We start from the raw sequence: 144,179 nt of genomic DNA, 5'->3' as shown, positions 1-144,179 counted from the left end.
GGAACTACTGACAGAACTTCAGGCAGCAGAAGGTTTGTTTTGTCATAATTCTCATATTCACTATGCTGAAAATGGTTCTACTTCTAAACCAAAAGGAAAGAAGAAGAAGAAGAAACAATTTGGTTCAGCAAAGAAAGTGAATAAATCTTAGAGTACAGGACCTAAAGATGGAATGAAGAAGCCGAAGGGCAAGTGCTTCATCTGTAAGCAGTCAGGGCATTGGAAGGCGGACTGTCCTCGTAGGAATCAGAACAACAAAGGTATATCTCATGCTCTGGTTGTTGAAACATGTTTAGCGGTGTTATCTACCAGCACCTGGTGTGTAGATACGGGAACCACTGATCATGTCTGCAAATCCTTGCAGGGGTTCCAAGAAACCCGACGACTAACTGAAGGAGAGATTACCGTCTACATTGACAATGCTACTAAGGTGACGGCTGTTGCAGTGGGAGACGTCTACTTATCTTTTAATAGGAATAGAAATTTAGTTTTAAGAAATTGTCTTTATGTACCCAGTTTTAGAAAGAATTTAATTTTAGTTTCTAAACTGTTTTTGGATGGATATTCAGTTTCCTTTAGTAACGATGTAGTTATTAAGAGAAATAAAGTGATTATCTGTTCTGGTGCATTAGTTGGCAATTTGTATGCTTTAAATTCAATTTCTCCCACAAAGCAAAATATGAAAATTTATAACTCATCTTCTAACTCAAATAAGAGAAAAGAACCTTCGGAAATGAACCAAGTATATCTTTGGCATTTAAGGCTTGGTCATATTAACTTAAGTAGGATCAAAGGCTTATAGCTGATGAACTTTTGGGTTCATTAGAGTTGAAAAATTTTCCAACTTGTGAATCTTGCTTAGAAGGTAAAATGACCAAGAGGCCTTTTAAGGCCAAGGGGTATAGAGCCAAAGAAGTGTTAGCATTGGTTCATTCTGATTTGTGTGGTCCTATGTCTGTCCAGGCAAGAGGTGGTTTTGAATATTTTGTCTCTTTTATAGACGATTATTCAAGATACGGATACATTTACCTAATGCGCCGTAAGTCCGAGTGTTTTGATAAGTTCAAAGAGTACAAGGCTGATGTGGAGAAACGACTAGGTAAAAGTATCAAGACACTACGGTCTGATTGTGGTGGCGAATACCTCTTAGGAGAGTTTAGGAATTACTTATCAGAGGCCGGGATTCAATCCCAATTGTCCGCACCTGGTACACCCCAACAGAATGGTGTGGCAGAACGAAGGAATAGGACTCTTATGGAAATGGTTAGATCGATGATGAGTTATTCAGAATTACCAAATTCATTTTGGGGATACGCTCTGGAAACGGCAGTATACATTCTGAACTTAGTACCTTCTAAATCAGTTTCTTCTACTCCCACAAAATTATGGAATGGGCGAAAGCCCAGTCTAAGACATATTCAGATTTGGGGTAGTCCAGCACATGTACTGAAACCAGATGCTGATAAGTTAGAATCTCGTACAGAAGTTCGCGTGTTTGTGGAGTATCCCAGAGGAACGAAAGGTGGTTTATTTTATAGTCCTAAAGACTAGAAGGTCATTGTTAGCACCAATGCCCAGTTTTTAGAAGAAGACTATATAATGGATCACAAGCCCAGTAGCAAAGTTGTTTTAGAAGAACTTAGAGAGGACACGTCTACCTTAGTACCAACAGTACAAGATGAAGTACCACAAGAGACTACAACACGTGTCACACATGATACACAACCACAGACAATGCCTCGTCGTAGTGGGAGGGTTGTAAGGCAGCCTGATGATTCATGTTTTTGGGAGAGTCTTCGGACTTGATCCCGGGTAAACATGAACCTGATCCCCGAACATATGACGAAGCACTCCAAGATATAGATGCAGTATCTTGGCAAAAGGCAATGAATTCTGAAATAGAGTCTATGTACTCTAATAAGGTCTGGGAGCTCGTAGAACCACCTGATGGTGTAAAAGCCGTTGGATGCGAGTGGATCTACAAAAGGAAAAGAGGGGCAGACGGGAAGGTAGAAACCTTCAAAGCTAGGCTTGTTGCGAAAGGGTACACTCAAAAAGAGGGAATAGATTATGAGGAGACCTTTTCACCGGTAGCCATGCTTAAGTCTATCCGGATACTCTTATCCATTGCTGCTCATATGGATTATGAGATTTAGCAAATGGATGTCAAGACAGCTTTTCTTAATGGAAGTCTTGAAGAGAACATCCATATGAAGCAACCAGAAGGGTTCATTGAAAAAGGCAAAGAGCATCTAGTGTGCAAGCTCAATCGGTCCATTTATAGACTGAAGCAAGCTTCAAGGTCTTGGAACATCCGGTTTAATGAAGTCATATGGATTTATTCAGTGTCCGGATGAGTCTTGTGTATACAAGAAGTGTAACGGAAACGTGGTGGTATTTCTTGTACTATACGTAGATGATATTTTGTTAATTGGCAACAATGTCAAGGTATTATCGGGCGTAAGGGTATGGTTGTCCAAACAATTTGATATGAAGGACTTAGGAGATTGTGCACACATTCTTGGGATCAAAGTTATAAGGGATCGCGAGAAAATAATGTTGTGTCTGTCCCAAGCTTCATATATAGATACAATCCTTACTCGTTTTAGCATGCAGGATTCCAAGAAAGGTTTCTTACCTTTTAGGCATGGAGTAGCTCTATCTAAAGAGATGTCTCCGAAGACATCAAAGGAGATAGAGGACATGAAAGCAGTTCCTTATGCTTCGGCTGTAGGAAGCCTAATGTATGCAATGCTATGTACGAGACCTGATATCTATTTTGTCGTGGGCATGGTTAGAAGATATCAGAGTAATCCTGGACAAGGACATTGGACTGCGGTAAAGCATATATTAAAGTACCTGAGAAAGACTAGAGATTATATGCTAGTTTACCAAGCAGACGATTTGCTCCCTGTGGGTTACACGGGTTCAGATTTCCAATCAGATAGGGACAACAGTAAGTCTACATCAGGCTATGTGTTTACTTTAGGGGGTGGAGCCATTGCATGGAGGAGTGTTAAGCAGAAATGCGTTTCAGACTCAACCATGGAAGCTGAGTATGTAGCAGCCTCTGAGGCGGCTAAAGAAGCAGTATGGCTCAGGAACTTTCTAATGGACTTAGATGTGATTCCTGGTTTGCCCAAAATCATCACAATTTATTGTGATAATAGCGGTGCAGTTGCAAACTCGAAGGAACCACGAGCCCATAAGGCAAGTAAACATATAGAGCGCAAGTACCACCTGATACGAGATATCGTGAAGCGAGGAGAAGTTGTTATCGCCAAGATTGCATCAGCAGATAACCTGGCAGATCCTTTCACTAAGGCCCTTCCGGCAAAAGCTTTCGATCGGCATGTGGAGGGAATGAGAATCAAATGTATGGCAGAAGATATGGCAGCTTAGTCATTAGTATAAGTGGGAGATTGTTAGAGTGTATACTGAAAGCCTAAGCTTGTGTAAACATTTATTTTGAATAAAGAATCACATTTGGTCAAATTGTCTACATTTAGTTGTAGTTGTTCAATTAATTTATATTGTAGATAACATAGTATGTTGTGCCACATATAGAAGATGATGTTATCAGTACCTTATAAATTATAAACAGTAACTCACGACCAAAATGGAAAGGAACAAACCATTGGAAGGTCGTAGTGTAATTAAGAATTAGTTTATCTTGACTATATAATTATACTAGTACACTTAGAGTGTATTGAGTAGGACCATTAGAGGTCGTTTCTTTTATACTGACTTTATAAAGGAACAAAGACCTCAGTTATTATGGAAATATGTGCTCTTAATCCTAATATAATAACAAGCACGTATATTTGATATTATTTCTTTAATTTATCAATGGGTGAGATTTAGTTCGATAAATCAATAAGCTCGATAAGTTGGGAAATGATATCACTTATAGTGTGTGTTGTTGATTATAGAAGGAAACTGTGTCCTAGTGATCTAGGTTGATAATGTCCCCAAGAAGAGCTCATAAGGATTGTGATGTTAAACCCTGCAGGTGGACTCAGTCCGACATGATGATAAGGTTGAGTGGTACTATTCTTGGATTAAGATATTAATTAAATGAGTTGTCAGTAACTCACTTAATTAGTGGGCATTCGACATCTTAAACACAGGGAGACTAACACACTCATAATAAGAAGGAGCCCAAAAACATAATTTGGGATTGGTGCGGTAGTTCAATAATAGTTCTCTAGTGGAATGAATTATTATTGATAAAATTAAGTTGTGTGTTCGGGGTGAACACGGGATGCTTAATTTTATCGGGAGACCAAAACTAATTTCTCCTCTCGGTCCCTATCGTAGCCTCTTATTTATAGAGTACTGTACCCACCTTCATACCCATGATGTAGGGGTCGGCCAAGCTAGCTTGAGGATCAAGCTAGGGTCGGCCAAGCCTTGGTTCATGGGTGGTCGGCCCTAGCTTGAACCCAAGCTTAGGTGGTCGACCCCCATTAAATTAAAAAGAATTTTAAATTTAAATTTTTCTTATGTGAAAGATATAATTTATTGGAGAGATTAAAAATTAAAATATCTCTTTTAAAAGGATCTACAAAAGATTAAAGAAAGAGATTAGATCTCTTTCCTTATTTGTAGATTGGAAAGATATTTTATTTTTCTTCTTTGTAAATTATTCAATGTTGAAAAATTAAAATTATAGAAATTTCTTTTTATCAACCATGAAGGGATTTTAAAGGGAAATTTTATTTTTTTTAAATTTCCAAAGACAAATAAGGAATTTTAATTATTGATTGAAATTGCCTTGTTTGCTCTTATTGATGTGGCGGCCAAGACATGAAGATTTAGGAAATTTTGTTTAATTTTTCTTAATTAATTCATGTCAAGGAAAGTTAAGGAAATTTTATTGTAATTAAATTTCCTTATTTACCAAGGCTAAGAATTATAAAAGAGAAGGTTGGGGTGCCTTCATGACACACAACTTTTATTATTCTTCTCCCTCTTTTCTTCCTTGGTGTGGCTGGCCTCATCTTTTCTCTTCTCTCCATCTTTGTGGCCGAAATTCCCCTTGCTCTTGGAGATTAAGTGGTGGTCGGTTTCTAGCTTTGAGAAGAAGGAGAGAAAGCTTTCATCCCTTGGAGTTTAGTTGGTTGTTTCTCTTCTTCCTTGGAGGTGCACTTGATTTGGCCGAACCTTGCAAGGAGGAGAAGAAAGGTGCTTTGGTGGTTTCTCATCTCAGAAGACCGTTGTCCACACAACGTCCGAGGTTAGAAGAGGAATACGGTAGAAGACCTAGAGGTTTTTGCTTGCAAAAGAAAAGGTATACTAGTATTTAATTTCCGCATCATACTAGTTTTATCTTCATGTAAAAAATACCGAATACAAGAGGCATACGATTCTAGTATTTCGAATTTGTTTTCGATGTAGTGTTCTTTTGTTTTTCTTTTCCTTGTGATTTGATTGTTCTTTTTGGTTGACCTAAAGTTATTTAAGGAAATTAAATATTAACTTTCCTTAAAAGGCTTTGTCTAGGCGGTGGTGGTTGTTCCCATATCCAAGAAGACCATGTGCCTCGCCATGCAGTTCTGGAAGCCAATTTTGGAAACTAGTATTTAATGGAATTAATAACCTAGGTGATTTGGATCGAACGTGTTAAGTTCCGCAAGAGATCCAAGTCTAAACCTAAAAGAACAAATAGATTAAACTTTGGATCAAACGTGTTAAGTTCCGCAGGCGATCCAAGTTTAATTTAAAAGAACACATAGTAGCTAGGAAAAGGTTCAGACCTTTGTACAAAATTTTTGTACAGTGGAACCATTAGGCTTTCCGAGTAGCAACCAACACCCCCCCTCTAACGCTTCTCGATCCAACAATTGGTATCAGAGAGGGGTTGCTTCGATTTGGTGCAACCACCAGTCAAGCACATTTTTCGTGGTGATATTCAATTTTTCGGAGTCGATCGGAGTCGGTATTTTCGTCGGCTTCCGATCCAATTTTTCGTAATCAAAATTTTCTCGAAGTTGGTGCAACACCGAACTAATAAAGGTACTCAGTACTCTACTAACTACACCGACAAGAATGGATCAGTCTTCTACTGATCAAGTCAACAAAGGTAAATTGGTCCTCTACTAATCGAAACAACAAGAGTAAATTGGTCCTCTACGGACCGAACCAACTAGAGTAGATCAATACTCTACCAAGCAAGTCAACAAGGGTACATCGGTCCTCTACTAATCGAAACAACATGATATTTAGCAGATACTATCCACTACCAAACTAGTGATGACAGAAACTAATAATACTGGTGATATGGTAAAAGAAGTCCTATGAGACTGTAATCATTGATCTCCAGTAGGGTCAACCGTGATCAGTGATTGACCCAACACATGTGATGTATGCTACAAACAACTAAACAGGTACTCACAAAAGAATACTAACACATGTCATAACTAGCATAGACAACTATGATGTAAATAATTTTTAAATTAGAAAGATTTTGTAAATAATTAATAAGTTAGAAAAAAAAATTAAAATAATTTTTAACTTAAAAAGATTTTTAAAATAATTTTAAGTTAAAAGATTTTTAAAATAATTTTAAGTTAAAAAAGTTTTCTTTAAAAAAAATGTTAAGTTAATTTTTTTATTTAAAAATAAAATTAAGTTAACAGATTTTAATTAAATTTAATTTAATTTTAATTTAATTAAATTTAATTTAATTTTTATTTTAATTTAATTTAATTTTAGTTTAATTTAATTTAATTTTTATTTTAATTTAATTTAACTTTAATTTAATTTTAATATTAATTTTAATATTAATTTTATTTAATTTTAATATTAATTTTATTTAATTTTAGTTTTAATTTAATTAAATTTAACTTTAATTTAATTTAACTTTATTTTAATTTAATTTAGTTTTAATTTTAGTTTAGTTTAATTTAATTTAATTTAATTTTAATTTTAATTCCTTTTTTAGCTTAAAGACATGGTTTGGGTATTCTAAGCTTTTGAAACCTGGTTGTTGACTTACATAGACCTCTTCCTTTATTTGCTCATTTAGGAATGCAGATTTAACCTCCATTTGAAATAACTTGAATCCTTTATATGTTGCATAAGCTAGCAACATCCTAATTGATTTAAGCCTGGCTACCGAGGTATAAGTCTCATCATAGTCGTGTCTTTCAACTTGACTAAATCCTTTGACAATTAGTCAGGCTTTATTCCTTATGATTTCGCCTTGATCATCTAACTTATTCCTAAATATCTATTTAGTGTCAATAACTGATTTACTTTTTAGTGGAGGTACTAGATCTCAAACCTGGTTCCTTTCAAATTGACCTAGCTCTTCCTGCATTGAAATTACCCAGTCAGGCTCAGATAATGCACCAATTAGGGTTTTGGGTTCAATTTTTGATATTAGTGCTATTTGTCTTAGATTCCTAAAGGCTGATTGGGTTTGAACACTTAACTCAGGATTACCTATTATTTGTTCAATTGGATGATCAGGGTTTAGTCGTATTATTCTTGGGTTTATTTTTTCTATTTGTTAGTTTTGTGTCAGTAGTTCTTCATCTTCTTGATTTGTTGAATTAGGTTGATTATTAGTTTTCTCAAGATTAATTATATCGTTATTAACATTTTCATCAAAAGTTACATTAATAGTTTCTTCAATTTTTAAATTATATTTATTATAAACTCTATAGGCTCTATTTATATATGAATATCCAAGAAAAATTCCTTGTTGAGTTTTTGAGTTTTAAAATAATTTTAATGAGGTTTTGAGATAAGTTTAAAATAATTTTTAATTAAGTTTTAAAATAATTTTAATTAAGTTTTAAAATAATTTTTAATTAAGTTTTAAAATAATTTTAATATAATTTTTAATTAAGTTTAAAATAAATAAGTTTTAAAATAATTTTTAATTAAGTTTAAAATAATTTTTAATTAAGTTTAAAATAATTAAGTTTTAAAATAATTTTTAATTAAGTTTTCAAATATTTTTTAATAATGTTTTAAAATAATAATTTAGTTTTGTTTTTAAAAAAGTTAAAACAATTTTATATTTCATATTATTTTTATTTATTTTTATTATTATTATTTTTATTTTTATTTTTATTTTTATTTTTTCATTATTAAGCATTTCATTAAGTGTTTAGTTAACTTTTAAGTTTTTAAATTTAAATTAAGAAAAGGTTGTTTAACTCATGTTAGATTCAAACTTAGCTTTGGATTAATCAAGCAAACTACCTAAGAATAAGTTTTCAGTCAGTGACGAGGCATATGACCTTCTTGTGTATTAACGGTGGACCACTTAATGAATACTTTCTAAAATAGTCCTGTCCAAAAAACTTAATACTACGTTTTGATCTAACAAACCCATGTTTGACTAGGGTAGCTTTGGTCAGATCCAGTAAGTGTAGTGCACCAGGTAGAATACACAAGATTCAGCTAAACATACTTTCGACAAAGCTTCCTTAGCGTACTATCATCCCAATTCATTTTAATACTATATTATTAGGATTTGATAAATCTTTTTAACTAACTGTTCTAAGTTAAGCAGAAAAGTAAGACTAATCCTAAGCATGCTGTAGGACCGTTGCGGCTGCTAGGAGGGGGTTGTTGGATAGTCCTGCAAAATCAAAAAGCAAAAACAACCTTCCTCAAACTCTTTAAGCTAACACTTGCATAAATAGATTAAGAAGTAAATTAAAAGCTTAAAATAAGAGGCACCAGTGTTTACTTGGTTACAACCGATGTGGTTGTTAATCCAAAGAATATTAAGCCCAATATCAATCTCCTTCAGGAGGAGAAGCATCTTGCAATGTTGACGCACAAAAAGAAAGAAGCTCAACTAAAACTCTAAAGCGCACAAGCGTTGGATTTACAATTCTGAGTTCGTTGAAAAGCTTCTGGACCAAGGCTATATTTATAGCCTTGGTCGGGGCGCCCCGAAGGGTTCCGGGCGCCCTGGGGGGATAAAACTTTATCCCCCAACGTTCAGAACGCGTTAGACATGTTCGGGTCAAACATCCTGGTCCGGGCGCCCGGAGGGGTTTCGGGCGCCCCGAACTATTCCGGGCGCCCCGGACCCCCAAGTCAACAGATGTTGACTTTTCTCCGTCGGGACCTTTGCTCCGGTTCGGTCCGCCTCAGACCGGGTCTTCTACTCTGGATCTGCTCATTTGGGTGATCTCTGCCATCCAGAAAGGGCTCACCCGAACCCAAGTTTCGGTCTTCTCGAACAGCCTTCCGCTCCGGCTTCTCGTCCCTCGGAATAACCGCGTGTTTCCTTCTCGTCCACTAGCGTACTCATCCGCAGTCTTCGTCCCTCGGTCGCACCCCGTGCCAACCTTCTCGCTAGCTGCATCTCTTGCTTCCCGAGCAATCTTCCGCTCTGGCTTTCGTCCCTCGGAACCACCGCACGCTTCCTTCTCGTCCACCGGGGTACTCTTCCGCAGCACCTCATCCCTCGGACGCACCGCGTGCCGTCCTTCTCGCTAGCTACGTCTTCCGCTCGAGTACCTGTCTTCCTAAACTCCTGCACACTTAGACACAAGGTTAGAAACACACAGGACCTAACTTAACTTGTTGATCACACCAAAACAACCTTGGGATTCCAACAATCTCCCCCTTTTTGATGTGATCAACCCAAGTTAAGCTAGGGTCAACATAGACATGAAAATAAAATAGTTTATATTGCAATAACGAGCAACATGATAGAAAATTTAAATCGTCTACCTCCCCCTAGACTTATACTTTCCTTCTTCTCCTTTAATCACATAAAAAATTGGGATTTGTAAAAGAAATCTAAGGGTTTAAAACTTAGAAAATTTTGAAACTGATTTCAATTTAACAGAATTTCTAAGTAAAAGACTTGTTGTTAAATTTCTAAGTATTGCATCAATAAAACTTAAGTAACACAAGTTTAAGTTTTGCAAAAATTTTCACAGAAACAATCTTAAAAAGAAATTCTCAGTGGAATTTTAAGAAACTTTTGAAGATTTTCTTAGTAATTTAAATCGAAATGACTTAAGTAAAAAAAACTAATAAATTTTCTAAGTCATTTAAGCAGAAATTTCTAATTTCAGAAAAAGCTTTTTAACTTAAGCAAAGTGATTTTTTTGAGAATTTTTCTAAATTATTTATTTATTTATTTATTTTATTTTTTAGTTCTAATGCTTTTACTAGAATGTTTTAAATTTTCATTTTAATTTTTCATAACTTCTTAAATTACATCTTTTTAGATTTAAAGCCACAAATATTAAACATGCAACAATTTGTATCATGTTAATTTCTATTATTTTTTGAATTTCAACTTCACAAAAATATTTCAATAGATTCTAACTTGATAAAATTTTTCGACAATATAAAAAATTCTTTCGGCAAAGTGCAAGATTCGTTCAAAAGAATATTTTGTAGTTTGCAAAAATCTTTTGTCAAAATTTCTGATTTGCAAAATTCTTTTGACAAAATATTTTGTAATTCGTAAGAATCTTTTGTCAAAGCATTTTGCGACTCGAAGAAATCTTTCGATAATATTTCTAATTTGCAACATTCTTTTATCAAAATATTTTGTAATTCGAAGAATTCTTTTGATAATGTTTCTAATTTGCAAGACAAGTTTGACAATTGATTTTTTTAATCCAAAAAATTCTTTCGATGATTCAATTTTTGATTTGCAAAATTCTTCAGGCAATTTTTTGATTGATTGAATCAATTGTTCAGAAGGTGGAGGCCATACCTGACTTACCTCGTCAGCTGTTGATTCTCCCCCTATCGAGTTGCTTTCTTTTGAAGTCTCTCCCTCTTCATCGATGCTCATCTGGGATGAGCTTTCTGTAGCTTCGGGATGGAGTTCGGCTGTCTCGACAATTTCCTCGTTCTCAGACTCTTCTGGCGATGAATCGGTGTTGGATTCAACTTTGACTTGTTCTTCGTAGAGTTTTAAGAACTTTTCCCAAAGTTCTTTTGCACTTTTATACTCTCCGACTCCGTCGAAATCTTTAGATGGTATTGCGCTTAGAATGTGAAATGTTGCCCGACCGTTTGCCATTGACTCATCACGTTGCTTCTTCTTCCAGAGGCATAAATCGAGTTCTTCACCACTCGCGTTCTTCGGTTCCTCGTAACCAGATTTCATTATTAGAAAAATACCAATATCTGAGTTTAGATATACCTCCATTTTTTGTTTTCAAGCTGCAAACTCCCCCTCAAATGCTGGTGGGTAGTCGCTAGCTCCGGCCATCGTTTTGTTGCTTCAAACGGCAGTTAGTTCTTCTGAGGCGTCTCGACTCTGATACCACTTGTAGGACCGTTGCGGCCGGCTAGGAGGGGGTTGTTGGATAGTCCTGCAAAATCAAAAAGCAAAAACAACCTTCCTCGAACTCTTTAAGCTAACACTTGCAAAATAGATTAAGCAGTAAATTAAAAGCATAAAATAAGAGGCACCAGTGTTTACTTGGTTTCAATCGATGTGGTTGTTAATCCAAGGAAGATTAAGCCCAATATCAATCTCCTTCAGGCGGAGAAGCCTCTTACAACGTTGACGCACAAAAAGAAAGAAGCTCAACTAAAACTCTAAAGCACACAAGCGTTGGATTTACAATTCTGAGTTCGTTGAAAAGCTTCTGGATCAAGGCTATATTTATAGCCTTGGTCGGGGCTGTAACGCCCGAAAATTTTCAAATCAATTTTAAAAATATTCTATGATTTTTCTGGAATTTTAGAATATTTTTATGAAATTTTTAGAGTAGCAGAAGTAGCAAAAAAAATAAATAAATAAATAAAAATGTAAAACAGCTTAAGCGGGAATCGAACCTGAGACCTAGTGAACCCTATGACTTATAGATAGCTTTAGTAACCATGTGGGCCCATTAGGGGTGTGCTGAAAGAAAAGAGGAACAATAATATTTATGATTGAGTTGGGGTGAAATTAATCATTTAATATAAATAGGAGATTTAAGTGGGGATTGGTTATTTTGATCAATAGTTTTCTCTCCCTCAAACCCTCACCCGCCGACCCCTCTCCCTTCCTCACCTCTCGGCGCCCAAGTCCAAGGAAGAACCTAGGGTTCCATCCCTAGGGCCATAGGAGTATCTTCCGGCAACATCAAAGGTACGAAGACGCTCCTCTCCGCGAGAAGAACGCATAGACGTGAGAAGATCGTCGAAGAAATCCCTTCTCCGAAAAACCTAGCGATTGGATTGTAAGAAAAACTAGCGCAGGAGGTAAGAAACCCCTCACCTGTAGTATAAGTAGCTCTTCGTATGTTTTATGCATTAGTTTAGTCATATGCAGAATTTTCAGTATATAGGGTGTGAATTAGCGCACACCAAGTGTTTGCTTTAATGCTTAGCTCAGTAAAATGCCCCTATAGGCATTCCAATAGTTTAGATAAATGCAGTAGAAGCATTTTATAGCACAGTTAGTCTTGCTACAGCTTTTATGGGACTACGGTCCAATGGGTGGGCTCCCACAGTCGCCTCTAGGTTTAGATAACCTAGTTCTAGGTTCAGATAACCTAGTAAGAGCAAGGTAAGGTATATTAGCTACAAATCAGTATTTTATTTTTCAATGGCACTATACTGGACTTCAGTTATCCTTGGGTTGGGCTCCCATAGTCGTCCCTAGGTTTAGATAACCTAGTAAACCCTACTAGAATCGAGATTTGCAACCTCGAGTTTAGTTAGGGATGCGCGCATAGCAAGTACAGTTGCCGGGCCCATCAGCAGCATGATTAGTATTTTCATCTATTTATGATAAATAGCTTTCAAAAACTCACGACAGTTATGTGAATATGATTTAAATTCAGTATTAGCTTAGTTCAGTGCAGCTCAGTTTATATTCCAGTTTAGCTCCTTCCTTATGATATTCCATGATTAGTTTGATGACGTGTTTTAGTATACATGTTAGTAAATTCAGTATACCATGCTTTAACATGTTCAGCATATATTTCAAATAGCATGTTTTAAAAGCATAAATTGCATCGTATGAATGTTTTGTGAGGTAGATGGTTTCTTACTAAGCTCTCAAGCTTACAGATGCATTTTTTTCCTTATACTGCAGATAGAGGCAAAGGAAAAATGGACTAGCGGAAGCTGGAGGTCAATGCGATCAAGATGTGTGTGGAAGAGGAACTTGGAATAAAGATCTTTGGGAATTAGCAAAGTTAAACTTAGCATTTACCTATGTTATCACTTTTCTGCACCTTTAGCATATCAAGTGTCAGAAGCTATAAATTGTGGGCACTAAGTTATGTTTAGATTTCTAGTTACCTTGATGATAGTCGGTAAGTTATGATTTATGGCCTGTCAGTAAGAGTTAGTGATTTGGTAGTTGATACATCTATATTGAACACCAGATTCTGAAACGCAGCAAAAATCAGAGCTCCAATCGATCAGCCGATCGATTGGGAGATGACTTGCCACGTACAGAGAGCTGGTGAGTCGATTAGCTGATCGATCAGCCATGGATCGATCAGTCGATCAATCGGGAATTTAATTTTCGTGAACAGAGAGCCTATGGATCGATCACTGGATCGATTGGCCAAGCTGGATTGATCGGTAGATCGATCGGGAAATCGCTCTCGCAAATAGAGAGCTTCTGAATCGATCATTGGATCGATTGGTCATCCTAGATCGATCAGCCGATCGATCCAGAAATTCATCCGTGCACAGTAGCATGCTGAATCGATCATTGGATCGATCCAATAGCTCCAATAGCACCAATCGATCAATCGATCGATTGGGATGCCTGATTTTAGCCAGAAGTGTCTAATTTCAGTTTCTGACCAAGTAGGGAGCCTATGTCTCCTTCCCTAGCTTACATACGACAACAAAATGGTCCTGAACTAAGTTATAGACTGTAACATGCATTAGAAGAAAGTTTTAGTTAATACAGTTTTCCGCACCTTATAGTTTAGCACAGCATAATGTGACGGTCCAGCCTTGCAGCCTAGTCCAGTAGGAGGCGGGTTGTTACAGAGTGGTATCAGAGCAGTTTCCATACTTCCTCACACACACATCAGCATTGAACCTGCAGCTTCCAAGTAAGAACATCTCTCACTTCATTTATGTTTTGCTTTCATGTTATAGAACTGAAGCATGTTATGTATGATAGTACCTCACATGATAACAATAGTTATGCAACATGATCCTATTAGTTATATATGTCCTCTATTTCCTTAGAAGATGGTACGAGGACGCCCAGCTAGAAAAACACCAGCTACTGAGCCCCAGCATGAGGCAGGCAGCTCAGAGCCTCCTTCAGACCTTGCAGAGGTAGTGGCTCAGTTACAAAAGTAACTAGCTAAACAACAACAGGAGATAGCCACTTTAAGGGCTAACCAGCAGAACACTCTCACTGTCACACCAGAACCTAATTTAGCAACTCCAGTGGTGATAGAGGTTCCACCAGCCCCACCTGCAGCACCAGTAGCCCCAGCAGCAGGGGCAATGAGGGAAGCCTATCTGATCCAGTGGCAAAAGATCAAGCCAGAGAATTTCTCAGGCACCAGTGAACCATGGGATGCTCAAGCCTGGTTCAAAACACTGGAGAGTACGATGGAGCTTCTGGACTGGCCAGAACATGAGAAGGTGAAATGCGCCTCTTTCTACTTGGCAGGAGACGCACGTATGTAGTGGGAGAAAATTAAAGCGAAGTGCCCTGTGAATCAGATGACATGGGTCGACTTCGAGAGGGAGTTCTTCGAGGAATTTTTCCACATGCGGGTCACAAACCGCCACTACGACGAGTTCACTGAGTTTCGTCAGGGCAACCTTTCAGTTGAGGAGGCCGTGAGGAAATTCAACAGACTGGCTCGTCTATGCCCTGAGTTGGTCAACACCGAAAAAGAACGAGTCCGGCTGATGCTCAAGATGTTAAGGCCGGAAATAGCAATGAATGTAGCCAGCGGTGTCCGTAGGCCGCAAACTACAGAAGAACTAGTAAGCAGTGCTCTGACCACTGAGCATTATCAGAACAGTATCAAGCAGCAGAAGCAAATCCTATCAGAGTCAAAAGGTCAAGGAGGCTCAGGTACTCAGAAACACCAGGGCCACAGCTCCCACGGCTCTAACTGGAAAGGGAACTCCAGCAACAAGCGCAAACCAGGGAGTTACCCAAAAGGAGGACCAGCTAGTAAACAGCCCAGCTATCCTAAGTGTGCTACTTGTGGGAAATTTCACCCGGGAATTTGTCGTAAGGGCACACGAGGATGCTTTGAATGCGGACAAGAAGGGTACATGGCCAAGCAGTGTCCGAACAAGACCAGCTTTCCTCCACCACAGCCGATTCAGTACGAAGTCAAGCCAGCACAGTTGCATCAGATGCAGGCCGCTTTAGATGGTCCACACATCAGCCAGGGCAGACTAGAAGCCCCCTCAGCCATGACAAATGCACGGATCTACTCCCTAACCAGAGAGGACGTAGCAAATGCCTCGACAGTTGTTTCAGGTCAGATTAGTATTTTACAGCAAAGTACAACTGTCTTATTCGATACTAGGGCAACCCATTCTTATATATCCAGGACGTTTTCTGAAAAGTTAGCGATACCCCCAGAGGTACTCAGTAGTCAGTTTCTGACGACATTACCCTCGGGAGAAATTATGGCGTCCACGCACTGGCTTCGGGCAGTGCCAGTCATTATAGCAGACAGAGAACTCTTTTGTGATCTGATAATGCTAGATATGACTGATTATGATGTCATCTTTGGAATGGACTTCCTGATCAGATACGGTGCCTCTATAGAGTACCGTAAATAGAAAGTCGTATTCCAACCTGAAGCAAAAGTACAGTTCGAGTACATCGGAGAACCAAAGAGAAAGGCCAAGAAGTTTCTTTCAGCCCTAAAAGCACAGAAATTAATAGATTCAGGATGTACGGGATTCCTAGCACATGTAGTCAATACCAGTCAGAACAAGGACCAACAGCTAGAAGGGGTCCGAGTGGTATGTGACTACCCAGCAGTCTTCCCTGAAGAGTTACCAGGCCTAGCACTAGACAGGGAGATTGAATTCGAGATAGAACTCATTCCCGGTACAAATCCTATCTCCAAAGCGCCTTACCGCATGGCTCCAGCAGAACTGAAGGAACTTCATGAGCAACTACAGGAGCTGCTTGACAAGGGCTTCATACGTCCTAGTCACTCACCATGGGGAGCGCCTGTATTATTCGTGAAGAAGAAGGACGGGAGCATGCGCCTATGTATAGACTACTAGGCACTGAACCAAGTCACAATCAAGAACAGGTATCCTCTTCCCAGAATAGATGACCTGTTTGATCAGCTAAAGGGAGCAGCAGTGTTCTCTAAAATAGACCTCCGGTCAGGATATCACCAGGTTAGAGTTAAAGAAGGTGATATACCCAAGATGGCATTTAGGACTAGATACGGGCATTACGAGTTTGTAGTCATGCCCTTTGGTGTGACAAATGCTCCAGCTACTTTCATAGACCTCATGAACAGAGTATTCAGGGAATACTTAGATAAGTTTGTTATCGTGTTCATCGACGACATTCTCATCTATTCCAAAACTCAGGAAGAACACGCAGAGCACCTGAAGACAGTACTACAGATCCTTCAGCAAAACCAGTTGTACGCCAAGTTCACAAAGTGTGAGTTCTAGCTCGATCAGGTGTCCTTTCTGGGTCACATCATCTCCAAGGATGGTGTTATGGTAGACCCCAGCAAGATAGAGGCTGTGAGTAACTGGAAAAGACCTAAGAACGCCAGTGAGATCAGAAGCTTCCTAGGACTAGCGGGCTATTATAGAAAATTTGTAGAGGACTTCTCCAGGATAGCCTCCCCACTGACAGCTCTTTCCAGAAAGAACAGAAAATTTCAGTGGATAGAGGACTGTGAGAACAGCTTCAGCGAGCTAAAAAGGAGGTTGACCAATGCTCCTATTCTGACTCTACCAGAAAACACAGACAGCTTTGATATTTATAGTGACGCCTCTAAATTGGGACTAGGAGCAGTACTGATGCAAGATGGTAAGGTGATCGCCTACGCCTCCAGACAACTCAAAGACTATGAGAGGAACTATCCTACTCATGATCTTAAGCTTGCAGCAGTTGTGTTCGCCCTCAAAATTTGGAGACACTACTTGTGTAGAGCTCAGTGTAGAGTGTATACAGATCATCAAAGTTTGAAGTATTTCTTCACTCAGAAGGATCTGAATATGCGACAGCGCAGATGGCTCGAACTGGTCAAGGACTATGATATAGACATCCTCTACCATCCAGGAAAAGCCAATAAGGTGGCAGATGCACTTAGCAGGAAGTCCAGTGCTACCTTACTATCCCTAGCAGTCATATCACCGCCCCTACAGAAGGAGATCACAGGTTTCAGTCTCGAACTTATAGTGGGACAGCTCTCTACTATGACTTTAGTATCTACCCTGTTTGATGACATCCAGACAGCTCAGGAGCAGGATCCTGAAATTCAGAAAATCAAGCAAGGGATAGCAGAACCAGAAAGTGGAGAGTTCAGAATAGCTGATAGTGGGGCAGTATATTTCGGTGACAGACTATGTGTTCCAGATCAGGAGGAACTACGAAGAAAGATTTTAGATGAGGCTCACAGGACTCCCTATGCGATGCATCCTGGCTCCACCAAGATGTACCAGGACTTGAAGAAATGTTTTTGGTGGCCTGGGATGAAAAGAGACATCGCTAGATATGTCAGTACCTGTCTGACCTGTCAGCGGGTCAAGGCAGAACACCAAAGACCAGGAGGAGTTCTGCAACCTATTCAGATTCCAGAGTGGAAGTGGGAGGATATTTCTATGGATTTCATAGTGGGACTACCCAGAACCACGAATGGTTTTGATGCCATCTGGGTAATAGTCGACAGATTGACTAAATCAGCCCACTTCTTAGCTATCAGGATATCCTACTCCATGGAGCAGCTAGCTCAGTTGTATCTCAAGGAGATTGTCAGACTACATGGAGTCCCACGGACCATTATATCAGACAGAGACAGCAGATTCACATCACACTTCTGGGAGTGTGTACAGCCAGCATTGGGCACTAAGTTAAAATTTAGCACAGCTTTCCATCCTCAGACAGATGGTCAGACGGAGCGAGTAAATCAGGTACTCGAAGATATGCTCCGAGCATGTGCCCTAGACTTCAAGGGAAGTTGGTGCAAATATCTGAGTTTAGCAGAATTTGCATACAACAACAGCTATTAGGCCACTATCGGTATGGCACCCTACGAGGCTCTCTATGGACAGAGGTGTAGATCTCCAATCTGCTGGTATGAGAGTGGTGAACAGAAGGAACTAGAACTTCAGATAGATCTAGTAGCAGATACCATGGCAGCTATACAGCACATTCGCCAGAGGATAGAGACAGCTCAGAGCCGCCAGAAAAGCTATGCTGATACATGGCGCAGACCCTTAGAATTTTCAGTTGGGGATACAGTATTCCTTAGAGTAGCTCCCATAAAGGGAGTAATGCGTTTTGGGAAGAAAGGCAAATTAAGTCCCAGATATGTGGGACCATACCTCATCACTAAAAGAGTTGGCAAAGTAGCATATGAGCTAGAGCTACCCCAGGAGATGTCAGCTATCCATAATGTATTTCATGTCTCTATGCTGAAGAAGCATATCCCAGATGCCACCCAGGTGATTGAGCCCCAGTCGGTACAAGTCCGCGAAGACCTCAGTTATGACAGTCGGCCTATTCAGATAATAGACCGAGCAGTTAAGAAATTACAGAACAAGGAAGTACCATTAGTAAAAGTTATTTGGCACAGTCACACAGCAGAAGAGGCAACTCGGGAGACAGAAGCTAATATGAGACAGAAGTACCCAGAGTTATTTTAAGTTCGAGGACGAACTTTTTATAAGGTATGGGGGATTGTAACGCACGAAAATTTTCAAATCAATTTTAGACATATTCTATGATTTTTCTGGAATTTTAGAATATTTTTATGGAATTTTTGGAGTAGCAGAAGTAGCAAAATAAATAAATAAAAATGTAAAACAGCTTAAGCGGGAATCGAACCTGAGACCTAGTGAACCCTATGACTTATAGATAGCTTTAGTAACCATGTGGCCCCAGCAGGGGTGTGCTGAAAGAAAAGAGGAACAATAATATTTATGATTGAGTTGGCGTGAAATTAATCATTTAATATAAATAGGAAATTTAAGTGGGAATTGGTTATTTTGATCGATAGTTTTCTCTCCCTCAAACCCTCACCCGCCGACCCCTCTCCCTTCCTCACCTCTCAGCACCCAAGTCCAAGGAAGAACCTAGGGTTCCATCCCTAGGGCCATAGGAGTATCTTCCGGCAACATCAAAGGTACGAAGACGCTCCTCTCCGCGAGAAGAACGCATAGACGCGAGAAGATCGTCGAAGAAATCCCTTCTCCGAAAAACCTAGCGATTGGATTGTAAGAAAAACTAGCGCAGGAGGTAAGAAACCCCTCACTTGCAGTATAAGTAGCTCTTCGTATGTTTTATGTATTAGTTTAGTCATATGCAAAATTTTCAGTATATAAGGTGTGAATTAGCGCACACCAAGTGTTTACTTTAATGCTTGGCTCAGTAAAATGCCCCTATAGGCATTCCAATAGTTTAGATAAATGCAGTAGAAGCATTTTATAGCACAGTTAGTCTTGCTACAGCTTTTATGGGACTACGGTCCAATGGGTGGGCTCCCACAGTCGCCTCTAGGTTTAGATAACCTAGTTCTAGGTTCAGATAACCTAGTAAGAGCAAGGTAAGGTATATTAGCTACAAATCAGTATTTTATTTTTCAGTGGCACTGTACTGGACTTCAGTTGTCCTTGGGTTGGGCTCCCATAGTCGTCCCTAGATTTAGATAACCTAGTAAACCCTACTAGAATCGGGATTTGCAACCCCGAGTTTAGTTAGGGATGCGCGCATAGCAAGTATAGTTGCCGGGCCCATCAGTAGCATGATTAGTATTTTCATCTATTTATGATAAATAGCTTTCAAAAACTCACGACAGTTATGTGAATATGATTTAAATTCAGTATTAGCTTAGTTCAGTGCAGCTCAGTTTATGTCCAGTTTAGCTCCTTCCTTATGATATTCTATGATTAGTTTGATAACGTGTTTTAGTATACATGTTAGTAAATTCAGTATGCCATGCTTTAACATGTTCAGCATATATTTCAAATAGCATGTTTTAAAAGCATAAATTGCATCGTATGCATGTTTTGTGAGGTAGATGGTTTCTTACTAAGCTCTCAAGCTTACAGATGCATTTTTTCCTTATACTGCAGATAGAGGCAAAGGAAAAATGGACTAGCGAAGGCTGGAGGTCAATGCAATCAAGATGTGTGTGGAAGAGGAACTTGGAATGAAGATCTTTGGGAATTAGCAAAGTTAAACTTAGCATTTACCTATGTTATCACTTTTCTGTACCTTTAGCATATCAAGTGTCAGAAGCTATAAATTGTGGGTACTAAGTTATGTTTAGATTTCTAGTTACCTTGATGATAGTCGGTAAGTTATGATTTATGGCATGTCAGTAAGAGTTAGTGATTTGGTAGTTGATACATCTATATTGAACACCAGATTCTGAAACGCAGCAAAAATCAGAGCTCCAATTGATCCACTGATCGATTAGAGGGCTCCCAATCGATCAGCCGATCGATTGGGAGATGACCTGCCACGTACAAAGAGCTGGTGAGTCGATTAGCTGATCGATCAGCCATGGATCGATCAGTCGATCGATCGGGAATTTAATTTCCGTGAACAGAGAGCCTATGGATCGATCATTGGATCGATTGGCCAAGCTGGATCGATCGGGAAATCGCTCTCGCAAATAGAGAGCTTCTGAATCGATCATTGGATCGATTGGTCAGCCTGGATCGATCAGCCGATCGATCCAAAAATTCATCCGTACACAGTAGCACGGTGAATCGATCACTGGATCGATCCAATAGCTCCAATAGCACCAATCGATCAACCGATCGATTGGGATGCCTGATTTTAGCCAGAAGTGTCTAATTTTAGTTTCTGACCAAGTAGGGAGCCTAGGTCTCCTTCCCTAGCTTACGTACGACAACAAAATGGTCCTGAACTAAGTTATAGACTGTAACAGGCATTAGCAGAAAGTTTTAGTTAATACAGTTTTCTGCACCTTATAGTTTAGCACAGCATAATGTGACGGTCCGGCCTTGCAGCCTAGTCCAGTAGGAGGTGGGTCGTTACAGGGGCGCCCCAAAGGGTTCCGGGCACCCTGGGCGGGATAAAACTTTATCCCCCAACGTTCAGAACGCGTTAGATGCGTTCTGGTCAAACAACCTGGTACGGGTGCCCGGAGGGGTTCCGGGCGCCCCGGACCCCCAAGTCAACAGATGTTGACTTTTCTCCGTCGGGACCTTTGCTCCGGTTCGGTCCGCCTCGATCCGGGTCTTCTACTCCGGATCCGTTAACTTGGGTGATCTCTGCCATCCGGAAAAGGGCTCACCCAAACCCAAGTTCCGGTTTTCTCGAGCAGCCTTCCGCTCCGGCTTCTCGTCCCTCGGAATCGTCGTGTGTTTCCTTCTCGTCCACCAGCGTACTCATCCGCAGTCTTCGTCCCTCGATCGCACCCCGTGCCGACCTTCTCGCTAGCTACGTCTCTTGCTCCCCGAGCAATCTTCCGCTCTGGCTTTCATCCCTCGGAACCACCACACGCTTCCTTCTCATCCACCGGGGTACTCTTCCGCAGCACCTCGTCCCTCGGACACACCGCGTGCCATCCTTCTCGCTAGCTGCATCTTTCGCTCGAGTACCTGTGTTCCTAAGCTCCTGCACACTTAGACACAAGGTTAGAAACACATAGGACCTAACTTAACTTGTTGATCACACCAAAACAACCTTGGGATTCCAACAATCTCTCCCTTTTTGATGTGATCAACCCAAGTTAAGCTAGGGTCAACATAGACATGAAAATAAAATAGTTTATATTGCAATAACGAGCAACATGATAGAAAATTTAAATCGTCTACCTCCCCCTAGACTTATACTTTCCTTCTCCTCCTTTGATCACATAAAAAATTGGGATTTGTAAAAGAAATCTAAGGGTTTAAAACTTAGAAAATTTTGAAACTGATTTCAATTTAACAGAATTTCTAAGTAAAAGACTTGTTGTTAAATTTCTAAGTATTGCATCAATAAAATTTAAGTAACACAAGTTTAAGTTTTGCAAAAATTTTCACAGAAACAATCTTAAAAAGAAATTCTCAGTGGAATTTTAAGCAACTTTTGAAGATTTTATTAGTAATTTAAACCGAAATGACTTAAGTAAAAAAAACCGATAAATTTTCTAAGTCATTTAAGCAGAAATTTCTAATTTCAGAAAAAAAAAATTTTAACTTAAGAAAAATGACTTTTTGAGAATTTTTCTAAATTATTTATTTTTTATTTTATTTTTTAGTTCTAATGCTTTTACTAGAAAGTTTTAAATTTTCATTTTAATTTTTCATAACTTCTTAAATTACACTTTTTCATATTTAAAGCCACAAATATTAAACATGCAACAATTTGTATCATGTTAATTTCTATTATTTTTTGAATTTCAACTTCACAAAAATATTTCAATAGATTCTAACTTGATAAAATTTTTCGACAATATAAAAAATTCTTTCGGCAATGTACAAGATTCGTTCGAAAGAATATTTTGTAGTTTTCAAAAAACTTTTGTCAAAATTTCTGATTTGCAAAATTCTTTTGACAAAATAATTTGTAATTCGTAAGAATCTTTTGTCAAAGCATTTTGCGACTCGAAGAATTCTTTCGATAATATTTCTAATTTGCAACATTCTTTTATCAAAATATTTTGTAATTCGAAGAATTCTTTTGATAATGTTTCTAATTTGCAAGACAAGTTTGACAATTGATTTTTTTAATCCGAAAAATTCTTTCGATGATTCAATTTCTGATTCGCAAAATTCTTCAGGCAATTTTTCGATTGATTGAATCAATTGTTCAGAAGGTGGAGGCCATACCTGACTTACCTCGTCAGCTGTTGATTCTCCCCCTATCGAGTTACTTTCTTTTGAAGTCTCTCCCTCTTCATCGATGCTCATCTGGGATGAGCTTTCTGTAGCTTCGGGATGGAGTTCGGCTGTCTCAGCAATTTCCTCGTTCTCGGACTCTTCTGGCGATGAATCGGTGTTGGATTCAACTTTGACTTGTTCTTCGTAGAGTTTTAAGAACTTTTCCCAAAGTTCTTTTACACTTTTATACTCTCCGACTCCGTCGAAATCTTTAGTTGGTATTGCGCTTAGAATGTGAAATGTTGCCCGACCATTTGCCATTGACTCATCACGTTGCTTCTTGTTCCGGAGGCGTAAATCGAGTTCTTCACCATTCACGTTCTTCGGTTCCTCGTAACCATATTTCATTATTAGAAAAATGCCAATATCTGAGTTTAGATATACCTCCATTTTTTATTTCCAAGCGGCAAACTCCCCCTCTAATGCTGGTGGGTAGTCGCTAGCTCCGGCCATCGTTTTGTTGCTTCAAACGGCGGTTAGTCCTTCTGAGGCATCTCAGCTCTGATACCACTTGTAGGACCGTTGCGACCGGCTAGGAGGGGGTTGTTGGATAGTCCTGTAAAATCAAAAAGCAAAAACAACCTTCCTCGAACTCTTTAAGCTAACACTTGCATAAATAGATTAAGCAGTAAATTAAAAGCATAAAATAAGAGGCACCAATGTTTACTTGGTTACAACCGATATGGTTGTTAATCCAAGGAAGATTAAACCCAATATCAATCTCTTTCAGGCGGAGAAGCCTCTTACAACGTTGACGCACAAAAAGAAAGAAGCTCAACTAAAACTCTAAAAAGCACAAGCGTTGGATTTACAATTCTGAGTTCGTTGAAAAGCTTCTGGACCAAGGCTATATTTATAGCCTTGGTCGGGGCGCCCCGAAGGATTCCGGGCGCCCTGGGGGGATAAAACTTTATCCCCCAACATTCAGAACACGTTAGATGCGTTCTGGTCAAACATCCTGGTCCAGGCGCCCGGAGGGGTTCCGGGCGCCCTAGACCCCCAAGTCAACAGATGTTGACTTTTCTCCGTCAGGACCTTTGCTCCGGTTCGGTCCGCCTCAGTCCGGGTCTTCTACTGCGGATCCGCTTACTTGGGTGATCTCTGCCATCCGAAAAAGGGCTCACCCGAACCCAAGTTCCGGTCTTCTTGAGCAGCCTTCCGCTCCGGCTTCTCATCCCTCAGAATCGCCGTGTGTTTCCTTCTCGTCCACCAGCGTAATCATCCGCAGTCTTCGTCTCTCGGTCGCACCCCGTGCCGACCTTCTCGCTAGCTGCGTCTCTTGCTCCCCGAGCAATCTTCCGCTCTGGCTTTCATCCCTCGGAACCACCGCACTCTTCCTTCTCGTCCACCGGGGTACTCTTCCGCAGTACCTCGTCGCTCGAACACACCGCGTGCTTTCCTTCTCACTAGCTGCGGCTTCCGCTCGAGTACCTGTGTTCCTAAGCTCCTGCACACTTAGACACAAGGTTAGAAACACACAGGACCTAACTTAACTTGTTGATCACACCAAAACAACCTTGAGGTTCCAACACATGCAAAGTAAGTTAATCAAGTTGGTTGAATAGTTTTTCTATTTGCTCCCCCTAAGCCATAGTTTAGATATGGTCTGTCTAAGTAATGAATCTAACTCTTAGGGATCGAATATTGATTTGGTTTAATTGGTTTGGTTAAGTATTTTTTAGGGGCCCATGCTTAGACTTGATTTCTAACATTTGACTAATTAAAGACAAATATAGTTTGTTTGTTTTGATTGGGTTATAACCGAGTCTCAATTTGTTGTACACGGCTCATTGTAACCCAAGTACCATATTTAGACACTTGGATCCCAGTTCAAACTTTTTCAACGTTTTCTTGAGTCGCTCATGTAATATACCAAAAATATGATATAATTCAAAGGTGACATAATTAACTTATTTTAAGGAAAATAAATATATTTTAGTGAATAATTTATCAGGAAATAAGTTGATACAAATTGTTGGAATTTACTAAAATTTTTATGGATTTTAAAGGAACCCTTTTAAAGTTTTAGGGATACAAATGGGTAAGAAAAGCCTTTTTAAAATACCCAATTAAGTGGGAGTTGATTGATTATATAAACCAACGAGCATCCATTAAACCCTAGGTTTCTTTTAATCCGCCGCATCGCATCTCTATGTTCTTCTCTGCGCATATGTGATCCTGTGTTGCCCATCATTGTCGCCTCCCAAATCGCTCGACGCCAATCGTGGTCGGACTCCCGTGCATCTGTGGCCCCTCTCCGGCCATGAGCAGGAGGTCGTGGGGCTGTGCCCATGTGCTAATCACTCCCTCCTGATTTCCTCCATGGCTCCTTCCCGATTCGCCGATCCTCTTCTTCCTCCCCGTCTCCGCCGCCTTCGACCTGTGCCCTCCATCATGCCTTGAGTCTCAGCCAGGCATCATCACCACATAGATGATCCCTCCGAGGACATCACGATCGGTTGTAGAGACCTTTGACCATTTACCGTCGATGCAATATCGCTTGGGCGAGGACTCCGAACAACGACACAAGGCAGGAAAAAGGAAAGTACTCTCCAATATGTTGGTATGGGATCATGGAGGTAGCGGTTAGGTGTCTGAAGTGCTTGTCCATTGTCTGATTGACTGTATGAGTCGCAACTTGCTTCTCCTGATGTTCTTGCTCGATTTGGCGAGGTTTTTCGGGGTTTCGTAATGGATTTGGGGTGTATGAATGAATCAAGTGTCACGTCCCCAAAGGAGTCCCTACCGAAAAATTTCGACAGCATTTCCCTTGTATCGGTGACAATCTGAGGCATACATACATACAAAATACATAAGTTACATACGGTTGGAATATACACACAACCACGCAGTTAATAATGCAGCACACACGGCTGGAACATAGCATAACCATGCAATTAATAATGCAGCCCACTCGGCTGAAACATAACACGGCGGAAATCACAAAATAACGAACATGAAACGAACAAAACAACTAACTGCGAGCCGGCTCGGCTTGACACATCATCACCAAATCAAATACAAGATACCACAAAACAAAACTCCATATAAAAGAATACACAAATACAAGGATAAGTACAAAACCAACAATGCGAAAGGAAACACTAACGGAAGGAGTAGCTCGATGTGGCATGGGACTGGCGGACAGGATCTCCAAGCGACTTCATAAATTCTTTACCTGTTATCTGACGAAATAAACCAATTTGTGGGGTGGTGAGTACTAAGACTCAGCAGATAATAGAACAGATTGTAAGATACAGCAATTAAAATAACCTTGACGGAATTTTTAGAAATTTTTAGGAATTTAATCAGTGCTCGTATGACATATTTTGAGGGGATACATTTATGGGCTCGAGAAAAAGTCTATTAGGAATATCCGAAAATAGGAGTTGATTAAGAAATCAACTTGGGTTTAATTGTACTAAACCTAAGTATAATTATAAAAACTCCTCTAATCCTAAATTTCTTACCCGACATCTCCTTCCCCCTCTCCACCGCCGAACCTCCCTCTCCTCTTCTCGCCGTCGTCACCCAAGGACTCCACGCCGCCCGGAAGAAATTCATGTTGGATTGTTGACCAAGCTTCGACAATTCAAGAACAAACGAACAATGGTTGCTCCTCCAACATGCATGGTTTCTGATTGGGTGGCTTCTCCAAGCATCAACACGATGAAGAGCAAAGGTTGGTCCTCCAATATGCATGGTTTCTAATTGGGTGGCTTCCCCAAGCATCAATACGTTGAAGAGCAAAGGTTGGCCCTCACTTGAACGTTACTGATTGGGTGATTTTTTCCAAGCAACCAAGCTATGGTTCCGACCAAGTTTCCTTGCCACCTAAGCTATGATTCTGTTTTGGCCAAAAGAGGGTTGTGTCGCTCCTACTTCTCCGCCCAACCCAGAGCTATAATGCCGGCTGAAACTGTTCAGTCGCTGCGAACTTGATGTTCTATTTTGGACAGCAAGGTTCTGGCCTCCGTACAACAGCCGCCGATCTTGCTCCCTCACGCAAGCACCAGAGCCACCACAGTATCCGACCCCATCGCCTCCAATCGTGGGCTAACCTTCGGCCAAGAGGGGGAAGCCCGAACCCTAGCTTCGATACCCCGTCGATATCCCTACGAGTTCCAGCCGAAGAGGAAGCTGTGGACGTCGAGATCGGGACTTTGGCTCGAGACGAGTACTGCGACGCGGGAATTGTTTAGCTTGATCTACACATAAGGCGGGTACTTCTTACTTTGATTCTTTAGTTCTTTGAACTTAGTGCATGAGCTATTTTGGATAAGGACTGCTTTACCTTAACTCCACTCATAATTTTTCTCGTGTTTGATACTTCCACTCAAAACCTTCGAGATATTCATTTTTATATGCAGACAGTCTCTTATTGCTATCAATGACATTAAGCAGATACTAGATACCAACCTTGTATGTTTTGTTTGTTGTTTATTTATGTACCGAATTGAACATGTTGGCTTCATGTAGTATACCTTATACCTGATCTTTACTTATGTTTATATGATGACTGCTGCATTGTACACATCATGTCATTGCATGCATGCAGGCGACCACTTCTTCCTTGTGGGGGAGTGAGTCGTTGGGCCACGCCGCACACTCGGCCACTCATGGGTAATGGTAGTTGGAGGAGATGCCGCTTGTCCTGTCGTGCCGCACTCGGCCACTCATGGATAGTGGTAGCTGGAGTTGCGATCAGCAGGGACCCCCTTCGCTTGGTAGCTAGATAGCTACTTAGCACCTGTCCATCCGGTTACTTGAGAGTAGTGGCGGCTTTTGGGTGGTACAGTTGTCATCGATCTGGCCTATCGACCATACAAGGGTCGTGGTGCAAAGAGGTGGGCGGGGTGACCATCCGTGCATACGCTATTATTATTATACCGACTGTTATTATTGCTTATTTATGCTGTTGTTATTAGCTTATGTTGTTGTTGCTATTTATACTACTGTTGTTTCTTATGCTGATATGCATATTTATGTTGAGATATACACTCGTTATAGGTGTGTAGACACTGGTTTATTTATTGGTAAAATGGATACATCTTACATATTACCTTGTAGTTATAGCAGTACTGTAGCAGGTTTGTGCCACCCTGACCTTCTATTGTTAGCCTAGGATATGACTTCAGGTATGAACATTTATGTTAATATCATGGTAGTATCTACTATTTTCTTTATAAGACTGTATACTCTTGGCTCACTTTCTAGCAGTATGTTATGTTCATGCACTATCTTTCCTTACCCGCTGAGTCCCTGTACTCACCACCTCGTAAACTGGTTTTCTTTCTCCGGGTAGTAGTAGATGATTCATGGATGCTTGGAGAGATGTCGGCTGCCAGTCTGGGTCCTGTGTTATATCGGTTTCATTTCCGTTTTACTTGTTTTTTGTAGTATACAGCAGTTTTAATAATTGTATGAATTGGTCTGTGTTTAGAGTTTGATTCATGGTGTTTTGCTTTCGTGATCTTGTGGTTGTGTAAGCATAATTGGCTAGTAAACTTTAGTTGTGGATTGTGGGGTTTCTCTTCGTTTTTCCGCTACGCTTATTTCCAACCGTGTGGGCTGTTATTTAACTGCGTGGTTGTGTTTATTTCATTTTTGTCCAGCTGGGTAGGCTGAGTATATTAAACTGCGTGGTTATATTGTTTCTATTTTATGTATGTTCCAGCCATGTGGGTTGATGGTTATATATATGTTATATGTGTATTTATTACTTCATATTATCACCGGTACAGGGGAAATGCTGCCAGATTTTTGTTTGGCAAGGACTCCTCTGGAGCGTGACACAGATAGTGCATGAACATAATAAATAACTAGAGATACAAGGTATACAGTTTCGTAGGAAAAATAGCAGATACTACAGTGATATCATAATAAGTGTCCATACCTAAAACCATATCCTAGGCTAATATTAGAGGTAAGATGTAGCAAAGACCTGCTACAGTACTACTCATATCTACATAAGTAACATGTGAGATATACATATTAACAATAAGTAAGCCAGTGTCTAAACACATACCATAGGTATATATCTCAATCTATGTAAGCATATCAGCATAAGTAAACAACAGCAGCATATATAAGCAACAATATCAACAGGTATAATAATAACAGCATATGCACGGATGGTCACTCCCGCCCACCCCTCTGCACCATGACCCCTGTATGGTCGAGAGGTCGAGTCAGTGACTGTATACCACTCCAACTACCACTACTCTCGAGTGGCTGAGGGGATAGTTGCATAATAGCTAACTAACTACATCTGCAACGGGGGGTCCCTGCTACTCATAACTCCAGCTATCACTACCCATGAGTGAGCGAGTGGGAGCACGTTAGGACAAGTGGCATGCTCCAGCTACCACTACCCATGAGTGGCCGAGCGTGCGGCGCTGGCCAACGACCCTCTCAACCACAAGGGAGACATGGTCGTCGGCATGCATGCAATGACATGATGCGTAAAATGCAGCAGTCATCATATATATATAAACAAAAAATAGGTATGCTACATGAAGCCAGCATGCTCAATTAGGTATGTAAACATACAGCATTCAAAGCAAGTAAACATGGTATCTAGAAAATAGGTATGCTACATGAAGCCAGCATGCTCAATAAGGTATGTAAACATACAGCATTCAAAGCAAGTAAACATGGTATCTAGTATCCATATACCCAATATCTAATATCTAGTATTTGGTATCTGGTATCTGATATCTGCTAAATATCATAGATAGCAACAAAAGACTGCATGGATACAGAAACGAGTAGCTCAAAGATCGAGTAGATAAATATCAATCATAGGAAAAATATGAGTGGAGTCAAGATAAACAAAATAACTATCTGAATATTTAGCTCATGGACTAAGGTCAATATATTAAAGAGATAAAGTAAGAAGTACCCGCCTTTATATGTAGATCATGTCAAGTAGTCCCTGTTGGTCCCTTTGGAGGCCGACAAGAGGGGAGGGGTGAATTGCCCTGCAAAAATAAATCAACCCTTTCTCTGACTTTCAACTAAATTAAAAACACTTGCATAAAATGAATTAAACAAATAGAAAGAAACTAAAAGAAGAGGCACAAGTATTTACTTGATTACAACCGGGGAGGTTGTTAATCTAATGAATGAATCATGTACCAGAATATCTCCTTCAGGCGGAGAAGCCTCTTACAGCAATGAAGCGCAGAAAATAAAGAAGTTAAACTAGAAATGAAGCACACAAGTATTGTATTGGATCTTTCTTGAATTGATGTCTAGCTTCTGGACCAAGGCTGTATTTATAGCCTTGGTCAGGGCGCCTGGAAGGGTTCCAGGCGCCTGGAAAGGGATAAAGTTTTATCCCCGACGCAACGGTCAATGTCCATGTTGAACGTGATAGATTTTCAGTTCCGGGCGCCCGAGTCAGGGCGCCCCCAGTCAGGCCCTGAATGATTTCGGGCACCCGAACCATAAAGTCAACTAATGTTGACTTTTACGGTCCGAGCCCTCTCTCCAGTTCATCTTGCCTTAGTCCGAGTCTTTCGCTCTGACTCCTCTCGCTTGGGTGATCTCGGCCATCCGGAATAGGGCTCACCCGAACCCAACTTCTGGCCTTCTCCTCGAGCAGCCTTCCTCCACGGCTTCTCGTCCCTCGAACGTCGCGTACATTCTTCTCATCCACCGGTGTACTCTTCCGCGGCACCTCATCCCTCAGACAAATCGAGCTCATCGGCTATCTCCTGTGTCGTCCTTCTCGCTAGCCGCATCTTCCGCTCAACTTCCCGTGCTCCTAAGCTCCTGCACACTTAGACACAAGGGTTAAGTCAAACAGGACCTAACTTAACTTATTTGATCATATCAAAACAATCTTGGGATTCCAAAAATCTCCCTCTTTTTGATGTGAGCAACCCAAGTTAAGCTAGATTAAAATAAACATAATGTAAAAACAAATAATTTTGCAAATAAGTGCAAATAAGATATTTCAATAAAAAATTTTGATTATACCTCCCCTAGACTTAACATTCTTCTCCCCCTTTGATCACATAAAAAAAATGGGGTTTCTTAACAAGTCTAAGGTTAATTTTTAATTTTAAAAAATTTGCAATAAAATCAAAAGTTTTAAGTGTTTTAAAAAAAATTCTAAGTGAGAAAATTTTAGGCAGAAAAATTTCTAAGTAAGAAAAAAAATTTAAGAAAAAATTAATTTTCTAAGTTAAAAATAAAATTTTTCTAAGTTTTTACAAATATAAATATTTTTGAGAATTTTTTTAAATAAATTGAGTAACCCTTTGAAGTATTATGTAATTTCAATTTAATGCTTTTTCAGTTAGTCAATTAAACTTTTTATTTCAATACTTAGCTTCCAGGTAGTGGTGATGCACTAGGCCTTCTTGGTTATTGGAGCAACAACCACTTTCTAGACAAAGCCTCAAAAAGAAATTAAATGTTTAATTTTCTCGCTGAAAGTGCTAAGTCTAATTTCACTTTTAAATTAAACAGGTTTTTGGAACCCAATAGAGGTTCCTTCCTACAGGGTTAATCAAGTATTTTCTAGGTATATAAGCTTTTGATATTTTTCTGATCCGACTTTTGTGAAACCTATAGTACCAATTTAATCCTCTAGTTTCTAAAAGCAAAAATATTTGAACAAACAGAATTTTTTAAGTTTTCTATTTCTTCTTTTAATTTAACATTTTCAAGTTTTACTTTATCAAAATCTTCTATCAGACATGATTTTACTAAAAAAATATTATTTCTAAGTTTTCATTTTTTTCATTTATTATTTTTACTTTTAAATTTGTATATATATTTTACCATAAACTTAATTCCAAAATAAAGTTGATCAGGAGGTAAGAGGCATACCTCACTTACCATATCAGACTTGAAGCCTGACTCTCCCCCTACTTTGCTACATTCATCTGAAGTCGCTCCCCCTTCATCGATGTTAGCTTCTGATGTACTTTGCCCTTCATAGCTCGCCATCAATGCTAGTCCGGCATATTCTTATATTTCAGACTCAGATGATGAACTGTCGTCCAAAGTGGCTTTTAGATTCTTGTGCTTCTTGGGTATCTTGACTTTATCCTTCTTGAGTTCTGGGCAATCCTCTTTTAAGTGTCCTTCCTTTTGACATTGGTAGCAACGAACCCTTCTTCTATTTCTTGGATTTTTCTTATTCTGCATTTCTTTAAATTTATTAGATCTAAAGAATTTTTTAAAATTCTTTACCATATAAGCTTCTTGATCTTCTTCTGAGTCTGACTCAGGTTCATCCTTCTTGGTTGCATTTAGCGCCATAATCTGGCTTGAGTCTTTTAATGTCCCTGCATATCTGGTTTCATGTAATTCAAGAGTAGAAAAAAGTTCCTCTAGGGTACTTACCTCTAAGTCCTTTGAGATGTAGTAGGCGTCGATTATTGAGGTTCATTCTGAAGCTCTAGGAAAGGCGTTGAGTGTGTAGCATATCGTGTCCCGGTTGGTTATCATTTCACCGAGACTCGAGTCCGATAATTAGCTCTTTTACCTTCGCGTGTAGATCGGCTACTTTCTCACCTCTTTCTAGACGGATATTTGTCAGTTTGTTTCGAAGTATGTCTCTTCTTGTGAGCTTAGCTTCAGATGTGCCTTCGTGGAGTTCGAGTAATTTTTCCCAGAGTTCTTTGGCCGACGAGTAGCTTCCGATGCGGTTGACTTCTTGAGGCGGCAACACGCTCAGCAAGTGATATTCCTCCCGGTTATTTGCTACGAAATCATTTTGTTCTTTCTTCATCCAAAGAGTTTCTTCTTTTTCCTCTCCATTTGATTCGTAGGAGTTACAAAATCATATTTTATTATTAAATGAATTTCAAAGTCTGTTTTCAGAAATACTTTCATACGATGTTTCTAGTCTGCGAAGTCTCCCTCGAATTTTGGTGGAACGATGCTTGGTCCAGCCATTGGTTGCTTTGCTTCGGTTGGCAGTTAGTCCTTCTGAAGCATCCTCGCTTTGATACCACTTGTTGGTCCCTTTAGAGGCCGGTAAGAGGGGAGGGGTGAATTACCCTGCAAAAATAAATCAACCCTTTCTCCGACTTTCAACTAAATTAAAAACACTTGCATAAAATGAATTAAATAAATAGAAAGAAACTAAAAGAAGAGGCATAAGTATTTACTTGGTTACAACCGGAGAGGTTGTTAATCCAAGGAATGAATCACGCACTAGAATATCTCCTTCAGGCGGAGAAGCCTCTTATAGCAATGAAGCGCATAAAATAAAGAAGCTAAACTAGAAATGAAGCACACAAGTGTTATATTGGATCTTTCTTGAATTGATGTCTAGCTTCTGCACCAAGGCTGTATTTATAGCCTTGGTCGGGGCACCTGGAAGAGTTCCAAGCGCCTGGAAAGGGATAAAATTTTATCCCCGACGCAACGGTCAACGTCCACGTCGAACTTGATAGATTTTTGGTTCCGGGCGCCCGAAAGGGTTCCAGGCGCTCGGAGTCAGGGCACCCCCAATCGGGGCGCCCCCAGTTGGGGCGCCCCCAATCGGGGCGTCCGGAATCATTCCAGGCGCCCGGACCATAAAGTCAACCAATGTTGACTTTTTCGGTCAGGACCCTCTGCTCTGGTTCAGCTTGCCTCAGTCCGGGTCTTTCGCTCCGGCTCCTCTCACTTGGGTGATCACGTCCATCCGGAATAGGGCTCACCCGAACCCAACTTTCGGCCTTCTCCTCGAGCAGCCTTCCTCCCCGGCTTCTCGTCCCTCGAACGTCGCGTACTTTCTTCTCGTCCATCAGTGTACTCTTCCGTGGAACCTCGTCCCTCGGACGCACCGAGCTCGTCGGCTCTCTCCCGTATCGTCCTTCTCGCTAGCCGCGTCATCCGCTCGATTTCCTATGCTCCTAAGGTCCTGCACACTTAGATATAAGGGCTAAACCAACAGGACCTAACTTAACTTGTTTGATCACATCAAAATAACCTTGAGGTTCCAACAGTCCCACGTCGAGACACTCATCTCGAACCCAAGTCCTGTGATTACATAGTGTATGATATAACTAGTCAAGTAGAAACCAGTTAGCTAAATTCATCATAAACCAAATAGCTAACTTAACCCTAATTTGATTAGGAATCTATACATTAATTCCATTTCAATATTAACCCCAAATCTGATAGTTAACCAATCTCATTAATCTTGTTAGGTTTAACTCTATCCATAACCTTCATTAGATTAGGTTTAATCCTTTTAATATCTTGATAATGATCATACTATCATCCAAATTAACCTAACTAGATAAATCAAATCATAAATACATAACCAAATAGATTAAGCATCCCAATCATTTTTCCTTCCAATTAGGGTTTACTAGAAGCATAATCAATCCAATACAGAATGTATCTAATCCATACTTAACCTAATACTGAGCATAACTTACCTAATCTAAAACCTCAACAAGTGATCCGCACTTGGAGAAACTACTGTCGAAACGGGTGACCTGGTGGAGCTGCTGTTGGAACCAGGGATGGAGCTATAAGGGTTAATCCAACAACTTGTTTATGCTGGAGATCCACTGCTATGGCAGAGATCTGAAGTCCAAGAAATGTTGATCACGTGATAAACTATGGTGGTAATCGGACAAGAACAGAGCGAGGATGGGGTAAGGAGGCAACCATACCTTCTTGTGGCAAAATCTCCTCGTCAAGTCAGGGAATAACTGGGACTAGGCATTCCGACGATCAGAGGCCCAGCTCGTGAGTGAGGCGAAGAAAGATCCAAGCTAGGGTTGGTTTTTCCCCCTTCTTAACCGAGAGCCACCTGCGCAAAGGTGATCTAGGGCACAAGCGCGCAAGGAAGAGAGCAGCGGCTGACTACGATGATTGGAGAAGGAGTACGTGCAGTGATGACATCAAAAGAGGACGGCTTGGTTCCGGCGTCTCGTGGGTTGACTGATCGCAATTACGACACGAGAGGGAGAGGGAGGAGGGAGGCTCGGTGTCGGCGATCGGGACGGAAGAGACGCAGTGAATAGAGGGGTTAAGGAGGAGTAATCAGCCGAATCAAGTAGGGAAGATGGTTGGGGAAGAGGGGTTCAAGCGAAGGGAAGTTCAGCGAAGTTGGGGAGGAGGAATCGGCGAGTCGGCGACGGATAGAGGACGGCTTGGGTAAGGAAAGAGGGCTACGGTCCAATTAATGGGATTTATTACTTAGGGTTAAATAATTTCAATCTTATGTTAATGAGATTAATCAACCCCCACTTAAGGGATATTCCAAACAGGCTTTCTCTAATCCCACTAACTCTACCCCTTAAATTATATCATACAAGCTCCAATTAAATCCTAGAAAATTTCTAAAAATTACAATAAGATTATTTGTCAAATAACTTTATTATTTAATTATTATTTGGACACCGTATTTTACATTGGGATTTTCTTTGCTCGGGTTTTTCGTGATGGTTTAGGTGTTGTAGATGCAGTGGTTCAACTCTCGTGTTGCTTCCTAATAGATTTTGATGGTTATTCGATTCCGACGAATGGAGAGTTTTCCTTGAAGATTTGTCACTCTGGACTTATGAGATTTTGATTTGGTCTTGGTGCCTTGAGTGTTGTAGCTTTGCTTCAGCGGACAGATGCAAGTGGTGGTTTGGTATAGGTGTTTCGATTCGGTTGTTGGAATCTACTCGGTGAATGGTTGTTGGTTTGATGGAATTGATGGAAGAATTTCCAATTTAGTTCTGTTGTAGTCTTGAGTTAAGTTGGTTCTTGTGATTGTTGGAACTTTGGACAGTTTTGATTTGTGAGTTGATTTTCGAAGTTGCAATGGTTCTTCTATGTGGTTAGGAATTTGAGATCAGGTTTTTTTGAATTGTTGATTCGGCTTCTGTTCTGAGGTTGTGATGTATTTTGTGTTGTTGGCATTTCTGTGAGTAGATTTTGTAGATCTTAGTTCGATTCTTTTTCCTCTTTGAGATTGTTCTTGCTTCCTTATGGTGTTTTGTTTCAGATTAGTAATTGAATTGTTGATTTTGGCTCTCTATTCGGAAGTTATGATGCATTCTTGTGTTGTTTGTGTTCCGGATGGTTCCTTGGAGGATTAAGCTTGGATCGATGATGTTTTGTTTTCTATTGCTTTCGAAGGACTTGGACAGATTGCTAGTGCTTTAGGCCTGGATCGGAGATACTACGGTTTTTCTTATTTCTCTATTGCTTTTGAAATGCTGGACTGATTTGAAAGTTGTGGGTTCAATTTTGGGTGTTATGTTCTTCGATTAGCTATGATTTAGAGTGGGTTCTTTTAAAATGGCGGTGGTATTGTGGTTGATCTATAGGATTAGAAAGTGTAACATGAATTCGTAATAGTTCCTTCTTCTTGTGATGATTTTGGATTTCTCTTCTTTGGACGGATAGCAAGTTAGGGAATTGGTTTGTGATGTTCTTGTTGTTCCATGTGAATTTCAGGTTCCCGATACAGTTTTGGGTGAAGTATTAGGACAGATTCGAATCAATGTGCAATCGTTCTTTTACATAAGGTAATGTGAGATGTAATTGTTCTTCCATTACTCCTTAAGATAGGCATGACTATGAAATGACTAAATGAATAGAGATATGTTTTTATGAAAAGGTCATGTTAAGAACTGTATAGGTATGGTAGCTTTGCAAGATATGGGTAGGTCATGGTTCATCATGTAGGGCTAATTGGATGGGTATGAATATATGTGTTGAAAGTACGGGATGGGTGCACTGGAATGAGCTTCGGGGAGGGCCCTTCCAAACATGACTGATACTTTAATTTATGTTAGCTTCGGCTATATAACTACATGTTCTCTAGGGGGTTTCTTTAGGGTCATGGGACTGATTGACTGGCTTAAATGGTGGTTACCACATTATGACATATCCACCCTTACTAGCTACACTGAACCTTTGTTTATATCGTATTTCTCATCCTTATGCTGTATTTGAGTTTATATTCTATGTCTATCAGTTACTGTTCCTGCTACCTTATAGATGTCGTATTATTCATATTGGATTGTAATTGCTGGGTTCGTAGACTCATGATATCTACGTTACAAGTGAGGAAGACATCACCTAGGTTATGATGGAAGGCATGCGAACGGAGTAGCCGAGGAGACGAGATGGAAACACGACACACTTTTCGGGCGTCTTAGGAGTGCTGAGCCTTTTTATTGTACGAGGAGTTGTATAGGTGTATCCTCGTTCTTTTTGTTATCGCCTTGTTTGTGATGATATCGGTTACGTTGGGTATGATGGTTCTTTATGATGGGTTTTCTATTATGGTTATATTACAATAAAGGTTTAGAGGAATGTCCTTGGTTTGTTTATAGGGATGTCCTTGGTTTGTTTATATATATATATATATATATAAAACATTGAGGGAAATCTAGGGATGTTTCAGCTCGACTTGATCTTTCAAGTTGGAATTTTCTTCCTCAAGGTTTGCAACATGAGTTGAAGTTCCATCTTGAACTTGGTTAGTCGAGTTATTCAAGTTAACTTACTCCTTAAGGTGGTCAATTTCCTTAAGTAGTAAGTTATTTTATTTTTCAGATTTTGTTAATTTTTTAAACAAACATTTAACTACTTTAAGTAAGTTCGACTTGGAATAAAATTTTACCATATTGGAGCCTTCGAAAATGGATCTGTGGCTTCTCTCAGACTTGGTGTCAATTTCGTACTCGTACTCTTCCTCTGACTCGGAATCTTCATTTCTTGCCATAAGGGCAAGATAGCTCGAGTGCTTCGGTTCTTCCACATATGACTCCTCGGAAGATGACTCGTCCCACGTCGCTTTGAGGGTCTTCTTCCTTCTTGTTGATTTTGATTTTCTTCCTTCCGGTTAGGGAATTCCTTTTTGAGATGCCCCTTCTTGTTGCATCAGTAACAAATCATTTATGATTTATTTTGTATCTGGTTGATTGGTGTCCTTTTGGTGCTCCTTTTGAACTTCTTCCTTGTTAGTAGTTTTTGGACCATGTTAACTAGCTCCTCTTCAAAAATTGAGCATGACTTAGACTCACTTGGTGGTTCAATCTTGGCTCTGGTCTTAGTTTATTTTCTTGATCCTGTATAAAAGGCAATACCTTTCTCGACTTGACTCAAGTTAGACTGTTCATGTAATTCTAATTCGCAAAAAAGTTCATCTAGTTTAAGAATTGAAAGGTCCCTTGAAACTTTGTATGCATCTACTATTGATGTCCACAAAACATTTCTTGGGAAGACGTTTAGTGCGTACCTTATCGTGTCACGATTCTCCAAGCTATGTCTAATTAAATGTAGGTCATTGAGAATATCTTTCAGTCTAGCATGTAGTTATGTTGATGTCTCTCCGAGAAGCATTTTAATATTAAATAAATTATTTAATAATAAATCTCTTTTATTTACCTTAGATTCATCGGTTCCTTCATGCAACTTTACCAAACGATCACAAAGTTCTTTTGCATTTTCATAAGGCCCGACTCGGTTCAATTCTTCCATGGTTAGGCCACACTGAATTATGTTAATTGCTTTGTAGTTTAGTTGTGCCTTCTTGATCATTGGAGGAGTCCAGTCTTCTGGTTCTATCAGCTTTCCATCAACTATCGAGGGAGTGTATCCTTGGAGTATGGTGAACCAGAGTTTGATATCGGACTTGTTGGTTAGTCCTAGGAAAAACGTACCCGCTCCACTGTACAAAAATTTTGTACAAGTGTCAAACATTTCCTTAAATAACCTATTGTGTTCTTTAGAAGTTAAATTAGGAATCGCAGACGGAACTTAACATCATTGATTCTAAATTTAACTTATCTGTTCTTAATGGTTTAGGTTTGAATCGCAAGCGGAACTTAACACTATTGATTCAAATCCACCTATGTTATTAATTCCATTAAATATTAATTTCCGAAATTGGCTTATAGGACTGCATGGCAAGGCACATGGCCTTCTTGGATATGGGAGCAACAACCACCGCCTAGACAAAGCCTTTTAAGGAAAGTTAATATTTAATTTCCTTAAATAACTCTAGGTTAACCAAAAAGAACAATCGAATCACAAATTCGACAAAGTAAAAAAAAACACAAACTCGAAATATAAATTTGAAAAACTAGATCTAATTGCCTCTTGTGTTTGGAATTCTTACAAAGAAATAAACTAGCATGATGCAGAAAATAAATACTAGTAATACCTTTCTTTGTGAACTTTAATGACTTCTTGATCTTCTATCGTATTCCTCTTCTAACCTCGGACGTTGTGTGGGCAACGATCTTTCGAGATGAGAACCACCAAACACCTTCTTCTTCCTTCTAGGTTTCGGCCACCAAGAGTCCTTCTTGATGGATAGGTTCGGCCACCACCAATGCTCCAAGGGATGCTAGAAACAAAACCTTCTTTCTCTCCTTCTTCTCCTAGCTAGAACCGGCCACCATGGACTTCTCTTGTGATGATGCCGCCGGCCACAAAGGAGGAAGAGAAGAGAAGAACAACAGAAGAGACCCTAGGGTCGGCCACACCAAGGAGGAAAAAAGAGGAAGAAAAAGAATAGAGTCATTTTTCATGAAGGAACCTCTACCCCCTCTTTTATAATCCTTGGTCTTGGCAAAATAAGGAAATTTTAATAAAAACTTCCTTAATTCTTTTGCCATGAAAAAGAAAATTTATTTAATTAAAAAACAATTTTCTTTTCTTAATTACAATGGTTGGCCACTTTTAATCCCCAATCAAGGAAAGTTTAATTCACACAAGAATTAAAACTTCATAATTTGTTTCCGGAAATTTATAAAAAATTTCTCTAATAATTTTTCCCTTCATGGTGGTTTGTAGAAAAGAAATTTTATAAATTAAAATCTTCCTTTTAAACATGTGGATGATTTCCAAAAAGGAAAGTTATCTCTAAAAATTAAAATCTCCTTTCAATCTACAAATAAGGAAAGATATCAAAACTTTTCTTAATCTTTTGTAGAAACTAATAAAAGAGAATATTTAATTTTTAAACTCTCTTTTAAATCATTAACATGGTTAAAAAAGGAAAGTTTTCTAAAAATTAAAATCTACCTTTCAATCTACAAATAAGGAAAGATTTCAAATCTTTTCTTAATCTTTTGTAGAAAGCTATAAAAGGAAAGATTTAAATTTTAAACTCTCTTTTAAAACCATGGAATCCACATAAGAAAATTTTAAAAAATAAAATAAAATTCCTTTTTATTTTAATAGGGTCGGCCACCTAAGTTTGGATTCAAGCTAGGGTCGACCACCTCATGAACCCATGAACCATGCCTTTGGCCGGCCCTAGCTTGGACTCCAAGCTAGCTTGGTCAGCCCTTATAGGATGGGTAAGAAGGTGGGTATAGGTGGGTATAGTACTCTATAATTAAGAGGCTACGATAGGGACCGAGAGGAGGAATTAGTTTTGGTCTCCCAATGAAATTAAGCATCTCGTGTTCGCCCTGAACACACAACTTAATTTCATCAATAATAATTCATTCCACTAAAGAACTATTATTGAACTACCGCACCATTCCGAAATTACATTTTGGGCTCCTTCTTATTATGAGTGTGTTAGTCTCCCTGTGTTTAAGATATCGAATGTCCATTAATTCAAATGAGTTACTGACAACTCAATTAATATCTAGTTCCAAGAGTAGTACCACTTAACTTTATCATCATGTTAGACTAAGTCCACCTGCAGGGTTTAACATGATAATCCTTATGAGCTCCTCTTGGGGACATTATCAACCTAGATCACTAGGACACAGTTTCCTTCACACACTATAAGTGATATCATTTCTCAACTTATCAGGCTTATTGATTTATCGAACTAAATCTCACCCATTGATAAATTAAATAAATAAATATCAAATATATGTCCTTGTTATTAGAGTAGGATTAAGAGCACACACTTCCATAATAACTGAGGTCTGTTGGTGCAGCGGAGGCCTGCAAGAGGGGGGTGAATTGCCTGCAAATAAAAATTACCCTCCTCAAAGCTTTTCAACTCAAAAATAAAGCAACATTTAATAAAAGAAAGAGAAGTGAAGACAGAATTTTTAACCTAGTTACAACCAAGAAGGTTGTTAATCCAGGGCGTTGGAAAGCGCAGTAAGAAACTCCTTCTTTGAAGGCGGAGAAGCCTTGTACACTTTGAGAGCACAGAAGTTGCTTAAACAGTAATTACAGAGTTGAATTTCGTATGAAATCGTTGTATTGAATAGCTACCCGAGACCCCCTTTATATAGGGGTTCTAGAGCTTATCAGTTAACCTGAACCTTCGGGATCAGGTTTGACTCGAGAGGGATCGGTCGACCGATCCCCAGGTTCGGTCCACCGAACCTACTGTACCTGCCCAGTCTTCCGTCTAGGTGCAGTCTCTGAGGATGAGCTTTTGTTCGGTCGACCGATCCTTATGTTCGGTCGATCGATCGGCCAACGGTCTTCCAGTTGAGTTGGCCCGATCAAACTACTCAACTTGGTCTCTGGATAAACTTGGGTTCGGTCGACCAATCAGGAGGTTCGGTCGACCGATCAGCTTAACCAACGGTCAGCTTCTGACGTGGTATTCGACGTGTCTGCTGCGGTTGGCTTCGGTTAAAGAAGGGTTCGGTCGACCGATCAATAGGTTCGGTCGACCGAACCGTTGACAAGTCAACTTCCAGTTGACTTGCTCCGGTTCGACTCCTTGGGTGATTGCAGCCATCCGGAATAGGGCTCACCCGAACCCAGTTCCCGGCCTTCTCCTCGAGAAGGCTTCCGTTCGGCTTCTCGTCCCTCGAACGTCGCGCACGTTCTTCTCACTCCACCGGAGTACTCTTCCGTAGCTCTCTCGTCCTTCGGACGCACCAAGCCCGTCGGCTCCCTTCCCGTGTCGTCCTTCTCGCTAGCTGCGTCTTCCGCTCGACTTCCTGCGCTCCTAAGTTCCTGCACACTCAGACACATGGTTCAGGCAAAACGCAGGACCTAACTAACTTGGTTGATCACTTCAAAACTACCACGGGGTCCAACAATCTCCCCCTTTTTGATGTGCATCAACCCAAGTTCAAGTTAGGGTAAAACAGACACAAAAAGTAATTTTGAAGAAAAAATTACTAAACTAGCATATTAAGCATAACTTTTGCAATAAATAAAATTGCAATAGTATTTAGAAAAATATTAAAAATATTAAAAATTTAAAACTTTTCATTTCTCAACTTATCGGGCTTATTGATTTATCGAACTAAATCTCACCCATTGATAAATTAAAGAAATAAATATCAAATATATGTCCTTGTTATTATAGTAGGATTAAGAGCACACACTTCCATAATAACTGAGGTCTGTTGGTGCAGCGGAGGCCGGCAAGAGGGGGGTGAATTGCCTGCAAATAAAAATTACCCTCCTCAAAGCTTTTCAACTCAAAAATAAAGCAACATTTAATAAAAGAAAGAGAAGTGAAGACAGAATTTTTAACCTGGTTACAACCAAGAAGGTTGTTAATCCAGGGCGTTGGAAAGCGCAGTAAGAAACTCTTTCTTTGAAGGCGGAGAAGCCTTGTACACTTTGAGAGCACAGAAGTTGCTTAAACAGTAATTACAGAGTTGAATTTCGTATGAAATCGTTGTATTGAATAGCTACCCGAGACCCCCTTTATATAGGGGTTCTAGAGCTTATCAGTTAACCTGAACCTTCGGGATTAGGTTTGACTCGAGAGGGATCGGTCGACCGATCCCCAGGTTCGGTCCACCGAACCTACTGTACCTGCCCAGTCTTCCGTCTAGGTGCAGTCTCTGAGGATGAGCTTTTGTTCGGTCGACCGATCCTTATGTTCGGTCGACCGATCGGCTAACGGTCTTCCAGCTGAGTTGGCCCGATCAAACTACTCGACTTGGTCTCTGGATAAACTTGGATTCGGTCGACCGATCAGGAGGTTCGGTCGACCGATCAGCTTCACCAACGGTCAGCTTCTGATGTGGCATTCGACGTGTCTGCTGCGGTTGGCTTCGGTTAAAGAAGGGTTCGGTCAACCGATCAATAGGTTCGGTCGACCGAACCGTTGACAAGTCAACTTCCAGTTGACTTGCTCCGGTTCGACTCCTTGGGTGATTGCAGCCATCCGGAATAGGGCTCACCCGAACCCAGTTACCGGCCTTCTCCTCGAGAAGGCTTCCGTTCGGCTTCTCGTCCCTCGAACGCCGCACACGTTCTTCTCGCTCCACCGGAGTACTCTTCCGTAGCTCTCTCGTCCTTCGGACGCACCAAGCCCGTCGGCTCCCTTCCCGTGTCGTCCTTCTCGCTAGCTGCGTCTTCCGCTCGACTTCCTGCGCTCCTAAGTTCCTGCACACTCAGACACATGGTTCAGGCAAAACGCAGGACCTAACTAACTTGGTTGATCACTTCAAAACTACCACGGGGTCCAACAATCTCCCCCTTTTTGATGTGCATCAACCCAAGTTCAAGTTAGGGTAAAACAGACACAAAAAGTAATTTTGAAGAAAAAATTACTAAACTAGCATATTAAGCATAACTTTTGCAATAAATAAAATTGCAACAGTATTTAGAAAAATATTAAAAATTTAAACTTTTAATTTTGCTAACTCCCCCTAAACTTGTACTTTCCTCTCCCCCTTTGATCACAGCAAAAACGGGGAAGCAAGTTCTTACGATAGGGAAAAAAATTCTAAGCAATTAAGAACCATTATTTGATTAACTTTTCAAAGTATTATTCAAGTGTTATGAGAGTTTCTTTAAAAAAATATATATTTGTACTCTTTCAAAGCATTTTAATTCTACTTTTAATGCTTTTTCAGAAAGTTAATTAAATATTTTTGTTTCAATATTTCAGCTTCCAGGTCGTGACGAGACACTAGGCCTTCTTGGTTATTAGAGCAACAACCACTTCCTTAGACAAATCCTTCATAAAGAAAATGTTTAATTTTCTCTCTATAAAGCTTTTAATTTTAAGAGATTTAGTTTAGCACAGATTTTGGAACCCAATAGAGGTTCCTTCCTACCGAATTAATCAGGAATTTAGGTGGTACATAGTTTCTTGGTATTTTCCTAATTTGACCTTGATGATGTTTAACATACCAGTTTAATTTTCCATATAACCTTATTTTTTATTTTGGAAAAATATTTACTTTTAAACATGCATCAGATTTCAGTTCTTGAATTTCATTTTTTAACTTTGCATTTTCTAATTTCAAATTTTCATTTTCCTTTTCAAATTTATCTAACTCTTTAGAAAGTGCTTTAATAAAACGAAAGGACTGAGTAGAGGTAAGATTGTGTACCTTACTTACCTGATTTGGAGAGGCTTCCCCTTCACTGCAACTTTCCTCTTCTGATGTTCCTCCCCCTTCATCGATGCTCATCTCTGAGCTTGACTCTTCTTCTGGCTGATGGTTAGCTAGTAGAGTTAATCCTGTGAATTTTTCGACTTCTGACTCGGAGGATGAAGAGTCGTCCCATGTTTCCTTCAGATTTCTGTGCTTGGGTCGAGCTGGCTTCTTGCTTCTTTCCTTATCTTTCTGTTTGCTCTTCAATTTTGGGCAATCATCCTTGATGTGCCCTTCTTCATTGCAATTGTAGCACCGGACTGTCCTTCCTTTTTGATGACGTTTACTTGACTGCGATCTAAACTTGTTAGATTTAAAAAACTTATTAAAATGTCTTACCATTAACGCAGCTTCGTTTTCGTCGATTGACGCTTCGGAGTCGGGATCATTCTTTTCAGCTCGTAGGGCAATGTTGAGGTTCGACTTCTCTACTGGTTTTTCTGCAAGTCGAGACTCGTGAAGTTCGAAAGTTGAAAACAAGTTTTCTAAACTACTTACCTCAAAGTCCTTAGAGATGTAGTAAGCATCTACTAAGGACGCCCATTCCGAAGTCCTCGGGAAGGCATTGAGCGCGTATCGGATGGAATCCCGGTTGGTTACTTCTTCTCCAAGGTTCGTTAGTTGCGTTATCAGCTCCTTGATTCTTGCTTGGAGTTGCACTACCTTCTCGCCGTTGTTCATCCAGAGGTTTGTTAGTTGTGTTCGAAGGATGTCACGCCGCGCCAGCTTCGCTTCAGAGGTACCTTCGTGAAGCTCCAAAAATTTCTCCCAGAGATCTTTCGCTGAATTGTAGCTTCCGATCCGGCTTACCTCCTGAGGTGGCAGAACGCTGAGGAGGTGGAATTCAGCTTTTCCGTTGGCGACGAAATCGGCTTGCTCCTTCTTGCTCCACATGTTTTCTTCTTTGTCTTTAAGAGCTGCAAAACCATATTTCATAGTAATTAAAATATCAAAATATGTTTTAAAGAATACCTCCATTTTTCGCTTCCATGTAGCGCAATCTCCGTCGAACTTCGGGGGATGAATGTTCGTGTTGGCCATTGTTCTGATCTTTGTGCTTCAGATGGAGGTTAGTCCCTCTGAGGCAGTTGGGCTCTGATACCACCTGTTGGTGCAGCGGAGGCCGGCAAGAGGGGGGTGAATTGCCTGCAAATAAAAGTTCCCTCCTCAAAACTTTTCAACTCAAAAATAAAGCAACACTTAATAAAAGAAAGAGAAGTGAAGACAGAATTTTTAACCTGGTTACAACCAAGAGGGTTGTTAATCCAGGGCGATGGAAAGCGCAGTAAGAAACTCCTTCTCTGAAGGCGGAGAAGCCTTGTACACTTTGAGAGCACAGAAGTTGCTTAAACAGTAATTACAGAGTTGAATTTCGTATGAAATCGTTGTATTGAATAGCTACCCGAGACCCCCTTTATATAGGGGTTCTAGAGCTTATCAGTTAACCTGAACCTTCGGGATCAGGTTTGACTCGAGAGGGATCGGTCGACCGATCCCCAGGTTCGGTCCACCGAACCTGCTGTACCTGCCCAGTCTTCCGTCTAGGTGCAGTCTCTGAGGATGAGCTTTTGTTCGGTCGACCGATCCTTATGTTCGGTCGATCGATCGGCCAACGGTCTTCCAGTTGAGTTGGCCCGATCAAACTACTCAACTTGGTCTCTGGATAAACTTGGGTTCGGTCGACCAATCAGGAGGTTCGGTCGACCGATCAGCTTCACCAACGGTCAGCTTCTGACGTGGCATTCGACGTGTCTGCTGCGGTTAGCTTCGGTTAAAGAAGGGTTCGGTCGACCGAACCGTTGACAAGTCAACTTCTAGTTGACTTGCTCCGGTTCGGCTCCTTGGGTGATTGCGGTCATCCGGAATAGGGCTCACCCGAACCCAGTTCCCGGCCTTCTCCTCGAGCAGGCTTCCGTCCGGCTTCTCGTCCCTCGAACGCCGCGCACGTTCTTCTCGCTCCACCGGAGTACTCTTCCGCAGCTCTCTCGTCCTTTGAACGCACCGAGCCCGTCGGCTCCCTTCCCGTGTCGTCCTTCTCGCTAGCTGCGTCTTCTGCTCAACTTCCTACGCTCCTAAGTTCCTGCACACTCAGACACAGGGTTCAGACAAAACGCAGGACCTAACTAACTTGGTTGATCACATCAAAACTACCACGGGGTCCAACAAGGTCTTTGTTCCTTTATAAAGTCAGTATAAAAAGAAACGACCTCTAATGGTCCTACTTAATACACTCTAAGTGTACTAGTGTAATTATATAGTTAAGATAAACTAATACCTAATTACACTACGACCTTTCAATGGTTTGTTCCTTTCTATCTTGGTCGTGAGCTACTGTTTATAATTTATAAGGTGCTGATACATGATCCTCTGTGTGTGACACCACCCACCATGTTATCTACAATATAAATTAATTGAACAACTATATTTATCATAAATGTAGACATTTGACCAATGTGATTCTTATTTCTAGATAAATGTTTATACCAAAAGCTAGGCTTTTAGTATACATCCTAACAGGACTTGAGGTGGAACTCCATTATGTTCTTCTAGTAGCTGAAATTCTCTCCTTTGAACAGTGGAGAGCAGATGATGTTGCACCCTTCTTGGTAGGAGTTCGACATCCTTACGATTAAATAATAAAAAGAACAAGAAAATTTTCAAGACTCTCGTTTTGGTATTAGTAGTGCTGGAAAAAAAATTAAGAGAAAAGAAAATTTTTTAAGGGAAAAGAAAAAGTTTTAAAATTGCTCGAAAAATTATTAAGCAATTTCAGAGCTACCAGGCTGTAATAATAATTAAAGGATCGAAAGATGCGATAGAGGGGTGAATATCACTTTTTAAAAAAAATTCTTTTTAGCGTTAAAACATGAGTAGTGCAGCGGAAAATGAAAGACATATTTTGGTTACTTGGTTCGGAGCCTAGGTTGACTCATACTCTAAGATCCGCGATCTTTTGACTGCACCGTTGGATAATCCACTAAAACTCTTATTTCCAAAATCTTCGAAAGAAACAATTCGTACAATGAAAGATGTAAGATAGTAACAGCTTACTATCTTACTAGAAATTATGTACAATGCAAGCTAAATAAAGATATATCGAAACAAATAAGAAGCGTTGTAGATCGTCAATAGTTGATCGGAGTAGTAGCTTGCTTGAGGATGTGATGTAGAGATGAAGCACGAACAAAGACTTTGCAGAGAGATGAATAGAAAACTTGATACCATGCCTCAGACCTTGAGCTCCCCTTTTATAAGCATGGTTCTGTTGACTGGTAAGCCCATCAGTCAACCGAACCTCCTATCAGTCGACTAAACGCGCTCCCTTCCTTCCTCGCTGAGATTCGATCTTCGAGCATTAATGAGATTTAATGGTTTGGTCAACCGAACGATGCACTTGCTCCATTCATCAAGATTAATCATTAATGCTCCTTTAATGTGATGATCGTTCGGTCGACTAATCCCTGGGTTCGATTGACCGATCAGGCTGGCTTCCATGCCTGGTTCTGATCGATCTAATCTATGTCACATCATCAAGGTTTGGTCGACCGATCTACTAGTTCAGTCGATCGATCATGCAGTAATCAAAGTCTGCTTTTGGTCTAATATGCGGTCTAAGTCAACATGGTTCAGTCGACCAATCCCTGTGTTTGGTCGACTGATCAAGTCGATTCCTGCAAAACAGAATTAAAACAAAAGGTCCTGCAAAATAGTATTAGCACAGTAATATAGTAAGATGCATAAGTAATAATAGACATTAAGACTATCTTGATCTCAACTTGGAAACCTTCCCGATTTCTTCAGTTGGATCAATGACCTAGGGTTTATTTCCTTCCAGAACACGACCTCACTGTCTCTCCTCCAGGCTCCAGTTGCTTACCTAAACCTACCTACTAAACATTAGTCCTCCAGACCTATTTGGACTTTTTGCTTAGCCTCGGATCGACTCGCCAGGACTTTCCCTCGATCTTTGGTCCTCCAGACCTATCGAGCTTCCTTGCTAAGTGTCGGGTCCTCTCAACCCACTTGGACTTTCCACCTAACTTTCACGATCTTCTAGACCTTCCTACCTAGCTGCGACTAGAGCTTTCTCGGTTGAGTAAATATCATACACACTCAGTCAACTTGTTATATCACAACAAGACTTAACTTGAACCTTTGACAATATCAAAACTTAGGTTTGATTATGGTACAACTTGCACCAACAATAAGTTCCTTCTAACTGGCTTAATCAAAACTTTCTAAGAATATATTTTGGTGATAATTTTCTAATTTGGCCCTTATGATATCTGAAATGTCAATTAAGTCGTTGATAATTTCTAATTTGTTGATCATGTGAACATGCATACTTTTTCAAATTTTCTATTTTTATTTTTTATTTTTTATTTTCAATTTTTTATCTTATCAAAATCTTCTATTTGATAAGATGTTGCTAAGGTTCTTTTTAATTCTTTATTTTCCTTTTTAAATTTTTCATTTTAAATTTCTAATTTACATGAATTTTTTGATGACATTTTTATAAATGTAAATAATTTATCAAGAGGTAGACATCGTACCTGACTTACCTTGTTGATCTCATTATCTGATTCTCCCTTGTAGAGCTAGTTTTTTTAGACGATGCTCCCCCTTCATTGATGCTCTCGATGCTCATCTCCGATGAGTTTGCTTCATCGTCTTCTTGGTAACTTGCCATCAGGGTCAGTCCGTCATATGCTACAACTTTTGAATCTGATGACAATGTTTCATCCCACGTTGCCTTTGGATTCTTGTACTTCTTCTGGGTTGGTCTTTTGTCCTTATCCTTATCTTTGCTTTTGTCCTTGTTCTTTAGTTTCAGGCAATTGTCTTAACGTGCCCTTCTTCATTACAATGATAGCACCTTACTCTCCTTTTTCTTCTTTTGGCATGCACTTGATTAAACTTATTAGTTTTAAAAAAACTTTTGAACTTCCTTACCATGAATGTCGTTTCGTCATCATCAAGAGAAGTTTCAGAGTCTGATTCGTTCATTTTTGCCTTTAAGGCAATGTTGTATTTCATCTCCTTCTTTAGATCTTCACATCTGGTTTTATGCACTTCAAATGTAGAGAATAATTCCTCTAAACTACTTATCTCTAGATCCCTAGAGATGTAATTTAGATCTACTAGGGTTGACCATACAGATGTTCTAGGGAAAGCATTAAGCATATACCTTAGCAAATCTCGGTTGGTTACCTTTTCTTTGAGATTCATGAGTCCGGTGATGAGTTCTTTTAGTCTCGAGGTAGATGTGAGACGGTTTCGTCTTCTTCCAACCGGAGGTTGCTAATCTGGTTCTAGAGCAAGTCCTGTCTCGCGAGCTTTACCTCTGAGGTTCCTTCGTGTAGATCTAGGAATTTTTCCCAAAGATCATTGGCTAACTCATAAGCTCCAATCCGGTTGACTTCTTATAGTGGTAAAACACTTAGCATATGGAATTCTACCTTGCCATTTGCCACAAAATCGACTTACTCCTTTTTTGTCCACTAAAGTTCTTCTTTGTCTTTTCCTTGATAATCCTTGGGTGTTACAAAACCAAACTTCATTATTAACAATAATTCAAAGTCAGTTTTGAAGAATATCTCCATCTTCTTTTTCCAGTTCGTGAATTCCCCCTCAAACTTAGGTAGGTAAATGCTCGGTCCAGCCATCATCTTTGCTTCAATTGGCGGTTAGTCCTTTTGAGGTGGTTGGGTTCTGATACAAATTATTGGTCCATTGCAGCTGGCAAGAGGGGTGAATTTCCCTACACAAAAAAAAAAATAGCAATACCTTTCTCAAACAATCGGGCTTAACAAAATTACACACTTAATAAGAATGATCGAAATAAAAAGAGTAAAAGACACACAAGGATTTACTTGGTTGGCAATCATTGAATTGCTACTCCAAGGAAAGTATGCTCTCTAGAAGAATCTCCTTCTAGAATAAAACGTCAGAGGTGGAGAAGCCTCGTACACAGAAATTAAGCTCGGAAATGTAAAACAGGAAAAGGAATTCGAGTACAAAGTGTGTTATCCTTGAAGGAGAAGACCAAGGCTCTATTTATAGTCCACTGGTCGAAACTGACCGTTGCTAACGTAGCGCAGTCCGAGTACCTGGAAGGGCTCCAGGCGCCTAAGTGTAGATAAAACTTTATCCTCATCGTAATGACTCGCAACAAATTATCCGTTCAAATTTTATCCAGTCTGGGTGCCTAGAAGGGGTCCGTGCACTCGGACTCAGCTGACCCGCCCCCGCTGGGCAATGCTACACAAGGCACCTCGGGGCGCCCGAACTCCAATCAACTCTGTGTTGACATTTTATCCAAAATAGAGCTCACCCAAACCCATTTTTTAGCCTTTTTGAGCAACCTTCTGCTCCGGCTCTCGTCTCTCAGAAACGTCGCGTACTTCCTTTTTGTCTGCCAGCGTACTCTTCCACAGCGCCTTGTCCCTTGGACACATAGAGCCCATGGACTCTCTCTCTCGTGTCGTCTTTCTTGCTAGCTACGTCTTTTACTTGACTTCCTGTGCTCCTAAGTTCCTACATACTTAGACACAATGCATCAATAGACAACAGAACCTAACTTGACTTGGTTAATCATATCAAAACTACCACGGGGTACTTATACAATCGACACCCAACCGAGTCCATCTATTGCTTTAAGGGTTTTTGTAAGACATTCCTTCACCACTTTGCTAGCAGTCAACGATACCACAAGACCACGCTGAGCCTCTTTTTCCTTAAGTAAGGGTCAAAGGAGACATTGTGATCGTACATTAAAACATTCAACCTAGCGATCATAAACGTTCCTTCGACCACTCTGGAATTCTAGTGAGTGCATTTTCCCAATGGCTCATTGACAGAGACTTCTTCCAATTCCTTATCAAGAAGCCCCCTAGAGACTTCAATCATCTGCTCGGAAGAGCTACCAAGTACATTGTGTAAAGGAGACGTAGTTTGCCCGGAAGAAGGAGGTTGTCGCACCTTCTCCCACCTCCGCTCCTGAGGGTCGAGCTCCTCCTCCTCTTCCTCACAAAGGACCCTGAGCAAGACCCCAACCATATCATCACAATCCATGCCCTAACGTTGTACAACACGTGGAGGCTAAACAGACTCAATTCCCCAAGCCCCCTGGACTCCAAGATTCTGCACCTACCGTCGTTCGAAAACACACAATACTCAAGACTACTATTAGTATAAGCAGGAGGCATGCCGAACAGCCAACCAAGGGTTTCGTCAGTGCTCGCCGTCTCCTAAGAATTGGTGTCACTAACGACCGAACAGACCACCTAGAAGAGACCATTGAGACACTGAACGACATTAGCAAGGTCCCCAATAGCAAGAAAACAGGGTCCAGGCCCCCGCAAGAGTTAAACAGGTACTTCCCCTGACGTAGCGTCAAGAAAATCGCAGCAACACGACTAGGGGAGACATTGGTATGATCGCAGGTGTTGCGACCGATTGAAACTCCAATCGGCCCCACAAATCTCAAGCTCGTCGATTGGAAATCCACGTAGTTAGGTGTAGCCAGGAGCATGCACAAGTGACCCAAATCAACTTTAGACCTAAGGACTTAGAGGGGGTGGAAATACCCCCATGATGATGCTCTAATCATTAAGGTTGTTATAGTTGATTATGGCATATACCGTACTTTTTTTGACATAGACAACTCGGTCAATATTATTTTCAAGAAGGTGTTCAAGAAACTGAAAATAGAAAAGAGCGAGCTCCAACCTATAATGATGCCTCTGTACGGGTTCACGAGCAATTAAGTTCAGCCACTTGGACAAGTTAACCTAGCCATATTGTTGGGGGAGGAACCCTGATGAGGACGCATTGATCAACTTTCATCATGGTGGACGCGCTCTCGGCTTATAATGTAATCTTAGGTCGACCGGCCTTAAATGAGTTCTGAGTGTTTGTCTCGACTTTTTGCGAGAAAATCAAGTTCCCCGTAGTTGATCAGGTTGGGAAAGTCAAAGGAAACCAGCTAGTAGCACGTAAGTGATATGTTGATATTGTCAAGACTGAAGCCTAAGTGGATTTGAGAATCCAACAAATAGGGGTGAATGTTACACACAAAACACCCTCGACACTCTATGAAGAAAATAAGGAGGTACAGATTCAACCAGGTCAGTCGAAGGCCACCACTCAAATAGTTGCTGACTTGGCCCCAAAACTCAAAACAAAGATTATCGCATGCTTAAATCGTAATGATGATGTCTTCACTGTTAGGATCTTAGATGGCTAGAGGGGGGGTGAATAGCCTCTTAAAAACTTAAACACAATTTCTACACAGAGATTTGTTAGCACAGCAGAATTAGGAAACTAAGAGAAAGAGGAAACAAACACACTAACACACGAATTTACGAGGTTCGGGGATAACTTGCCCCTACTCCTCGGCGTGTCCGTAAGGTGGACGACTCCTTGATCTTCGGTAGATCGCACCCCGGAAAAATTCCGGCTAAAGATCCTCCTTCTCGGTGGAGTAACCTCTCCACAAAGTCTCAAGAAATATATATGTTAAAGCACAAGACTTACAGAGCTTGGTGGCAAAGAAGAATGAAACAGAAGCTTACAACCACGCGAGGATCAGAGGAAACACATACAGCAGTTTATCACCCGAGAGCTCAAGAACTTAGCACACCACAACGATCAACAGAACGTTTTTCACTTTCTTGCTTTCTCTTGTTCTTTCCTCTCGCTTTTCACTGCTTCTTAAGCCCCTGTTCTCTGCTGTCACGGATCCTGGTCAAGCTGCACAGAATCATCGCTGCAGCCAATCCCTCTTCCTCCTTACCTGGTTCTCTGAACTCACACCAATGAAATCACAGTCTTCACTGGTGTCTTCTGAGCTCGAACCAATCACCGGGAGTCAAGCGGATCGCAGCCAGATCACACCAGTAGCCGTTGATGCTTTAAATGCACCATGCGCCGCGAATCACAGCAGAAAGGCCATTAGTCGTATTCCTCTTATGGACTTAATTTGAAATTAAGCTCGGAATGATACCTGTGATCCTGCAAACTCAAAAGCTAACAGCACAGAGGATTATATCACATGAATCAGGCAAAACAAACGCAGTGGAGAAATGCAGTGGAAGAATCGCAGAAACAGCAAGTCTGATTGTGTGTGGATCGGTCACCAGACCGATCCATGGACCGATCAGGGCATATCCTGATCGGTCCACAGCTTGTCTGATCGGTCGTGGAGACCGATCAGACTGCTGGTGGATCGGTCTCCACGACCGATCCCCCCTTTCTTCTCTTCGCAATATCCTCTCCTGATCGGTCCGCAGACCGATCAGATTACACTCAGTATGCTACTGAGTGTTTCCTGATCGGTCACCAGACCGATCCATGGAAACTCAGTTTTACAATTTAACTGGATCGGTTTGCCGACCGATCCACTGTCTTATGTATCACTGGATCGGTCTGCCGACCGATCCAATGTATCATGGAATGTCCACTTAGGTCCCTTTCTGACCTAATTCGGTCCAGAGAATGAGCTCCTGAGCCCTCTCTGACCTAGTCCGGAGAACGAGCTACCGAGCCCTCTCCGACTTCGTCAGGTCCAGAGAACGAGCTACCGAGCCCTCTCTGACCTAGTCAGGTCCAGAGAACGAGCTACCGAGCCCTCTCCTACTTCGTCCGGTCCAGAGAACGAGCTCCCGAGCCCTCTCTGATCTAGTCCGGAGAACGAGCTACCGAGCCCTCTCCGACTTCGTCCGGTCCAGAGAACGAGCTCCCGAGCCCTCTCTGACCTAGTCCGGAGAACGAGCTACCGAGCCCTCTCCGACTTCGTCCGGTCTAGAGAACGAGCTATCGAGCCCTCTCCGACTTCGTCCGGTCCAGAGAACGAGCTACCGAGCCCTCTCTGACCACTCTGTGCCAAGTCACCATACTTGGACTTTTCCCGTGCCAAGCTCCCTGCTTGGACTTTTCACCAGATGTCTGGTCAACCTTGACCCATCTGGATTTCCCTTGCCTGGCTTCACTCACCAGGACTTTCCCTCCCAACTGATCAACCTCGATCAGTAGTCATTCTGAGTTTAATTAATATCTGATACAAACTTAAATCAGTGTCAACATCAAAACAACAGCCAGGTCAGACTGTATCAACAATCTCCCCCTTTTTGTTGTTTGACAACACGATTTAAGTTTAGATCAGAATTATTCAAATTTTCATAATTTTAGGGGAATCAAGATCCTCCCCCTAAGACGGATATAACACTATGTGAGGGTCTTCTAAAATCAAATTTTCATTCATCTAAACTTAGTTATCTTCTCCCCCTTTGTCAAACACCGAAAAGATGCGAATAAGGTAAGATAACTTAAAGAACTCCCCCTTAACCCTTACTGTCTGTTTCTTAAAGCACTTAGAATGCCCTCTAAGTGTATTATAAGACAGTAATAAAGAAATAAAGGACAAACAAGACATGCAAGTGAACAGCATATTAATAGCCGATAGAAAATGAAGCATAATAAAGAGCAAGCAAATATAAAACTGAGTAGCATAAATACATGAGTAGCATCAGAAGTGCAAACATCCAGGTCAGACATACAAACTAACAAATCGCATCCAAAATACAGACAGTCAACAAACAAACTGTATCAGTCAATATCCTCACACTGAGGAACATTACCATCATCGGCAGGAGGGGTGAAATCCTGAGGCGGCACGCTGGAGAATGGATAGCCTGGGTAAGACTGCGGAGGCGGGTAGCGCGCCATCCATCCGAGTAGCAACTGCTGTGTCACCACCTGCCGACTGCGCAGATCATCGAAGCGCTGGTTAATCTGCCCGCGCAGGTCATCGTAGCGCTGGTCTATCCGAATACGCAGGCCTTCAATCGATCAAAGCGGCTCTCCAGCTCGGCAATCTGCCAGTGCAGATCCGGATTGACCTCTCCATCATCAGCAGCAACAGGAGCAACCTGTCGTGGAGGTCCCCGTGGTAACTCACCTAGAGCTCTCCCATCCTTCCACCGAACATCCCCATTTTGTCCTATGATTCCAGACTTGGAAAATGCTCGTTTCCCAAGTCTGCAATCCTGTTTGACCATTTTCACTATCCTACCCTTAGAGACATCAACCTGAAGGGTCTCGAGCCAATCTGTAATTATATGCCCATAAGGCATATAAAGAGTGGAGCTGCTAGGCTGAGAATATGAAATGATCGAAGAATAGATGCTCGACATGATATCAAAATCGAGACGCCGACGTAAACCATAAAGCATAAGACAATGATATGGTCGGATCTCAGATAATGGTTTAGATGTGATAGGTAGAAGGCAGTTTGTGACAATCTTAAAAAGAATGTAGTCTTGAGGAGATAATCTCAAGGCTGCAAAAGTAGGGAAGTCAACATCTAGCTCATCTAGCCCTTGTCTAGGCTGTCGGAAGAAGTACTCATAAATATCGTCAGGTGAGATATCAAGTGGAGGAGGTAGTGACTCTGGTAAATCAGGATAAAGAGGAAAAGGATCTCCTGAACTCATACGGCAACCTAGATACCTAAAGAATTCTCTGATGGAGAAATCGATAGTTCTTTAGCGACTCGGGTGGTATAGACACCATCACTGTTCTGATGAAGATTGTTATAGAATTCAGAGACTAGGTCAAGATTGATGTCCCTCTCTAGGTAGACTACCGAGTCAAGTTTATAATAGGCTAGGGTTTCGGAGACAGAAGGACAAAATTCATCCATGTACTTTCGATCCACAGATCGACATGGAAGCAGCTTGAATGTCCGCTGTTGAAATGCCTGCTCAAACTGGCGGTTTGGGAATCTTGAAGAAGAGGGAGGTTGAGGTCGGGAGGGTGCCTTGGATTTCTCAGGTGACTTAGATTTAGAGGTCCCTTCACCCACTACTTTCTTTCTAAGGGTTAACAAAGTGGTAAAATGGGGCAATGAGAACAAGGAAAGAGCACCGGCCATGGGCAAACCACCGAGCACAAACCACAAACCACAGTGACAGTAAGAACATGATAACATGAACTGCCAAAGACAATAAACAGTAGAGATCGAGAGATTACCTCGGTGCCATTGTGACCTTCGGCTTTTAGAAGACGATGGGTCGAGAAGACGGGAGGAAGAGAGGGGCGTCGAGAGGGGCGTCGGCTAGGTTATGAGTCGGTCGGCTAGGGTTTTGAGAAGGAAGAAGATCGGGAAGAGAGGAGGTCGGGAGGATTTAATGAGGGGATAGTGCACAGTGTGATCTGATCGGACGGTTGTCCGATCAGGATCGATTTTAATGCACAAAGGGGTCTGATCGGTCCCCCGGACCGATCAGGAAACCCTCTGATCGGTGCTCGGACCGATCAGGGGCCTTCCTGCGAACCATAGAGAGCTGATCGGTCCTTGGACCGATCAGTTAGTGAACAGAGAGTTATGGATTCGTTCTGGATCGGTCGACAGACCGATCCAGTATCGCCTGATCGGTCCCCGGACCGATCAGAGGTCGAACAGAGAGGTTGAAGCGTGCCAGAACCTCTGATCGGTCTGCAGACCGATCAGATGTCGAATGGAGAGGTTGAAACTCTCCTGATCGGTCGTAGAGACCGATCAGATATCATCCTGATCGGTCCCCGGACCGATCAGTGTCTGATAATCAGTGATTTCAGTCTCTGAAATTCGTATCGAAGGCTCTGAAACTTGGTTCAACCACTTCCAAGTTCAGAACCTAGGATCTGAAGAGCCCACAGATTATATTCAGTGATACCAATGAATATTTCCTAATGATTAGCTCCAATGATTTGGAATTATTTAGGGCTCGAAAATTTCAGACACTTCAAAACAAATGTGTTGAATCTCAAAGTTTCAAAACCAGAGAAGTTTGTTTTGTTTGCTGAAACTATGATCTAAAGTGAACCAAGGTAATAAATCTGACTCAGGCTATCGGTTCAAAATATATCTTTGCTATGAGTAGTTACAAGTTTGTCAAAATATGTCAAAATTTCTTCACCAACTTGTCCTATTTTCAATCAATATCAGGAATGTATCAATCAAGGGTATCAATCAATACATCAACAAGGTTAGATGATTTCTAGACACAGGTCCAACCAAGATTCCTTAGTTGGAATATATGAGTAAGATCTAGGAGCCAAATACACATGAATTATGTAATGACCTTCCCCGTACTCAATTTATGTCTCTTCAACCTAATTATTCAAGGGATGCATGATACATTTTGAATAATTTGGTTGATCCTAGAATCTCACCCCATTTCTAGCAAACAAAAATATTTTGTTAAACCTTATAGTTTGTGTGAGATGTTCCCAAATTACCCAAATTAATTTCTCAATTTCTCTTGTCATTTTAATGGTCCTTATTGATCATGATGTGGTCAAAATGACTTATTGAGCCAAACACATTCTCAATTCCCTCCTTAAATGGATAAATTCATTTTCCGGAAGGGGTTTGGTGAAAATATCGGCTAAGTTTGACTTTGACTCAACATATGTGAGTGCAATGTCTCCCCTAGCTACGTGATCTCTAATGAAGTGATGACGCACTTCAATGTGTTTGGTCCTTGAATGATGGACTGGATTTTTTGTTAGGTTTATTGTGCTAATGTTGTCACACAACACTTGCACTCCTTTATACGAAAGTCCATAATCTTCTAGAGTGTGAATCATCCACAACAATTGTGATACACTCTCTCCCATGGCAATGTATTCAGCCTCGGTCGTGGAGAGAGCAACACAATGTTGCTTCCGACTTGACCAACTAACTAATGATGAACCTAAAAATTGGCAACCCCCACTAGTGCTTTTCCGATCCAATTTGCACCCAGCATAGTCGGAATCGGTATATCCTATCAAGTCAAAAGACTCTGTACGAGGGTACCATAGACCTACTCGAATTGTGCGCTTGAGATATCTTAGAATTCTCTTAACTGCAATTAAATGAGATTCCTTGGCACAAACTTGATATCTAGCGCACATGCCCACAGCAAAAAGTATGTCCGGTCGACTAGCTGTGAGATATAGAAGACTACCGATCATGCTTCTATATTGCGTTAGATCAACTGGTTTCCCACTCTCATCATTGTCAAGACGAGTGTTTGTTGCCATTGGAGTGGACACTTCCTTAGAGTCACTTGTTGGTGCAACATCCCTCAGGTCAAGGTTGACCTGGTTAACCAAGCTGAGTCTTGGTTTGGGTTTAGATGTTTGACAATAAGATATTGATCGAAGAAGAGTCAAGTAGGTCAAGGTTGACCGGATACTTGACTGGGAAGTCCTAACTGGAATGCTAGGCAGATGGAAATCCTGGTGAGTGAAGCCAGGTGAAAGTCCTAGTGAGTGAAGCTAGGCAGAAGGAAATCCTGGTGAGTGAAGCCAGGTGAAAGTCCTAGTGAGTGAAGCTAGGCAGATGGAAATCCTGGTGAGTGAAGCCAGGTGAAAGTCCTAGTGAGTGAAGCTAGGCAGAAGAAAATCCTGGTGAGTGAAGCCAGGTGAAAGTCCTAGTGAGTGAAGCTAGGCAGATGGAAATCCTGGTGAGTGAAGCCAGGTGAAAGTCCTAGTGAGTGAAGCTAGGCAGAAGAAAATCCTGGTGAGTGAAGCCAGGTGAAAATCCTAGTGAGTGAAGCTAGGTGAAAGTCCTGGTGAGTGAAGCCAGGCAAAGGAAAATCCAGATGGATCAAGGATGATCGGACATCTGGTGTTGGGAAGTCCAAGTAGGTCAAAGGATTGACTGGATACTTGGCAAGGAAGGAAATCCAGATGGGTCAAGGTTGACCAGACATCTGGTGGAAGTCCAAGTAGGTCAAGGGAGTGACCGGATACTTGGCACGATGAGAGAAAGTCCAAGTAGGTCAAGGAAGTGACCGGATACTTGGCACGACGAGTAAAAGTCCAAGTGGGTCAAAGGGATTGACCGGACACTTGGTAGGGAGTCCTGGCAGGTCAAGGGAGTGACCAGATGCTAGGCATGATGTACCAACAGGTCAAGGTTGACCGGATGTTGGTTAGGGAGGTTTGGGACTTGGTTTTGGGCAAAAACCAAGTGCTGGATCGATCCGTGGATCGATCCAGCCTCTGGATCGATCAGTGGATCGATCCAGACTCTTCCCAGCGAACAGAAGGCTTCTGGATCGATCCGTGGATCGATCCAGAGGTCCCGATCGATCAGCCGATCGATCGGGACGATGCTGGTTCGCGCGATAAGCGCTGGATCGATCCACCGATCGATCCAGATGCTATTTCCAGAGCACAGAGGCGCTCTGGATCGATCCATGGATCGATCCAAAGCCTCCCCGATCGATTCAGAACATTTGAATCGATCGGGATCCGACCGTTGGCGTCGTTTATAGCTGCAGGCGTGCGATGGCTGCGGCATCTCTTCTCCGATTCACTTCAGCATTTCGCCAGCTCCTCCACAACACTCTCCAAGCTCGTGATCGCCAGTTCTTGAAGGATCTTGGAAGCTCTCCAAGTCAAGAGGCGGATCAAAGCCAAGAAGAGAAGCTAGGGTTAGGGTTTGTACTCATTGTAAAGCTTGTAAGCTTATATTTCGTGTATCCTCTCCCTCTCTTCTTGTATTGAGTCTTGTAGGGCTTCTCCGCCCTTGGTAGTTACCACAAAGGAGGTTTTTCATAGTGGAGGGTGTGTGCGTGGTGTGGATCCTTGGATTAGTCACCTCCTTTGGAGGTGGATACCAAGTAAAATCCTAGCGTTAGCGTTTTGTATTTGTTTCTATATTTTCCGCTGCACATCCAAGAAGAAACAAGCAACGACAAGCAACGCCAAGCAACGCCAAGCACAGAGCGAGCGCGACGAGCTATTCACCCCCCCCCCCCTCTAGCTACTTTTGGTCCTAACATCACTCATGTTGAATTTCTTGAGCATCTCTTGAGTGTATTTCGTCTGATGGACATAAATTCCATCTCGAGTTTGTTTGATTTCAAGTCCAAGGAAGAATGTCAATTCTCCTACTAGACTCATCTCAAACTCACTTTCCATGTGAGAAATGAATTCATTCAAATAGCCCTTGTTATTTGAGCCACAAATTATGTCATCGACATACACTTGGGCTACAAAAATGTTTTCACCATCTCTACGCAGAAATAGTGTTGGGTCTATTTGACCTCTTACAAATCCCTTCTCTAGTAAATAAGTTGACAGCCTTTCATACCAAGCTCGAGGTGCTTGTTTAAGTCCGTAAAGAGCTTTCTTGAGCTTGTATACGTGGTTTGGAGCTTCGGTACTCACAAACCCCGGTGGTTGCTCAACATAGACCTCTTCTTTGATGAGACCGTTTAAGAAAGCCGATTTAACGTCCATTTGATAGAGCTTGAAACCTCTATGTGCAGCAAAATCTAGCATCAGGCGAATGGACTCTAATCGGGCCACGGGAGCATATGTCTCATCATAATCAAGACCTTCGACTTGGCTATAGCCCTTGGCTACAAGTCTTGCCTTGTTTCTTACAACTTCACCCTTTTGATTTAATTTATTTTTGAAGACCCATTTGGTTCCAATAATGGTGGTCTTCCTAGGTCTAGGAACTAAATCCCATACTTGGCTCCTTTCAAATTGACCTAATTCGTCTTGCATAGCTATGATCCAATCAGGATCGTGCAATGCTTCATCAACTAGTCTTGGTTCAATTTCTGAGATTAAGGCAACCTCATTGGACTCATTTCTAAAGAATGACCTAGTCATAACCCCTTGTTGGATGTCTCCCACAATTTGGTCTTGGGGATGACTAGTGGCTATCCTATATTGTCTTGGTGTTGGTGGTGCCTCATGAATGGTCTCACTAGGCACAGGCAAGGACTCAATATCAGGCAAAGGATCAGATTGAGTTCTTTGTTGCCTTTGCTCATCAACATCAGAGTCAACTTCGACTCGTTCTTCATTTTGATCATTCAAACTTAGATTTCTAAGTTCAAATTGAATTTCTCCTATATCCCTTGATTGATCATTTGAGTTGGGGATTTCTTCAAATGCTACATCTGAGGACTCTTCAATCAATTTAGTCCTATTGTTGTAGACTCGATAGGCTTTGCTGGTGAGAGAGTACCCGACCAGTATCCCTTCATCAGCCTTAGCCGTGAACTTCCCAAGATGGTCCTTTGTGTTCAAGATAAACACCTTACAACCAAACACCCTAAGATGTTTAATTGTAGGGGGTCTCCCAAATCAAAGTTCATGGGGGGTCTTTCCTAAAAACCTATGTATCAATATTCGGTTTTGCACATAGCACGCTGTATTTACAGCTTCAGCCCACAAGTAACTCGGTAGTGAGTACTCATTAAGCATGCTTCGTGCAGCCTCTTGCAAGACTCGGTTCTTTCTCTCCACAACCCCATTTTGCTGTGGGGTCCTTGGAGTTGAGAACTCATGTCTATACCCTTTTGCTTGACAAAATTCTAAAAACCTATGGTTTTGAAATTCATCACCATGATCACTTCTAATGGTTTTAATTGTTGTTGATTTTTCATTTTCAGTTCTTCTACAAAAGGAAATAAAAATATCTATGGTTTGATCCTTAGTTTTCAAAAAGAAAGTCCATGTATATCTAGTAAAATCATCAATAATTACTAAACAATATCTACTACCATTCAATGAAATAACATTGTTACAATCAAACAAGTCCATATGTAATAAGTCTAAGGCAGTAGATGTACTCACAGTGCTTTTACCTTTATGAGATGCTTTTGTTTGCTTACCCATTTGACATGCATCACATAGTTTGTTCTTTTGGTACTTGATGCTTGGTAAGCCTCGTACTAATCCTTTGTTGGCCAACTTCCGAATGTTCTTCATATTTACGTGAGCCAATCTTCTATGCCAAAGCCAAGACTCTTCTTCTTTTGACATGAAACACTTAGCAAAAGCATTAGTAGCACTTTTAAAGGATACTTGATAAATATTATCTACCCTTGTGCCTACTAGTACCGTGTCAAGTGTGTCAATGTTTTTGACTAAACATTGACTTGAATGAAATTCAATTGTGTAACCCGTATCACACAATTGACTGACACTTAGGAGATTAAAAGTCATCCCCTTGACTAGAAGGACATTCTTGATATGGAGACATTCGGATATATGAATGTCTCCAACTCCTACAACCTTAAGGCTACTATTATTACCAAAAGACACATTACCTCTACTTTTGTTTTGAATGGTTGTAAACAGTGATTTGTCCCCGGTCATGTGCTTGGAGCATCCACTATCAATAAACCAAGTTGATAGATGCTCCCCCTCGACCAATGCCTACAAGACACGGAAGATAGAGGTTTTAGGTACCCAAATCTTGGGACCTAATGCTTCTACAACGAAAGACCTAGGAACTCATGCCTTGGTCATACCTTTCCTAGTTCCATGAGCCCTAGAAACATGTGATCTACTATTTTGAGTTCTAGACATTAGAGAAATGAAACTCGACTCCTTGGGCTGATACCCTAGCCCGGCCTTGTTGTAGACTGCCCTTTGGGCATTTAGAATCATGTCTAGAGTCTTAGAGCTAGTTGAGAATTTCTCAAGCATTTTCTTGAGTTTCTCAACCTCACCCTTTAAAGCCTTGTTCTCATCCTCAAGGACTTCTAGATGTAGGTCATCGACCTCATCTTCCCTAAGGGTCCTTAAGGTTTTTACTTCTTCTTTTAACAATTTATTTTCTGTTTTTGACTTTTTTAAGCAATGTAGATAAGTGAGTGATAGTCTTATAACACTTTTCTATATGAGAAGAGGTTACCTCTTCATCATCCGACGATGATGAAGCTGCGGTTGAAGCGTCGCTCGAATCTCCCTCACTTCCGGAGTCCGAAACCTCCCTTGCCATGAGTGCTAATTGTCGTGTGCTCTTTTCCATCTTCTCTTCTTCCTCCGATGAGCTTGATGAGGACTCATCCCAAGTGGCCTTGAGAGCCTTCTTCTTCTTGGCTCTTTCCTCCTTCTTTTTGGCTCGTTCCTCCTTCCTCTTTAATTTCGGACACTCGCTCCGAATGTGTCCTTTCTTGCTACACTCATAACATATAACATTAGATTTATCAAAATTTTGATCATTAGTTTTACCTTTTCCTTTGTATCTTCGGCTTCTTCTCATAATCCTTCTTACGAAGTTTGCCATCTCACTTGATGATGATCCACTTTCATCATCGGATTCGGAGGAAGAGGTGGATGAGGAAATCTCCTTTTCCTTCTTCTTTTCCTTCTTCCTTCTTCCATCCTTGCTCTTTGGTCCTGCAAATAAAGCAATACCCTTCTCTTTTTGACCTTTGTTAGCAAGCTCATGAAGTTCCATCTCACAGAAAAATTCATCTAGTTTAACAATGGAAAGATCCTTGGATACCTTGTAGGCATCTACCATAGATGACCACAAGGCATTCCTAGGAAAAGATTTAAGAGCGTACCTTACTAGATCGTGATTCTCCACTCGTTCGTCCACAGAGTGTAGACCGTTGATGATCTCCTTGAATCTCCCATGAAGTTCACTTACCGTTTCATTGTCCTTCATGGTTAGATTTTGGAGTTGATTCAAGAATAGGTCCCTCTTGGCAATCCGAGAATCTCGAGTTCCCTCTTGGAGCTCGATGAGTTTGTTCCATAGGTCTCTTGCACTCGAGAACGGACCTACCTTGACGAGTTGGTCCTTGGCGATTCCACATTGCAAGGTGACCATAGCCTTGGCATCGGCTTGTGCTTTGCGGAGTTGTTCGGTAGACCACCTTGACGAATCGAGTTCCTTACCTTCTTCATCCTTTGGTGGTGTGAAACCTTCCTTAACTGAGAACCACATGGCAATGTCGGTCTTGAGGTAATACTCCATGCGGCCCTTCTAATATTGAAAATCTGCTCCTTCGAAGTAGGGTGGTCGATTTGTGCTAAAGCCTTCCTTCATAGCCATCCTTGTTTGCTCTTTTGGGTGTTAATCCGAATCAAAGAGCCCCTTGCTCTGATACCACTTGTTAGGATCTTAGATGGCTAGAGGGGGGGTGAATAGCCTCTTAAAAACTTAAACACAATTTCTACACAGAGATTTGTTAGCACAGCGGAATTAGGAAACTAAGAGAAAGAGGAAACAAACACACTAACACACGAATTTACGAGGTTCGGGGATAACTTGCCCCTACTCCTCGGCGTGTCCGTAAGGTGGACGACTCCTTGATCTTCGGTAGATCGCACCCCGGAAAAATTTCGGCTAAAGATCCTCCTTCTCGGTGGAGTAACCTCTCCACAAAGTCTCAAGAAATATATATGTTAAAGCACAAGACTTACAGAGCTCGGTGGCAAAGAAGAATAAAACAGAAACTTACAACCACGCGAGGATCAGAGGAAACACAGACAGCAGTTTATCACCCGAGAGCTCAAGAACTTAGCACACCACAACGATCAACAGAACGTTTTTCACTTTCTTGCTTTCTCTTGTTCTTTCCTCTCGCTTTTCACTGCTTCTTAAGCCCCTGTTCTCTGCTGTCACGGATCCTGGTCAAGCTGCACAGAATCATCGCTGCAGCCAATCCCTCTTCCTCCTTACCTGGTTCTCTGAACTCACACCAATGAAATCACAGTCTTCACTGGTGCCTTCTGAGCTCGAACCAATCACCGGGAGTCAAGCGGATCGCAGCCAGATCACACCAGTAGCCGTTGATGCTTTAAATGCACCATGCGCCGCGAATCACAGCAGAAAGGCCATTAGTCGTATTCCTCTTATGGACTTAATTTGAAATTAAGCTCGGAATGATACCTGTGATCCTGCAAACTCAAAAGCTAACAGCACAGAGGATTATATCACATGAATCAGGCAAAACAAACGCAGTGGAGAAATGCAGTGGAGGAATCGCAGAAACAGCAAGTCTGATTGTGTGTGGATCGGTCACCAGACCGATCCATGGACCGATCAGGGCATATCCTGATCGGTCCACAGCTTGTCTGATCGGTCGTGGAGACCGATCAGACTGCTGGTGGATCGGTCTCCACGACCGATCCCCCCTTTCTTCTCTTCGCAATATCCTCTCCTGATCGGTCCGCAGACCGATCAGATTACACTCAGTATGCTACTGAGTGTTTCCTGATCGGTCCGCAGACCGATCAGATTACACTCAGTATGCTACTGAGTGTTTCCTGATCGGTCACCAGACCGATCTATGGAAACTCAGTTTTACAGTTTAACTGGATCGGTCTGCCGACCGATCCACTGTCTTATGTATCACTGGATCGGTCTGCCGACCGATCCAATGTATCATGGAATGTCCACCTAGGTCCCTTTCTGACCTAATTCGGTCCAGAGAATGAGCTCCTGAGCCCTCTCTGACCTAGTCCGGAGAACGAGCTACCGAGCCCTCTCCGACTTCGTCAGGTCCAGAGAACGAGCTACCGAGCCCTCTCTGACCTAGTCAGGTCCAGAGAACGAGCTACCGAGCCCTCTCCGACTTCGTCCGGTCCAGAGAACGAGCTCCCGAGCCCTCTCTGACCTAGTCCAGAGAATGAGCTACCGAGCCCTCTCCGACTTCGTTCGGTCCAGAGAACGAGCTCCCGAGCCCTCTCTGACCTAGTCCGGAGAACGAGCTACCGAGCCCTATCCGACTTCGTCCGGTCCAGAGAACGAGCTACCGAGCCCTCTCCGACCTAATCCTGAGAACGAGCTACCGAGCCCTCTCCGACTTCGTCCGGTCCAGAGAACGAGCTACCGAGCCCTCTCTGACCACTCTGTGCCAAGTCACCATACTTGGACTTTTCCCATGCCAAGCTCCCTGCTTGGACTTTTCACCAGATGTCTGGTCAACCTTGACCCATCTGGATTTCCCTTGCCTGGCTTCACTCACCAGGACTTTCCCTCCCAACTGATCAACCTCGATCAGTAGTCATTCTGAGTTTAATTAATATCTGATACAAACTTAAATCAGTGTCAACATCAAAACAACAGCCAGGTCAGACTGTATCAACATTCACCTGGATGCCCAAGGAAATCACATGTATATCACCAACGGTTATGGAACATGTGCTCCACGTCCGCCCGGAAGCCCGGCTTGTCAAACAAAGGAAGCGGGATTTTGGAGTCGAGCAGGACAAAATCATCCGGGTAGAAGTAGACAAATTACTGGAGGGATGATACATTCGGGAAGTATAGTTCCCATGTTGGTTGGGCAATATGGTCTTGGTATTCAAACCTGGGAACAAATGGCATGTTCCCTAAGGACTCTTATCTCTTACCATGCATCGATCAAGTGGTGGCTGCGAGTTGATATACATGTTGGATGTGTACCAAGGCTATCATCAGGTCCAACTGGATGTATACCAGAGCTACCATCTAGTCCCAAGAGTGTAGTCAAGAATACTTACACTTTACCCCCATCTGAATACTGATGCAGTAGCGACATGTTTTTGAACTTATAGATATGGTCCTCGGGATCCATGAACCCATTATATTCCCCGGTAGTAGGTGGTCGATAATGACGCGACAGAGGATCTTCCAAGATGTTAAGGCTGAAAGGAGAAATAACTGAATTTCCCGATCAGCCTCTCATCAGTGCTTGCGGTCGGCCGGCGTCACGTGGAGGAGTATTCCTAGCGAGAGACTTTGCTGATCATGAGCCCTCAAGCTGCCTAATCCGATGTAGTCCTAAGCCCCCATTCGGCCTTGATGTTAGTCAGGATAAGTGGGGTTGTTCCACTTGAGTGGGAGGTACGGGCAGAGGGAGGTTCATTTCGCTCCTGCGGCATCGTTGCTTGTGATTGTTGTACTGGATTTACTTGCTACTATTGCACTTGATTTACTTGGTGTTGCACTAAGGCATCTTTCATAGCATCTACAACAATTTTTGCCAGCTTCGCTTGCGTCAAAGTAAAATGTCCGGTCTCGTCCATGAATATCTCAGTTCAGGTGTAGAGTTTCTATGGACGGCGCTAATTTGATCCTACTCTAAGACACTCGAGGTTGACTCACCGGTGCACTAGCAAGGGAGTTGACTACCACTGTAGCGATTACCCTTGGAAATGCTTAAATGGTGGAGAAGAGAATAGAAGAAATAGAAGAAAATTAAAAGATTGAATTCAGACCTCTTTCCTTTTCTTATTACTATCTTTTTATAGATTTCCCTCAGACCTTTCATTTTCTCTTCATTTACTGATGTTGTATTTATAACAAGGGATCTTCGTTTTATCTTCTTCCGAGTTTTTAATGAGGCTATTACTGAAACCATGATAAATGAGGAAGACTATCATCTTGCTTCTTCTGGTTGTTCCTCTTTCGCACATTTAAGGTCAAATGATGAGTTTTTAATGTGGGCGGTGCTAAGCATTTAATGTAGGTGGCAGCAAACCATTAAGGTGTAAATGAACTTTGTCAAGCAGTTGCTCAACTATCTTCATATGTCGTGTGATGACTCGGCTACTCGAGGCAATGGAACACTGTAGGAGCTCCGAGCGGTGACTTAGCTACTCGTGCCTCGTGGAAATGGAACACGGTAGGAGCTCCGAGCGGTGACTCGGCGCCCGAGATGCTGGTGAGCTATGACTCGGCTAATTGTAACTCGTTCGGGACTTCCTTTATATTGATCTTGACTAAGATTGCCATCTCACCTGTTATGTTGACTCTTTCACTCCACGTGGCACCCTCTGTGGACCACCACATCAACTTTCATTTAGCCAACCTATAAAGATGAAAGAAGAAAAAATGAAAAAGACACCCTTTAATTTAAAAAAAAAAAAAGGATTGGAAGGGTGTCAGCTGACAAGTTTACATGAAGTACCCACACAATGTTGTTCTCCTTCTGTGCTCTTCTTAAGAGAATGGTTGCCGCACCTACATGTGTGCAACTAGTTATCGCTACTCCAACTGTCTCGAACAATTGAAGAAGGCACACACAAAGACTACTTTGGTGGTCAAAGACCAGATCCATGATCCTACGAGGAGGAAGTCTGAAGTAACTGAGCTAGCATGCCAACTGTGCCGTGGCCAGGTGAAGGGATGGACGGTGGTGGAACCGGCACGCAAATATCTCAACAAGAAGAGCAGAAGCTGAACTCAAGACGAGTGCTCATTTTCAAGAAACTACAAGGAGCTCCGGAAACATGTGCACTTGTCTCACCCTCACGCAAAGCCCCCAGTTGTGGATCCAGTGACTGACAGTAAATGGAGAAATATAGAGTACCAGCGGTAACGGGCAAATTTGATCAGCACGATAAGGTCTTCCATGCCTAGATCAGTGATACTGGGGGACTATGTGATACAAATGGGCATTGATGATTCAAATTCCAATCTTTCTGATTTACATAATGATTTATTTAGTGTTGCTAGCAGGACAAGGGATCGTCAGAATATCTTTAGCGCATTCCTCCGCCAAGAGGCTAGAAGGAGACTCAAGGAAGGGTATGCTCTTCGTCAATCAAACCTCTAATGGTAAGGAGGAGGAGGAGGAGGTGGTGAAAACCCTTAAGCAGCTGATCAAACTTCTGATGACAATGCAGATGAAAAACAAGCAAGACCATATCGTAGCTTAGTTATTTCTTAAACTGATCTTTTGATCTTCTGTTTCCATGAATACTTGTCGGATGGTGTAGATATCAATGATGTTCATTAAATCTATATTGTTGCATTTATTTCGTCGTACAAATTCTAAATTCTCTGATGCGATTTTGTTCATATTGTGAAACGAGATAAATATGACAGAATTTTGTTGGTTATGAAAAAGAAGAGTTTGTGGATTGCTCATGTTTGCTCGTCGTCTGTCTTATTTGTTCAAGCATTTTAAGATAATTAAATTTGTATCAGATTGTTTTTGGGCAAAAAATAAAAATCTTCCCTTTTTCAAAAATAAAAATAAAATAAAATAAAAGAACTACCTTCAATGATTTTATTCCAAAAAAGCCACTTGACATTTTGTCAAAAAATAAAAAATAATAAAGAAACGCAGAGATGAACGTAATCAGATTTCATATCGGAGTCACACAGACGAGTAATATGTGCAGGCTAATGCAACAAGTATAAATAACTACTATATGCAATGACATTAGCCGAACAACTCAGAGATCAAAACCAAATAATTACCCCTCTTCTCCAAACTCCTCCGTGAATTTCTCATGGATTTCTAGGTCTGCTTTGCTAACTGTCGGTCTCTGCCGCACCAGCACCTTATCGAAATCTGTGCTTGCGATTGGAGGTGGAAGGATCTGTTCGAACACTTGATTTTTTTTTAAAAATTATTTTTCAAAAGAATGACAATTCGACAAAGTTTCAAAAGGCACCTTATCGGCGAGCCCCTTCGCGGCCAGATCCTGCAATGTGGTTGGAACAGCACCGGATTGTCTTGGCCCGCATGGCAACCACATACCTTCACTGGTCTTGTAGAAATGCATAGCCTCTTGAGCTTTTCGAACTGGTTCGAACAGCACGTCCTTAACCTGTTTGATTAAAAGCGCAAAATAAAGCAAAAAATTAGTCATTCCCCACACTATAGCCTCCTTAGATGTTGAAGGTCACTTACACAAACAGCAATATCTGAGCCGGAAAATCCTTCTGTGTGGCGAGCTAAATTCTCGAAATCACGTTCACTCAAGTTATGAGGGGTGTCTCCCAAGTGAACCTGTTATAAGATTGTCTATATTTAGTTACTATGATAGATAACAAGATGTTGAATCAGAGATTAAAGGAACTTCCACCAATCAATACCTTAAACATGTGCTGCCTGGCTTTCTGATCGGGAAGAGGAATATAAATTCGCTTATCAAAACGCCGTCGGATTGCCTACGCTTGCAATTATAGTCAATAAAAGGTTATAGGGGTTAGGAACTTTCAAAAGGAAAGCACGAACAAGAAACTACGAATATTTTTATTCTTTCTACACCAATAACCTGATCCAGTGCATATGGCGTGTTTGTGGCAGCAAGAACAAGAACTTTCTGATCATTGTTTCCTACACCCTGCAAAGTTCAAATCATTCAATGCAGAAGTCACAAAGGTAAGTTACACAATCAATTGGTCTTCTAGTGCCAAAAAAAACTAGTTTTATGCAACTACAGCTGAAAATGGCATGTGAGCCACTACCTCTGGACTGGTTCCTCTTGCTAACAAGGCAGTTGAAACACTTCAACTGGACAGTACATAAAATCCTATAAGTTGAGAATCTAATCCCCGAGTTTGTACCCCTTTGATTGGCACAAACTCGGAGTGATTTTTTAACTAATGAAAATAAGATTTGGATATTATAATCCAGTTTCCTTTAAGCTCAATAGAACTAGAGCAGTGGTTTCCCCACCTCACAAGTCGAAAAAGAGAGCTTGAACCCTAGCTACGGATGGGAGATTCTTTATACATACATTTTAACAATCACTTCTCCCTAGAAAAAAAAAACACACGACACCCCCTCCTTTCATCAAAACAAAAGAACCACACAGAACCAGAAAAGATAACCCAATGACCTAATTATTTTGGGTCATACATAAGTTAGTATAACATAAAGCTCACAAAAAAAATAATTTAAAAAAAAAAATGTACACATCCTATTGTCAAAAATTACCTGCATTTGCACAAGAAGTTCTGTCTTAATTCTTCTTGATGCTTCACTTTCATTGCCCTCTCCACGTTGGCCACACAGAGAATCAATTTCATCAATAAAGATTATTGAAGGTGCATTTTCACGAGCCATTTGGAAGAGGTTGGAAACTAGTTTTTCACTTTCACCCATCCACTTTGATACTAGGTCTGAAGAAGATATACTGCAATTATTTCATCAAATTCAAACCTCCTTGTATCATTCATGTACTTGTTTTCTCAGTAAGTTTATGAGCATTCACCCCAAAAGGAACAGAGAGTAGGAAAATAAACCAACAGCGATAATTGCAATACTAAAGTCTATATGTTCTTAAAAGCTATGTTCCTGAGCTATTTTTTTGACAACTACATATTTGAAGCTTATTCTAGTAACAAAGTATAGATAAACAAGTGTGGTGTTATCACAAGTGTCATGCCTTAATTAATATTACTTGACGGCATATATTTTGTAATCCTTAATCTTTAATGTGACCTCAATCTCACATATTTTATACAATTTTTTATTTTTCATGATTGCTAACCGACCATTAGCCTTCCATATTTATTCACTACACAATTCTTCCTATCCCAATAATTTTAAAATAATTCACCACCAGCCATTTTTGTATCTATCTGCGATTTATCTATCATGTTTGTATTCATTCTTAATATAATGCTATAAATCATTTCTGCATGTCACGTAAAGCATAGTGAACTTGAGGAAAAACATTTTATTTTGGTAAAAATAGCTTTCCAAATATTTGGTTGGAAATACAATTGAAATTGTGGAGAAAAAAATTATGCCCACACTTTGTTAACATTACTTTGCTTTTAGCATGGAGAGTATTTTCTTATTGATTTAAATTTTTATAACTAATAATTTAAGTTGATGAAAAAAATGTTAACCTACGCTGACTGACTTTAGAAGTAATATAAACATCATTTGATGTAATTTTTTTTCATCGCACCAATAACTCAGTATATTTGTTCTTTAGTATTGATAATTTCAGTTTTTATGTGCAAATTGTCAATCAATATTTTAGTAATCTTTTCACTATTCAGTGCACAAAGTGTGGGGTTTTTTTGTTTAAAATCAATGTTATCTTCAAATATATCTTGATTGGTAAAACAGGATTACTTTCCAAGGATTACTTCGACTCACTAATCACTTGTTTCCAGTGTAGCTAACAGTCATTTTGCTTCTTTCTTGAAAATACAAACATTAATTCCTAGACACTTAGGCTATGAACAATGCACCACCAAAAATTAACACGAAGGTTGCAGAAGAAGAAGCAAAAAGAACTTCAGCCAGTTTTGCCCCATGAGGTTCTAACAAACTGTTGATTAAAACATCTTCATATAACACAAATAATATGGTCATCTTGGAATATTCTACAACAATTATTAAATAAATTAATCGACATCCAAAAGCAATAGCCAAAGAGATCAAAGAATGGTATAAGGAGCATCAAACATATTAAAAACCATCTGCAGGAGGATATTCCCATGAAACTTTCAAGGCTATATGTTGCTGGTTGTGCAGAAAGTGAAAAAAGCCAATCAATATACCCATGGATAATCCAATCTTGGAGGCCCGAAAGACTTCATTATCAATTAGAAAAGCCTAAGCTCAATTTTTCCTATTTAGTTACTATCCATATTGAGGACATAGTGGTACTCTCAACCAGTTCATGGAATCAACCAACTTAAATCAAGGAGGAAAGATAACAAATTGATGAGGCAGATAGAAATCTTAACTTTAACATTAATGGACTACAGAACAAGTTTCAATACTTGGTGTGAAAAATAGATTCATGGGACACTCCAAAGTCCAAATCACTAAAACATGGGACGAGGTTAATAACAAATAGATTCTAGCAAGGTTTTTTTTGTAGTTAGCATGAGTGAAATGCACTTGATGAGGATGACGAGCCTTTGGATGAGGAGAAATTTTGATACTTGGGTTGGCATCAAAATGAGCTGACAGTGGTATTTAGAATACAGAATCATAATATAGCCAACAAGAACCAAAAACACATAATATCTCCAAACAGTGATCGCCTGAATTGGCAAAACACTGCCAGCAACCATACTATTAAGCAACATTCACTTCACCCAGATGATGAAAAACCAAATAGTAAACATAAGTCCAAATAAACAAATTTTAGAAGTTGAAAAACAAATTCTAGAAGATTGGTAATAAACTAAAATTTGTTTAATACAAAAAGTTCATACCATAGAATAGATTTGCAATGAGAGACAACATACATACACACACACACACACACCCAAAAAAAACTACCTCTAAAGAACGATCAGGAAATGTATGATAAGGCTTGATATGATTAAGAGTAAAAAATATAATTATAAGTTTGATCAACAGATTTGTGGATTGAAAATTAACCTAAAGAAGGTTGATTCTGCCTCTGTAGCAATGGCCTTTGCCAAATATGACTTTCCAGTTCCAGGTGGACCATATAAAAGAAATGCCCTCCATGGCCTTCGCTTGCCTACAGTTCACAAAAGATAATTTACTTTTGGACAGATCTATAGTTTAAAATGATAAAGAATGGCTTCTACTAACCCAGCACATATGAAAAAGAGAAGTTCATATTTGTGTATGTAAAAAAATTCTAATAACTTGAAATAACCCAACAACAAGAAGGAACCAAAATAGCCAAGTACACTGGAAAGTAAATCATTCTTACATATCCAAGGGATCCTTTGTTGAGTTTGCTATATTGGTCATGAAATAATACCAGATAATTCTTCTATAGGAGCTATGTATTTTAGAATGGCGGGCCCTCGTCCTGAATTCACTGATTGAACATATCAAGTATTTAAACTTCACATAAAGAAAAACACCCAAAATTCTAGGTTTAAGGATTATAAGCTTGTGAGTTTTAACAAGCCTATCATGCACTTAAAAATTATCAAATATATCGTATACTATTTATGGTAGTAATAAATCTATCCTCCATTAACTTTCCTTCCATTTCCTGTTAAGTGGATGACATGTGAAAATACCAATTCAACAATTTAAGCCATATTGCCACTTAAATAATATATCTCTACATATACCAAAATTTAACAACAATAATATAAAAGGTGAATTATTTCACAATAATGGATGGCAATAGGTACTACATCAGTGACATGCAAATTGATGTCTCACAGCTGAATGGCACAGCAATTTAGGCATTCAACACCAGTAATAAATTCAACATCTCAAAACAACTAATTCAACATTTCATAAATAATATGTCTAAAGTGAAAGTCAAGCTTCAATAAGATGTGCCCAATAAAATCATAATGATCCAAGTAAGCAATCCCAAACTCATCCTATACCTGTGACGAATATCCACCATTTTACCAAATGCATTCCATATCTAATGAGTACTCAACTAAGTCGAGGCTTTGGTTGATGAACTAGGATTTTGACATGTCATCCACTTAACAGGGAATGAATGGAAAATTAATGAAGAATAAATTTTAACTTAATTTAGATATAAGATAGATTAGATAATTTTTTAAAACTTGAATGAACATGATAGATTTAGTAATTATCGCTAATAAGTAATGGTTCAATAAGGTCTTCAATTTTTCATATTATGTTGTTAACAAAAGTTGCATGGATAATTCACATCTTCCATAATTACTAGTTTCAAGCATATGGCCTTACAGGTTTAGAGTTTGAAATATAAAAGTGAACCAACTATCTGGATCTTTCCGCATCACTCAATTTTCTAGTGCAAAATCCCTAGATAATAGAAGGAATCCTGCAACTCTGCTTTTATATATATATATATATATATATATATACACACACACCATTCATTGCCCCATTGATCCTGACTAACTTGCATTACCTCACGGCAACTGTATATCTGGATAGTGGTGTCTCCCTATCAGGACAAGGAGACAAGAAGCAATGATGTGGAAATTTCAGTTCTGTACAGATTATAGCCCTCACAATGAATTTCAATCATAGAACATATCAAGGAGAGAAAATGCAATGATGCGCAAGTTTCAGTTGCCTTTTTGATGAACTAATCTTCCAAACATAGAACACATTATTTTCCAAGAAAGTACCATTCTTTTCCTCCCTTTCTCTTTAATCATCTCCTAAAACTTAAGCCAAATGAGTTCTTCAACCACCCCTACTAAACATTTTGGTCTCTTTTTTACTCTTTAATTCTCTCAATTAAACCCATAAAGAATTATATATTTATGCCTTCCTATACTCTCTTCACATTCTGGATCAAGAGAGACATTAAAACCTACATTCGTAGCCATTGTAGTTCTTAATTCAGAGGATTTTCTCAGAAAATTCAATCATGTTTCAAAGTGTTGGACTAATTCAATTTCGTTTTTTTTTTAATAATTAGATGTAGGTAATATCTTCGAGCCAGCTAGACAGTGCAGCTTGGATACTGCATTAACAAAAGAACCTAGCGAAGTCGGGAAAAAGCCGAACATGTCAAAATTGTTATTTGAAGACCAATTCACGTATTTGGATTTCAATGCGAATTGTTGGGGCACTCTAACCAAAAAAGAAATGATCAAGTTAGAATTCAATGAACAAAAGGTCGTCTAATGAAGTTTTTGATAGAGAAAAACCAGTGAAGAACTGAGGAAACTTGACGGGTAGGATCACGGCCTCCTGCAAGGCCTGCTTGGCACTCTCTAGCCCCGCAACATCATTCCACTTAACGTTAGGCTTCTCCGTGATGATTGCGGAAGTAAGCCCCGCCCGGAGCTTAGCCTGATCGGGATCCTCTCCGCCACCGTCTCCATCCTTGGGCTTCGTCTTGGGCCTCGTGGCAACGGCCGCGTCCCCGTTGGCAGCGGGACCTGAGCTGCCACCGTCATCGATCACGGCGCGGATCTCCTCCGCGCGGCGGAGGTATTCAGTGAACTTCTGGGTGATCGCCTCCTTGATCTTCGGGTTCTTCTCGTACTTGAGGTGGGTGCGGAAGTACTCGAGGGCGTTCATGTAAAGGGGGAAAGCCTTGACGTAGTTCCCGGCATTGTCCTCCTGCACCGCCTGCTTCACGTACTCGATCGCCTGCTCCTTGAAATTGCTATACATCGCAATCCCAAACCAGATCGGAAAACACGCGAGGAGAAGGGATTCGAAGAACCCAAGAGCTGCTGGATTCCAAAATCCCTCAGGCGATTGGCCGATCACCAGCGAAATCAGTCGATTCGAGATGGAATTCGAAAGGAAACCGAGGAAGGAGGGGATCGAGGATCACTGATCGATCCCCGGAGCCCTCGACGACGACTTGGGGAACACGCATCCGATTTCTCGAGGAAAGAAACGGAGGAGAGACCGAGTCGTGGCTGGCTGCGGATCGGATCAGAAATCGTTTTTCGTTCGTTTGTTTTTAACGTTTTATCAAGATTTTTGCTTTTTTTTAATAAATGTCCCTTTAATTACTATAATCGTTTCATTTTTGCTTTTTCTGCTATTATCATTTTATTTATATAAATATCAGTAATTTACCTTTTATTACTTGTGATTTGGTGAATAATAATGCTCCTAAAAATATAAATTAAAGAGTGAAAAATACAATATTATCAGTAAAAGTAAAATTATAGAATATTTTAACAATATTAAGTAAAAAATAAAAATAATAAAAGAAATTTTTAAATATCTATTTTTAAATTTGAATAAATCCTTTTTCTTTAGTCAACTTAAACATGTTTTTCTTGCTTGCCTCTAAAGGGCTTTAATTCACATTGAATTGTATTTGTTCGTTAGGAGTGAAGGACTCTAGAAACAATAGGAGTTCGCATAAAACGAGCTTGATAGGTCGCAAGAAATGAGCTGGACCTTGATAGGAGTTCGCTAGCTTAATGCCTTGACCTCGTCAATGACGAAGTCAGGATCTTTAACTACCCTGGACTATCAAGTATAACTACCCTGGACTAAACTTGATAGGAGTTCGCTAGCTGAATGCCTTGACCTTGTCCATGAGGTAGCCAGAATAATCGAGTTCAGATCTTCTGTCTCCATTTTCTTCTGTCCTCGTGTACAATTATCAATCAGACGGATCAGATTAAATCTCAAAGATGTCTTGCACATCACGAAGATACTGCACATATTTTAAAGATGTCATAATGTCTTGAGATTTAATCTGATCCATCAAATCGACAATGGGACACGGAGACAGAGGAAAACGGGGACAGAGGATCTGAACTAAGAATAACCCTGGACTAAACTTACGGCGGCATCTGTGACTGAGAAAAAGATTGCAAGATCTATCGATTTATGATACCAGGTATCTAGTTGTTGGGTAGGATCATCAACTGCCCTAGGCTAAACTTGCTGCAGAGATTGTAACTAAGAAAAAGATTGCAAAATCTATGGGCTTAAGATATTAGGTATCTAATTGCTGGGCTAGCACTTGCTACGCCCTTAGACCTCATGACACTAGGAAGCATTCGGCTAACGACTTCCCACTTGGGAGCATTCGGTTAATAACTTTCCCACTACGGCTAGGAAAGCACCCGAATTACTTGAACCTTGCGGCACTCAGCGCTTGAGTACCAATCTTCCTATTTGGGAACACCGCTTGGATAATTCAACAGATCAACTTAACCAACTAAGATAGCAGTTTAAAATTATCATCTCGATAGATATCTGATTTTGATTGTAATTTCCGTAATATCTCTAAGATTGTGGAATATTATTTAACAGAATTCATCATCTACCGCGAAGCTCAAGCTCCAACTCACATGGACCGGAAAGCCCTTGTCTCTCAAGACAAGTAAACAAGATTTTTCATCAAGAACTGGCAAATTAATACAATCACCAAGTATTGACAAGTTTATTCTAATAATACAGTGTATTAACATGCCAGTTTTGCACTAATGACAAGGCCATGAAGTACCAGTAAGCAATGAGACTGCCTAATAAAGTTCTTAAGTTCATACCTTCCTCCAGATCCTCTACAAGCCAAATGACAGTGATCATGGTGCTCCGGAGGCGCTGCCATCTCCGGGAGTAGCCGCTACTTCGGGAACTAGAGACGCAGAACCAACCCCCTGATGTTGCCGGAGCAACACCGGCTGGGAAGTGGCCTGAGAGTAGTGCATCTGCTGATAAGGATAGTTGGCCATTGTTGCAGGGGGCTGAGACAGGTGTGGATGCTGCATAACATGAAACCCTGCTCCTCCGTAAGGATGGGGGCTTTGATTGGCTGCGACATGGATCAATTGAGGTTGCGATGAAGAAGGCGCAGCTGATAATGTCGCCGAAGATGGTGAAGAACTTGGATCATTCAAGTCGGGCTGAACTGGTGCCCAATTGTAAGGTGAGGTATGATGGACAGGCACATAGAACACCGGAATTGGGTGGTTGAGTGGGCGAGCTTGCGGCATTTGCTGCAGCGAATGACCGGCGATCGGGTAATAGGAAGGCACGGGGAGAACAGAACCAGGTGCTGGCTGGTGTAGATAATGGGGATTGGCCGGTATGAACTGTAGCTGCTGTTGATGGAGATGGAGATTAGATTGTTGCTCCGGTTGAATCGCAGGTATTACATAAACTACTTGGTCAGAAGGTATCTTTGGATCGGAGTTTTGCATCGAGTGGATGGATCTAAACGAAGGGATCAAGATAATTTCACAATGATTTGGTAAAATTCAATAGTTGGAAGGGGGAAAAAATCATACCTTGATGCTGGATCAGAGGTGATGGTGTTGCTTTGAGTAGCGTTTGGAGGCTGCTTTGGATTTCGGAATCCGCCGAGATCGGAGTTGTTGCCGTCGGAGGTCCTCATGAGAGATGAAGAAATGGCGACCGGGAGAGGATCAAGACGGCGATCGGCGATGTGGTCGATTGTGGGAATGGGGATGGGTGGGAGATTGGAGAGAGATGGAGCGGAGGAGGTGGATCCGAAGGAAGAAGCCTTATCGAGCATTGGTGAATTGGGGACGGATTGGCTCTCCTGGCCATGGCGTCTGATCTTGCCGAAGGAGTCGGGACGGGGGAGGACGGGCCGCTCAGGTTCCAGCTGTCGGCCGTCGCGGTCGCCGTCGCTGCGGCGGAGCGAGTTGATGGAGGAATCCTCATCGTCTAGGGCAAGGAGTCGGGGGATGTCATCCACGCCCAGGCCGCCCGTCGCGTTGTTGAGGGAGTCGACGAACCAAGTCTCCGACTTGGATCCATCGATTGGCGGCCCGATGGGCGCCGAATCCGGCTTCGACGGGAAAAGAAACACACGAAGGCGGGCGGAGCGCGTCGAGCCACCTCCGCTGGAAGAAGAAGCCGGGGAGGCGGAGATGCGATCGAGCTCGTCGATCATGTTCTCGAGATCCTCATCAGTCGAGACGGAGATCAGCGAATCGAGGTCCTCGTTGGGGAGCTGGTACTTGAGAGCGAAGGTTGCGCCGCCGACGAGGTCGCGGGAGAGCTTGGCGGAGAGGTGGGCAAGGGAGGCGTAGCGGTCGATGGAGACCATGCGAGTCTCGCCGCCGATGTAGCAGAGAGATTTGTCGGCGAGGCGGGGGAGGATTTGACCGCCGTAGCTGCACATGACGCGGAAGCGCGCAGAGGTGGCGGGATCGTCCCACGAGTCGCCGGCGCGAGAGCGGGGAGAGGATTCGACCGAATGGTATCCGGCGACGGAGGCACCCGCCGCCACCGATTCCATGGAGGGATTTGCTGCCGCGGCTATGGAATCAAATTCGGGGATTTGAAGAAGAAAGAAAGAACATACAAAAGGCCTTTTAAAAAAAAAAAAAAAAAAAAAAAAAGGTAAATTTATTTGTAAGTATTCCTAGTTCTATTCTGATTATGATATTAATTAATTAATTAATTATTCTCTTCATTTGTAAGTTAATCGGATCGGTTCGAAATCACCGTTCGAAACCATCGATGGTTTAGAATCATCAGGTCGATGGTTCCTAATAGGTCAATCTAATTTTAACCGTTCGTAACGATTTATGATTTCGAATCATTAGTTTACGATTTAGAGCCATCAATTCACGATTGGTATACGATTCATCATAATTTAAAAATATTATATTATTTATATATATAATTATAATTTAGTAAATGAATATGTATTTTTTAAATTATTAAAAATAATAATATAATAAAAATAATATTAGTTAATTATTAAAAAATTAACTAATCTATAAAAATATTATAATCAGTCTCACTATCAACAAATTAACTTTTAATATATATATTATATATTACGGACCATCTACCTCACCTTAAGAGGCCTCCAATACATTAAAGGCACCTTCATTATTTTATTTTTTTTTATCATGTTGAGGTGTCTGACTAAATCTGACGTCTCAATTTATTTTTTTATTTTTTAATATTTTTTAAAATTTTAAATTCTATATATATATACCTATTTTTTTATTTTATAATTTTTTAGTTTAAACACTATGGCGCCCCATAAATCTAGAAGTAAAATATATTTGACTTAACTCTAATCCCAAAAAAATTTTAAAAAAATATTAGGCACTTTAAATATATACCCATAAGCACCTAAAATATTTTTAATTTTAATTTTTTTTTAACTTAAACACTATAACTCAAATTCTGAATCCTAAAAACATAAATCTAATTGGGAAAGGTGCTTACATTGCATTGGAGACATCTGGATTTGATGCAAGCGCCTTAACACTGTAGAAAAAAAAAAATTGAGGAAGATGTTTCCAATGTATTGAAAACACCTTGTGTCATGTCCAGATGAGTTTGCAGCGGAAGATCCACAACGGAACAAATTCATATGTATATATGTGATTTCATTATTCAATAGAAATTAAAAATAAATAAAAATAAAAACAAAAACACAACCACCGGTTGAACGGTTAATTTGTACCGAAACCAGGTCAACGGATACCCAATCCGTTAAATCGATTACGGGCCCGTTCGGACCCAACCCGAGATAGGGTCTACTTCAACTAACATCAATGTCAATGGGCCATAGTGGCTCGATCACAGCGATTGCTAGTGGCAATCTGAAGACCAAGACGGAGACCGAGAAAGAGATGCATAGTAGCACGGTTAAGTAGTTGTTGCTCATCGCAAGGGGAAAATGAACAAGTTGCAAAGGTCATCATACGTGAGAGTTATTGTTATACAAGTAACTTCATACACATAAACAACGCATCTAATCTCCTTCCTTGTCACAAGTTATTGTTATCTTTCCTTGTGAAATTGGACAACCGAGAAAGCCAACCTAATCTCTCGTCATCGACCGGTTTTATTACTCCCCAAAAATTGACTTGAGAGAGAACTCTCAAGTCTTCTCCTCGGTGCTCTCATCTCCCCTAGTATTGATAAGCATGATTTAAACTCTGTTTGGTGTAACTCGCTTGTGTCACAATGTCCCTTTTGATATTAAAGTGCGATTAGAAAGGGACCTTGATATTTTGATTTGGATTAGATGGGGCCTCTTGGTTTTTGACCTACTATCAAAACACGAGAGAGAATTGAATTTTATTGAGTTAGTATTAAATTTTAAACGAGTTAATAAATATGTAAATGCATTTATTTATTAATTGTTCATAGAAGTTTTTTTTGTAAACAACTTGTATCAAAGTTATTTACGACCATCTTATTTTTTATAACCCTAACCACTAATTGACTTAATCAAGCCTTTTTATCACGAGGATTGAGAAATTGACCTTCTTATTAGCATTTTATTTATTTGTATAATTATTTTTTTCATTACGTGTATATTTGACACAATCAATTGAACAAACACGAGCACAGTCAACTAATTGACTGAATCAGGCTATCCCCTCTCCCTCTTAAGTCTTAACAACATCACAGAACAAAAGAAAATTGAGCAAAATTTTTTTAAAAGACACCTTTTGTTCTTTCTTTCTTTATTTATTATTAAAATAACATGGCATCTCATCTGAATCTATTTTTATTTTTAAAATATATTAATTTTTGCTCTTTTTATAGCAATTACGATATCAATATTTGCTACAACTACAAATTAAGTTATAACAATTACAATCTCGTAGCTATTACAACTACGATCTTATATTGTTACAACTATAATTATATAATAATTATGAGTCATAACTATTGCAATATAATATTGATCAGAGATGAATTAATTATATTATAATAAGTATTTATAACTCCTCAAATTCCTAGTTAATTAACAATAAATTGTAAGCTAACTTCGTAATTTACCTTTCAGACTGTAAAAGATATTTAGGATGAACATAATTATTATTTTTTACTATAATATAATATAATATTAATACCAATATTGATCAAATATAAACTATCTATGTTATAACAACTATGACTCATAATTATTATAAATATAATATTGATCAAAGATAAAATATTAACCACATCAATATTTTTAAAAATAAAATTGGATTGAGGTGTGATAAGGCATTATTTTAATTGGACCGTATTTTATCACAATATAAAAGTTCTTTCACTCAGGAGCGTTGCTAAACAATGGAACCACTATATATATGATCTCTCTAGTACCAAAGGTGGATCATGCATCAGGAGTTGCAAATTATCGCCCTATCATGTGTTGTAATGCTTTGTACAAGGTACTAGTTAGCCGGTTAGCTATGATTTTGGGATACTTGTTGGACCCGACACAAGCAGCATTCGTGCAAGGACGTTCTATAGGAGATGACATCAACCTAATCCAAGAACTACTAAGGAAGTATGCCAGTAAAATAATCTTAGCAAGGTGTATGATTAAGATGGATTTGAAGAATGCCTTTAACATGATTGATTGGGATTTCTTAGTTTGGCGGTCGTTGATTTTGATTTTCCTCAATAGTACTGAGGATAGATTAAAGAATGTCTCAAGACGGTCTCTTATTCTATATTGCTGAATGGTGGCCTCTATAGATTTTTTAATGGACAACGTGTCTTGAGGCAAGGTGACCCCCTATCACCCATGTTGTTCGATTTATGCATTGAGGTACTATCAAGAAGAATACATGATGCTTCCTTGTGTTGGTTGCTACTCGGAAAACCTAATGGTTCCACTGTACAAAAATTTTTGTACAAAGGTCTGAACCTTTCCTAGCTACAATGTGTTCTTTTAAATTAAATTTGGATCGCCTGCGGAACTTAACACGTTTGATCCAAAGTTTAATTTACTTGTTCTTTTAGGTTTAGACTTGGATCTCCTGCGGAACTTAACACGTTCGATCCAAATCACCTAGGTTATTAATTTCATTAAATATTAATTTCCAGAATTGGCTTCCAGGACTGCATGGCGAGGCACATGACCTTCTTAGATATGGGAACAACCACCACTGTCTAGGCAAAGCCTTTTAAGGAAAGCTAATATTTAATTTCCTTAAATAACTTTAGGTCAACCGAAAAGAACAATCAAATCACAAGGAAAAGAAAAACAGAAGAACACAACATCGAAAATAAATTCGAAATACTAGAATCGCATGCCTCTTGTATTTGGTATTTTTACATGAAGATAGAACTAGTATGATGCGGAAATTAAATACTAGTATACCTTTCCTTTTTCAAGCAAAAACCTCTAGGTCTTCTACCGTATTCCTCTTCTAACCTCGGACGTTGTGTGGACAATGACCTTCCGAGATGAGAACCACCAAGCACCTTCTTCTTCCTTGCAAGTTTCGGCCATCAAAAACTTCTCCTAGGATGAAGAGGTTCGGCCACCACCACCATGCTCCAAGGGATGCTAGAAACAAAGTTTTCTTTCTCTCCTTCATCTTCTTCTTCTCTAAACTTGATCCGGCCACCATATGAATCTCCACAAGAAGGATGAGGTTCGGCCATCAAAGAGAAGAGAGGAGGAGAGGATGGCCGACCACACCAAGGAAGAAAAAGAGGGAGAAAAATATAATAGAGTTCTTCTCATGAAGGCACCTCTACCTCCTCTTTTATAATCCTTGGTCTTGGCAAATAAGGAAATTTTAATAAAAACTTCCTTAATTCCTTTGCCATGAAAAATAAATTTAATTGATATAAAATCAATTTCTCTTTTATTAATCAACATGGCCGGCCACAATAATCTAAGCAAAGGAAATTTAATTCAATCAAGAATTAAAACCTTCCTAATTTGTTTCCGAAAATTTATAAAAATTTCTCCAATAATTTTATACCTTCATGATTGGTTTATAAAAAGGAAATTTAATAAATTAAAATCTTTCTTTTAAACATGTGGATAAAAAGAAAGTTATCTCTAAAAATTAAAATCTCTTTTAATTTACAAATAAGGAAAGATATCAAATCTTTTCTTAATAGAAACTTATAAAAGAAAATATTTAATTTTTAAACTCTCTTTTAAATCATGAACATGGTTAAAAAGGAAAGTTTTCTTAAAATTTAAAACCCACCTTTTAATCAACAAATAAGGAAAGATTTCAAATTTTAAACTCTCTTTTAAACATGTAGATGATTTACAAATAAGAAAATTTTTTACCAAAAATTAAAACCATCCTTTTAATCTACAAATAAGGAAAGAGATTAATCTCTTCTCTTAATCTTTTGTACAAAGCTATAAAAGAAAATTTTTAATTTTAAACTCTCTTTTAAAACCATGATATCCACATAAGAAATAATTTTAATAAAAATCCTTTTTAATATTCTAGTGGCCGGCCACCTAAGCTTGGGACCCAAGCTTTGGCCGGCCACCAACTTGGCTCATCCACTTGGTCTTGGCCGGCCCTAGCTTGGGTTCCAAGCTAGCTTGGTCGGCCCCATTGGATGGGTAAGAAGGTGGGTATGTGGTAGGTATAAATCTCTATATACAAGATGCTACAATAGGGACCGAGAGGAGGAATTGGTTTTGGTCTCCCGATAAAATTAAGCATCTCGTGTTCGCCCCGAACACACAACTTAATTTTATCAATAATAATTCATTCCACTAGAGAACTATTATTGAACTATCGCACCAATCCCAAATTACATTTTGGGCTCCTTCTTATTATGAGTGTGTTAGTCTCCCTGTGTTTAAGATGTCGAATGTCCACTAATTAAGTGAGTTACTGACAACTCATTTAATTAATATCTTAGTCCAAGAGTAGTACCACTCAACCTTATCGTCATGTCGGACTAAGTTCACCTGCAGGGTTTAACATGACAATCCTTATGAGCTCCTCTTGGGGGCATTCTCAACCTAGATTACTAGGACACAGTTTCCTTCTATAATCAACAACACACACTATGAGTGATATCATTTCCCAACTTATCGGGCTTATTGGTTTATCGAACTAAATCTCACCTATTGATAAATTAAAGAAATAAATATCAAATATATGTGCTTGTTATTATATTAGGATTAAGAGCACACACTTCCATAATAACTGAGGTTTTTGTTCCTTTATAAAGTCAGTATAAAAGAAATGACCTCTAATGGTCCTACTCAATACACTCTAAGTGTACTAGTGTAATTATATAGTTAAGATAAACTAATACCTAATTACACTACGACCTTCCAATGGTTTGTTCCTTTCCATCTTGGTCATGAGCTACTGTTTATAATTTATAAGGTACTGATAACATGATCCTCTGTGTGTGACACTACACACCATGTTATCTACAATATAAATTAATTGAACAACTACATTTATCATAAATGTAGACATTTGACCAATGTGATTCTTATTCCTAGGTAAATATTTATACCAAAAACTAGGCTTTTAGTATACATCCTAACACCTTGCTGTTGGATCGAAAAAGAATTTTGATATCTCCACAATGACATGATATTGTCCACTTTGGGCCTAAGCCCTCATGGTTTTGCTCTTGGGCTCTACCCAAAAGGCCTCATGCCAATGGAGATATATTTTCTCTTATAAACCCATGATCTTTCCCATGTGTTTCCAATATGGGACTATGTTTGCAACATTGCAACCCCAACAATCCCCCCTCAAACAAAGGACCATGGGCTTCCCACGTCCGATCCTCGACCCACCAGGTCTTCCTGCCCCTCGGTCTACCCGACCTACTAGGACTTCCTTGCCTAGCCGTAACTAGGACTTCCTGCCCCTCGGTCCACCCGACCTACTAGGACTTCCTGCCTGTGTCTGGTCCTCTTGATCCGAACATAGGAGCCCCCACTTTTTTTGTTCGAGGTCAATATTGTACTCACATGGTTCAATCAGACCATAGCTCTTGTGGTCCTCTTGTGGTTTATTTTCTCTTATAAACCCATGATCTTTCCCATGTGTTTCCAATATGGGACTATGTTTGCAACATTGCAACCCCAACACTTGCTACCCTCTTTTCACTTCCACCCTATGTGCACAGAGATTGGTATCACCCACCTTATTTATGTCAACGACTTGATGTTATTCGTACGAGCAGATGAAACCTCTACCAAGGTGTTGACAGACTGTTTGGAACAATTTGGGAATAAGGCGAGCTTTAGGACTAATCCATTGAAATCCCACGTGTATATGATATGCATTGATGATAGAATGAAGAGTCTGACTACTCAACATTATGAGGTTCCAAGAAAGCACGTTTCTATTATGGTATTTGGGTATTCCACTTCCGGTGAAAAGGTTGTGAATTGTAAATTATGGGCTCTTAATTGATAATATCATAAGGAAGATAAAGGCTTGACCAAAACATACTCTATCTATACAAGGCATTTGGAGTTGATTAGATCAATTCTCCAAGGAGTGTTGTTCTATTGGCTCTTCTCATACCCCATCCTTGGTGGTCTTATTGAGAAGATCAAAAGTCTATGTTGAATGTTTGTGTAGTCCTCCAAGCACCCTCTGATATCATAGCTCACTATTTGCCTTCCTAAACAAGATAGTGGCTATGGACTTCGTGATTTCCACGCATGGAACAATGCATTACTAAGCAAGACACTATGGGATATCCAATCCAAAACTGATTCACTATGGGTAAGATGAGTATAGCACTATATCAAGGGTATGGATCTTTGGCAATGGAAGGTCAAGGCATCATACTCTTCCCTTATTAAACAACTCGTAGACATACGTGATAAAATCTTACAGGGCTTTCATGTACAAGGAGCGGCCAACATGAAGTTGATTGGGTGTTCGCGACGAAGAAAAATGGGATTGTAAATGCCTATGAATTATTCAAGTCAAGAGGATCAGTGGTGACTTGGGTACAGGTGGTTTGGAGACTAGAGATCTTGCCATAGCACCAATTTATTGTATATAGCTATTAACACATGGGAATCTATATACCACTGACAAAATGACATATGTTTTGGACAAATCTTGTGGGCTTTGTTGTGGGCATGAGGAGATGAACGAACACTTGTTCTTTGAGTGCCCCATCACTCGTGCTCTATAGGACAAGGTGAAGCGATGAATAGAGTTTAGACATGATGTTCATACAGCAGAGGAACTCTTCCAAGTTCTTGGTCAACACTACAAGGATGGTAAACATAAAATAAAGGGCTGACACTTTGACGTCTCAAGTATAATATATGTTTTGTGAGAAGCTCGCAGCCGGTATCTTTTCGATGAAATTACTTCTAATATTGATAGGATATTTTACAAAATTCAAATATCTATTTATCGCTTTATGGGCATACATTGAGAGAGAGTAAATACGGATGGCTTATATCCGTGTTACTATGATGTGACCTATTAAGGAACGATTGAGGAGTATACCTGGTTCTTAGCTCCTATTTTATGAATGTATCCATTTTTACCGATTGAGATTACAACCACTTAAGGCTTTTTATACATTTAAAAATAATAATAATAATAATAATAAATACTAAACATAAAGAATATTTCTAAAAAAACCAAGATGAGGTATTATTTTAATAACAAATAAAAAAAAACTTTGATGAGTGTCCAAATTTTTTTTTCCAGTCTTCCATGAGCTACAAATTGCATATTTTATCAGCATTGCCAGCAACTTCATTCTCTGTTTTATGGATTCTGTAAGTTCAAATCAATTAATTTCTATTGAAGATCCATGTTCTTGGCGCTTGGAGAGTCCCAGCGACTGATTTTTGTTTTCAAGGATGGTGCAATTCTCTCTTGAGTAGCAAAACGTAAAGTCGTCACATTGGCGTGATTTTAACAACCTCCGCAGAACGGCCCCACACTCCGTAAGAGGATAAAAAGAGGAATATTTATTCCAGTGCAGCCTTTGTACGAGAGAGGGGCCAGACACAGATATTTTAGTATTTTAGACTATTTTAAAATTGACGCAAAGACTTATTGAAACAATCAATATCAATTATCAACGGCACTTTATGCAGATACCAGTTGAACCAATCCAGATCAATTCATACTTTCCTGGCTTTAAATATATTGAGCAAAAACTAATTTCCATGCAAGATTTGGAAGATCTAGAAAAGCAAAGATCTAACAATAATAAATAATAACAAATTTATCTGAAATACTGCATGATAACAAAAATAACAAACATTTTTTTTTATCGGAAACTAACGCACCACCAACCCAGTGAGAAACCACGTGACAAAGAAAAAGTGACACTTGTCAACAAACTGAATAACGAAGATCTTGTTCTTACCAATAACATTGTTTCCATGGCAATAAAAGCAGCCTAATGAATTCAAAATATTACGCAAAAACACGTCAAAAGATAGACTAGCAGCCGACATGGTTAGGTGCTAGCGCTAACGACAAAGGAAATGCCTCGAGTTCTTGGGAAAAATCCCAAGAACTCTTTACAAACACTGCAAATTTTCAGATTTTAGAAGGCCCAAGAACTCTTCACCCAACCCTTTATTTCGATAGCATGTTTATTCTCTTTGATCGTCTTGTGATATAGCAGATGGTATAATTAGTACCTGTAGAGTTGCAGTAATGGCGAATAGCAGAAACTATGCTGCAAAATTTTCAACTCCAATTGATTCGAAGTCCGTCCATTGGGAGAGAGTATGGAGACTAGGGAAGTCGTCGTCTTCCAACAGCTCGGAGTCGATATGGCCCATAAGGAACAGGTTTGGATCGAAGGCAGAGTCTGCCTCAAGCACAAGCAGCTCGTGCTCCAGAAAGAAGTCTGCAATGGACTGCTCCACCGCAGCGGCGGCGGCGGTTGACTGGTTGAGGTCGAGAATGGAGGAGGGGGATGGCGGCACCTTGGCTGCGTCGGAGGGCGTCATCGAGGCGGAGGATGAGGAGATGGTGGCGGAAGAAGCTGCGGCGAGTTGGTTCTTCGATTTTTCAGCTTTGAAGCGGCGGGCTGCTGCCGCGTAGGCCGCGGCGGCGGCCTCGGCGGTGTCGTAGGTGCCGAGCCAGACCCTGGCGCCGCGGATGGGGTCGCGGATCTCCGCAGCCCACTTCCCCCACGGCCGCTGCCTCACCCCCCTAAACCTGGTGGCCAACGACGAGGTCGCGGAGCTGTGTGCTTTGTCCTTGTGCCTGCTCAGGGTTTTGGGGGCTCTGCGATTCCTCCCGATCCTCTCTCGTGGTAACGCTGGAGAAACGGCGGAGAGGGACGGTGAAGGCACCGTGAACTCGTGAGTCGCCCTCTTCTTGCGCCAGGAGTAGCTCACGCCTTCGCCCTCGCTCGATTCGGTAGCATCGGCGTCATCAAACACGATGCGGATTGTTCTCGCGTGCAGTTTCGACTCGAGATGCGAACTCGAATCCAATCGATCGACTTGCTGCTTCTTGACTCCCTTCTTAGTGATCTTCTCTCGGTTCTTCCCGAGCGGGTAGTACTGAAGCACAGTCATCTGTCTCGATCCCAAAACTGAGCTCCAAAAAACAAAAAAGGGAAAAAATGCAAGCAAAACTGTGGGGGTTTGTTTTCTTTTCTCGTTATTTCTTCGTCAAATCAGTGCTCCTCTGAAGAACAACAGAGATCTATATGCTTAAATCCAAAATACTTCACTCCAAAACCAACTCTGCAACCACGGAAACCCCCCAAAAGGTAAAAATCTTCAATCCTTTCCTTCAAAATCGTTCTAATACAAAGCTCAAAAATAACTAAACAGGGAAGTAAGATGGATACGTACCTAGTATGTCGCATCGAATCCGTCTTCTTCGATCCCTCCGTCGTTGTTCGAATGAGAAGAGAGTGAGCGAGGCGCTTCCGATTCAAATTTGGAAATTTTCCGGCGACGAGCAAAAATAGATCGAGGGCACCAGACGACATATATATAAAAAAAATCCGAATCCAGACCTCGATCCGTCGCTCGGTAGATCGATCGCCGCCGGCCTCCTCCTCGACCTCCCTTCGCTTTCTCGATCTGGTCGCCCGCTAAAACCCCAAAGCGAAGAGGAGGAAGAGGGGAAAGAGGAAGTGGATGATGAAGCTGGGCGCATTAATAATGAGCGGAAACGGAAAGTGATGAGGATCCGACGGACGGTGTCTGCTGAAGAATCCTCTCCCGAATCTCGATGTTTGATCCGGGAATGAACTTCTCCTATGAGTATGATACTGAGAAACGCACAATTTCTATTTGCCCTCCAATGTTTAACATTTCTCAATTACATCCTAAACTTGTAAATCATTTCATAATTGATGAAGATTTGAGGGTCTATTTGTAAAATATAAAGACAGATAAAATTTATTGAAGTTTGACCTTTGAGGACCTGGTTGATTTTAAATTCATTATTCCTATATACTTTATTATATTCATTCTTTTGCCTAACCCCATCCACGACTAATTCGATTAGGTCGGTCCTAAAATATATATATATTAAATTATCGTTAAATTAAGATAAATATTAATAAATAAATCCCATTAATTATTATAATAATACTAAATTATTTCCAAGAATATGTTATATGCTCCAACTATAATGTCTCGTAAAAATCACTATATCTCTAAAATTTGGATGTAATACTAATTTGGATATAAAATAAGAGTGCTCATCGTGAACTTGCTCCTTGAATTTGCTGCGCGACTGAGCTGGCATCATTCGTGGCCAAGTCCACGTAGGACAAAAAAACACAGACGAGGCATATGCCCTCGCTCTTCTTCAATCGCGACCCCAACCCGTGCCCTAACTCTTCCTCATTCGCGACCCTGACCCGTGCCCCAACTCTATGCCGCCTCCGTTTTTTCGCGACCCACCCTACCGTGCCCTGCCCTAACTCCCCTTCTTCTTCCCTCGCGCTAACTCAGCTGCGCCTCCTCCTTCTTCTTCCCTCCCCCTCCCAGAGAATCGAGGCTCTCTATTTGTTCCGACACTAATCTCGTCGTCAGTGTTGTGGAGTGGTGTGTGAAATCAGGCGTCCGCGAAGGACATCGCAGGGTACATCAACAAGGAGTTTGATAGCGAGTACGGTAAAAATTTTTGAAGAGTTTTTATATTTTTGTTGAATTTTGTTTCTGATTCCAATCAACCATGATATGTTGTTATGTTCTAACAACTTAAAGTTACTGATTAAGTTAATGTTATGGAACAAACATGGTCAAGAGAACAATTTGAAACAATTTGGAATAAACATGGTCTGTTGCTATGTTCTAACACTGGATTGAATCAGTTGAAGTTTGTTATATAGAGTAAGTTCAAGAGAACTCTGATTAACTTAATTTTCCGACTGATAATGTAGTTGGATGGAGGAACAAAATCCATAGAAACAACTAATATCAAATAGTTAGACTAAATGATTTTTTGCTTCGTTTTAACATCATGTATGTTTCATGGATCAAATAGTTGGACTAAATGATCTATTCCTTAGAGGAGTTGGAATATTGTTGCAAAATAGTAATTCCAATTTAACACTCCTAACTGCGAAGTTGTATGTTCAATCTCTTAATTATTAAGCCGATATATGTCATTTTAGTGATAAAAAGTTTATAATTCTCAATTGATTTAGCATACAATCTCTCTTAATGTTGTAGTTTGTTTGTTTAATATATGAATGTTATAAATTTATTTATTTTTATTCTAAGTAAAAAAATTTAATTATTAGGTTGTAATTTCATGGCATCCTCAAGTTATAGTAGTATCAACAATACAAGATTTGAACATATAACATGTAGGTACTGCGGACGAAAAATATTTATGTGTGTTTTTAGATCAACCAAGAATCCTGGAAGACATTATTACAGATGTGAGCAACTTGGATGACAAAAGTGAGTGACGACCGATACTAGGTCATCGGCCAAAATTGAAAGTGAGCACAATGCATTTCATGGTCATTATCCAGGAATAATCAATGTTCCGAAATTTATTTGGATATTAATGATGGTAAACTTGATTCTCTTAGCCATAATCCTTATTGGATTGTTAGTTCATCTGACAAGTTAGTATTGTTTTTGCATCAGACTAAATGGCAACGAAATTGTTCGTATTGCTAGTTTTAACCGATCTAAAGAATCTAGATTACTATTATTCCTTTTTCTTCAAAAGAAAATAATAAAGTAAAAAAAAATTATAAACCCAACTAGTCTTAGGTGACCGATCTAATTCTATGAAAATTTTCCATTGATCACCAAATAATCGAAAAGTGTCTGCGATGGATGACCTAAAATCCATTGGTTGTGCGTCTCATTTGGAAAAAACAAATCTACAAATATACTATAGTTGGATATTAAACCACAAATATTTAAATGACAATTTAGATATTCTATTGCTATACCATAATTATAAGATAAGAAAATAATAGAGTAAAGGCCTAGGGAAAATGAACACAAAATTATTTATTGTTCCCTTCCTTTTTCATACCGGTTAGAACATAAAATTATTTTTAATTGTTTTTCATTTATTATTTATTATCAAAAGTGAATCCGTTTAATCATCAATTTTTTCAAAAGTAAATCATATTAGGAATGAATAACAGGTTCAAAATTGATTAAATCATTGTTTTTAACAAATCAAATTGACTGAAATTTAATTATCATCGAAATTGAACAAATATAACCTACTTAAAATTAGTTAACTTGATCAATTATCTAATTAATTAAATTTTTCTCATTAGTCGATTGATTCATGATGTTATTCTTGATTAAAGACATTATCAATCTACTAATATTGAGTAGTTGAATTAAATTGATTTACGAGTTGAGTTATGTCCGATTCAAAAATATCAGCCGATAATATTTCAACTTAATCAATTTGTGTAATTTAAAATCGAATCAAAAAAAGAAAAATTAGTTTTTTTTAATTAACTGAATCAAACTTTTAAATTTGAGAGGCTAATTCAATTTAATTGTTTTTTTACTTACCCCTATATGCATATACATTTGGCAAAAGGTCATACGTGAAGTCCTATTCCACACAGTCAACCTCATAGTCATTTGTAGAGAGGTAAATAAGAAAACTGAGTAGGTCACCAAATGAGAAGGTATTTCTCTTGATTTCGTTGGAATCGACTCTTGTTTAATTTGATAATTCTACTATATGGTGAACAACTGAACCAAGCCCTGGGGCTCTGTGTGTGTATATGTATTGTAGTCAACTAGGCACCTCATGAAGATATGGAGGATAAAATTAATATACAACTATTCAAGGTCATTTTATAAATAAAAATTGAGTCAATGAAGTCTTATTATTACATCTTCGAGGTTAAATTATAAGTTTTTAGTTGCTCCGAGGTTATGGTATAGTGGAAGAGTGTCCAGTTATCACTCAAGTACGCATGGTTTGATTCTCAACTACAATACATTTATAGATTTTTTTTTCCCAAATGGGGCGCATAACCAAAAGATGTTGGGCTTCTAGGTCACCCGCTGTAAGTGTTTCCTGATTTATTCTAGTGGTTAATGGGAAACTTCTATGGTTGATCTTCTAGACAACTCGTCGTGAGTACTTCCCAATTTATCCTAGTAGTTGATGGGAAACTTCTATGGGGTTAAGCTAGTCATCCCAGATTCGACGTTATCTGATCTATTTAAGACACCTATCCTACTGACCTGGGTTGGGTTCCAACTAGATCTGACCTGGGCCCATAATCAGGTTAATGGGCTGGTTATCCATTGACCTGGGTCATCGAGCTTGAATCGTAATGGGTCCGATAGCGGTTGGGTCGGTTACAATTCAAGGCCCAAATTAATCGTAACCGTCAGTTTGACGATTTTGTCAGAGGAGAGGTCGAGGGAGAGGCAAAGAGGTGCAAGGGGAGGAGCGCGAGGTCTTGCAAGACGCGGCCGGAGAAGGTGTTGCGGTTGAGGTCAAGGAGAAGCATAGGGAGAGGAGAGCCTAGCCAGAATGGGGCGTGAGAGAGGGAGAGCGCAACAAGCGTCAGGAGGCTGTCGAGGCCGCAAGTGAGAGGGCCGGAGAGGGAGAGTACCTCGAGTACAAGCCGGGCGACACACCTGGTCCCCGTCGTCCCATTGGATGAGTGCCCAGTTGTAGGGGGTGAGGGGGAGACTTCGGCCTCCTTCCACGATACCAACGAGACTGTCGGGTCCTACAACACCTCCTTGAACACAAGGAGGCAGAGGACTTGCTTGTTCATGGCCATCAAAAGCTCCAGTACCGATGAAAGCCGGTAGGAAGCAACCCGAAGAAGATAGAGAGACTTTGCATGGCCCTTTAAGTGTGTAGGGATAATGACTATATTAGTCGGAGAGTGATTTTATTATCTTTGCAGATCGGCCATGCACTTGGCAATTTGGATGGCGTGGGATAGTCGTGAGTGGCTTTAACATTGGCGATACCATGGGTAGAAAAGAAAAAATAAGGCATGGGAGAGAGAAAATAAAGAGATATAATAATTTTATTTGAAAAACTTAGAGAAAAAAAAACTTGATTGTCATATCTGGTCATTTAAATTTAATATGATCTCAATTTAAATTGATATATTAGTAAAAGTAAACATTCAACATTACTCATAATCCATTTTCAGATTATGTGAAAAAGATAAATTATCTCTGAAAAATTTATTTATTTTTCATTATAATAAATATGTTATGCTTTAGTCAATTGAGTACCATATGAATAGTCGATTTAAATTTATATGATCTTTATCTCCAAAACTATATAATAAATTTAATTTAAATTAAATTCAACACTTTGCTTTTGTAGTCAGCAATTTAATCTCTTCAAAACTTAATTAATGAAAATTTTAAATATTTTTAAAAAATAAAATATAAATAATAATTTTGAGGAGAACTATGATGAACTGTGAATCAAATAAGGTGATTTTGATCTTAGACTCTTAAAATGAAGAGTCGACTTGTCTAACGATCGAGCCGACAATTTCAAATCGTCAAACTGCATATTTCAAATCGTGATCATGTCTATATCCAATCAACAAGTGTAGGAGTGTAAATGAGTCAAGCCGCTCATGAGTTATTCGAAGCTTGATTTGATAAAAGCTCGTTTGAGCTCGTTTAATGAGGCTCGTTAAGATAAACAAGCCAAGCTTAAGCTTCACAATATTCGGCTCGTTAGCTCATGAACATGTTCGTTAAGCTCATAAATCAACTTTTAAATAAAAAAAATAATAGTTTTGATATTAAATTTATAGATTTTACACTCTACTTATGAAAAACATAGACACATCTAGTAAATTTATCTATTATATAAAATTATAAATTTTAACAAGAATATTATAATTTTTTTAAAAAATATATAATTTAGTTTTTAATGAATATTTAAATTTATAATTTATATTTATTAAGCTCGTTTAGGCTCGATAAAAGCTCGAATAAGCTCGTGAGCCATAAATATATTCGTTAAATAAATCTCGAACTTGGCTCGATTATAAACGAGCCAAACTCAAATATCCAAGAGTTTGGCTCGGCTCGGCTCGGCTCGATTACACCCCTAAACAAGTGAACCAATTCAATGCTTTTTAAGTGAGATTAGACTTAAATCGGTGTGCTGCCTATAAATGAGTCTACATGCTGGAGGCCCAAGATTTTGGAGATGTCGGTGAAATTAAAAATTTGAATAAAAAAATTAAAAATAGGTCTACTATCTTAACGGTCTCCTAGAATCGATACTACATATATATAAAGGAAGGTTCGTGTAGATATTGAGTAAAAAAATTCAAATTATTATGGGTGCTAGATTCAGGATTTATATTTTAAACATTAATAAATAAAAACATATGATTTAATAATATATATGTTCCAAAAAGTTATTCAAATGCTTTTTGAATGATAAAGAATAATAGATTTTTTTACCTTTACATGATATAGTGAGGATTGTATAAAAAAAACTCATCCAGAATCTAACGATCAGAGATGTTAGAGAGCGCTTATCACTTGCCGGAGCATGATCCAACGGAACGCCTCAGTTGCCATTCGAATTTAAAGGTTCTCAAGGGTTTTAGAAGAAGCTAATTAAGATCTTCTTATTCATAATAAAATAGATTAGGAAATGAATCATTTATAACTATGATCAGATCATGATCACAATTGATTATTATTTCTCTCTAAATTTATAGTCCTCCTCATATTATAATTTAGATCGGAGCATGTGACTATCCGAAGGCCATCCTCTCACTCGATGCCAAGTTGCTTGGACACTTTTTCACTACCGGCGACTTTTAGTCATCCACCCTGACCTAAACTATAACCTGAGGACGGTAAACATAGAAAGGGATCGTAACCAATTGTAATCGGATCACAACTATAAATTGATCGTAATTATAAGTAATTTATCTCCTAATCTATTTTCTTTTTTTTTATAGACAAGAAGATTTACTCCCTAGATATACTCCCTTTAGGAAGAGGAAAGGCCAAGGGATGTGATCACTGGCTTTGGGATCGTTGAGATACTGAGGGAGGAGCTTGGAGCCAAGGTTTGGCTTCAATCGATTTAAGCTAAGCCATTCTTTTCTCATCCATTATTATATCGTTGTGACATTCTTTGTAAGAGTTTATATATCTATGTAAAAGTTGGTGTTTTTGTACATGCAAAGTCAGTAATTGATGCTTCTTGGATTTTTATTTTAAAAATTTATTCTAATTATATGTGCTATTTGTATTAATTTGTTGCATTATACTAGTTTGCTTGGTTGAGATAACATCCAACAGATTCGATGCCGAAGGGAAAGTTGGGGTGGTGAAATGGTTGTGCAGGATGATGTGAATGAGGACTACAACTATTAGGGACTTTCTATTAGGTTTAAGCAAATGGAAATTGAAGGACCAGGATATGAAGATTTGGCCACGCTTAATTAGTTGCTATATATGGACCTATTCAGGGATGAAACCATAAATTTTATATCAAAGGATGAAAACTATGTGTTTACATTGACGGGACGATCGTATCATCATTTTCCATTTCCTCTCTTTCACCCCTATTTCTATATTCCATACACCTCTTAGAGCATCCACAATAGCTTGGGATATTTCTCCCAAGTATTTGTGGACCCCACTTCTACATCAGCTTTCAAATATCTCACTATTCAAATATCTTAACTTTCACAATGAAATATCTCACCATCCAAATATTTATGGGTCTCACCAATCAAATATCTAACTCTCAAATATCCTCAACTTCACAATCAAATCTCCCACCAATCAAATATTTATGGGTCCCATAACCATTTTATTAACTTACATATATTTTTATATTTAAATAAAATTAATATATATTTTTAATATATTTCGTCTATCATTTATTCATAAATATATTTTAGACAATTATTCAATATAATTTTTTTTAATATTAATATTTTATTTAAATGAAAACAATACAACATCAACAATACAACATCGAGTGTACATAGTTCAAATATTTCACAAAATCAGAATTGAATAACTAAATATTTCATATATAATAAATTAATTATTTACTCATCACGATGACATGTTTCCCAAATGTGTTCAACCAAATCATGACGAAGTTGATGATGCACCTGAGTATCACGTAACTCGGAATTTCTTCGAATGTATTCAACAAATTCACTGGTTGAGCCATGATTCGCTGTGATTGTATCTTGTTCTTCGCGATCCCAAATCGATATTGCATGGCCTTCGTCCTCCACAATCATGTTGTGTAAAATAATTCACGTATACATGTTTTCTTTGCATTTGCCCATAAACCAATGTCGCCCTGGACCTCTTATAATTGCCCAACGAGCTTGGAGTACCCCAAATGCCCGCTCGACATCTTTTCTTGCACCCTCTTGTCTTTCCTTAAATTTAATTCTTTTCAGATCCTGAGGGCGGGAAAAACTCTTGACGAAAGTGGCCCATTCCGGATATATACCATATGTTAGGTAGTACCCTTTTGTATATTGTGTACCGTTCACAATAAAATTAACTTCCGGTGCATTTCCTTTCAAGACATCATTAAAAATAGGTGACTCATTAAGCACATTGATGTCATTGCGAGATATAGTAACTCCAAAAAATGCATGTCATATTCACAAATCGACAGATGCGACTGCCTCAAGCACAATTGTTGGATAGCCATGATCGCCTCGTGTGTACTGTGCCCTCCACGCAACCGGACAATTTTTCCAGGCCCAATGCATGCAATCAAGACTTTCTAACATCCCAGGGAAACCATGCTTTTGTTCATGCATTTCAAGCAAACGAGTGATGTCAGTTGCATTGGGTTTTCTTAAGTACTCACCTCCGTATATTTGTATCACGCATTGGCAAAAGTTGGACAAGCAATCGAGGGCAGTTGTTTCACCCATTCGCAAGTACTCATCAAATTGGTCGGCAGAACCTCCATATGCCAGTTGACGAATAGCCGCCGTGCATTTTTGAAGCGGCGACAGACCTTTTCTCCTTGCTGCATCTTCCCTCCATTTAAAAAATTCACTAGGATGATTTTTCAAATTAGTGACTATGCGCAAAAATAACTCTTTTCTCATTCGGAATCGTCTTCGGAACATATCATCAGTATACACCGGCTCAACACAGAAATAATCATTGACAAGTCGAGTGTGTCTAGAGCTACACGATCTCTGTTAATTGTTCTTCTTCTTTGTGTACTCCCATGATAATCTTGCACGAATTTAGTTACTCTAAATTGATTGCGTACTGTCATCATAAATAACGCCTCACCGGGATCTGATATTGTAGGTCTCGTTGTGTCTTCAGGAATATTATGACGAACTTGAGAACCTTCTTCACTACAATTTTCGTCGTTACTTGGAGAGTTGAACAAATCCATCTCTCTAAATTTTTGGTAGACAATGAGTATGGAAATGATGAAAATAGATTAAAGAAAGGATGTATATATAGAGAGAAATTGAACGTTACTCAACATTTAAATTTTCGAACGTTTATTTTTCTGAACGTTGTGTTTTCGATCGTTACCTTTTATTTTATTTTTAAGTTTTTAAAGTTCTGATTTTACTTTAATTAAAAAAATATATAAATTATAAATAGTGGCACTCACTTTGAATGTTCTGATTTTTCGAACGTTTATTTCTCTAAATTTTTTAATGTTCTTATTTTTATTTAAAAAGTCATCCATTTTTTGGGTGGGATCCACCGTATTTATTTTTTAAAAAATAAAAAATTATAAATAGTGGCAGGCCACCAAAATGGTGGGCCCCACAAGGAAAAATCAGTGCATGATGATTTCCATTACCCCATCAAATATCCCCTACAATGGGGGATATTTGGGAGTGGGGGATATTTGGAGAAATATCCCCCATTGGAGATGCTCTTATACTAAAAAATTAGGATGGTTCCGTCCTTGGACCTATGAGATTGTTGAAAAAAAAAATAGTTGACACTAGCTATCTAGCTTTGCCAATTAATCATGGGAGTGATTAGTCTATCCCCACGAAAATTTTCCATGACCACCAAAGTAAATTGAAAAGTATTTGTAGTGAGGGGTCTATCAATCCAACGTTTTTAGATCAATCGTCTATTAAAAAAAAATTATCCGTTAACTTACCAATTGAAAAGTCGACTTATTGCACCATTATCCCAAACAATGAGATTGTTACTTTTGAACCTTAACAAATGAGAGGACAACCTTTTATAAAGTATAATGTGCTTTTACTGGAGCACAGATCCTCTGGTCCATAATTTACGGATCAAATGATGGTCCAAAATATTAAAGAAAAAGTCAGATTTGTATGTATTAAGAAAAGACTCTAAGAGACATATCTAAAATAATACATATATATATATTTAGACGATCAATAAATATTTCGATTAAGTAATATGAAACTACGACAAATACATACATCAGATGAGGAAGAGAAAGTGAAAGATAAAAAAGACTTGATTAGTAATAATAAAATAAGATAAAATTTATTTAAGTATAAATAATGATATAAAAAGAGATAAAATATAGAAGGATTCATATAATCAATCCTATCTAGTAAGATAAGATTAGATGGTTATTATATTATTATTTTTCCTCAAATTAATTGACCATGTTTAAATTTGAAAATTCATATTTAAATAATACACTATATTTGTACCAACTCAATTAATTAGGAATAATTTAATATTTATCACTAAATTCTAACTTACATGTTGAATACGTATCGTGTCCCACGTGAGCAACAGGAGGCCGGATCTACTAGAGGTCAACGATAAGCACAGACAACGTTCCACCGCGAATCTATCGTCTACGGTCCACCTGGTCCTGCACTATAGTTTTATATATTTATGCGAGCACAAAAAATGCAACAAAAAATGCAACTTTGCATGGTAGTTAAATGATGCTATCAAGCACCTAATCTTGTAGAATTTTCAAGAACATATTATCAAAACCCACATAAGAATTTTCTTGGGCGAAAATAAAAAAGTCCACTAAATTTATAAATTATCAAAGGACATCCTTTTAAAAAAAATAAAAATAAAAGAGATGTCCTTTTAATAGCTTTATCTCAAAAATACCATTTTATCCCGTGTTATTTTAGAAGAAGTTACTGAGTAATTATTATAATATGTAAAAATTGTAGAAACTATCATTAGTTGCTATAATATGTTTAGCGTGACCTAGAATTTAAAATTTAAGATTTAGGGTCTCTTAATACTATCATATCAAAATATTATTTATTAACTTGTCAAAATTATTCAAACTTTATCAAGATCAATTTAAAATGATTGTAAGAACTATTATTTAATTACTACTATCCAAAATTCATCATAAATGCATTGTAGCAACTACTCAATAGCTTCTGTATGGTATAAACTCTAACTCCTAAATCTTAAACTCACTATAACACATTATAGCAGTTACTAAATAACTTCTACACGTTATAACTATAAGATCGTAGACATATAAGAGAAGATGAATCACGTATATTTTAAAAACTTTTTCTTTTTAACTTTTTAAAACTAAGTGCAAGTGCGCAGCAGAATAAAATAAATTAAGTAAGAAAAATGGAAACGAAAAATTAAAAACAACAATGATCCTGTCGGGAAGCTGAGAAGACGAACCTGCCGGTATGACGTGTCTGGAGGATTGACCGCATCCTCTTGACCCGGTGACCCGGTGGTGATCTGTCCGCTGCGTTGACCAGATCGTCAGAAGTCCTCCTCCGGTCAATTGTACCTGTATCCAGCGACCGGGTTGCCCCGACCTCTGGTACCTCGGTGCTCGAGGCGAATCCCACAGATATATGAGCAACCGAATACTAATGACAGAATAATTAACTAAATGTAGAAAAGTACGAGAACGTACCCTGGCCCAGGGGGGCGCCCTCTGATGGATGGATGAGCTGGTCGAGCTACTGATCAAGTCGTCGCAGCCCAGGTGGCATGTAAGTCAGAATATATCCTCAGCTCACAGGCCTGGCTACGACACACACTAACGGCTCCTAGGCCGGCTGGTAAAATGTCTCACCATCATAGCAGTAATACAAAGAGCAGAACATCACGGCTCGATGGCCAGAAAACACAATGGATGTCTAGAAACACCGCGGAGGGCAGGATCTACGCCAAAAGCAGTGGAGACAATAAATGTACAGCCATCGATGCGGACTGTCAGGACGCCGGAGCTAGCTGTGGGGCCGTCGGAAGGGGCAGTGGCGGCTGCTGGCGGCTGTGGCTACCGGTGGCAACACCTGCGGGAGGTGGCATCGATTGCGGGAGAAGGCGACAGTGGTCCGCCGACGGCGGTGCAGCGAGAGGGGCGGCCTGCGGCAGCTCCGGCGAACTGAGGCGGCTCCGACGGCAACATCTCGAGGAGAACAGAGGCTATGCTGACCACAAGAAGAGGTGAGGAGGAGAAGAGCAGTGGTCGGAGACCCGCAGCCGGCCTTGCCACCCGCGAGGAGCGCGAGAGAGATGAAGAAACCCCTCTCTCCTCTCTGTTGGCAGCCGAGGCAGGAAAACGAAGGAGAAAACACTCCCCCGCGGCGGCGTGTCCAGCCGTATTGTCACAATGAGGTGGAGGAGGAGGGTGATGACGGCGTCGCGAGGCGGAGGAAGAAGAGCGGCGGTGGGTTGCTCCAGTGGAGACGTCACAAGCGGGAGATGGAGAGGAGGAGATGGAGCGGCCTATGGCCGGCGTCGGCGCCGGCGAGGAGCCCGAGAGGAAGAAGGTGACTCCATTTCCCCTGGCGGCGGCCTCCTATTTCACCCACGAACCCCCTGTCAACAGTGTTTATAAGCACTAAAATCCCTAAAGCCTTCCCCTTCCTAATGACACAAATGCCCCCTTTCCTCTTCTTAATTCCTTTCATGTCCCAAACTACATCCGGATCAAACAACATGATCAGTTTACTTGATTTGGAACCTTTGACGACTCCTACTCCAAGACCCAAGTTCGTTGCACCTTTCTGATGAGTAATCTACTAATAAACAATCGATCACAAAGAGGAGAATAAGGAAGTGTAATAACCTACACTTCCTTTTAAGCAGTAATGTAAAGAACTTTAAAATAAATGTTACCAACACAATATGACGAAGTGGAAGCACTCGTGTATTCGTGTTGATCTACTAGCAACGATTAGGCGTAGTTGAGTAGTAGTGACGTCGTACTACACTAGTAGGATGATGTCGAAGCAGTCGGATAGTCACGGATTAACGTAGAGAAGTGATTATCAAGCCTATACTTGAAGCCTCCTTTTAAGCAGTGTTGGAGGCGCCTCCAATAACCCAACATGCCTCTGATAGTGCTTATCCAATATGCAATACTCGGTTTCTATCCATGCAAGGGGTGCCTTTAATGGCTCTGAGGCGCCTCCAATGCGCTCTAGGGCACCTTCGCTCAGCGAACTTTTATCCCCAAAGTTTATTCACACAAGGGCGCCTCCACTATATCCAGGGTGCCTCCCTGCAACTTCGAGACGCCTCAAGCACTATTTATCTGAGGCTGAGTTATGCATTTTAGCTTCTGCAAAATCCAATAGTCCAAATAACAAATGTACCCTGTAAAACAGAATTAGCACAATAGAAATAATACAACATTATTAATTAGATCTACGAAGATCAGGATCTAGCCATGGTCTCAGCTTTGACTTCCAAAATGGATATAAATTGGATCAACACCTACAGTCCCACTGAGACTCGTCCTCACTGGATCATTCTCCTCCAGTACTTACCTCACTTATTATTATAAACTTACTTGATCTTGATCTCTTGACCCACAAAGTCTTTCTGTCATATCTCATGTGGAGTTCAGGCAATCATCTGGTCTTCCCTGACTCAACTGGACTTCCCGCCAACTATTTAATCCTCTTTGACTCAGCCGAACTTCCTATCAATCGTCTAATTCTTCCTGACCCAACTAAAATTCAACCTAGTGTTCGATCTCTATTAAATCTTTTAGTCATGCACACTTAATAAAAAGATTACAACACACATTTAATTTTAATCTATTTATCATTTACCAAAAATTTAAATTTTACTGTTGATACTAACTACTCAAGTAATAACAGAATTTCTACCCGTAATAGCTATTATAATACTGAATCAAAGATTTAGGATATTCTTTGGATTTTTACCCCTTTTTTAAATAAAAAATAAAACAATATTATTGTAGTGTGTTTTTAGATAAAACTGGGATGAAGGCCTTAGTTTTTTTTGGGGGTGCGCCAGACTCTGTCATCAATGCCTTAGAATCGGTCGACAGGTCCTGCTGGAGCAGATCATAATCCAATTCCAAGCTCATCACCAAGTCCAACGACATCAATATTAAAATATCAGATATTGGGAGGGCACTTGCTTGCTTCTATTCTTCAACAATGGTGGTGGCATCAGAACAGCACGAGCAAATGCAAACAAAGAACAGAGGCGAGGAGGAGAAAGCAAGGGCAAATAGCACAAAAGAAAGATATCTTATATGTTTCAAGCATATATATATTTATACATGGTGAATATTTACACTCCTCAGGAGCAAAGCTAAGCTTTTTTTACAAGAATAATTCTTAAAACTGAATCAGAAAAGATAGATTTGGTTTTTCTTCTCCTTCATCTTCTCTCTCGCTCGAAATTTCGTATGTACATAAGAACTTCAATTACAAACAGAAAGATTGGTGCTAGAAAAAAATGTGATGTTGCAGAGGAAAAGCTTAAGGCCATGCGAAGTACCTCAGAGCTCCATCCATGGCGACTTCAAAATTTCTTAGGATTCTGTGTTGATGCTATGTTAAGAAGCTAATTTTAGGGGGATCGGTTGGTTGGTGTTATTTGGTAGAGTAGAGCTCCAAAAGGAGATGGGGGGGTTTGGTTTAGGCCACTGCGGTGATGCTGCTGCAGCTCCTCTGGCGGCTTCGGTCGAGGCAGTCGAAGCCCTCGATGCGGATTGCTGCAGGGACCAAGCCGAACTTGGCGAGAGCGAAGCCGTGGTTGGGGGGCATCGGCGGGTTGGATTGGGTTAGAGGTGAGGGGCCGAAGGGTGCCGGCGGGCGGTCGTCGCCGAAACGGGCGTCGTGGACGACCGGGTTCGCCGCTCGGCTCGGCGGAGAGCCGCAGAAGAAGGGTGGCGAGGAAGCTACTTGATTCTGGTCTCCGCCCTGCGACCAAATATTTAAATTTTATGAGCTAAAAAAATAAAGTCTGAGATCGCCGGAAAGAAATTTTCCGTTGGAATTTGGTTTAGAAATCGATCTGACAAAAGATAGAGAACAAAATCTTACCTTCGATTGAAATATGTCAAGGAGATCTGCCCCAGCCTTCGAATCGGAGAAGTCCATCTGATAACTGAACAAGGAAGAAATGGTAGAGAGACAGAATTAAGCGAGGAAGAACGAGAGATTCACGAAGAAAATGTTAGGGTTCAGAAGAAATGGGAAAAAAAAGGTACCTCGAGTGCCACCGAAGAGGTCTCACAGGATCCGCGACGGCAGAGAACGGGCTCAGCCGCTGGGGCTTGGGGCAAAAGACCGGCGGCCTCCGCTCGGCGACGGCGAAGGTGCCCCTAATCTCTTCGCAGGCGGCGAAGGCGTTCGTCTGTTGCATCGCGCAGCGATTCATGCTTACTCCGATCCTTTAGAGATCCGCGATTGCGACGCCTGTAAAAGCAGAGATCCACAGAATGAATCCACCGATCAAGCGGATAAGCTAAGAAAACAAGGATTCCTCAACCACATCTGGAACGAAACCAGGATAAGATCTAAAACCAGCTAAATTCCTAAGGAAGGGCTTCGATAAAAGCTAGATATTTGAAATTTCAACACCGGTAATCTAAAACCCACTCCATTTTTTCAGAAAAATAGCCAAAAATCCCTCGAAAGTCCGGAAAAAGCTCAATCTTTCTCATATGTAAGATCTCATAACTCCGCGACAGGTTCAAAAACCTCCGATTTTAAGATCGAAGAAGCCGAAAAACACGTTAAATCGAAATTTCACCATCAATTACCTTTTTCTCCTTCAACGAAGAGGGAGAGAGGGACGAAGGGGATCGATTGTAAGAGATGTACAATACGACGGAATAAGAACGGGATCGGAATAAATGAAAATAAATAACAAACTGGAAAAAAGGAAGAACGAAAGAGCGCAGAGAGCGGATGACCGGGAACCGGGAACGACCCGTCCATTGAAATGTGAAATCTAATATTTTAATTTATCTAATTTATATTTTTAATATTGCTATAATATATTAATCGTCCCCTCTAAATTGCAACTTTTATTTTATATTTTACTTTTTTTTTATTTCATTGTATTCGAATTTTAAAAGAACAAAAATGGCACGTGGATTTATGAAATCGTGTTTAAAAAACAAATCAAAAAAGACGTCCATCAGATAAATACCTCTTAATATTGTAGCAGTACACAATAGTTGCCATAATGCTTCAAAAGTTAGAAGCTATTTTATAATCTCGGCAATCGATACTAAAAAGCCCACCATTGTATGATTTGTATCAGTTAATTATAATTTTTTCGATTTATCTCTTTAAACATAATTAGACCAATCGTATAGAACTATTGAGATGACAGTCATAAAAACTATTTTATATTTGGAACAACGTATTTAGGGTTTATGTTTATGATTTAATTTTATTAAAATAAAATAATTAATTTTTTATATAGTAGAAACTAGTACACATTATAGTTAAATCTTAAATACTAAAATTTTAATGTTTAAATTTAAAATTTAAAATACTATTATATAATAATAATAGTAGCTACAAAATAACTAATACAACCCTCGAGGCACGGAAGGTAGTTCAAATTTTTTTTTTTCAATTGTGTTATAAAATTTATGACTTCACCGCTAATAATAGTGGCTACAAAATAATTAATACAGTCACCGAAGCATGGTGTCGTGAAAGGACATCTAGATTATCACTCAGATATCCACGATTTTATTTCTAATTATGACGTATTTATAGAAATTTTCTTTCAAATGGAGAGCGTAATCAAAGGATGTTGGGCATCTGGATTGATTGTCATGCGCGTTTCCCGATATATCTTAGTGACCAATAGGAAATTTCCGTAAGACCAAATTGATCATCCAAAAATAATTAATGATGCTAACCGAGATTATCATTTTTTTTATAAAATAACTGATCCTGTCCGAACCAGGAGTCAACGGACACTGGGCACGTGGCGCTCCCTGCTGAATCCTCGAATACTCAGGCGAACCTGCAGCAAAAACCGAGCCGGGAGGGGTGTCCCGGCGACGACCCTCCGACGCTCAAGTCAGGCGAGGAATAACAAAAGGGTGGCCTCAAGATGAAGACTTTTTTCATACCTCCGGTGAAGAAATGGATGCCTTATATAGGCCTCTCGAAGAAGCCTGGGCGCGCCAATCAAAGCAACCACCTGCCTTTGACCCTGCCCAGGCATGAGTCTGTCAGAAGGGTCATGCCCAGATATGGATCTGGCAGGAAGACGTCCATGAGGCCATACTGCTACTGTATCAACCTTTCCATGATGTGACGGCAAGATCCTCCATCGTGCTATCTTGTGTACGACCTAATTATCAGACATGCTTCTGCTGATATCCCATATCCCGAGCCGAGAGCATAGGCCGCTCGGCCACCTTTGTACCCTCGCCCTTATCTTGGCCGAACGGACAACCCGCTCGGCCATTCGATCCTCCTGCCTTGGCGTCGGAAACCCAAGCCCCTGGATGGGTTGTCTCTAGATCCGCTCGGACTTACTCAGCTGCTCGGCGCGGCCATTAACCGCTTAGTCAGCCCTTCATCGGTCCTCAAGCTGAGACCCTTCAGGAAGTGGATCCCCCATTCTTACCGCCGGATCACTTGCCTTCCCTTCAAGTCTAGTCGAAGGAGGAAGTGAGTCCGACTGACTGGACTATATGTGTCCGAGCGGGCGGTCGCCGCCTTTCCGTAGCTTATAATATCCCTGGGGCCGTTCGGCCCTTCTGCCAAATTCAGCCGCTCGGCTCTTCGTTTTGGTTGTCTTGTTGCTCAACATGGGTGTTTGCTTGTCTAAATCTTCTCGGAAGTCGTGCAATCTTTTTCATTAAGGCGAAGCGTGCGCGGTATGGGCGCATTAATTGTGCTCGGTGACAGGGCGCCACGTGTCGACCATTATGTGGCGGCGGCGTCACTTACGATGGGACGCCCCCGTTTGAAATGGACGGCCCGATGGCGTCCTCGTTTCTCGTGACCTAGATCCACAGACGGCGCCAATTTGATCCTGTCCGAACCAGGAGTCAACGGACACTGGGCACGTGGCGCTCCCTGCTGAATCCTCGAAATCGTTTAACGCTTGGCTACACTGCTTGCATCTAGACCTGACCACGGTTCGGAACCGACGGTTCGACGGTTCGGAACCGCCGGTTCGACGGTTCCAGGCAGGTCGACCCTTAACCTTAACCGCCCAAGACGGTTACGGTTCACGGTTCAGAACCGCCGGTTCACGGTTCGGTTCACGGTTCGTCACGGTTCAAGATTAATATGTTAATAAAAATTAAAAATTAAAAATTAAACATTAAACATTAAAAATTAGAAATTAAAATTTATTAAAAAAAGGGCTTGCACTTATTTAAGTTGCCTACGTATCCCTTTAGGGGAATCAAAGCCCACGTAGTTCTTTTACATTTTTATCCTTTTACATTTTCATTCACTTCCATTTCCTGTTCCTGTCGTATTTGTTCCTTCAGTATCAAAATCTTCAACTTCGTCATCTGAAAGTTGCATTCCTTGGATTCTTTTCTCCGCTCTGGTCCAATCGTCCAGTAATGCTTGGGCTTCCAATGAGTCAGGAGACAAAGTTGATCGTCGTTCATCTAATATGTTGCCGCCGGCACTGAACGTCTGCTCCACAGCAACAGTTGACATTGGACAAGCTAAAATTTCTTTTGCGATCACGGAGAGAACGGGAAAGCTTTGAGCCTTCTGTGACCACCACTTTAAGATATCGAAGTTTTCGCTATCTGCTTCATTAAAATCAAAAGAAGTCGTAAAATAATTCTCAAGTTCCTGTGTGGAACTTGAGGATCCCCGTGGACGTTTTGTCCGTTCTTTTAATAAGAGTTGTGCTTTTGTAAGTTTTAAATTACTACTAGTAGTTTGTTGAATTTCAGAAATATTAATTTGTGTTCCATATTTTGCATAATATTGATTATAAATATCATATAAATAAATTCTAACATTATATATAATATTAGCTGGATCAGGGGAAGAAGAATCTTTAATTGGAATTAAAGCATCATAATATAAAGTTAACATTTCTTGTAAAACTTCTAATTTAAATCTAGGATCTAAAGCAAATGCAATTAAATAAATTTCAGGAATTAAATAAAAATATTTTTCCCATTTAGTTTTCATAGCTAAGATGCAAGGAGATAAAGATTCATTATTAATATGTTCATTTAAAACTAATACTATATTAGAAAAATTTTCTAAAACTAATTGAGCGGGGATAATAAACACCTGAAAGTTGTTCGGTTGCATCATTAAATACTTTTAAAATTTCACAAATACTACTACAAATATTCCATTGTTGTGAAAATAAATATATATTAGCATTAGTGTTTTGTGCAAAAATGAACATAATAATTCTTTATATTGAAATGAATCTTGTAATAATTGGTATGTTGAATTCCAACGTGTTGGTACATCACGTGGAAATTTTTAGGTCTCATTCCATTAATTTTACAAAACCTACCCCATTGTTTCATTATAGATGGATGAGACCATAAATAAGAAATTGCAATTCTAATTGGTTTAATATAACTTTCTAAAATTTTAAACCATCTTGAACACATAAATTTAAAACATGGCATACACAACGAATATGAAAAAATAAACCTCCAATAATAGGTTGACAAACAAATTTTAGATCATCTATACAAGCGGTATTAGAACTAGCATTATCTAATGATATTGAAAATATTTTATGAGTTAAACCATATTCTTCTAAAATTAAACATAATAATTGTGCGATATTATGAGCATTATGTGATTCATCAAAAACTCTATAAGCTAATAATCTTTTTTGGAGATTCCAAGAGTTATCGATCCAATGGCAAGTCACACCCATATACGAATGTGTTTGCCAATGATCACTCCAAATATCGGAACATAAAGAAACTTTATTATCTAATTTACTAAATTCATCAATTAAATTCTTTTTCCTTGTTTTACTAATTTTTTAATTGTACGAGTAAGTGTAGTCCTAGGAACACGTTTAGCACATGGATTAAGAGATTCTTTACAAAATCTTCAAATGTGCATTTAGATCCAAAACTAAAAGAAAGATGTTCTACTGAAACAAATTTAGCTAATGATTCTCTTAATTTATTATCCGAATATAAAAATAAACCGGAATCGGTACTACCGCTAGTTGAAGAAAATCTTGATAATTGTGTTTGAGAACGGTCGAGTCCATATTCCGTCGGGTGCTTCGTTTCTACATGTCGTTTCAACGACCCATAGCCGCCGCCGGCTTGGAATTTGTAGGAAGCATTGCAGTGCTTACATTTTGCACGCATTTCTCCCGACGGAAGAGTGACCTTCTCAAAATGTTTAGTAAAAATAGAAGATTTTAGAGGAGGAAGTTCCCGAACCTTAGAAGTAATTGCATCGGTACTTCCTTGTGTGTCGGGTGTCGGATTCGGAAGATGCTCGATCTCATCATCGGTGGATTGAATGTTGGGGTCCTCCTCCATTGTAATTGTCCCTGCGAGCGTCGAGATGATGCACCTCCGCGGCCTCCTTCTATTGTAATTGAAAATTGAAAACGAAAGCGTGTAGAGATTAGAGAATATGAAAATGAGATTAAAAGTAGAGAAGATGTGTGAAAAATGATGAAATGAGCTCTCTATTTATAGAGTTTCGATAGTAACGGACACTAAATCATAGTCATTGATCAAAAAACGGTCAAATGATCCTAACCGTTGAAAAAAAATACCCAAAAAACCCTCCCAACGGCTACGAACCGCCGGTTAATCGGCGGTTCCAACGGCTATGAACCGTCGGTTAACCGGCGGTTCAAGCCGTTTAAAAAAAAAAAAAAAAAAATTTACGGATGAACCGCCGATTCAACTCGCCGGTTAACCGGCGGTTCGCCGGTTTTACAATCAATGAACCAGAACCAGCCCGGCAACTTGCTGGGCCGGTTCCGGTTCGACCCGGCGAACCGGGTCAACGGGCAACCGGCCCGTTGACCCGGTTACGGGCCCGGGCCGGGTCCGGGCCAGACCCGGCCCGGGGTCGGGTCTACTTGCATCCAGTGAATGCGAAGTGTTGGCAAGCCGATGGCCGATCGGACCTAATTAATTTAGTACTTGCGAACGCTCGTTATTTGGCGTCCTCAGTTCCGTCCAAGTTCACAGTCGCGAGTTCGGCACTCGATCTTTGACGGAGCTCGACGGCGCAGATATTTATAGCCGATCGGCGCGGCTCTTGATTTTTAACGACGATGCTCGTCGGCGCGGATGTTTATAGCCGATCGGCGCGGCTCTCGATCTTTAACGACGGTGCTCGTCGGCCTGGATGTTTATAGCCGATCGGCGCGGCTCTTGATTTTTAACGACGGTGCTCGTCGGCGCAGATGTTTATAGCCGATTGGCGCGGCTCTCGATCTTTAACGACGGTGCTCGTCGGCCTGGATGTTTATAGCCGATCGGCGAGGCTCTCGATTTTTAACGACGGTGCTCGTCGGCGCGGATGTTTATAGCCGATCGGCGCGGCTCTTGATTTTTAACGACGGTGCTCGTCGGCGCGGATGTTTATAGCCGATCGGCGCGGCTCTCGATCTTTAACGACGGTGCTCGTCGGCGCGGATGTTTATAGCCGATCGGCGCGGCTCTTGATTTTTAACGACGGTGCTCGTCGGCGCGGATGTTTATAGCCGATCGGCGCGACTCTCGATCTTTAACGACGGTGCTCGTCGGCGCGGATGTTTATAGCCGATCGGCGCGGCTCTCGATCTTTAACGACGGTGCTCGTCGGCGCGAATGTTTATAGCCGATCGGCGCGGCTCTTGATTTTTAACGACGATGCTCGTCGGCGCGGCTCTTGATTTTTAACGACGGTGCTCGTCGGCGCGGATGTTTATAGCCGATCGGCGCGGCTCTCGATCTTTAACGACGGTGCTCGTCGGCCTGGATGTTTATAGCCGATCGGCGCGGCTCTCGGTCCTTTAGGTGGCTGCTGAGCGGCGTGCTGTTTCCGCTCGGCATGAATAGGTGCCCGCTCGGTAGGAGTTTCCTTTTTCCGGACGGCTTGCGCTTCTTCCACGTTTATGTATTCGTTGGCCCGATGTAGCATATGATCATAATCTCGGGGCGGCTTTCGGATGAGCGACCGGAAGAAGTCCCCATCCACAAGGCCCTGCGTGAAGGCATTCATCATCGTCTCCGATGTGGCCGTTGGGATATCCATCGCCACTTGGTTGAATCGCTGGATGTAGGCTCGAAGCGATTCTCTCGACTCTTGCTTGATGGCAAACAAGCTGACACTTGTCTTCTGATAACGCCGACTGCTAGCGAAGTGGTGGAGGAAGGCCGTTCGGAAGTCCTTGAAGCTAGTGATGGATCCGTCCGGCAGCCTCCGAAACCACCGTTGAGCCGATCCCGAGAGAGTTGTAAGGAAGATGCGACACTTTACTCCATCTGTATATTGATGGAGTGTAGCTGTGTTATCAAACTTACCCAGATGATCATCCGGGTCCGTTGTTCCGTTGTACTCGCCGATCGTCGGAGGCACGTAGTGCTTGGGTAGAGGGTCTCGTAGAATAGCCTCCGAGAATTGGCGATTGGTCCGCTCGGGAGATGAGTCCGCACGGGGAGCTTTCCCTTTTCTGTCATCCCGCCTTGGCATTTCGTCTTAAGAAGAGCCTCTATCTCTTTGAGTTGGTGCGGTTTCAGGGGTGCGAAATAAGGCCCGATGGAATGCGACGGTGGCTGGAGGTACTTCCGCTCGGCCACCTGACGCAGATGTTGCTTGTTGCTCAGGCCGCTCGGCTGCTGCTTTCTGTTTTTGCTCCACAAGTTTGGCGGCCCTCATCTCGACCAGAGCTTCGAGTTCTTCCGTCGAAAGCGCCACCGTGTGTTGTCGTCCAGCCTCATCCATTGTTTCCAGTCGGATGCAGGAGCGTTTCCCACAGACGGCGCCAATTTGATCCTGTCCGAACCAGGAGTCAACGGACACTGGGCACGTGGCGCTCCCTGCTGAATCCTCGAATACTCCGGCGAACCTGCAGCAAAAACCGAGCCGGGAGGGGTGTCCCGGCGACGGCCCTCCAACGCTCAAGTCAGGCGAGGAATAACAAAAGGGTGGCCTCAAGATGAAGACTTTTTTCATACCTCCGGTGAAGAAATGGAGGCCTTATATAGGCCTCTCGAAGAAGCCTGGACGCGCCAATCAAAGCAACCACCTGCCTTTGACCCTGCCCAGGCATGGGTCTGTCAGAAGGGCCATGCCCAGATATGGATCTGGCAGGAAGACGTCCATGAGGCCATACTGCTACTGTATCAACCTTTCCATGATGTGACGGCAAGATCCTCCATCGTGCTATCTTGTGTACGGCCTAATCATCAGACATGAGCCGAGAGCATAGGCCGCTCGGCCACCTTTGTACCCTCGCCCTTATCTTGGCCGAACGGACAACCCGCTCGGCCCTTTGGCCCCAGCCGAGCGGACTCCCGCTCGGCCCTTCGATCCTCCTGCCTTGGCGTCGGAAACCCAAGCCCCTGGATGGGTTGTCTCTAGATCCGCTCGGACTTACTCAGCTGCTCGGCACGGCCATTAACCGCTTAGTCAGCCCTTCATCGGTCCTCAAGCTGAGACCCTTCAAGAAGTGGGTCCCCCATTCTTACCACCGGATCAATAACTAATACAATCCTCAGCTATGAGGTAGCAGAAGGAAGTCAAATTATTATTTATACATTCATGATTTAATTTCTATTTATAATATGTTTTTTAAAAAAATTCTCTAAATAAGATAGAGAACTATGAGATATTAAATTTTTAGAGGGAGTAATTCTTAATTTATTTTAAAAAGTTTCATAGACGGTATGAATCATCTCATTTAATGTTACCTAATTAATTTTTTTTAATAAAATAAGAACATCCATATTAGATACCCTATTCAAAAATTATACTTTAAATTTTAGATAGAGTAACTAAAAAATCTTTATATCAGCTATCCTATCCATTACCTAAATTATGTATTTATGAACTGTAATTCTCTAAATTTAGAAAATAAATTTCATTCCTTAAATATTATAGAGAAGAAATAAAAAAATTGATATATGATATATTAAAAAATGAATATTTAAATTTAATAAAATAATTTTTTTATTTTAAATTATATATTTTGGATAATAAATGGGTGTGATGCTCCAACTGTTAATCTGGTAGGAGTTAACAGCAGACATTACGATATAATTAAAAAAAATATATTTCAACAATTACTCGATAAATTGTACATGTACAATAATCTTGAAATAATATTTAAAGATAAACATATGGCTTGTCCTTTTGACTTTTATTTAAAAAAAAACATGATATTGCTTTTAATTTGGGACGTAGTCTTGAGTTTTTGTCCATTTTAAAATGATTTTTAAATTTTTATATTAAAAATGTTGAAAAGGTACCGGGAATCACGTGAGGGTGAGGATTAGGGAGAACAGGTCGCGTTCAGTCACGTCAGGAAATTAAATAAATAGAAATTGTCAACGCCGCGGCAATCCATGCGAACCCTTGCAATTAAGTTATTTAATATGCGTCTTTTGAATTTTTTGCATTTGACTAATTTATTTGAGTGTAATTTTTTTTCCCTTCAAAATGTTGAAGCTTCAATTAATTTGCTGGTTTGACCTATTGCCTAGTTGCTAGTTTTATTTAGATTGAATTTCTGTGTTTTTATTTAATATTGCAATAGTAAAACATTTGAAACAGGACACCACTAATTATTATTAAAAACTTCTTAAAACAATTATTAAAAAAATAAAATAAAAGGCATCTATTATATTTCAGAGCAAAAATAAAAAGAGCCTGCCATATTTGATAACTAACTATTTCAAAAATAAAATGAACATCCTTCTAAAAAAATTGACGACGTATGTTTTATTTTGAAATTATACTAACTAGAGAGTATATGTTACAACGTATAATAATTAAAAAATAGTTGCCAGCTACAATGTTTGCAGTTACTTTATAGCTATGATAATGTATAATAACTATTTCAATATTATTGTAGTATTATAATATATATTATTTAAGTAGCTATTACAATTATATAACTAACTATATTAAAATAATTTTAATAAAGTATAAATAATTTTAATTAAATTAATAAAAATATTTTAATATAATAGTATTTACAATTAAAATTTAGAGTTTAATATTTAAGTAGTCTTATAAATATTTTAAAATGATTTTGATCGATTTAAAATAATTTTAATAAAATTTAAAAATTTTTAACCCAATTTATTAAAGAAAATTAATACAATAATATTTTATGCATAATAATTATGATTAAAATTAAATAGTATATATATATACTTATACTAGCCATTTATAATAACTATAATAATTTTACTATATTTTTAATTAAATTTAAACAATCCTAATCTAAAAAATATATAAAACTAGTCTATAGATAATATTTTTGAGAAATTAAATTTAAAAGAAAATATTTTATTCAAGGGAAATTTTAAGGCGAAAAATATTATTAGGGTTGTAGTTTGATTTTTTTTTTTTTTTTTCAAGGGGAGAGGATCCTCTGGTCTATTCTGTGATGGGCGAATATCGAGCTCCGAGTGGAGGGGGACAGTCTTCAAATGATTTCCGACTATATCCCGACCTAAAATATAACTTAAATTGGAAGGTGAATTTAGATGATTGTAATTCAATTATGACCGATCATGACCCAACCGTAATTGAACATCCCTGATAAAAAAAAAAATTGAACCAGCGGATCCGGTCTGATTTTAAAGAAATATCTTTAACTAGGAGTTTTTATTATTGCCCTAGAAAGATATTAAATTTCACGGTCTCTTTATCTCCGTTTGATCATCGTAATGGACCACTTGACTCGGCCTACCAACGATCCAACACGGCCCAATTAGATTCCGGTCTGGTCAAGCCGCAATGGAATTTGCATCCGGCTCGATCGCACTCCTCCCGTTTTCTCGTGTCGTCCTAAACAAAACCTAACTCTCTAATAGAGCGCTGGACTGAACCCTACTGTCTCTCTCTCCGGCCTCCCACTCTCCTCTCCGATTCGAGTAGGAAGAAAACGAAGAGAATCGGAAGACGAAGAGAAGAGGACTTCGCGTACTACGGGTAAGCCTCTTGCTGCCTGTCTGACCTTTCTGAATCGCTTGTCCTGGGTCATATCAGATTCGCCTTTCAGGGTTCGTCCTCTCTCTCATTTCCTCCCTCGAAATCTTCGAGCTTAACAACATTGAGGCAGCGCGATACGGGATTTTTATGCCTGCCCTCTCCGTGTCGCTATCTGGGTGATTTATTTTCGAAAAATTGGCGTTTCGTTTGCTGAATCGGAAGGTGCTGTCTTTTTACGCGACTTGATTTAGAGGTGTCTAATGGTAGTTGGATGGGTAAATCTGCGTCGCGTGGTTTCTACCTTCCAGACTTGAGCTTGGAAGACTGTGGTTCCACGTCTGCACTTTGGGTGGAGCTATCATTTGTTTGAATACATTATCACATGGAGTATACTCAAGTTGAACAAGATTTTATTTTCTCCATCATCATTTTCATGTTATTTTCCATCATCTTATGGCATTTCGTTTCTGTCTGTGTAAAAAATTGCTCATTGTTAGAAGAAAGATGGTTCTTTCAAGAATATTTTTCCATCATCTTGGAGTATTTGCACATTGCAATTTTTTTTCAATAAAATCCTTCTTTATTTAGAATATTGTGTTTTATCCTCTCATATCTAAGTTCTATTTGAGCTACCCATCCATTGCCATACAAATAGGTAGTGTTCCTTTGTTCGTGTCAAGTTATCTAACTTTCTTTTTCTTGTATATGTCTTCAATTTGAAGGTTTCTGAGTGGTATGGATGAAAAGAGGTATGCAAAACAAACATCAGGAAATTTCAGGAAACGGCCCCGTGATCAATTTGATAATGGGAAACGAAAGAAACACAATCCTAACCGTGATCATGGTTCTACTAATAAACCTATTGATACAATTTACCGCATCCTTTGCCCTGTTAAAAAGATTGGTAGTGTTCTGGGTAGAGGAGGTGATATTGTTAACGCCCTTAGAGATGAGACCCATGCAAAAATAAGGGTTGCAGATGCTATTACCGGTGCAGAGGAGAGAGTAATTATTATTTTTAATTACCCATCCCAATCTGAAGAAAACAATCCTGGTCAGGATACTGAAAATAGTGATAAAAATGAGCTAGAGGACATGCTACCCCACTGTCCTGCCCAGGATGCTTTACTCAAGATTCATGACAGGATTGCTGCAGATGAGATTTTACGTGGTGGTGTCGTGCAAGAGAGAACTGAATCTGATGATATTGTTACTGCTCGAATTTTGGTCCCAAAAAATCAAGTTGGATGCCTTCTTGGCAAGGGTGGAAATATTATTCAGCAACTGCGAACAAATACTGGTGCAAATATTCGCATATTGCCTCCTGATCACCTTCCTCCATGTGCCATGGGCAGCGATGAGCTAGTACAGGTAACACCATTTTCTAGTAAGTATTTTTTTTTCAGAAATTTCTTTTCTTTGTGTAATTTTTTTAATCTATGCCAAAAAAGATAAACTTTTTTTTTCATGCTTGTTGAAATTCTTGAAGAGAATAGGAAAGCAAACATCTTTTTTTGTGCTCAATATTGCCTTTTCCTATTTTTCCCAATGGATGGTATCATGGTAAGATGCTTTATGCTTGAACGAAAGAAATTTACAGTAAATTTTATATTAATTCATTTAGACACATGTTAAAGTAAAATAATAATACTAATAATAAAATTCACTTTTAAAGTCTAAACAGAATAGGATTAAATTAGTAAAACCCTTTTTAAATTCATCTAGACACACATTGTCACATTTTGAAGTATGTTGAGTATTGGCTGGCCGACATAATGCGTTACTATAAAATTTAGTTTAATTAATCATCTAATTATTGGAGTTATTTTTAGAAATAAATAAACTAATTGCAAGTGAATTAAATATTATTTAAATTATACTCTTATTGATGTGCGCCAAAGTGTGCCGAGTATAGGCAGGATGCAGTACTAAAACTTTACTCTTCCAGCAGGTAATTGAACCCCAGACATTTTAAACCTTGACCATAGCAAAGTCTCGAGATGAAGGTCATCATATTTGATATTGTGATTTGTGAATATAAGCTAATGACCTTTGTTTCACTAGTTGTTTATACATGACCACAGTTCATCTTTGCACCTTTTCCAGTTTCTTTTTTTTTTATCCAACAAAATTTTGCTTGTTTAACCTGACTGTTATCAGCTTGGTAAGTGCTGTTTGCATTTCTTTACCAGGTATCAGGAGTGCCATCTATTGCAAAGAAGGCTCTATACAGAATATCAGCTTTGCTGCATCAGCATCCTAATAAAGAAAATCCGTCTTTGGAAGATATCATATATGCCAGTACCCGAGGTTCTTATCGTTCAGATTCATCTATCCCAGCTCCATTGCCTCAGGGAAATCGAGTGTGGTCTCCGTATTACTCTGATGTCCGTGACCCATCAACAGTCTCAAGATTCAACAGGTATCCAGATGAGCCATCGAGATATCCTTCTGGTAGTTTTAGCAGAAACAGTTTCCAGGAGGGTGAAATGGCAGAAGAATTTTCCATGAGAATTTTGTGTGCTACTGTGAAGATTGGCGGAGTGATTGGCAAGGGTGGGACCAATATCAGACAATTAGAGCAACAAACAGGTGCTCGTATTCAGGTTGAGGATACTGCACCTGATGCTGAAGAACGTGTGATCAATATTTCATGCAAGGAGGTAAGCTACCATTTAGTAACATAGATGTGTGAAATCTTGGTAAATAGAATTCTTTGACTTTGATGTTGGGTGGTGGAGAATTGGCTTTTCATTAAAATTGTAGGTTCCATGGGAGACAAGATCTCCTACAATCGAAGCTGCTCTTCAGATTCAAAATAAGACAAGTTCGAACTCTGATGATGATGCTATCACAACACGGCTTCTTGTCCCATCAAGTAAAGTCGGTTGCATACTTGGACAAGGAGGTGACGTCATAACAGAAATGAGAAGACGAACTAGAGCAGATATTCGTGTTTATTCCAAGGATGACAAGCCAAAATATACATCCGCAAATGAAGAACTAGTACAGGTGCTGTTTCACTATTAGACATTTATCACTCCCAGCCAGCCTACTTTTACATACATTTATATTTGGATTCCCTTCCTATCTCCACAATGGGTGCTCTGCCAGTTACTGGGTTATTGCAATTGTAAGAATGGATGTCTTTTGCTTTCCTTTGAATTGCGGCACTTATCACATCTTTTGTAACAGATTTCTGGACCTAGAGATTTTGCTTGGGATGCACTTGTGGAGATTGCTTCAAGGCTTAGAGCAAGAACTTTTCGAAGTGGGAATTCTTCTGCTAACCCTGCACCTGCAGGCCCTTTTCGTGGGGTTCCTCCTTTTGAAAGAATTCCTCATCGAGGTGCACCATCAGCTGGAAATGCAGATTTGGGTTCTGCACGACCTGGTCATTTTCGTGGTTATATTACTGAAAGACATCCTGATAGAGGAATTTCATCATCTAGCATGTTTGAATCTGAGAAATCTGTTGGGTATGATTACCGGAAGGTAGCTTCTATTATACTTGTTTCTCCATTTTGTTCTGTTTTGGCTTGGTTGGCATTTTTTTCCCTTCCAAATTCGAAACCCTTGCATACTCGATAGCATAGATTTGTTGTCTTTTGGCTCCTAGTGTCTGTTATTTGCTATAATTTCAAGTACCTTTCATGGAATCCATGATCCCTGCAACCTTTTGTTTTCTTTATGATTTTCTCCATATGTACATGTGTGAGCGTACAGTTTTGCACGTCCATCTCCTAGTCTCTACGAGCTCTTTCTGGAGCATTCATTCTGTACTCCAAATTGCTAGTTTACTTAATGACTGGATCAAAATATTTGCTTGCACTGGTTTAGAAGAGAACTCTCTATTTTGCAGTTGGTTTAGTATTACTTAGCCTACCCTCTGCATTGGGTGACACAGTAAAAAATCCTCAATGTTTGATCTGTTGGTGTCTGTCGTTTCGTGGTTTAGACACCATTGACATGCTTACGGAGAACACTATTTTATTTATGTGCATTACTCATTCATTTCAGCTTTGTTGTACTGTTAATAAGAACCTGTGAATGGATGTTGCAATAGAGTAGTTAGTTCAATCTGAATCAAATTTGGTTGATTTGGACATTACCCATCTACATATGTTAGTTCATGGGATTGGTCAATAACCAAGTCTTGACTCTAAGTGTATCTTACATCTATTATGTGTAAAAAAAACTTGTTTTTTTTACAGTAGAGTTTAGAGTTAAAACCATATTGATCTTTGTAGTCTTCCTTCAAACAAAGCAGATGTAAATCCATCAATTCACTCACTAGTTGACAGTATTGTCAAAGTCTAGATTTAGAAAACCTGACTTCCTTGTGGGTCAAGTTTGGTGAGAATGAGCTCAATAAAGTCATAACCTGACTGCAACATATCTATTAAATGTAACCATGATCATCATCGTGTTTGATGGTTACTTATATTCAGTGTTATTAAATTAATTTGTATTTGTATCCTATATTTTCATCGCTCCTTTGGAGATGAAGATGATCTTTTCTCTTTCAGGCTTACGGACAATCATATGAAGCTCCATACTACCATTCACCAGCTGCTGCTGGGTATAGTACCTGTCTCTCTTCTTTATTCAGGCCGCTCAAATGACAAGTGCTTGATCTCAAAATGCTATTATCTCACTAATTTGTCTTATTTTTTTAGGTACACTAATTACAATGCCCCTGCTGAACCTAAGATTCCTTATGGTGGGGCCCCTTCAGTTGGCAGAGCTGATATAAGCAATTTTGATATTCGTCAGGTATTGTAATAACATATAGTTTTGTAATATAATTTCTCATGTTAATATTCCTTAATGCTGCCAATAGGTTATAAATGAATTCCTCTGACTCAAGATCGTTAGGATTTTGATATGATTGTATAAGATTCTGATGTAGAATTTGAATCAGCAAATGTTAGGTCTTTCTTTGCGCTGACTCACAATGCCTGTGATGGGTACCCATCTCCTCACTACCCTGCAGGCATTTAACCAAATCTGAACCCACTTCCTGTTTAACATGCTACATATAATATTAACTATAACAAGTTGAACCTCTAAAAATAACAAATTGTGAGGGTACTGTTGTCGTTGACGGAGGCAGAGAACACATGTGAGAGAAGAGAGTGTCGTTTTTGGCCTAATAGGACAGGCATTGGCTCAAGATGCTGCCTTGTGTCACCTGCTGAAGAAGCCTGAGCACTTTCCATGGAGTCAACTTAAATAATGCAATCCATGGAATCAACTTAAATCTTGCAATCACACACACCAGCACTTTCCATGGAATCAACTTAAATCTTGTTCGCACGTGCGCGCACACAAATTGTGAGGGTACTGTTGTTGTTGGCGGAGGCAGAGAACACATGTGAGAGAAGAGAGTGTCATTTTTGGCCTAATAGGACACAGGCATTGGCTCAAGATGCTGCCTTGTGTCACCTGCTGAAGAAGCCTGAGCACTTTCCATGGAGTCAACTTAAATAATGCAATCCATGGAATCAACTTAAATCTTGCAATCACACACACCAGCACTTTCCATGGAATCAACTTAAATCTTGCTCGCGCGTGCTCACACACAAATTGTGAGGGTACTATTGTCGTTGGCGGAGGCAGAGAACACATGTGAGAGGAGTGTCATTTTTGGCCTAATAGGACACAGGCATTGGCTCAAGATGCCGCCTTGTGTCACCTGCTGAAGAAGCCTGAGCACTTTCCATGGAGTCAACTTAAATCTTGCAATCCATGGAATCAACTTAAATCTTGCAATCACACACACCAGCACTTTCCATGGAATCAACTTAAATCTTGCGCGCGCGCACACACATCCCACGGGGTATGCGGACCTGATCAAACTGGTTATGTAGTCATGGATCCCCTGGTCGTTTGTTTATCAGTCAAACTTGTAAGTAATCAATTGTTTATGATTGTCTATCTGAATTGTACATTCAATTGGATTTTATGAAAGATTATATCACTAGTAACATTCAAATATTCTAAACTATTTTTTTATTCTAATGATATATTTTGGTGTCTGCCTTCGGTCCGTCCATTATACCTTCCGCATTAATAGATTTAACTTTCCTGCTTATAAAACATTTTAATATCTTTGTACATGTTTGTCTATTGGCGTGATACCTATTTGCTGCTAGATATATCTTCAACTACTAATAGTAGAAGCTTTTGCTTCTAAAGAAACAGGGTCATATGCTTATGTTGGTTGTGTATAATCTTCTGTGCCTTTAGGCCCCTGGAGCGAGAGTCAAATCGCACAATCCTATGTTGGGTGTTCCGGAGCATGTCATGGACGTGCACGGTCCTTCAGAATATTCAAGGCCAGGACAGGGCGGCCATCTTCCACCACCCTATATGTCTTCCGGAAGCCAGGGCATACTGCCATCTCAACAATCAATTCGCCCGTACTAGCTCGAACCACAATCTGTGTTCAAAATATTCCTTCGCCCAAATGCCATCCGACCCCTTTGTTTGATGATGGCAAATGGAGAATGACGAATCCATGCGAAGTATAAATTAATGTGTAGCTGTTGTAGACAGGCCTTGAGAGGCGATCAATTTTCTGTTCTGTTACTAATTGTTGAACTGATTTATGGTTCCCACTTGTGAATGGATGGGGAGTTTAGAAGTCTTATCTTCCTAGCCTTTTTGAAGGCTTCTCATTTCAGAATCTTAAGATTCACCTTTTGCTACTTGGCTCTTTGCAAACTCAAAAGTATTATAACGTGTTCGTGTATTATTTATCTTGCCACTTGTATTTACGATAAGAGGTTGTTTTCGTGATTTAAACTCATGATTATGCCAAGCTCTCCTAATACTTTCATGCATCTAACTGGATGTGGAAGGAATCTCCAACCTCAACAGGAACATTAAACAATTTCATAAAGCAACTCTGTTCAATATAATCTTGAATCTCTCATATCTCATGATTCTGTACAATATTCATTCACATCAACAAGTTCAATCGGTTGCTATACAATATAAAGATACACTTGCACAATCAGTAATCAACCACTGAATCGGATGTCTCCAATTAATCTTGTATTTTTTTTTTCTGTATGCTATCGCACAACCTACACCTAGATAACAAAATCAAATATATTTATAATTCATTAGTATGAACTCTTAGAAAGTCTATATCGACTATAATATTTTGTAAGTTGGAATAAAATGGAATGAAAATGGAGCAAAAGGCAAACCAAAAGAACATACTCAATATTGTATGTTGGGGGGGCTAGAGGCCGTTCTTGTGATCTCGTGACCAAGTTCGTTGATTTTGTTGATCATCATAAACTTCTCTCTTTCGAGCTGAATCATGTATTCCTCCTGTTCGTCTTCTGCACTTTCTACTTCACTCAAAGCAAGGGACAACGCTTCTAGATCACCGTCCTCAACTAGTCCTTGTAATTTCTTCACCACGTCTCTTATCTGAATTTAAAACGATTAGAGAGTTCATTAAAGCATAAACATGCAGTTTATGCATGGAAAACAGAAAAACAAACAAATTTTACTTAGGAACAGATAGAGATAGTGATAAAGCTTTCGATATATCTATAGGCACTAGGAAGATGCAGTACAGATCGAGTAAAAACCCGAGCATTCAAGAAGAAAATTTCATAGGCTTCGAGAGCTGGTTTTCACATGCTACGATATGCTTTTTTTTACATGCACATACAAACACTAGCTGGACATAACTTGGCATTCAAGAGAAGAAGGGATTACACTGTCCACTTAGAACTAGAATCATAGGTTAGGCGAAGAAGATTTGGGCACTAACAAAAGATACTACATCACAAACTTTGTCAATGCCCATGCAAATCTGTAGAACAATTTAGTAGTCTAGTTTAAGTAATAGCACAGTCTTCTTGTATTTTTAATAATAAATATCCACACACTCTTTCATGAAGAGATTCATTCAAAATTGAGCACTCTATAAGAATACCTCAAATAAATCCACAACTTGTATTGTCGACTAACAAAATAGTATTTTGTAAACAAAGTAGACTAAAGCTATCGATTTCATGGATCTGAGACTCATGCGGTATAAAGCAATACTGGTGAGAGACAGTTTCAATAATATGTTGAGATTGGTACATAGGCGCAACACAAGCATATTGAGTTTTTTTTTTTGTATTTTTTGTTTTTCTTCCAATGCCAATCGAAATGTGGCACTAAGGAAATCTGAACTAGGGATATAATTGTAAGATCCTGCTTAGAGATTCGTTAACTATTCCAAAATTAACTACATATACAATTTGCATACTATCGGTCTGAGAAATATACTTCACATTTCCAAATTTCCAATATGACTTCAAAATTGTCACATCTAAACTGAGAAACCTCTCAAATATTTGTTTAGGTGAATATTGAATGAAAATGATGTCATATAATTAAGCTACACAACAAAAGCAAGCATAAGTCTATTTCATAGTGTTGTTATCTGTAATCTGTAAGCATTTCAACAAGATCAGTTATGAAATCTGAGATCAAAGTCTTTTTAAGGAGAGTCAAGTGAAATTGACAACAGTCAAACATCATTACAAGATTGTGCAATTTAGTAGCATAAACAAGAATACAAAATGATGATGGTTCAATATAAAGCAAAATCTAATAATCTTGTTCAAGAGAATTGAGATTATGGCTCATCAAGAGTCAAAGAGATTATCTATAACCATGTACAGAAGGTAAATTCATACGACAAATGTACATCAGCACAGAGAAGCTGATGTGAATCAGATAGGCAGTGATAAGTACTGTTCCAACTGTGTTTGAGATCAATACCAAAAGCAATATTTAATCACTGTTTTTTTTTTCCCCACTTTCTCATCTTGGTAGCATACCCCAGAATTAGCTACATACGATGTTTTAAAGATGTGCCAAAGAAAGTATCCATATTTATTATTTGATAAATTACTAAAAGATAAAACTAAACAAACAAATTGCTTACCTTTGTAGATATCTCATGTGCTTTGCCAAATGGAGAAATAACAGAATCCGAGTTGGATTTCTTCTGTGGCTCTGGTATTTTTCTTGTTATTCTCACGTGGATCTCCCCATTCTTTACTCCTTGAAGAGGAATCCACTTGTCGACTGTTTCATTTGGTGGCAAGCCTTCATATTCAACTTTACAATGCCCTATACTATATGTCGGCAGCAAAGCATTATGGTCCTTAACATGCAAAGTTAAGGGACTGCCAGTGTCAGGAAACTCCAATGTTTGGTTCCACTGTGGAGTTAATGTTTTGTAGATAACCTGAAACGTGAATACATAAATTAGATAACATAAAATGGGATACGTAAGAAGTTAACAAGGATAATTTTCAGGGAGTCAACAATGAAACCTATAGAAGAAGATATCTGGAATTAGTATGTTTCAGGTGATGTCTCAAGATAAGTCTATTAAAGATGCATCACCTAATGAAATATCGAGTAGGATAAATGTGACGAATTCAGTATGAACAATGAGAATAACTTTTGGGACTCTTCACAAGCAATAATTGACTAAGATATAGGTTTTCTCTTTGGAATATCTGCTGATTGAATGAATCAAGATTTAAAAAAAAAAAAAATTTTATCATGCCAAAACTACTGTGTAGAACAAGTTTTTTTATTACCTTAGTTCGTTTCTTCAAATTCCCATAATGTACCCTCACATAGGGATCACTTGTTCCCCTTATATCAGCAGCAATTAGATCCTTAGCTTCAATGAGTACTAGTTCAATCCAGCCAGATCCCTGTTTCATTCCAGGATTCTGCAAATTTACGAGTCACATATGTCAGATATGAAAAACTCAAACCAAACAAGCACACAAATTTTCATTCTTCTTTTTTTGCGCAAGGTATGGTGGAAGAGTATTAGGCATTAACCGCATACCTTTGAACTTTCATTCTCATCATTTTTCAGTGCTTCTATTAGGAGCTTCACTTCACCAGAATTAACTTTCTCTAGAGGAATCCAGACATTCCTGCTCGAACCATCTGAAATTCCTTCCAAGTTCACTCGTGCGCTTCCTATGTTCTCATCTCCAAAGATCTCCGCACTATAACATCTGATCTTGAGATACTCATCACCTCCTACTATTTCATCGAATTCAAAGTTGTGGTTCCACACTGGATTTGTAGTATTAGGAATGGTTTTTGTTCGATAAAAAGCCTATAAAACACTTGCGGGTTAGAAGCATTATTATAGTGCTAATACATATTCAGTAACAAGAGGAGCTCAATATTGAGTTCAGACAACCTTTCCATATTGAAGCTTAACATAGGGATCACATTTCCCAGATTTATCTTTAGTGGTCAGATTCCTTCCTTCGAGTATAGTTACTTTAAGCTTTCTTCCTGTTCTTGTCTGAAGGTAGTGTGGACTATAAGCAGATGGCTGAGGGGTACTATTCGCAGATTTATTCAAGATAATAGAACCATCTGAAAATTGCCATTCTCTAAGAACAAGCTTAACTGTCAACTGAAATAAATGAAATCACATCAGAAATTTTGTGGATGAGAAGCTATACAAATTGAACCGTGAATAGTTGACAATTCAATACTCTTGTATAGAATTACAGGAAGCAACAACAACTGAGTTAACTGAAAGCGGGGAAAAAAAATTTAGGGAAGCTTTTTGGATTATGAAAGTTGGATTGCCTCTTTACAAGCAAGATCCTCAGGGCTATGACAGCAGTAATGTTCGTAAGCCTAGCACAAAACCACTACCAATTGACATGAATAGATGTGAGACAATGATTACGCAAATAAGCATAAAATTGGTTATATTTTGACGATGACAGATAACATTTACTAAAGTCCTAGAAAAAGAATATATACCTCTGCTTGGCTAAATCCTTCAAATGGAATGGTCATCTCTACTTCTGTCCCACAGTTTTCAGCTTGTTTTGCCACCACTCCAGATCCCTGTCCTATCGCCCAGAACATTGTAGAATCATCTGCAACATACTTCATCTGCACCCGGTCGTAAGAATTTATTAGTGTGTAAGATTGATCGCATGTCAATAACCAATAAAATTTTGGAATCTGGTATTGACACCAGTACCTTTATCTCACAGCTGGTCAAGTAGTTCAAACTCACACCGCTTTGATTCCATTCGTAAAGGTGAAATTTGAGAATTCCACTTTCTCCATGTAGCATCATATTGAAGGTAGTATTCCATCTTGGGTTCAAACCATTACTAACGGTTGTTCTTCTTGTTAAATTACCAATTTCCACTTCAACCAATGTCTTGTTCCCAAAATTTCCTGACAATTGACTGCTTCCACTAAAGTTTCGGTGAGTTTCTGAATTGTTGACCATTATGTTATTCCTGCCTAAATTACTGGCTGAGACTACGGTAACAGACAGGACACCTCCAACAGCTTTCTTATGTAGCTCCACGATTGGCAAAGAATAGCAATGGCGGCGAGGCTCAACTAACAATTTAGTTATTGTTTCCGTGAAAAGCTTTACCTAATAATAGTAAAGGAAAGAACATGTGATGAGAGGATCAACTTATATAGTAAATTGAAGCTTGCAAAATGAAATATGTTGGCAACTCTAAAATTGGGATCATAAATGAGAAACACACCAACCAACTGGAAACACCAGGTAGCTCTGTAGCAGGAAGTGTCTGGCTAGCACCGCTTCCAAATGCAACACCTATTCTGACATCAGGAGTTGATTCAAATGAATAGAGGACAGCTTGACCATCAAGAATTGGTCTTAAGAGTAACTGCAACATCGAAAAACAAAGAATGGTCCTTGATTCATAATGATAATATGATGGTGTTTAGCAGTTGAGAATAGCATATATCAATATAGTAAAGGCTAAGAAGTTAGATCTGACTTAAGGCTAAAGTGAGATACAAGTGTATTTTCAAGATCATTCTAATTTCAGCATATACATATATACATAACATATAACCCGTAGCAGTCAATAGTACATTAGTATAATAGAGGCCGAAAAATTCTCTGGGATATGGAAGAACTAGTGATCAGTATCTGATACAACTGTATTCTACAACATAACTCTAATATATTTCAGCGTATATAGAACTTGTAAACCATTAGCAGAACCGATATATTTGTTAACAATTGAAGCTAGATAATTAGCACAGTTGTGATTTATTATATGGCAGTATAAGCTTGTTCAAACTGATATTTGACAGAACCTTGTGAAATGAAAATTAATAGAAATCTAGGTCAAGTGGAAATGTCAATTTTTCAAATGGCAATCAAACCAAAGCAGTAATAAGAAACTTAAAAGCATTCATGCTGTTTCTTTGGTATCTCAACTCCAATGGTCCATAAATGTCACAAATTGCATTTAAAGAACATAATACTTAGTCATTAAAAGTATCTAGCAAGCAAAGTACTACGAAGACAATCAAAACTAGCAAAGGGAAAAATCTTCCATACATCTCCCTTGATGTTAATGCTGTTGATGATAATACGAGCTGTTCCAATTAATGGCTTTGCCAACTTAGCATGCAACAATATGCTCATGTCAACAGAATCCCAATCAAATTCCAATCGCATGACTTGCTGTAAGTGAAGAAAATTTGTGAATACTCAGTCCGGTATCTCAAATGTATTCTATTATTTAATGCGAACTAACAAAGTATGCAATTGAGAAAGTATAATAAGAAAAGGAACAAAGTGTCAAGTATTTGAAAAGGAATTACAATGTAGGACTAGTATTAATCACATCTAATAGGTTTAATTACCGGAATAACTCATCCAAAATGTATAATTTAAGAAAATACTGCTATAATCATATCAAGAATAAGCATAGAATTGGGATTAAATTTGGAGTTGGTAAACAGATTTAATAATACAAGAAACCTGTTAACCATACAAGTTCTCAAGTCTAAGAATGTCAATTTGAGTTTAGTGCTATAACTAATTTGACATATTTTACAACTAGATTATATTTTTCCCCCTCATTTTCTGGTCCTTTACTTACATTGTGTTTCAACTATTGGTTTAAACAAAGCATCTTTCTACATAAACAAATTTCATTTCTGTGAACAGTCAGTCTGTCAGATAAAGGTATCATTTCTTCCTTGTGAATACTACCTTGTAGACTATATTAGTAGGATAAATGTTCACTGTGTTCAAGTGTTTTCCATCATTACCAATGATGGTAGATTGAATTATTACACAGTAAAAGCACACCAAATCTAACTGTAATTATGCAGTAATTAGAACCATTTTCATTCCCTCAACTTGTCCAGGACAAGGCGGTACCCAACCTAACCCCATACCATCTGTTGTGAGAAGCAAGGGTAGATAGGTCTTTTATCTTTTGTTAATAAGTTGATTTTTAGGGTTGTATGGCTCTATATAAACATATGTAATTCGACTGGAAAGATATGAATCTTGAGACTCTTTTATTACAACAAATACAACATGGTATCAGAGCAACCCTAACCCTAGTGCCGCCGCACCCTCTTTCTCTTGACGCCGCCTCATCTTCTTTCTCCCGTCGAACACCACCTCCTGCTCGCGACTTCTTCCCGAGCTCATTTCCTCTTCTGCTCCAGGCCCGGCGCTCCTCCTGCTCGCGAGAACTTCTTCCAGCGGCGACGTCTCTTCCGCTGCTCGCGACTTCTTCCAGCGGCGTCTAGGGCACAGCGGCATTCCCTCGCCCCTTCTACTGCTCGCGATTTCTTCCAGCGGAGTCTTCTACTGCTCGCGATTTCTTCCAGCGGCGTCTAGGGCACAGCGGCGGCGTTTTTCCTTTCTCTTCATCTCGCGACGCAGCCCAATCTCTTCATCTCGCGCCGTGATTCCACCTCCTTCGCCGATCTCTGCTTTTTCCTTTCTTCCCCGACGCCGCCACCTTCTTTCTTGTGCAGTGCCGGCGGCGGCAGTTCCTCTTCTGATCTCCTTGTGTGGCGCAGGCGGCAGTTCCTCTTCTGATCTGGCGTAGGCGGCAGTTCCTCTTCTCTAGCATCTGTTTTAATAAGTCTCTTGCTGTTTTGTTGTTTTGTCGTGATTTCTCTAGCGTTTTTTTTTTTGGGAATGTAATGGCGGATAACGCTAGTGAAACCTCGGGGATTTCTGCGAATCCTATGACGTCTTCAGGACAGGTACAACCATTTTTCACAATGGCAGGCACAGGAGGGTCCGGTCTTCAGATAGTATCAGAAAAATTGTCCGAGACAAATTATGCATCTTGGGCAGTTGCTATCGAACTTTATGTCGAAGGATATGATAAACTTGATATTCTTCACGGCTCTAAAGTAAAACCAGATGAAAAGGATCCTAGCTTTCGCACTTGGCGGCGTGACAATATTCAATTAATGACTTGGATACTTAACTCTGTTAGTTCTGGCATCAAACAAGTCATTCTTCATAACAAAACAGCATATGACATGTGGAAGACACTGGAGCAGATGTATGGACGTCGACATGATATGCTGCGTACTTATCAGCTCAGCAGTCAAATTTTCAAACTTGAACAAAGTTCTATGTCAGTCACCAATTATTTTGCTACTCTGAAGGGGCTGTGGGATGAGTTTGACTACTACCGGATGGAAAACTGGAGTTCCACTGATGATCATCAGTAGGTCCTTGCTTGTGTCGTCGTCGTTTGTAAGTAATAATATCTGGTGAAGACTGTGAGCCCAGTGATGGAGCATCTTTTCCATTTTCCATGACATCCAGTGAAATAGGAGAAGGAATCACATGAGGAACCACTTGAGGTATAAAGGAAGAGGTAGTATTCTCCCCCTGAGGACGAGACTGAGGAGAATAATAGGACTCGGACTCAAAAAAGGTAACATCCTTCAAGATATATCTTGTCCTAGTAATAGGATCAAAGCACTTGTAGCCTTTCTGGCAAGTGGAATACCCTATAAAAACTCCTCGTATAGAACGAGGATCAAGTTTAGAGGACTTGGGACCAAGAACATGAATAAAACAAAGAGAACCAAAAACCCGAGGTGTAAGGGAGAACAACTCTACGTCAGGATGAAGAATAGTGAGAGGACACCGGTTCCCGAGACCTTTAGATGACAATCGATTGATGAGATAAGCAGCTGCAAGGACAGCATCAGCCCAGAAATATTTGGGTAAGTGACGTTGAAATAATAGGGCACGGGCTGTTTCAAGGATATGACGATTCTTTCTTTCGGCCACCCCATTTTGTTGTGGTGTGTAGGGACAGGATGACTCATGAAAAATTCCTGAATCCTCAAGAAAAGTATTTAGAGACTGTGCAAAGTACTCACGGGCATTGTCAGAACGAAGAGTCTTCACCTTTGAGCTAAATTGGGTTTCAACCATTCTACAAAAATTTTGAATGAGACGAGGAACTTCTTCCCTAGATTTCATCAAATAAAGCCATGTACAGTGGGTGTAGTCATCAATAAAAGAAAGAAAATATCGATAGCCATCCAAAGAAGTCACAGGAGAGGGCCCCCACACATCTGAATGAACAAGATCAAATGGAGACAAACTCTTCTTTATAGGCTCGGAAAAATGGGTTCTACAATGTTTGGACAACTGACAGATTTCACATTGAAATGACTGAAGAGAAACAGAAAAGAAGAGACTAGGAAATAAAATTTTTAAAGACTGAAAAGACAAATGTCCCAACCGAGAATGCCATAAAAGAATTTCTTGATGCTTATTTTCCAAACACTTGGCTGCAGAATTCAGAGCAGATGTTGTTTCAAGCTGATAATAATAAAGACCCCCTACTTCACGGCCAGTCCCAATCGTCTGCTTGGTCTCGAGATCCTGGAAGACACAATGATCAGGGAAAAAGGTTACGGAGCAGCGTAGTTGTTTAGTAATGCTACTAACAGAAAGTAAATTAATAGAAACAGAAGGAACATGAAGTGCAGAGGATAGGAAAAAATGATCTGTAAGTTTTATGGAACCTTTGCTAGCAACAGTGGCTTTGGTTCCATCTGCAATGATCACTTTCTCCTGCCCAGAGGATAAAGAGTAAGAAATAAAGGAGTTAGCAGCATTTGTCATGTGATCTGTAGCTCCTGAATCAATGACCCAGGGACTGTAAAAGCTGGGACCAGTAACACTTAATCCCAAGCTACGAATACCTGTGTGTGCTTGAGCTGGAGTAGAGACAGAAGATGAAGCCTGAAGCCGAGAGAGAAGATGCTGGAGATTAACAATATCAGTAGAAGACAATCCAGTGGTAGAAGGCACAGAGGAACCAATAATCTCTTCATTTTCTAACTTTTGGATAGCAATATTACCGCTATTAGGAGCCTTCTTAGCATTATGTTTAAATTTTTCAGGTTTCTTTTCTGGATATTTTTCCCAACAGAAATCTGAATCATGATTAGTCCTCTTGCAGTGTCGACAAAATCTGTCTCCTCGTCCTTTAGTTCCCCCAGGTCGAAACTTGTTTGCAGAACCAATAAAGACAGAGGTTTCCCCAATCGGAGGGCTTATAGTGGAAATCCCCTTGTTGTTCATCGTCCTTCTTCTACCTTCTTCACTAAGAATTTTGTAGTAAACTTGTTCTAGAGAGGGAGTAGGATCAAGACCAAGGATTTGCCCTTTTAAATTTTCAAACTCTGCTGAACCTTCCTATTGCTGTTAGGAAGGGCGTCAGGTCATGTACTCAACATCCTATCTCCAACCACATTTCATATTCTCGTTTGTCTCCTTCATATCATGTATTTGTTTCACAGTTATCAAATCACGATATACCTTCTTCCTATTATGAAGCTGTAAGGGATTCAAGGTGGCAGGAAGCAATGAATGAAGAAATGGAGGCTCTCAACAGAAATGGTACTTGGGAATTAGTTGATCCCCCAAAGGGGAAGAACTTGGTTGGTTCTAAATGGGTCTATGCTATCAAGTATAACTCAGAGGGTGAAGTGATAAGATATAAAGCCAGACTTGTTGCCAAGGGATTCACCCAAACATATGGGGTGGATTACTTGGAAACTTTCGCACCAGTTGCAAAGCTGAACTCGGTCAGGTAATTCTTTCTCTTGCTGCTCAATATGATTGGCCTCTGTTTCAGTTAGATGTTAAAAATGCCTTCTTAAATGGTGACCTTTATGAAGAAGTATACATGTTACCACCTCCTGGAATTGAAACAAAAGGAAAGGTTTGCAAGCTAAGAAAAGCTTTGTATGGGCTTAAACAATCTCCCAGAGCATGGTTTGATAGGTTTTGTAAAGTCATGATATTGTTTGGCTTTAAACAAGGGAATGCTGATCATACACTCTTTATAAAAAAGAAAGAGGACAGAACTACTATTCTTTTGGTTTATGTTGATGATATGATAGTTACAGGTGATGATGAGGTAGAAATCCAGGCTCTTAAGTCCAAGTTAACATCAGAATTTGAAATTAAAGATCTTGGATCATTGAGGTACTTCCTGGGCATTGAAGTCGCTCGATCAAAAAAAGGAATCTATGTATGTCAGAGAAAATATGTGTTGGATTTACTCAAGGAGACAGGGAAGCTGGGTTCTCGGCCAGCGTTTACTCCTATAGAAGTAAATCATGATCTTACTAGTTCTAGTGGGGAGGATCTTACAAATCTGGAAAAGGGAACATATCAAAGGTTGGTTGGAAAATTACTCTATTTATCTATGACTAGGCCTGACATCACCTATGCTGTTAGTGTAGTAAGTCAGTACATGCATGCTCCTAAGACTATTCACATGAAGGCTGTTGACAGGATCTTAAGGTACTTGAAATCATGTCCTGGAAAAGGCTTGCTGTTTAAAGGAGGTGGTGATCTGAAGGTGGAATGCTATTCTGATGCAGACTGGGCTGGTTCTCGAGATGATAGAAGATCCACTTCTGGCTATTGCACTTTTTTGGGAGGAAACTTGGTAACGTGGAGGAGTAAGAAACAAAATGTTTGTGCACGGTCTAGTGCTGAAGCAGAATATCGAGCCATGGCACATGGTCTTGCAGAGATGTTGTGGTTGAGTTTTCTATTGACAGACATGGGATTAAAGGCTGAATTACCTCTCAGGCTGTATTGTGACAACAAGGCAGCAATCAATATTGCAAATAATCCGGTACAACATGACCGAACTAAACACATTGAGATTGATCGTCACTTTATTCGGGAGAGACTTGATTCTGGAGAGCTATGTCTGCCTTATGTTAAGTCTGAGGACCAACTTGCTGATATGTTTACAAAAGCTATACCCCAAACTGTGTTCAACTCTTCTCTTAGCAAGTTGAACATGTTTGATATATATGTTCAACTTGAGGGGGAGTGTTGTGAGAAGCAAGGGTAGATAGGTCTTTTATCTTTTGTTAATAAGTTGATTTTTAGGGTTGTATGGCTCTATATAAACATATGTAATTCGACTGGAAAGATATGAATCTTGAGACTCTTTTATTACAACAAATACAACACCATCAATATAAGATCGACAGCATGATGAGACCACAAATTGTGGAACTGCATATCATTATGATGATTGTATAACAATTTGGCATAAGTGGCAAAATGTGTTGGTGCAATCGACCTCCAGGGTTTCGATGTTTAACAATGTACCTTAGTCTGATCAGTTTGACCAAGGGTTGATTCAAACAGGACTTGATGTTTGGAAGAGAAAAGCCTAGTTAGGACTAGATGACTAGCAAGGGTAATCCTAACCGAAGGATAGGCAGGTGAGAAGTCTACTGAGTGACTAGTCCTAACTGGATGTTAGGCAAGGGGAAGTCCTAGTGAGTGAAGTCAGGCCCTAGTGAGTGAAGCTAGGTAGTGGAAGTCCTAGTAAGAGAAGTCAGACCCTAGTGAGTGAAGCTAGGTAGTGGAAGTCCTGGTAAGTGAAGCCGGACCCTAGTGAGTTAAGCTAGGTGGTGGAAGTCCTAGTGAAAGCTAGACAATGGAAGTCCTGGTGAGTGAAGTCGGGCCCTAGTGAGTGAAGTTAGGTGGTGGAAGTCCTGGTGAGTGAAGTTAGGTAATGGAAGTCCTAGTGAGTGAAGCTGGACATCCCTAGGGGAAGGTAACCCTAGGTAATATGTGATCGACTGGTTTCTTGTCGATCGCGCGCGGTCGATCGGACCAACGAATTATTAATAATGCTAACACTGTTTTATTTTTACTATTTTATATCTATTATGCTAACTCAATGTTGCAGGCAAGTCTTAATAGACCAGCTTGGTCAGATATTAAGCAAGGCCAAAGAAAGTCCAAAAAGATCTGAAGGACTAGATGTTTGGTAGGTAAGTAAAAGGTAAGCAACTGAAGGAGTGACTCAGTGAGGACGGGTCCCATTTGAGGGGATAGTAGGCGTCGATCCAATTTAAATCCATTTCGAAAACCTAAATTGAGACCCTAACTAGATCCTGGTCTCAGAGAGACAAGATCTAACTCATAAATCTATATAAATTGTTCATACATATATTTTTCTAACACTAAGTTGTAGAGATAAATGTAGACCTTCGAATTTTGCACGCGTGGCAACTGACAGAGCTTGATTCTGAGTTCAAAGTCAAAAGTTATAGCCTCCGGAAGGTTGCTGTGTCAAACCAACAGTTGGAGGCGCCTTCAAGCAGTGAAAGACGCCTTGAGCTTGCTAGAAGGCGCCTTGAAGTGCTTTGAAGGTGCCTTCCAGAGGATAAAACTTGCAGTTTGCAAATTTTATCACCATCGAAGATAGGGGAATAAAATTTACTTGTGGAGGCGCCTTGGAGGAGGTTGAAGGTGCCTTCCACAGCCTGTATAAGCCTTGTTTGAGCAACATTCACGACACAACTCATATACAAGCTTCTACGCATCCGATTGAGGTTTCGACTGCTCCGACTTCCTGCTGCTACTCTGCTACGACACTGCTGTACCTGACTACTGCTGAGAAGTCATCCAACACCGAGCCTGATCTGATCATCTTCGAGGGTGTTGGTAACGAAATTTTAATACTGTAGTTAATTGTTGCATAAAGAAAAGTGCAGGTTACACTTTTTCTTGTTCTTTCATTGTACTCGATCCCCTCTTCCGGCGGTTCCGGAAGAAGTATTTAGTGGATTAACCGTCGATAGGTCCGCGGGACCTGGGTCTTGGAGTAGGAGTCGCCGAAGGCTCCGAACAAATTAAAATCGAACGTGTTTTCTTGTGTTCCTTATTTTCGAATCCGTACTTATTTTTCACTGCGTATACTTTGATTTCAAAACGAAAGAACAAGTTTTTGAAAACCACGTGATTCACCCCTCCCTCTCACGTGCGTCTCAATCTAACAAAATGCTGATATACTTTCCATAGCAACTTTTTTAGATCAACATAAAGCAAAGTCTATAATTGGCACCAACTTAGTTTCTTATGGTGGAACTATAGCCCTGGACTAATTACCAAACTATTTGCTACCCTAGCAGTCTTATGCCTGTTTGCCATTTTGAGTTAATTATAATCATTATTAAATCCTGATTACGACTATTAAGACAAGCCTACATATAATTGAGCAGAATTCAAATCTCAAACCTGATCACCTGAAGAAATCCATTGCATGCCGTTTCGTCCCAAATTAGGTGGACAGGAACCTAGTGAGAACTCTTGAAGTTCTATCTTTTCCTGCAGCAATAGTATCCTTGGATGAATGAGTGAGTTATTACTCCTCTGCAACAGAGCCTTAATGACCTATAAGCATGATTAAGTATGTACTTACAATCAACTTTGGTTTCCGGTCCTTTAGTCTCCTCTGCAAAATGTTTAAAAAAAATCAGTTAGCTACAGTTAAAAAGTTGTCTTGCAGAAAAATCTTTTATATATTTCGCCAACTTCCTAATTACTCCTGGTTCACCTTCTTAGAATGTGCAGAGAGCATGCACAGAAGTGTGCTGCCCTTCATATACTGGTTATAGTTTATGATGCAGAAGTGAAGAAGTGGGTAAAAAAACATTCCTGATAGGTATGTGTATACAAGAAGGCCAAGACACATGTAGTCGTACCCTTTGAAATTGCTTCACCATAGAACATTATATGTGCATTCATGCATATTGTCTCGTCTACCATTTTGTATATGATTGGGTTCGTTAGGATTATAAAAATCCAATTTGCAGGCTTTCCCCACCTTTTTAAGTCCAGAGCACGAAGAAAAAGTTAAGGGTGCGTTTGGTTTGCATCGTTTTCATTTTCATTTTCTGGAAAACGCGCGTTTTCTAGAAAACAGAAAATGACTTTTTGTCATTCTCTGTTTTTCTAGAAAACGATAGCCAATTTTTTAGAAAACGCGCGCGAAAAACGCAAACCAAACATCATTTTCCAGAAAACGCGCGTTTTCCAGAAAATGAAAATGGAAAACGCGCGTACCAAACGCCCCCTAACTTGTCTACATATCTTGGAAATTTGCACCTATACCAAAACTCAAAGGTCCTTTTTGGAGCTCTCCTCATACATACATGCATGCATCCATCCATCCATCCACACACACACACACACACACAATTTTCCCTCAAGGTATTAATTTATTGTTGGAGTTCTTATATACAGTATCAACTGGATAGAATTAATATACATACCTCTACCATTGAGAAAAACCTTTTTGAAAGTCTTGGTTCCATATAGTTAGGCCAAACTTCTACTAAAAGCTTGTTCAACCACTCACAAGGCTCTAATGGCGTGTTAGGCTGCATAATGTTTACAAATAAGTCACTTGTCAATCATCAGATAAATGCAAATAATATAGTAGAAGCATACTGATGTATTTAAGATGAGCTGCTTCCATCTTTTATTCATGTCTTCTGCGAGCTGCCTGCGTTGGAACTTTCCATACTGCAAAGAAAATAAAGGCGAATAAAGAAACAATCCTTATGTCCAACAATTTATAGTACAGAAAAGTAAAACATAACTTTTGACTTTTACCAAGAAATCGAATGAACAAACTAGTGTACCTAGGGTGAGAAAATACCTTGGTTTACATGCTAATAGTAATATATTGAGAGTCCCAATTTTCTACCGATTCAGTATCTTATCCCTTGGCATTCCTTGATTACCCAAACTCTGACTCCAAATAACACCCAATTGTCTAGATGATATCTACTTGTACGAATGCTATTGTTGGGGTCAGCATGTTAAAAGATATGGATACATGTGGGCATCAAGAAATAATGGAATGAAACTCCATGGTCCCCATAATGTTCTCCAATAATTAAAGCATTTCAATTGGGCATTACCTCCAGGTACCTAATTGATTCTTAAGAGACATTCTATTAGCATACACGCTGATTGTAACTTTCTAACATCCAAGAAGTAACTCCAGGAGCATTATTCAATAGGGAAAAAAAAAACTTCGTATACGTACTAAAATTCTATCTTCCATGGAGGATCTACTTCTACCTTGAAAAAATTAATCCATTCCTCAGGAATAACAGAAGCTCAAAGACAAACTGATGGTTGGGAAAGGACTATTATAATGAACTATAGCCATTAGCTTGAGATCCTCTATCAATCAAAACTAATAGCAATCATTTGACCTTATCAATTGTCATCCTAATTGATCACCCTCCTTTCGTTGGTGTCAAGAAGATCTTCAAAGGAACTCTCTATTGAGTTTAACTTAATATAGGAGCGTATAAGGAAGAGCCTGAAATTGCTAGCCCCAGTAATTCCTCAAGTTGAATACCCTCGTTCAATGGGGCAGACAGAAGGAAAAACAACAGAAGAAGGAAAAGGGAGACATCAAACGGTATATGATATGTTTCCTATAATCGTCGCCCATTGCAATTGTTGACTTAATCCGAAGTTCTTGCTGGAGCTAAACCACCAAAGCAAAAAAGGGACTGGGTAACAAGCTATAGTTCTAGCTGTTCGGATCTCGCCGCTACACTCGATACAGAACTATCTCGCTGGATCCCCCAAAAGCTTCCCTTATGCGAACCATAAAAAGGGAAGCAAAAGAAACGAAACAAACAAACAATCGAAATGAACAATTAAGTGATTCGAGCCATAAAAAATGAGCAACCTTTCCGCAACATAAATGATTTTGAGGAAGAAAAAAAAGGGGTACAGATCACAGATGGCGTCGGCCACTCACCTGGATAGTGGCCCAGACGGCGGCAGCAAGAGGCACCCAGTTGGAGAAGGGAACCAACCACCTCTCGACGGCCCAGGCGAAGAGAAAAAGCGGGATCAAGAAAGGCAACAGGGGCTTGTCCTGCATCACCTTGTTCAGCAGCTCCACGGCAGCCTCCGCTTGAAACCCCTTCCATCTCTTCCTCCCCATCTACTCGTCTGACCTCAGCCTTCCCCGCTCGCTCCCTCTACAGCAAGCCCCGAAAGGATCAAAAAGCAAAACACCAATCCTGATCTCCCGATTCCGCCAAGAAATTGGCGCTCCAAACTTCGAGGCGATGGTAACGAGAGGGAATTGCTGTAATTGAGCTGATAAGGAAGAAGTGGAGGCCAAGGAGGAGGAAGAAGTAGGAGAACAACGAGGGAGGCAGACTTCTACTTGGTCAACGTCGCGCCACCGCCGCAGTCGTCATTATTTTTGGCACAAAAAGTAAAACTTTATTTCCATTTTTCTTTGTCTACCACAGAAACAACCCAATGAAAAAATATATATATTATTATTTTTAAAAAAATAGACGAATTTATTAATATTTGACGACATCGTCGCACTTTAAATTTAATCTTTTTATTCGCATCTTGACATCGTTCGAATTTAGATTAGATAAAAAATAACGATTAATTAATGATGACTCAATATAGGCGGCAGTTGACTTTTGTTATATGTTTGTTAAATAATTAATCTTCTAGATTCAATCATGCCCCTGATTTACAGGTTGTAAGATATACCTGGTAAAAAAAAATTCATGCCCTGATTTCATAATGTACTGGTAAAAGGTAAAATGAATGTCAAATTTTATATTGGGTAATTTTGAACACATACGAGTTTGAACCTCTTATAATGTTGAACTGTACGTTGAAATCTATCTACAGAATTTACCTGATGAAAATTTTTAGGACTGAATCGATCTCTTTCAAAATTAACAAGCTCTAAGTGTTACATACCGAATTTTTAAAAAAATAAAAAAATAATCTGAAGTATCAAAATACCATGTCTTTTTTATCAACGACTAAAATTATAGTAGAAATTATGGATATCAATTGTTAAGATTATGATAAAAATTATGGCTGATATTTCATGGCAGAAATTATGACTGATATTTCAAGATCTAATTTACCATAACCTATGTATTATCAGTATATATTTTTACCTAAAATAGATTAGCAGTAATGGCTATATATATTCTTACATAAAGTAGATTAGCGGTAATTAATGTAATTATTGTAAATAATTTCTTGTCTAAAATAGATTGTACTGTAATTCTTATTTAAAAAAGAGATCGTCAAAGAAAGAAGCACGAAGCCATTTTATCAAATCTTGTCATGCTATTAGAGCAAGGTTCTAAAATTCATAACTGAATCTTCGAATCTCTGTCAATTTCTTTTTGCTTATGTGTTAACAAAGTTTTCTGATTTGCTATCATTTTTTGGGGTTGATTAATTTCTGATTAAATACTTTAGCTTTGAGATTTTATTTTATTTGGAAGAATGTCTGTTGAGAATTTTCTTGAAAGAATGTCTATAGAGACTTTGGTTATCAAATTCACAGGAAAGAATTATGTAACTTGAGAATTTCAGTTCAGAATGTTTCTGAAAGGGAAGGAGCTTTGGAATCACATTGATGAGTGTACTCCTGCTTCTAAAGAAGGTACACAACTTAGTCAATGGGAGGAAAAGAATGCTCGAATCATCTCTTGGATTTTAGGTTCTATTGAACCTCATATGATGAACAATTTACATTCCTTCAGTATGGCTAAGGAGATGTGGGATTATCTGCAATGCATATATCATCAAGATAATACTGCAAGACGATTTCAACTAGAACTTGAGATTGATAACTTTAGTCAAGGTAATCTCCCTATTGAGCAGTATTATTCTGGATTTATTAATCTATGGAGCGAATATTCTAGTCTTATCTATTCAAAGGTACCTAAAGAGGCTTTAGCCAACCTTCAAGCAATTCATGAAGATAGTAGACGCGATCAGTTTTTGATGAAACTGAGGCCAGAATTTGAAGTTGCACGGGCTGGATTACTGAATAAAAATCTCGTCCCTTCCTTGGATATATGTCTTGGAGAATTATTGCGTGAAGAACAAAGAATGGCTACACAAACTATTCTAGGTTCATCCAAGGAGATATCCAAGGTTGTTAATGTTACTTATGCGGGTCAAGTGAAGAATCGAGGAAAGGGACAAATGCAGTGCTATAGTTGCAAAGAGTTCGGTCATATTGCTCGCAATTGTGGTAAGAAATTTTGCAATTATTGTAAACAGAATGGACACATTATCAAGCAATGTCCTACACGCCCAGAAAATTGATGAGTCCAAGCTTTTCAAGCTGCTATCTCAAATCCTACCACTATCAGTTCTACAGTCACAATTGCTGGCACAAATCAATCTTTTGCTACTCTATAAATGGTTCAACAGATGATCATCACAACATTTTCTACTCTTAGACTTCATGATCAAGGTAAGATTGTTTCTTCTCCTTAGTTTGTTGATTTTGGGCATCAAATCATATGACTGGATCACCTAATTGGCTACATAATCTTCAGAAGTATACTGGTAAATAAAATATTCAAATTGTTAATGGTAGTAATCTTCCAATTATAGCCATTGGTGATATTGGATCTTCCTTTTGTCATGTATTTGTCTCTATTAGATTATCTACTAATTTAATTTCTGTTGGGCAGTTAGTGGATAATAACTGTAATGTAAATTTCTTTCGCCGTGGTTGTCTTGTGCAGGATCAGAGGTCAAGGAAGGTGATCGCGAGAGGGCCTAAAGTGGGCAGATTATTTCCATTGCAATTCAGTATTCCTAGAACTTTGTCTTTGGCTTATATTATTGTTGAAAATAAGGCTGATGTCTGGCATAAACGATTGGGTCATCCAAATAATGTGATATTGTCTCATTTGATGAAGCATGATTCTCTTGACAACAAAAATCAGTGTTCTTCTAATAATTTCTCTCTTAATTGCTCTGTTTGTAAACTAGGAATGAGTAAAGTGCTACCTTTTTCTACTTATGGTACTTGTGCTAATACATGTTTTGAGATTATACATAGTGATGTTTGGGGTGTTACTCCTATCATTTCACATGCGCAGTATAAATATTTTATGACATTCATTGATGACTATAGTCGTTTCACATGGATATATTTTCTGCGTACCAAAGCTTAAGTGTTAACTGTTTTTAAAATTTTTGTGGCTTATATTGAGACTCAATTTTCCACCTTCATTAAGGTTTTACGGTCTGATAATGGTGGTGAGTATATGTCACATGATTTCCAAGCTTTCCTATACCAGAAATGCATTATATCTCAACGATCATGCCCTTATACCCCCTCAACAGAATGGGGTGGCTGAACAGAAGAACCGTCACTTGCTGGATATGGTTAACACTTGATTCTTAGAGACATCAGTTCCACCTAGATTTTGGGTGGAAGCTTTGTCGACTGCAGTTTATCTAATTAATCGGTTACCATCTCAACAATTAGATTTTGATTCTCCTTACTTTGGTCTTTTTGGTATACAGCTTGATTATCATATGCTTCACATTTTTAGATGTGTTTGTTTTGTTTGTTTACCTCTACGTGAACGCTACAAGCTTACAGCTCAATCAGTAAGATGTGAATTTATGGGATATAGCACTACTCACAAAGGATTTTTATGTTATGATGTTGCCACTAATCAACTGCATGTTTCTAGAAATGTGATTTTCTTTGAACATGAGTACTATTTTCGGCAGCAAGATCTCCCTTCAAATGGTGTTCTTCTTCCTATCTTTGATGATATATCTCCCTCCATTGAGCGTTATAAACCTGATTTTGTCTATCAGCGACAACAAACCCTATCATCGCAAATCCTTCCTGACCCTGATCCAGTGCCTACTTCAGTGGCTCCTCGAAGATCTAATCATATCAGTCGTCCACCTGATTGGTATGATTTTTCTGCTATTTTAGCTGATATTACAGTTCCTACCTCTTATCTCAGGCCACTAAACATGTATGTTGGGAGAAAGCTATGCAAGAGGAACTTTATGCTCTTCAAGAGAACCATACTTCGGATATTGTTCCCTGTCCTACTGGTATTAAATCCGTTGGTTGTAAATGGGTATATTCTATTAAATTAAGATCGGATGGCTCACTTGATCGATACAAAGCAAGGTTGGTGGCACTTGGAAATCGACAAGAGTATGGAGTTGATTATGATGAGACATTTGCACCAGTAGCAAAAATGACAACAGTGCGACTTGTTCTAGCTATTGTTGCTTCTAAGGATTGGTCATTACGACAGATGGATGTTAAGAATGCCTTTTTACATGGGGATCTTAAGGAAGCAATTTATATGACTCCACCACCAGGATTATTTTCTACATCCTCTTGTGATGTTTGTAAACTAAAAAAGTCACTCTATGGTTTAAAATAGACTCCACATGCTTGGTTTGATAAGTTTCGATCCACGCTTGTTCGCTTCTCTTTTATCCAGAGTCAATATGATTCATCTTTGTTTCTTTGCAAGACTGCTAAAGGAATTGTTTTGCACCTAGTATATGTTGATGATATTATTATTACAGAGATTGATTCTAATTTGATTTCTCAGCTTTAACAACACTGATCCTGTCCGAAAGTCGAAGAAATGGAAAACTGGGGATGTGACGCTCACGCTGACCTCTTGTAGACTCCGCGCGGACCTGCAACACAGGCTACGTCAATGCCGAGCCAGGGAAGGGGTCCTCGGTGTTGGCCCTCCGACGCTCAAGTCAGTCACCGGCGATGAGGAATAAGGCGGAGCAACAAGAAGACTGTAGCGCAAATAGTAAATATCGCATACCTCCATTGATGTTTGGACCCCTCTTTATATAGGGCTCCGGTAGCGTGTGTGTACACTTCCCAATGTGGGCATGTTTCTCAAAGCATTCCCTGAAAAGACTTGTTAGTAAAGTGTCCCTGACACGGTACCTTAACGGGTCGAGCATATCTTTGAAGTGACGGTGGAAGCTTCCGTCGTACAATCTTCTGGCAATTCATGCTCGGTGTCGGCGGCACCAATTCCCAAAAGGATATTGAGGGATATCAATGTACTGTACCGCTAGGCCGAGTGGGTTGGTCGCTCGACCGGTGATTCGCCGCTCTGGTGCCTAGCCCGATCGGCCAAAACCTCGATACTCCTTTGTGTGTCTGCTCGACCGAAGTTCCACTCTGCCACTATCGAGACTTACTGCCAGGCCGAGCAGGGTAGCCGCTCGATCGAAGTTGAACTCTGTCGATGTCATGCTCTGCTGTCTGCCGAGTGGAGTAGCTGCTCGGCTCGGCTTCTGCACATTATCTCCCTTGAGCGTCGGTTGTATGATTGCTCCCCGTGTTAAAGACGACGACGAGTCAGAGTCTTATCCTTGGTCGGGGCATGCTTTGCCCGACCGGCTGATGCCATCTATGCTTTGACCACCCTGACTTTGACCTCCTTTGACCTCCCCGTGGCAACGGGGTGGGGCCCTTCA

The 144,179-nt window shown here is 39.8% G+C and overlaps 6 protein-coding genes across 11 annotated transcripts; 1 reads left to right on the top strand and 5 right to left on the bottom strand.

Moving 5' to 3' along the window:
* Positions 1-69,112: 69,112 nt before the first annotated feature.
* Positions 69,113-76,091, bottom strand: LOC121976649 (protein SUPPRESSOR OF K(+) TRANSPORT GROWTH DEFECT 1-like). 2 transcript variants are annotated; one of them, XM_042528907.1, is made up of 8 exons: positions 75,346-76,091; positions 73,130-73,235; positions 70,712-70,910; positions 70,047-70,115; positions 69,865-69,939; positions 69,680-69,778; positions 69,441-69,596; positions 69,113-69,365 (listed from the first exon to the last, which is right to left on the bottom strand). In XM_042528907.1, the coding sequence occupies exons 1-8, from the start codon at positions 75,815-75,817 to the stop codon at positions 69,240-69,242; spliced, it is 1,302 nt and encodes a 433-aa protein (XP_042384841.1). In that variant the 5' UTR covers positions 75,818-76,091; the 3' UTR covers positions 69,113-69,239. The 2 variants fall into 2 exon arrangements, with proteins under 2 accessions (XP_042384841.1, XP_042384842.1); XM_042528908.1 differs by lacking the exons at positions 69,113-69,365; positions 69,441-69,596; positions 69,680-69,778; positions 69,865-69,939; positions 70,047-70,115 and having other exon boundaries at positions 70,738-70,896.
* Positions 76,092-77,470: 1,379 nt separating this feature from the next.
* On the bottom strand, positions 77,471-79,441 carry LOC121976648. Its single transcript, XM_042528906.1, has 2 exons — positions 78,409-79,441; positions 77,471-78,334 (listed from the first exon to the last, which is right to left on the bottom strand). The coding sequence occupies exons 1-2, from the start codon at positions 79,386-79,388 to the stop codon at positions 77,704-77,706; spliced, it is 1,611 nt and encodes a 536-aa protein (XP_042384840.1). The 5' UTR covers positions 79,389-79,441; the 3' UTR covers positions 77,471-77,703.
* An 8,718-nt stretch (positions 79,442-88,159) lies between these two features.
* LOC121976647 (pathogenesis-related genes transcriptional activator PTI6-like) lies at positions 88,160-89,961 on the bottom strand. The gene is made up of 2 exons (XM_042528905.1): positions 89,670-89,961; positions 88,160-89,558 (listed from the first exon to the last, which is right to left on the bottom strand). Exon 2 carries the CDS (start codon positions 89,385-89,387, stop codon positions 88,530-88,532), a length of 858 nt encoding a protein of 285 aa, XP_042384839.1. The 5' UTR covers positions 89,388-89,558; positions 89,670-89,961; the 3' UTR covers positions 88,160-88,529.
* Positions 89,962-103,762: 13,801 nt separating this feature from the next.
* Positions 103,763-105,455, bottom strand: LOC121977949. Of its 2 annotated transcripts, none has more exons than XM_042530348.1 (4): positions 105,298-105,455; positions 104,743-104,950; positions 104,576-104,639; positions 103,763-104,452 (listed from the first exon to the last, which is right to left on the bottom strand). In XM_042530348.1, the coding sequence occupies exons 2-4, from the start codon at positions 104,910-104,912 to the stop codon at positions 104,168-104,170; spliced, it is 519 nt and encodes a 172-aa protein (XP_042386282.1). In that variant the 5' UTR covers positions 104,913-104,950; positions 105,298-105,455; the 3' UTR covers positions 103,763-104,167. The 2 variants fall into 2 exon arrangements, with proteins under 2 accessions (XP_042386282.1, XP_042386283.1); XM_042530349.1 differs by lacking the exon at positions 105,298-105,455 and adding an exon at positions 105,134-105,224.
* Positions 105,456-115,489: 10,034 nt separating this feature from the next.
* LOC121976646 (KH domain-containing protein HEN4-like) lies at positions 115,490-122,412 on the top strand. 2 transcript variants are annotated; one of them, XM_042528904.1, is made up of 9 exons: positions 115,498-115,648; positions 115,719-115,870; positions 116,371-117,019; positions 117,841-118,311; positions 118,415-118,660; positions 118,844-119,143; positions 120,178-120,230; positions 120,328-120,424; positions 121,901-122,412. In XM_042528904.1, exons 3-9 carry the CDS (start codon positions 116,384-116,386, stop codon positions 122,078-122,080), a joined length of 1,983 nt encoding a protein of 660 aa, XP_042384838.1. In that variant the 5' UTR covers positions 115,498-115,648; positions 115,719-115,870; positions 116,371-116,383; the 3' UTR covers positions 122,081-122,412. The 2 variants fall into 2 exon arrangements, with proteins under 2 accessions (XP_042384837.1, XP_042384838.1); XM_042528903.1 differs by lacking the exon at positions 115,719-115,870 and having other exon boundaries at positions 115,490-115,648.
* Positions 122,413-122,519: 107 nt separating this feature from the next.
* On the bottom strand, positions 122,520-139,064 carry LOC121976645 (synaptotagmin-5-like). Of its 3 annotated transcripts, XM_042528899.1 has the most exons (15): positions 138,643-139,064; positions 137,307-137,381; positions 137,129-137,236; positions 136,276-136,308; positions 136,092-136,181; positions 128,076-128,201; positions 127,246-127,389; positions 126,717-127,127; positions 126,491-126,625; positions 125,910-126,131; positions 125,544-125,822; positions 125,284-125,421; positions 124,617-124,922; positions 122,882-123,097; positions 122,520-122,748 (listed from the first exon to the last, which is right to left on the bottom strand). In XM_042528899.1, the coding sequence occupies exons 1-14, from the start codon at positions 138,829-138,831 to the stop codon at positions 122,882-122,884; spliced, it is 2,472 nt and encodes an 823-aa protein (XP_042384833.1). In that variant the 5' UTR covers positions 138,832-139,064; the 3' UTR covers positions 122,520-122,748. The 3 variants fall into 3 exon arrangements, with proteins under 3 accessions (XP_042384833.1, XP_042384836.1, XP_042384834.1); XM_042528902.1 differs by lacking the exons at positions 136,092-136,181; positions 136,276-136,308; positions 137,129-137,236; positions 137,307-137,381; positions 138,643-139,064 and adding an exon at positions 131,263-131,403; XM_042528900.1 differs by lacking the exons at positions 136,092-136,181; positions 136,276-136,308; positions 137,129-137,236; positions 137,307-137,381; positions 138,643-139,064 and adding an exon at positions 130,193-130,342.
* Positions 139,065-144,179: the final 5,115 nt, after the last annotated feature.

This window comes from Zingiber officinale, chromosome 4B, assembly GCF_018446385.1.
Source record: "Zingiber officinale cultivar Zhangliang chromosome 4B, Zo_v1.1, whole genome shotgun sequence".
Taxonomy (NCBI): Eukaryota; Viridiplantae; Streptophyta; class Magnoliopsida; order Zingiberales; family Zingiberaceae; genus Zingiber; species Zingiber officinale.
Note: the sequence above shows the minus strand (reverse complement) of the source record. Positions and strands in the feature narration are given on the sequence as shown.

Coding starts and splice junctions, on each gene's coding strand:
- LOC121976649 (XM_042528907.1), bottom strand. CDS start 75,817: ATGTATAGCAATTTCAAGGAGCAGGCGATCGAGTACGTGAAGCAGGCG. Junction 70,116..70,711: donor AACTTCTTGTGCAAATGCAG/GTAATTTTTGAC, acceptor TGAACTTTGCAG/GGTGTAGGAAACAATGATCA. Junction 69,940..70,046: donor CGCCATATGCACTGGATCAG/GTTATTGGTGTA, acceptor TTGCAAGCGTAG/GCAATCCGACGGCGTTTTGA.
- LOC121976648 (XM_042528906.1), bottom strand. CDS start 79,388: ATGGAATCGGTGGCGGCGGGTGCCTCCGTCGCCGGATACCATTCGGTC. Junction 78,335..78,408: donor ACCTCTGATCCAGCATCAAG/GTATGATTTTTT, acceptor CCCTTCGTTTAG/ATCCATCCACTCGATGCAAA.
- LOC121976647 (XM_042528905.1), bottom strand. CDS start 89,387: ATGACTGTGCTTCAGTACTACCCGCTCGGGAAGAACCGAGAGAAGATC.
- LOC121977949 (XM_042530348.1), bottom strand. CDS start 104,912: ATGAATCGCTGCGCGATGCAACAGACGAACGCCTTCGCCGCCTGCGAA. Junction 104,640..104,742: donor CCTCTTCGGTGGCACTCGAG/GTACCTTTTTTT, acceptor TTCCTTGTTCAG/TTATCAGATGGACTTCTCCG. Junction 104,453..104,575: donor TTGACATATTTCAATCGAAG/GTAAGATTTTGT, acceptor ATTTGGTCGCAG/GGCGGAGACCAGAATCAAGT.
- LOC121976646 (XM_042528903.1), top strand. CDS start 116,384: ATGGATGAAAAGAGGTATGCAAAACAAACATCAGGAAATTTCAGGAAA. Junction 117,020..117,840: donor GCAGCGATGAGCTAGTACAG/GTAACACCATTT, acceptor TTTCTTTACCAG/GTATCAGGAGTGCCATCTAT. Junction 120,231..120,327: donor CATTCACCAGCTGCTGCTGG/GTATAGTACCTG, acceptor TTATTTTTTTAG/GTACACTAATTACAATGCCC.
- LOC121976645 (XM_042528899.1), bottom strand. CDS start 138,831: ATGGGGAGGAAGAGATGGAAGGGGTTTCAAGCGGAGGCTGCCGTGGAG. Junction 136,182..136,275: donor ACCGGAAACCAAAGTTGATT/GTAAGTACATAC, acceptor CTATTGCTGCAG/GAAAAGATAGAACTTCAAGA. Junction 126,626..126,716: donor TGACCAGCTGTGAGATAAAG/GTACTGGTGTCA, acceptor GACCGGGTGCAG/ATGAAGTATGTTGCAGATGA.